This window comes from Akebia trifoliata, chromosome 6, assembly GCF_017979445.1.
Source record: "Akebia trifoliata isolate Shusen 1 chromosome 6, ASM1797944v1, whole genome shotgun sequence".
In the NCBI taxonomy this organism is placed as follows: domain Eukaryota; kingdom Viridiplantae; phylum Streptophyta; class Magnoliopsida; order Ranunculales; family Lardizabalaceae; genus Akebia; species Akebia trifoliata.
Window position 1 is genome coordinate 12,993,973 of NC_141380.1, and position 144,179 is coordinate 13,138,151.

Sequence of the window (144,179 nt, forward strand, 5' to 3'; positions counted from 1 at the left end):
ATTACCAATTTATCTCACTCTAATTTTATCCAAATAAAAGTAAAAAAATAGGATTTAAAAATAAACAAAAAAAATAACGGAGAGAATAAATTTGCAAATTTAAAATTAATGAGTGATAAAATTGAGGTTTATAATTTCCCCCAAACAATCCACTTAATTAGATTATTTTTCTTTCTATGATAAATTAATCCACTATAATTGTCACCCAAAAGCACTAAATTCTCTACAAGCCTTTGTCGATGGTCATGTAAAAATACATTTCTAAACTAACTCACTATATGTCTATGAAAATTAAATCAAGAAGAATTCATTAAGAATAAGCTCTCATAAGGGATGCACACGCAACATGAGTATATATCTATCTCAAATTAACGTATGTTATTCTATCTAAGTCATGAACACAAAACAACTCTATCGATATTATTAAAGTTCACCGATTCAATTCAATCAATAGACAGTCACTACAAAAAAGACAAGAATTAGAGGCTAAAAATAAGGGCGTTTATGTAAAAAGCCATAAAAATGAGGGATTTGCCTGCGTTTTACAGAAAAACGCCTCCAAAACCCACGATTTTTTTTTTTTTCTTTGTAAATCTGATCGATTTTTAATGGCGTCTTCTCCTAATAGCCACGAAATCAAGAGTGATGGGAGGCGATATTTCAAAAACCGCCGAAAATTTTATAGATTCAGAGATAATGGCCGATCGATTGGAGGCGTTTCCAACTGAAACGCCTCTGAAGAAGGAAGAACCTAGGGCTTGTGATTTTCTTCAATCATCGAGGTGTTTCCAACGGCCATTTAGTGAACCGCCATTAGAAACCCCAAATCGATGCTCCGCCATTACAGAGACGACGAATCGAGGCATTTTCAACATAGATTCTTCGCGGGTTCCAATTTGGCGGTAAATTTTCGTTTCCTCTTCTCCTCTCTCACTATGTCCCACTCCCACTATTTATTTCTATCCCATTCTGTAATTCTCCAATTCTCTAATGATTTATCAAGGTTGAAGAAGAAGAAGAAAAATACGAAGAAATTTCAAAACCCCAATCTGTCGATAGTTGGAACAGGTATTTTTTTTTCTCATTTTCTCTGTATCAATTGATTTTGTATGAATTTTTTTTTAATCGTTAGGTACAACATTAATTCGAATTAATTTAATTTTTTTTTTCAGAAAATTTTATTTACAGTATTTGGTTGATCCGAGAGAACCAAATCTTCAAAATTTTTGTTGTATTATTCTCTCTAAATCATGTAAGTAGTCACCCCTCTTCTCAAGCCCTTTGTTGCTGTATTTTTCAAAAAAAAATTAAATATTTATTTTAATTTGTTTATGTTTGATGGTCAACTGAATAGTCCGGATTACTGTCATAGGGTTGCCTTTACGGAAGAAGCTTTCTGTAAAATTATCTTTGTCTATCAGAAAAAAAAATGTAACTATTTGATAAAGAATGACCTACTATTATGATTGAGTTGATTCTGCAAGATTCATTCGATTTCATACCTATTGTAAATTAGATATTAAAGATATGCATGTTTACTAACCTAAACTCTTTTATTGTGCTTATATTCTGTTATTTGATTCCTAGTCAGTTCTTCAAATAGATTAATTTAATGACTAAATCCATTCCACTGTTAACTTATATATAAACAAAATTTGCAGTTCCAAGTTCAGCACCATAGATACAGCTCTACATCCCAAGACTTAGCAGTCATGAGCTTAATTATTGGCTGACTTTTTGTGAGGATGATTTCCTCACCATAGAGATCATCCTCACAAAAAATCAGGTCATTCCAAAAATTTTAGCCCATGTAGGACAAAACACTTTGTCTAGAACTTTGTCCAAGGAACCCGACCCTATATATATATGGGTAGCGTTCAATGGCAAACTTTTTGGCAAAACATTTTTCAATACATGAGTTAGAAGTTTTGGAATGGGTTGATTTTTGGTAAGGATGATCTCTACGGTAATGAGATCATCCTCACCAAAAATCAGCCCATTCCAAAACTTCTAACCCATGTTTACAAGCTGAAAAATCGTGGACCGTCCATTTTTTGTAAACTGTTTTTAATGGGGTTAGAAGTTTTGGAATGGGCTGACTTTTGGTGATGATGATCTCCTCACCGTAGAGATCATCCTCACCAAAAATCAGCCCATTCCAAAACATCTAACTCATGTTTTGAAAAAAGTTTTGCCAAAAAGTTAGCCATTGAACGCCCCTATATATATATGTTTTATTGTTTATTGAGTTTGCTGGTATATCAACTGGGGTGTTGATGTTTTATAGGTACCGAACACAGTAGAATTTGCCGACTGGATTGGTCGGATGAAGCAAAAGAAAATTCGTGTCACTGGGTAAGAAGCCATTTATGGTACCAAAAAGTCTTTTACCATCCTCAATAACAATGAAATCCTGTTAATTTTACTATATTCACAGTTTTATTTTTGCTAAGGTGCTGCTCATATTCCCCATTTGAAGAACTACAGTGGATGTTTTTTTTGACATTGTCATAATTTTTTTAAACTCATTTTTCCAGCATGTTGGTTTGCGTTGGTTGTCAGGACCACAAAAAGACCTGTTCCTCTGGAACATTGTCTATTCTATTCTGGAGAACTATACAAAGTATGCGAGAATGAAAATTTTCAGCCTCTAGGATTTAGAGCGGTTAAAGATGCTTACAAGAAGAAAAATCCAAGTACAGCTGGAAGTGGTTCTGGAACATATTCAGGATCTGCACAAGCTCGGCAAAATCCTAGTCGTGATAAACAGCAGAAACATTCTGGACCCCAAACTGTAGGCAATTTTTCAGGGACAAATGGGGCGAACCAAAACAATTGGGGATCATGGAGATCAGAAGCTTCTTTGTGGCTGTTGCTTATAAACAAGCTTTCAAAGAAGTCCCTTTTACCTGTAAGGAAAGATCTTCTTGAGATGGATGTGTGCCATCCCTGTACTTTCTATTTCTTCCATGAATGATATTTTGTTTTTCTGAAATGCATGACTCATGCTGCGTACTGGAAATTACCACATCGATATATCGGTTATTTGTACGATGTTATAACTTACATAGTTCTGCCATGGCTTGTGACCCTAGGTGATTATTTTTTGCTTCTCAAAGAATCGTTGTGACAAATCAGCAGATAATTTGACTGGGACAGACCTTACAAGTAGGTCTGAGAAAAGTGATATTCGTGTATTCTGTGACAAAGCCTTTTCTCACCTGAAGGGTTCGGACAGGAACCTTCCACAGGTTTTCTAGTGCTCAGACTAGTTCACTTTTCTAGTCTTATTAATTTAATAAACTTCAGGAGACAGATACAGTATATGAATATTTGCTACAGGTTGTCAGAGTTCAAAACCTTCTACTTAGAGGGATCGGTGTGCACCATGCGGGACTGCTTCTAATTGTTAAAGAAGTAGTTGAGATGCTCTTTTACCGTGGTGTGATTAAGGTACTTCTCTATACAAATTGCATGCCATAGCTGACTGAAATTTTTTGGTTGCATGTGGATTCTTTTCTTTTCATTCACACTCTCTAATCCAGCAAACAATATATATGGGAAGATGTCTGAAACTCCCAATAGGATGTCCAAGAGGATGTTTCTGCAAAATGAAAGAACTTAAAACAGATTTACGGTTCCAAAATATTACAAAATGAACAGATTGCTGTTCTTCCTATAAAATTGAATTTTTGCATATTTACAAACACTCAAATTTGTAGGATATGGATATCATATAAAGCTAGCCGCTTATTGAGAGGTACCTACCTTGGTTAACCATAATACCAAAAATTGGTAGGCATTCTGAATGTCGACATTTATCACAGTTTGCTGCCTTACCCTTGCCCCATACACATCCCTTTGTATTTTGGTCAATTGGTCCTATCCTTCTCGAATCTTGCCATTTCCTGAGATTTTACCTGATATGGACATTGTTTATGCTATTTGGGGTCTCTACATTGAGCATCTCTGTTTATCTTTTATGAACAATTTCAATCTTACTGGTAATGCCCTGAAGAGTTTACATTTAAAGGTCCATTGATTTTGTTTTGGCATGCAATTGAGTTGTTGTCATTGTTGGCAGGTTCTCAATTAATTATTATTTGCTTTTGTGCTTTATGTAGGTGTTATTTTCAACGTAGACATTTGCCATGGGGGTGAATGCCCCAGCCAGCACCGTAAGTCTTTTCTTGTTTGACAGCATGGATATGTTAATATTTTCCTTGTATTACACTTCTACTTGCTTTTATTGTATATATTTTCTAACCTTACAAGTTCGCAGTGGTGGATAAAAAAATCTGCCACCATTGCCCCCCCAGCCCTCCCCAATTATTTTTTTCGACTCTTAGTTGCCCCCACAACTATTTTTTTTGCACTCTTAATTGTCCCTACAAAAAAATTTGTACTCTTGGACAAGGGAAAAAATAGGAAATTGATAGACTGAACTAATTTTAAACCATGTGCAATGCTCTTCATTCTTATAATGCATTAATGTTCATCCTTACCCAAAAAAAAGTATCCATTTTTTTTAATATGTTACAACTTACTGTATTATAAGGAGAGATTGTATGACTTTAATCTCCATTCCTTTTTACCAATTTTCTTCCAGGTTGTCTTTGATTCTTTGAGGAAGTTTGATGGGAAAGAATTTAGACAATTACTCCCTGGAGAATACACTCAAATGGCTGGTCGTGCTGGCAGGCGGGGACTTGATAAGATTGGTACAGTAGTTGTCATGTGTCGTGATGAAATCTTAGGCGAGATTGATTTGAAACATGTCATGGTTGGTAGTGCAACGAAGCTTGAATCTCAATTTCGATTGACCTCTTCATCTCCTTCGTGTCGAAGAGTTGAAGGTACTTCAAAACTCAGTTATGTTTGCATAAAAGTTATGCTACCTGTAATTTTATTCTTAAAAATTGATGCATCTCCTACTGTCTAAAATTAGTTATCTAGTGTTTGTGTTGTGATTCATAATTATAAATCAAGTGGCATATTCTTGGCTTCTTCATTCTCTATATTGTACTTTGTGTACAAATGAGTTTCACTGTGGTTTCCTTGATTTTAGTAATTGTGATTGCTCCATGATTACAAATGTATGTCTCTGTAATCATCCTCTTTCAAGGGGTCCAAGGGCTCATGCATCAGCTTTATTCAATGTCAATACAAGTTAGATCATTCAGGTTCAGTTGTAATCAAGTTCTTAAATGTCAGGCTGGATTTCTTACGGTTATGGTAGAAACTGATTTCATGATGGGTTCAATTTAACCACGTGGACCTCCTTTTCTTAACGTATCATCAAAAAGCTGACTGCGGACATATATTGATTTTACATTTATGCTTTTGACGAGTAATTGAGGAAGAAGGTTTTTTTTTAATGTTTGTTGTAATCCATTTCTATAAATGACTTAGCATCAAATATCTATGTGCAATTTAACAATGATCTTGTAGTTCTTTCTTAGTAGCTTAAATGTAGTCTACGATATAGATTTTTTATTTATTGTAAGACATGCAGTGTTATATCCATTTGTTCTATCAACTGTAGTCTATAGGGTCATGATCAAGGGTCTTAGTGTTGGTTGCTATGGGTCATATATATGTTGCCTTTTCTACATTCCAATATGAAATGGTTGTGCGAGAGAGATCCTTTATAATGATTTTGGAACTAATTTAAATATCTATTCCACTTTATCTGCTCATGGAACCCCCTTGGTTTTGATGCTGGACAGAGAGCAGTTTTGGATTAGAAAGAACATTAATGCATTTGACTCATTTTCTGTAGCTTGTGCAATGTTAGCCACTGAATGCAACATGTGGAACCTATAATTAAAAATTAGTTTCATAAGTTATCTCATATTTCTCCTAATTATGAACATGTCAGGCTTAGTGACCATTCTCTCATCTTGTGTTGGAAGTTAAGATTGTTAGTAATTGAAGCTGTAATCTTTTTGTCCATAGATGGATTTTTATGTCCTTGTACTTGCAATGAATTTTTTATAGGTGAAAAAGTTATTAATAAGAATGACACACTTTTGAAGCTGGATGATCAAGTTGGTTGAAATGCTTTCTGATAGATAATCGTCATTGCAGGTGGAGGACATGTTGAAGAGAAGCTTTGTTGAATTCCATGCTCAAAAGAAACTTCCAGAACAACAACAAAAACTCATGCTAAAGCTTGCTCAACCTACAGTAACTATTGAGTGAGTTTCTCAAATTTTCCCCAATTAGATTTATAATTCTTCATTTTAGAATTAGTAATTCAATTTTATTGTATCAAACTATTGTCGGTGATTCTCTTTCCTCAAATGCCTCCTTGTTGATTGAGGTGCTTGGTTAGAGCCTAGACATTTATTAATCATCCTTGATCTTCACCTCGACATCCCCATTGTCTCATGTTCGACCTTTGTTTTGAAATTGCAGCAGCCATTGGGGTTCTCAAAGCTGGACATTTAAGGATTATAAGGCTCTGTCGCTGTGTTTACCAGGTGGTTCAAGCTTCGAGCAGTTAAGAGAGTAGCTCCGCCAACTTCTTCTTGTTGCACTTATAATTAAATCTACAAGGTGACCAGCAATTTGTTTTTTTTTTTTTTTCCTTAAAAAAAATTAAATTACCATTACCAATTTTTTTTTTTATAACTATAGGTAGTGTATTAAAGAATTTTCATTGAGTACTCTTTAATGCATGAACAATCCACTTAACTTAAAATGCAGCTAAGGTAGAAAATATGGACTAGAAGAGATGATATTCATATACAAATTATTAGGTTTTAAAATACTATTGATCAATGTTTGAGTTACTTATTTTGTTTATAATTCATAGAGTTGCCTTTTTTTTTATAGTGAAAATATTCGTGAATGCGTACTTTATTTTTTAATTTCGCAAATGCATGTTTGGTAGATTGTAGTTTATGTGGTGGAGACCTCCACACAGCACATTTACAGGTTTTGGCATTGTTTTATAAACATGTGATAAGTGAAATGTGGGGTGTTAATAGTAGCTCTTTTTTTAAAATATAATTGCAGATTTTATTTTGGAATAAATATTTTATTACAACATTAGAGGCGGTTTTGAACTGCCTCTAATGTTGTTTTTTTTAAAACTAAATTTATTATTAAGGGCGGTTTTTAAACTGCCTCTAAAGTATAAGAACCGCCCTTAAATCATTGTCTTTAGAGGAGGTTTTAAAATTGCCCTTAATTCATTATTATTAGAGGCGGTTTTCAAATAGCCTCTAAAATATAATAACCACCCTTAAATCATATTCTTTAGAGGCGGTTTTTAAACTGCCATTAAATTATTATTATTGGAGGCGGTTTTAAAATAGCCTCTAAAATATAATAACCACCCTTAAATCATATTCTTTAGAGGCGGTTTTTAAACCGCCATTAAATCATATTCTTTAAAGGCGGTTTTCAAATAGCCTCTAAAATATTAAAAAACGCCCTTAAATTAATATTTAGAGGCGGTTTTAAAACCGCCCTTAGTCGGCCACTAAAAAGAATCAGCGACGCCACTATAGTGGGCGGTTTAACAAAACCGCCCTTAAATATATTGGAGGCGGTTTATTCAAAATTGGTGGCGGTTTAAAACCGCCTCTAAAAAACTCATATTTTGTAGTGAGTTAATTAAATCGCATTAAACATAAGATAAAATAAATAATCACATGTGGAATCATAAAAGAAATAAATAAAACTAATCAAATATCATGAATGAGTTCCATTATAACCCTAGAATATAAATTAGTTCATCATTGAAAATAAAACAAAATCACAAAAGTAATCAGCCATTCTTAGCGATTACAAATATCAAGAGAAGAGAAAAAGTTCAGAAAGATAAAACTTAAAAGTCGAATCTCCAACTCTCGTCCTCCTTCTCGATCTTGTGCCTCCAAGAAAAACCCCAAAACTTCTGTCCCCAAATGAGGGTTAAACTTTCCTATTTATAGGCATGGAGTCATTAGGGTTTAATAGTCCCAAAATCCGTCTCTAATTCGGTCCCAAAAATTAATGTGTAAAGCTGGAAACGTAAACAGGCCATGGCCTCCCAATATATCATGTTGCGGCTTATATTTTAATATTTCTGTTGTGCAATTCTTGAATTCTAGCCGCGGCCTCTTTTTCTATCAAGCTACGGCTTGAAGACTTTCTCTTAGCTTGCATGCTTAGCTTCCTTCTTCCAAGAGCGAACAAATTTGGAGTCAGAATTTCTCCTAAATGTTACCAAATATCCTAATGTTCCATATTGTTCCTAAACTGCAAAATAAGCATAAAAATCAAATAAAAACATAGAATCACATGAAAAATATAAAATAAACTAAACTTAACTAAAAACAACTAAAAGACTCTAAAATTAACAAAATATTATATTTAAAAGTGGTTAATTCGTAGGTATAAAACCTACTCATCAATACAGTTCTAAAATATCCAAACAACAACTTGCCTCCTCTGCATGTACAGTCGAGTAGTGATCATTTATGTTATCTATCTTTTGATTCCATAGGTGAGAAAATTTGCAAGGATGTTCATAGAATTATGATCTAGACGACGAAGAACGATTTACAATACTATAATAATCTTTATTGCATTAAGCAGATCACTTTAAGGGTGAATCACAAGAAGCATCAGTCCAGATACTTCAGTTCCTCCAACAACTCATTTCACAGGGCTCATCACATTGAAGACATTTTAAAGGGTTCTTAATGAGTCTGGACCATGTTAAGGTAGATTGTACAAAGTTGAGAGAGTTTGTAATCAAGGGATACAAGTTTTTCAGCTCAATTTCTAAAATAATATGACACCAATCAAAAAGTATAAGTATGCTTACACATAAGATGAGAGCCACAGTTATCACAAAGAAATCATGCATAGTGAGTTTTGTTCCAACTAAGGATCTTTTACAAGGTTGGCAAATATCACTGCACCAATTTTAGACACAATAAATAAGTTAATAATGGCTGTTAGTGATGACCCAATGAACTGCTCCATATCTAATTGTTTCCATAGAGTCTGCCTCAAAAAAATCCCCCTAAATGAACTAGACTATTTTTATACACAATGAACAAATTTGGAAACAATACATATGTTAATGGTAAGTACAACAAAGAAAAAAAATTGTTTTATACTGTTAAGGAAAGCACATCTCCATGCACATGTCAACTCTAGCTATGCATTAGCACTCAATCCTACAGCCAAACCAATAGAAACCTCAATACTTTCCACGCTAGAACACCCACAAATGAGAGTGACAATTGTCATTTGCAGCTTTAGAGTCTATGAATTTTGTTGCCACACCAGGAGGCCTTTGCCAGTTTCTGTCCAACCCACTGACCTGTAAATGACATTTGAAATTTCTTTCTGATAAGCATACAGGTCCAATGAGTTCTCTATTGCAAAAAATAAATAAATTCATGTATAACCCACCAGTTTTTGCAAAAGCATCGACTTTGCATAAAGATTCTAATCTTGTAAAATTGGCACCCAGCCTCGTGATTACAACACTGTCTAAAGCAACTGTTAAGCGAGTCTTAAATTTGGAAATCAACTATTAAATTGAAGGAACAACCCAAAAGAAAGAAAAAACCCTACGAATTCCAGTACAATTATAAGTCTCTTGTGGGTAAAATCAAGTTATTGATTTGATTCCATTAGACTTCCCTGCACCTACTTGCCAATCTGTACGGCCACTTTTACCCATTAATGCCAGCATGTTTCAAACGTAGTACTAGCACGGCTTCAAATATCATATCTATTGAATGTTTCAATTAATGAAGAGCCTGATAAGATATCCGTCGATATATTCGATACAAACCGATACATTTTCGGGGACAATGTTTCGTATAGATCATGGCCGATACATTTCGATAATTAAAACCACGGGTAGTACTATGTATAACAATGTTAAAATTAAACATACCAAGTACCATAAACTATAAATGCAGCAGTAGGATAACTAAATTGAGCATACAATTAGAATCACACCACTTATGCTTTGAACATCAATTTACCTAATCCACAGTTCAAATCATTCAAAATTTCCCTCTACTCATATCACTCCATGGATCCCATTTCCTGTCTCTTCAGGTTCGGATTCGAGTCTACCTGTGACTTCAGAATGTTTGGATGTACTAATGCATAGCTAGAGTTGAAATGTGCATAATGATAGTGCAGTTCTTATCCTTCTTTACCCCTAGATTATATGTTTGCTATAAAGATAATCTCCCATTATGTGATTGGGGTCGTCACAAGTAGGGAAAATAGGCAAAATGCAAGAAATAAAGAAAGCGCTGGCAGCCAAATGCAACTAGTTAAATCAGTCTTGTTTTTCTTTGTTTGAAGGTGTTGATGCTGATAATGATAATTAATACTATGTACACCCAATAAACAACTGAAAACATAAAGTAAAGAAAGAAAAGGTGGTGGTGGTGGAAACTCATTCCCTCAACAATCTCCTTTTCTAGTAATAACCTCAAAACAGAAGGTGAATTTGGCTCTGTGTCATTTTAACCGTTTGGTATTTATTGTCACCTATTAGTCACTAATGCTTGGTTTCTCTCTCCCTCTTTTCTTCTTTCTTCAGTTTCTATACACACATAACAGTACCCTTAATTGATTCCTCTCTTCATAGACTACTATTACTACTGCTACTACTACTACTACTACTACGACTACTATTACTACAATTATGAATATTGTCTTCGTTTTTGTTCTACTTCAACAACAGATGAATTCCTATTAAAATTGGAAGGGAGAAGCTACAATTACAAGGTTTTACCACCCCTTCCCAACCCCAACTACAGAAACCGTGGGGTCTGAGAAATATCCTTCTTTTAGAGGTTAACATAGGGCCTGCTGTGATAATATTTTTAATAAATACTACATCTTTCACGTTGAAATAGATTTTCAGATTGAGTCGTGACGAATGCACATGGTTTTGGTATGCGGCTGACATGGCAAGGGCACAGAACCATAGATCTTTTTCATCGGGATACACAGGAAAAAGATGTGCAGTTCTGTGCCCATGCCACATCAGCCATGTACCAAATCGGTGTGCATTCATCATTATTCTTTCAGATTATATAATTTGACTCCAGAACTTGATACAATCAATGTATTTAATTGAAGATCAGAAAACTCGCTCAAATTTAAAAGAGCCATTCCAAAGTAACTTCCTACTATACTACACTCAACAAGTAGCAGTGTGCAGATAGCCATAGATTATTTTTTTATCGAGATAAATGGGAAAAAATCGATGGTCTTGTGCATACTACCATGTCAACAAAGTGTTGAGTGCAGTGTCATAGAAAGTCATTTTAGGATTTTTCATTTTTTTAAAATGGTAAAGATTTTAATGTTTCTAGATCTTATATACATGGTATTCCTACACTTTCACAGATCTTGTCACATAGATTTGAGGCATATTCAATCTCAAAATAAACCAATGTGTAATCCATGTGGGCCCAACAACCCTTTTTAACATTTGAAACTTTAAAAAAAAAATGGAAAATTTCCTTACTAGTTTAGTAAGATTTGAAGTCCTACTACAGGTTGTTTTGCTAAAATGGATTATCACCTTGGCAATCCAAGACCCTCTAAATTTCATGGAAAAACTCATATCCAACAAAACAATTCAACTTATTTAGTTTTTTTTTATGGACTGGATGCACGGTTTTGAAAATGGATGGCTACCAAACTTCCACTGAACTTGCAAATTTAAATTTATAATTCAACAGTTCAAAATTTTACATGACTTTTTTCAAAGTTCATTGAATTTTGTCCTCTACAATTATGTGGCATCGGATCATGTTATTGGATGCCACAAGGTGCAGTCAACGACCTTTAGTAAGAGTTGAAATCTTACTAAGTTTGTAAGGTTAGTGGGACTCTTAAAATTTCTGGGTAGAGGACGTATGGACAGGAGATTTATATATATATATATATATATATATATATTTGGCCACAAGTAAAACGGCTGAGTCAGCACTGTGAAACAAAATCCCACCAACCATGATTTACTCTATATGACCTGTCACATTTATGGGTGGAAGTTGCCGCCAAGCTCCTACATATTTCTTCTATATAAGGAAGTTTTGGATCTACCAAAACCCTAACCCTACATCTTAGTCTTAACTTTCTTCAGAACCATTAATCTCTTCACCAAGGTCCACATCTCACTCCCAAACCCTAACCGATTTGTTCTTCTGTCCTAACCACTTTGAGTGATATTTCTGTGGTGAGTCGTTGTTTTGATCTGATCTATAGTCTTTTAATGCGATTGAAAGTCTGATGGTTGTTTTGGTTAATTAAAAGCTTTTTATATTGGTTTTGGATCTATGTAAATGGTTATGCGTTTTGTTGACCTTTTATTTAATTCCTGTAACACCCGTGAATGTTGAACCTGATTTGGCTTATCAATTGTAAAAATTAGTCTATTTCTCAATGATTTTTCCAACATATATTTTAACAATGGATTTGGATTTTCTTAATAATTCCCATTTTTTCTGTTTCAATAGCTTCAGTTATCAAAATAATGATAATAAATTTGCAATCTCCATGAAAGACTGGGGCGAGGATTGAATGGTTCTTCTGCGGTGAATCATTTTTTCAATCTGATCTATAATCATTTTAATGTGATTGAAATGGTGGTTGTCGTTTTGTTCAATCGAAAGCTTCTTCTACTGTTTTTCTAATCTATATGGATGCTTATGTGTTTCATCAATTTATTGTTTAATTCTTATAATACCAAGGAATCCTGAATCCAATTTTGGTTATCAAGTTTCAAAATTAGGTTTGAAACAAAGATTTTTTTGTCGGTATTTTAAAATATATATTTACAATCAATTTGGTTTTTTTTGTTTTTCTTAATAATTTCCTATTTCCACTTTTTAATAAAATCTCTTTTTATTTAGATAAATAAAAATTAAGAAATGAAATTTGTATGTGGAGATCTGCAGTCAAGGTGTTTTTCAATAGTGCTTAATCTCTTTAATTTTTTGGATCGTGGCCTTGGAGATCAATTTCAAATTTATTTGCTTTCTTATTTACTTCTTCATTGCTGAAAGTGTCATCTTTATTAAATATTGCATTTGTAGCTCAAGTAAAGGATCGCCTAAATTTTTTGGGATTGAAGTTTTGAATATGGTAGAGTTGAATTGGATGATCTGCAATGCAACGATGAGGTCATTGGTCCGATCCCAACTTACTTGCAAACCTAAGGTCAGCAGTTACTTTTTCTTTCATTCAAATTCTTTTTATTTTGTTGTACATTTTATTACATCAAGTTATGTTTTACATGATACAGCTTTTTATTTTTCAATCAATGTAATTTATTAAGATACCTTTATCTCATTATTTGAAGATGATTTTAGTTTATTTATTTATTTATTTCTATTATGATTCTAGTAGTTGAAGTTTATTGAATTAATAGATTCAATTGATAAATAAACAATAGTTTGAAAGAAAATAAAGAATAAAACTAAAAAGTAATTAAGAGAAAAAAGATAATTGAATTGATAGATTATTATTAATTTTTAGATTTTGAGCTTTTTATATCAATAATTACATTATAAAAGCTTAGAATCCTTCTAAAATACTAAAAATTAATATTCCTAATCCATGTATAACATAATACTAACTTTCTAATCCTATTAGACCTCAAATTAGATCTTTCTAATTATAAACTAAATAATAAAAATATATTAGAAATTAACAATGAATTGTACTCTGAAAATAACTATGAAATAAAAATCTTGCTAGAACTAAAAATAAAAATCCTACTAAATTAGGACTGTAGATGTCCTATATAACCCTTACATAGCCAAAAGATAGATTAAAATTGTGTGCCTATTTTGTTAATTGCTTATTTCGGATGGCTTGTTGTGAATCCCAAAGACGACAACTACTAACAAATACAACAGCGACAACATTTTCTCTAATTAATCAAACCACCTTCACCAGCTTAATAATTTTCATTGGAATTACAAATAAAAAAAGAAACAATTAGAAAGATGTTGACCTTAGTTGTAAGAAGACTTTCAACAACTAAAACTATTATAAAAAGAAATTAAAAAGAAAAAACTATCTCTATAGAATGAGAGAGATATCTAACTATCCAAGCTTTAAAAAAAAGCTCCAATTTCTAGACACTTTATCATAGCTTTCACTATATTCAAAGAGAGAAACGAAAGTTACCAAGAAAATCCATTAAGAAAAATTAATGACAATGGGAAGGAAAACAAAAGATGACTAAAGGGCGAAAACTCACTTGTGATGAAAGAAGTTACTTTTGGCATATGGAAATATATTAAAGCATCCATTCCTTGCCTAGGTGACAAACCTAATGCAATAAACAAGTTATGTCATATTAAGAAGAGAAAATAAAATATCCATGATTGAGTAAAGTAAAGGATAATAACACTATGTATGAAGGCTTCTAGGAAATCATCTGAAAGGGATAGAGAGTGATTAAATAACATAAGATCAACATTCAATGGTAGGGATGTCCAAACATGGAGATTAATCGGGGGTAGGTAGATAAATTAGAAAAAAATATATTCCAAACCGAGCATCAAAATAAACTTCCTAGGTAGATCATATATAAGCCCATCCAAAAAATATAAAAATGACAAATTTCCCCTTGATTTGATTATGGATAACTTAGTATAATTGTGTTCTAATGTCTTCAAGACAAGGGATTAAGCATATTTTATATATTTATAAAATTGTTTAAATTGTATAAAGTATATTCCAAGCCAATCAACGGAATAAACTTCCTAGGCACATTTATAGATCAAGCCCAAATAGAAATAAAGATAAATTTAGCCTTAATTTGATTAACAGTACCTTACTATAATTGTGTTCTAAGGTCTTCAAAACAAGGGATAATCATATTTTGCTATAAATATAATTTTTTCTAAAAGAATTATAATATTTCAAATTGTAAACTTATAAATTTCATTTCCATTAGCATTAATTATGTGCTAAATAGATGCAGTTTTTGGCGCACACCCTTGACGCCCAAACATTTGACATGCGGCGCAATGACATTAGCAATAGAGAGAGCTCTCTCTCTTGCCCGCTGCCCATATATTTATGTTTTGAGATTTCAATTCTTAAAAAGGGTCATTAGGTCCACATTGATTATCATATTGACAATCCAACAACACAGCCGTATAGATTTCATGAAAATATTCATATTCAGACAAAATATATTAAAAAAATATTATTTTTCGACGTTAATCGAAGGTGTTGAAAATGGATGGCCACCGAGAATCCAAATTTAAAAATAAAATTCAACACAACACACATCTAGAGACCAGCACTAAACCTCTCTTCCTTAAATCCTCTGTTGTTAGCAAACTTCGTTGCATCGCAAGCCATGTTATAAAAGAATGCCGAGATATTCTCCACTTATTCCAAAGAACTTTGTACCACATCTCCTCTGTATCATAGACTCTAATTGCATTCCATGTAGATTTTAAAGTGAATTCCCCCTTCGCATTATCTTTCCAAATTATCCTATCATTTTCATTGGGCCACGGAGGATGGTGAGCTTCAACTAAATCTGCGATTTCTATCAGTCTTATATCATCTTTCATCAGACCTTTCCAACATTCGTTTCCCACAAAATCAATTACCATAGCATTCAGATTACTATTCATTCGAAAATCAGACCTTCTTCCAAATTGATCGACTAACGCACCCCCTTCTAACAAATGATCAATCCAAAATGATGTCTTCGAACCATCTCCCACTAAAAACCGAATATAATTTGTAGTAATCTCTTGGACTTTCAAAATATCTCTACAATGTTGTAGTTGCTGCTTTAATTAAAAATGTTTCTGAAGTGGATATGTATGTTTAATTTTATCCATATTATTCATGATATGCCTTTGGATGTGGGAATTGAAAAAAATTTATATTGTCGACTTAAATTTTTTTTTTAAATTTTTAGTACAATATTCTTGGAAGCATAGAAAAATAAACTATTATCTCCACCATGAAACAAGTCCTTCAAAGAGAGCCCTAGACACCTCAAAGCGAATTCTGTTATCTTCTCCTCAAATTGCAAACAATTAGTTTTATAATGGTATGTTGGGGGATGAGAGAACACGCCGGTCATTTGAGAATAAAAGGGAACTACATATGTGACTAGTAACATGATCCAACTCTATTGGAATGAAATTAGGATCATTAATAGCCTGGAACTCTTGAGATGACACACACTACTTTTGTGCGAAAATTAGCTAGTCTTTCCTTAATAAATTTCAAACACACATCTCTTTAATAATCCGTAGACCTGGCAACTTTGGTGAATAATGAGAATACCTCCATGACACTTCAATTTCCCTATTCATGGTCATGATTGTATAAGAAGAATCTCATAGAGGCGAACTTAAATCTAACAACTATAATGTTGTCCTCTAGCTTTTCTCCAAACCTATTTAAATATGGCATCGGAATTTTGCCCTATAAACCCAAATCTTGCCCCCAACTGAGTTGACAAATCATCAATATTTATCTTCAACATTCCCTCATCTGCAGAAGACCGAAAACCCATAATTAAAATCCTTATCAACCTAAGTTTCCTGAGACCCTAACAGTCCCATTGCCGAAGAACTTCAGCTCCCGAACCACTTAGATCATATGAGTACTCAACACCTTCATAAATAAATTTAACATCTTAATAAAGCATTCGAAGAATCTCTAGTTTTTGTTGTTTTTTTTTTTGGCATGTCGTGGGTATCCCACCCTTCGGGTGAGACTAATCATTTGAAGAATCTTTACTTCAGTGATTGTTTTCCTCTAAAATATCCCCCAATTTCTTTCACACAAAATCTGGTTTATTCAAGATGAAAATGTTAAGCATAGAATATCGAATAACACAACAGCTAGTGATTTCTTATCTGCAACAAATTGTCTCATCCATACTAGATCCAATAGTTGATTTATCTATTCCAAATTTGTGCAAAAGTTTTCACCAAGATTCAATAGCAAAAAATAATATTAGAAAAATAGATAACTTAAGAGCTTTAAAATACAAGAACCACATCGATGGAAGTTGCATCTCTCTCTTTTGTAAATCTTCAATTACTAATACTTTATTTTAGGCTATCATCTATGAAATAAACCAACAAGTGTTTGGTGCAATGGCCAAGGCATCCTTCCAAAAAGGGAGAGGTCTCGAGTTCAAGCTCCCTTTATGGCTACTCACACAAATTGAAAATTCGACTAAAACAAGGCTGACGAATTGTAGAAATTGAATTTCAACAACCTTGGGCCGTCGAAATTGTTGATGTTCCTCAAATTCAATAGCTTAGAGCCGTCGAATTTTTCCCATTCTATATAAATTAGATGGTTTCGACCCGTCAAAAAAACAATCAACAAATGAAAAATTCAACACCATGGTTCGTCAAATTTTATGAAATTCGACGATTTTAGGCTGTGAAATATGGTTTTTTTTTTTTTGCATTGTGCCTGGTATGTGTGGTTTGGGGATATTGCATGTACCCAGGGGATTTAGGCGAGATATGGTGCAATAAGAGGCCAATAGCTTCTCCCTTGGTAGTCAGGAGTACAGGAGTAGAACTCCCTGCCATAAAAAAATTTCTATGTCCCCCCGCCCCCCCTCCAAACAACACTTGTCAATTGAAGGAATAGCAATAATTGAACTCCTAATAATATTTTAGGCACTCTTTGGCTCATTATGGTTTGTTTAACAATCCTCATTCTTCCATTAATCGGCTCAGAAGATTCCAATTATTGGTTGTCGCCACATATGAGCCTAATGCATCTAGGTCGTTATTGAATTGGTAAACGATTCTGAAGCCATTTTAGGCTATCAAGGTCCCTATCCCCCCAACCCACAAGCTTAGTAACATTCCAATTATTACTCAACATTACATCCGAAATTAATGCGTAGAAGTGGCTTCCAAATTGGTAAATGATTCTACTGCCAAAATGCGTTATCAATGGCCCCTCTTTAAGCGTCATGGATCCTTCCAAAGAAATATTAATGATCCATTCCCCACAATGATACAAACATGTTTCATGGCATCAACTCCAACCTTTATCACTCCATGCTCACGAGGAATTTTGAGGGTCATTACAAGACCACAACTAAACTAATAAACAGATGGATGAATTGAATTTTCATTCAGCACACATTTTAAAAATGGAAATCATACATTAAGTAAATTAAGATTAGTAACAGAGAGCCTAGGCAAAAAAGGATTAGTAAGAGAGAATTTTAAGAATGAAATAATAAGCTGTTTATAATCAAATTTAAACAAAATAATCATCAAATGAGCTAAGTAACATTTTCTTCTAATTTTGATAAAAGTAATACTTTTCCAAAATATTATACAATAAATAGAACGCCCTTTCTTCTTCTTCTTCTTTTTTAGTTTTGGAATACATAGAGCTCCCTTAATGTTCATCATTTATAAAATTCTTAGATAGTGGAAATAAATTTTATATTTTCAAAAATCTCATAATCAGGAAAAAAATATAGAAAATATTAATGGCTGAATTCGAATCTATTGACTCTGAAAAGCTATAAATGTAAATAATTGGAAAATGTCACTATGTGAAAACTGAAAAATTCTACAGAAAAAATTGACGGGCCAAGGCCCATGAATTTTAGAAACTGAATTTTGACGGTCTAGAACCGCCCAAATTTTTTACGTTCCCAGATTTGACCTGTCGAAAACAATGAAAAATTCGACGCCAATTTAACCTTTCGGTTTGTCGAATTTTATGAAATTTGACGGCCCATGGCCATCAAACTTGGGCTTTTTTCACATTGTGTGTTGTTTTCTTTTTTCCTAGTCAAGGAGGTGAAATTTTTGTTGATCAAAATTAATGCACGTAAATGATGAGGATACCACATGACAACAAAATTCTCACAATAGGCAAACCAATATTGTAGACACCCCCTTTTGCACTTGCTTAATTGAACAACTTGTCAATCCGACTGCAATTGTTCTTTGATGATAGGCAAGTATTTTAAGAGATTTTATTTGTCTTTGGATATTTTCTAGAGCCTTGATGAGATATTCTACACTTAAAATAGGCATAAAGGCTGCACAACGTTAGGAAAACAAAATTCGGGACATAAAGATCACCATTTTATTTCTAAAAGATGCTTTACATGGAAAATTACAAATTTCAAAAAAAATTTAAAAATACACTTGACATTATAACATTTTTATAAACCACGTTACGCCTAGGAAATTCTTTTTTCCGATCGGTAAGCTGAGGCTATAAAAGGCCCCACCCTGATTTATTAAAAGCTGATAATGTCATATGTAATAAGCATTGATATCCTCCAGGAGGATATGGTATAAATCCACCACAGGAACATTTAAATAATCTAAAATACAGAATTGTGCATTCAAAGCTCCTCTTCTTGCTAACCAATCAGCTGCTTTATTTGTTTCTATCCAAATAAATTCTATAGTAGTTGAATAAAACCACCGCAATGAACTTCTAATATCTCTGGTAATGCTAATCAATTTCCAAGGCGTACTCCATTCCTCCTTAATACAATTAACAACCACTAATGAATCTGAATTCATGATTACATCCGTATGCCCCTGCATTCTAAGTTGTAAGCCTTTGAGAATTGATCTCCCCATACCAGCCGTCCTCATCTCTCCCTTATTATTTCTTGCAATAAAACTGATTCCAGCCCCTATTTCTGACATTGACCAATCAGTATTCAGTTTGATAACTCCCATTGGAGGCAGTAGCCATCGAATGACCAAGCTTTCTTTGACTTTAAGTGTTCCTTGACATAACAATAGCTTGATCAATTTCAGCATTTTAGAATTCGATGTCGTAATGCATTCAACCCTACTGCACATATCTGTGATGATTAGTTGACAAAGTTCCAGCCCATTCATCTCTTTTTCATCAAAGTATATGATACAAGGTAGAACAGAGCATAAGGCTGAGAATGGTATAAATCGGTTTACTTTCGATGGACCTAATTTCCTCTTCAATGCTTCCTATTGTTTCTCTCTCTATCGCAGCCCAATTCAGCACCTTCTTCCAGCAATTACTACTATATCTGGATCTAAAAATATAAGTGCTCATTATCCTCCCCATCCATTTAACACAATACACATCTAGAGACCAGCACTAAACCTCTCTTCCTTAAATTCTCGACTGTTAGCAGACTTCGTTGCATCACAAGCCATGCTATAAAAGAATGCTGAGGTATTCTCCACTTATTCCAAAGAACTTTGTATCACGTCACCTCTATATCATGGACTCTAATCACATTCCATGCAGACCTTTGTATCACTTCAACTAAATCTGCAATTTCTGTCAGTCTTATATCATCTCTCATTAGACCTTTCCAACATTCGTTTCCTGCAAAATCAGATACCATAGCATTTAGATTACTATTCATTCGAAAAGCAGACCATCTTCCAAATTGATCGACTAACGCTCCTCCTTCTAACTAAGGATCAATCCAAAAAGATGTTTTCGAACCATCTCCCTCTAAAAATCGAATATGATTTGTAGTAATCTCTCGAACTTTCAAAATACCTCTCCAAGCCCAAGAAGCATCATTCGAAGGATTACATCTCCAAATATTACCGTGTGAGACATATCTCCTTCTCATCCAAGCACTCTGAAGACTATTAGGCCTAGGAAATTCTTTCTGAGGTATGAAATGAAAAATGGAATCTAAGTAAACCATTCAACAAATAATTAAAGAAGCCTTGGAAACCACATTACCCCTAGGAAATTCTTTCTGACGTATGAAATGGCAATATGGAATCAAAATAAACCATTATGCAGATTTTCACCAAATTTGAAAAAATTACCAAAATGCCTTTGTAAAGCCTTCACCAATTTCACATCGAAAAATTTAAACTAGCATGTTTGATGAATTCCTTACACAAATTTATTTCCAAAACATCCCAATGTTCGATGAATTCCTTACACAAATTTATTTCCAAAACATCCCAATGTTCAATGAATTCCTTGCCCCATTGGCTGGTGCATTTAAGTGAAGGTCCACCAAAAAAATTAATTAACTAAAACTCTCATAAAAGATTCATAATATATGGGAATCCCATGTGTTGGCTAAACAATTCACAGGGTCCTCCAAATTTGATTAAATTCTAAACAAATCATAAAAATTAAGCCTAAAAATTAGGAATCCTCATGCCTTGGCTGGTCCATTCTTATGGGGAGAGGGGTATCAAGAATTAAAAAAAAATATATAATTATTATATAACGTAAATGAAATCTAAAACAATTAAGGTTTGGCCAGTCTTGAATTAAAATCCTAATCTAAAAGATAAGCCTAATCTAAAAACACTTAAAGACAATCCTATCCTAAATTGAAAGAGATAATCCAAATATAAAAATTTAGAAATAATCCTAATACAAAACAATCTCAATCAAACATAAAATCATCAAGAAAAATCAATAAAAAAGGATCAAAACACCAAAATTCATATGCAACTTTTGAGCCTGGAAAAAACAAACAAAACCTCCACTGAATATGACCAAAACCCGAAAATCGAAGTCCCCACTCAATACACATACCCATAACATTTATTTTAAGCCAAAAAAATAAAAACCCAAGAAGGCCACTAAATTACTCGAACCGTAATCAATACTCGCAAATCTTACAAGGTATTTCTCATCGTCGAGTTTGGAATCTAGCTTGGAGGTGGACATTGGCTCAAGAACAACACACAAAATTTCTATATTCTTTATATATCTCTGAGAGAACCTACAGTTGCAATCTCCTCAGTAAGCTTTTGAAAATTTTCAATTTAGACCCTAGGTCGATTTTGCAATATAAAATCATTGGTAATGGTAGAGACTGACTTCATTGGGTGGGGTTGGTGCTTAATACCTCGTAATCTTGTAAATTGATTACTGTACCCATAATCTCTATTGCAGATCGAGTGGAATCCATTTTTCAATGTCAATTTAATTTGTAGACCTAGAACTTGGTCACAACTCACATTAAACCCCAAAAAGGGATTACACTTTCAAATATATCTCACATAAATGTTTTACGTGCCATAAATGAGATATCAACAACCACATCAAATATCCACTGGGAGATAGCTGAGATGATAAGAAGGGACTGGGTGTGCACCCCAAGTCCTGAATTTGAATCTCTATATGCCCTTCCACAAGGCTGTCTTTAAATTCCAGCATAGTACAGGGTGGAGATACGTCCAGCCAGCCAAAGCTAAAAAACAACCACATCAAACTCATTAGAAACAAATAAGTTTGGCTCATGAATAACCATAGTATTAACTAGTGTGTTACCCTCCCTAAACATTTATTGAGCCGCCCATTAGATTTGGTGTCATATGCATCAAGTTGAGTAAAAAGGATTTTCTACCTCCCACAGTAAATAACCAACCTCCAGAGCTTGGAATATTAAAAACAGTAAGACATAATCAACGATTTCTTTCCTTGTGGCCTATCCATTTAGATACCTTTCACCAGATACAGAACTAAATTTAGCCATGTTCGTAGCCTTATAGATATAAATGTTGCAAGTCTTGATCAATCAAACATGCATTCTCAATCCGAACAATGCACCCAATCCCTGCTGCAGCATGGTTTCCCAAATTTGAGTTGTCAATGTTTATTTTAATCTATCAATTTTCAGGTTTAACCAAACATCTAAACATACGAATCATCTTCTTTTTTTTTCTAAGCAAGCAAGGATTTTATGAAAGGAAAAGAAAAAGAGAGAAAATTACAATTTTCTGGTGTTTGGAAGATTCATAAAATCTCTAAAAATTACCCTTTTAGCAATAAGAGGAAGCTCAATTACAAAAGAAAAATTAGAAGAAGATTTATTGGAGGAAGAGAAAGAACGTAGCACACCTGTTGTGTTGTCTTCTTGAAAAAAATGTCGAATGCCACAGTCAATGTAGAAAAGGATAACCAAGCATTTAGCTACCACCGGCTCTAACAACGAGAAAGAAAAATGTTTACAATGCTCGACAAATTCTACCTTTCCATATTTTCGACCTTTTACAATGAATATTAAAGGTAGCTTCCTTTTAGTCATTATTTTTGAAAATTTTCAAGGGGACCTTCTTTGAGGATTTCAAGTAACATTAGTAATCCTTGGTTCTTGATGTTGTAGCATCTGTACTTTTCCTCGAGATATGAGTGAAAAGTATCTATGGTTTCGTGCACACCACCACGTCAACACAATGTCAAACGTAATGTTGTAGGAAGTCTGTATAGAACTGCTCATATCTATAGATATCTTACTAGAATAAGAAAGTTGTATCTCATGATCTATAAGAATATCATAGATGGGAGTAGTTAGTAAATATTAATTAAATAGATACTAAGAATCTTTCTTAATTTATTTTATATTTTTGTTTGATTTAGTTTTCTATATAAATGCTATTAGGGTTCATGTAACCAACCAATTTCGATAGAAATTATTTCTTCAACAACTTTTTACAAGAGAATAATGCGAACAATTCACTGACTAAGCTGCTCTTCCTTTTTTTTTTTCGCTCTCACTGCAGATTCAAGAAACCTATTATGGAACCCAAGAACACATTAAAGGACAAAGGCAAGAAGATATGGATCCCCAACCAAAAGTCCTTAACAATTTCTGAAAATGTCGTTCCGGCTGCTCGAAAAGATGCTCAACCTGGAAAGTTAAAAGATGTTATGGTGGAGAAATCATCTTCAGATTTTGGCAAAGATTTGCCAGCTACATGTTGCTGAAGGGTCACATGTTATGACTGAGGTGGAGCATCACGTGGTCCCTTCGATACAGCTGGTTGTTCACATCAATTTCAAGCCGAATCTCGAGGGGCAGAATAAGAAGATAATCTATACAACTGGCCCTTCAAAGATTGTTTCAGCTAATGAACCAATGCCTGTAGATTCAAGAAACCTAGTTCATCAAGTACTCAAGATGCTCAAATTATTGAAGTTTATAATTCCGAAGAGGAAGAAGAACATCTTGCTAGTAAATCTAACTCAGAACAAAAAATGAAGGTTGAAGAAACGAAGAAAGTTCATAACAAACGTACCTGGGAGCATTTGGGTCCTCCACTTAAAACCAGGTCTCAACGCCCATTGGATGAAGATTTTCATCCATAATCATCATGAATTCAGCTCTAATCAGGAATATTAAAGGTATGATGAAAACTTCCCCTTCCTATGATCCTGTTTGCATAGTTTACCTAGAATTTATTTCTAGACGAGCAAAATCAGTAGAATAGGACAAGTTTAAATAGAATTTGAGGCCTAATCAATATTTACAAAACATTCCTACAGTATACCACATTATGGAAAGATTATAAAAAGAAAATAATTTACAAAAAAGAACATCAATTTTAAAAGGAAGGTTTCCTTTTGAAATCATTATATTGTAATTGCAAAAGGAACTTTCCTTCAATGTGGTGGGGGAGATTTATTATAACAAGAAACCATGTCTCCTAAGGAACCTTTGCTTGAAGTTGTCCTGATGTAATCTCTCAATAAGGCAAGAGAGAACATTTGAGGATATTGGAGAATGTGCTCCGTGAGATCATGAACTTCCATGTTGGCCATAGATGAGTGAGCCCCTTGCCACCCCAAGCATCAAATGGAAGATGATTAAGCCCAAATCAATACTGTTGTGCGGAAGTGTAATAAGAGTAAAAACAAAGAAGGAAAGAACAAACACAAGAACACAAGATTTACGTGGTTGGGCAAATTGCCTAGGTCCACGGAGGAGAGGGAGAAAAATCCACTATGAATGATAAAGATTATAGACTCTGTCTGAGCCCATACTTCTTTGGGGAGAAACCCCTTTTAATACTGCCTTACCTCTTGCTGTCCAAACCCAATAAGAATACTAGATATCTCACAAAAAAGATTTTGGCTCGCCTTTGGGAGGTCCAATGCAGTTCAAAGTTTTTACTATGTGGCTGGGCATTCCGGGCTTTCCAGAGATTGTTGACCAAGCTCAATGCTTGAAGTAACTTCAAAACTGAGAGCTGGTAAAGCATCCATTAAATACTAGAACAAGTATTCCTTTGGAAGAATTAATCAGAGGACTGAGATGGATTGTTGGAAGCTCCAAGACATCCAAGCTCAAATTCAAGCTTGGCCCCTTGATCCCGACTTAGTTATTGTAGAAAGGAAAGCCATCTTAGACTCTAACAAAGAGATGGATCTGGAAGACAAATTTGTCAAGAAAAAATCTAGATTTGAAAGGTTAAAAGAAGGGGATATGAACACTCATTTTTTCTGTGCCATAATTGCCTCCAACGTGGCAAGGAATGGAATAGTGGAGCTGATTGACTTGGTGGGAAATCTTTTAAAGGATGAAATTTCTATGGGTATTTGAGTTCATTCTAGGCATCCTTGCCCAAATCTTCCTATAAGGAGAAGATTATCCTCAGAGCAAAGTGAGATGGTTGGCCAACCTATTACCAAAGAAGAGATCAAAGTAGTTATTTTTACAACTCCCAAGAATAAATTCCCTGGCCTAGACAGATTCGGAGTGGAGTCTTTATTGCTAGCTTTTTGGGAATCATAAAGGAAGACATCCAAAAAACAGTCCTAGACAATTTCTCTCATGAGAAGATTTTAAAAGAAGTAAACACTGTAATTTTCTTGGTCCCCAAAGTTCCTAATGCCTATATATTAGAGCATTTCAGACCCATATCCCATTGCAACTTTCTTTATAAAGTCATACCAAAAATGCTAGCTAAGATAATTATATTTCTCGATGCCTTCCTTCCATCATTAGTCTAGCCTAGCTATAGAGAGGAAAGAGTAATGCTAAGAGAAAGCACTTTGACAGTGTTCGATGGGATTTTCTTGAATCTCTTCTTATTCATGTAGGTTGCCTCAGAATTTGGGTTTCATGAGCCATGGAGTGTGTTTCCATGCTGAAGTTTTCAATTCTCCTAAGTGGGTCATGCCATGGATTTTTCTCTAGTGAATGCCAAGTCAATCCGTTATCCCCCTTAATCTTGTCCTCACTGTGGAACGTCTCTTTTACCTTGACAATGATACATTTAAAATCATTATGAGGGCTACTACATACAATAAATACACAAGGACTGATTTTTGGTGCAAGTTTTTGTGGAGAGAAGTCTCAAAGGTAAGAAAATCATAGGCATCCAAAGATTTGAAACATATAATAAGAAGGATTCTTACCATATAGAAGAAAGTATGGAGATGAGTGTTAGAGAATTGTGGTTGGAAACTGATTAATGATGTTGACTAGAGGCAAAGGTTTGTACCCATAGGCAAGTTGGGCAATGCCTACAAAATAAAAGAGTGAGACATTCTGATTATGTGACAATGTTTAAACTCAGCAACCCATTTTGAGTTTGGGTGTGGAGACAATAGATTCGTCTTAGGATACCACAATTTGGCAATTGTGTTAAAGACTTCTTTTTTCGAGAACTCTTGAGCACATCACATTGGAAGGAATTTTTTTATCAGATTGATTTTCGACAAGATTTTGAATTTGTAGGAATATTTATTAAAAAAAAAAGTTTTGATTTGAGTTTCATTGAGTAAAACCATGTATATCTAGTCATGAATGAAAATGATATAGTTTTAATAACCAGATGGAAATAAGATGGATGAAGGATCCAGATGTTCAGATGGGCTACTTTTGTCCAATGTAACAAATAGAATAGGCATATTTATAAAGACAATCATAAATTTGAATGGTCCTATTTTTATTTATTGATTCAAAGACATTAGTAGAGGTATTTCTGAAACCTTGATGTCATAGGATTGAAAGAAAAAGCGTGGAGAGAAGGAACTGATTGATCTAAGAGACTGATTTTTTTTACTATCCATTCCCAACTCTTTCTCCATTACCTATTCCAGTATGACAAAACAAGAAACAGAAAACAAACAAACAATATTGTCTTGGGTTACTCTATGCAAATAATAGCATTCTTGGAAATATGAGAATAAGGTGATACACCTGCTAGCCCAAGCCTTTGAATCATATAATTTTGAATTTGGAGGGAAACCAATAGACAAACTGACTATTTAACTCATTTGGGCTCATTGGATAGGAATTTATTTGTTATTGAGGAATCTAGCACTACGTGAAAACTGGAAAATTCGACAGAAAAAATTGATGGGCCAAGGCTTATGAATTTTAGAAACTGAATTTTGACGGTCTAGAACCGTCGAAATTCTTGATGTTCCCAGATTTGACGGCTTAGAGCTGTCGAATTTCTCTCATCCTTCATTAATTTGAAAATTTTGGCCCGTCGAAAAAAAAAATTGACAGTGAAAAGTTCGATGCCAATTTGACCTCTTGGTCTGTCAAATTTGGGCTTTTTTCACATTGGTGATAGTAGTATTCCTGAAGAGCTTGTGAGAATAATCATTCATGATGTAATCTGTTACTCCACTCGTGAGTAGTTTTTTTTAATAAAAGAGTGTGTGTGTGTGTGAGGGGGCGAGGCTTTAGATGCTAGCTTGACCGATCTAAAGAAGATAAGTATAGAAGAACCTTTACGAACATCATAAGCCTAACGTCAAGGATTTGGTTGGCTGAATAAATTTTGTTCCTCCATTCTTCTATCCAAACCCAAAGCTTTTGTTGTTAAAAGTGTGTTTCCTCTATTCATATCTCAGTAATTCAAAATCAATAAGCTTTATACTCTATTCTTCTCTTGTAGTAGACTGTTTTCTCCTCCTTGATTTTTTTCTTTTTTAAATCTTTTAAATTGTCCATTGCTTCTTTTTTACTTGTTTTATATTTACTATTTCTAATTTTGATATCATATTTCCAACATGAGATACATCGTAGCATCACTAGTACTCTTGTTGGTTGTTATGGGGTAAAGATCTAGATTTATATGATCAGAAAAGTTCTAGTTGTCAATTGATAATTCTAAATAAAGTTAAATAAATCAATTAATATTTTCAGAATTAGATAGGATGTATTATCTTTTCATTTTCATATTTTTGATTTTATATAAACGGGTTAAATACCATCACTTAGCTTAAGTGGTAGGATGCATTAACTTGGTCTCAAGTTCAAGTCTTGTTAAAGCATTTTACAGGCCTAATACAAATCACCTTGCTTGCTTAGCAAAAATATATATATATATATATATATAAACCGGTTAAATGCTCTCTAAACAGAGTCAATGCTCAGGTTGTATCAACTACATTGTATTATTTTACCTTATTTTATGAAGTAAATATATACATCTTTGCTTTTATAAGTTTGTGATTACAATTACGATTACGTACATATTATATGCAAAATTTCTATGCTTCTGAAAATGTATAATGCAATGGCCAACTCAAAAACTATGTTAATATATAAGTTATTGAAACTAATATAATTTATTTATTTATTTATTGATAAGCTGGAGTTAAAGGGACCCCACCCTAGAAACACTACTAACGAGTGTAAATACAAGTTAAATCTTCCTCTACAATTCTCACTAGATCTTGAGGAACATTGCACAAATCTTCAAAAAAAAAAAAAAAAACTATCCAAATAGGACCCCAATTTCGTTAAATAATCCGCTACCTGATTTGTTTCTCTCAAAAAGAATTCAAAGGAATAATCAACAAAGAATTGGACCTATTCAGAAATTTCTTGCAATGTTTTACAATACTTCCATGAAGGATCGATTTCATGCTTGATGCATTTTGATCAGGGTCAAGAAAGTCATTTCTAAAGCCTTAATTACATATACTTTATCAGTAAATTATACACTAAACCCTTTAATTGCATATAGTTCATTATTAGTCCATAATAATTCGTGTTTTCCATTTAATTATGTAATTCGTAACTAATTACTACTATTTACGTGTAACAGGAATTATTCGTGAAGTGTCAAAACGAATCAAGAAAATCCAAAGTTACCACTATAATCCAAAATCCAAAAGAAGATCGTGGATCAAAAGTCAAATCAATTGACCAAAATTTCACAACGGCGCCATGGTTAACTGCGGCGGTGCTATCAATTAAGAAGGTCAAACCTTTAGATTTGTATTGAAGTTTGACGACTGAAAAACATTCGTATTGAAATAGGACTTTGGTATTTTTGTAATCACGGAGTGTCTCCGAAACCCTAATTACTCAAGAAACCCTAATCTGATCTCTCTATAAATAGAAGACCAGACCAAAGGGCATCTTATCTTTGGAAGGATACCTCATCTCCCTGAAGATCAACTTCTATTCTTTTAGTTTAGGTTTTTATTTTATTTTCTTTTTGAGTTTTATGAAAGTTGTAAGGAGACTATGTTGGTTTCAAGTCAAGTAATAAAGATAACTTATTTCTCTCATCTCTTTTCTTTTTCCTAATTTTCTTTACTTTATTTTTGCTTTATTGTTCTTGCGATGATTGTTAGCTAAATCTCTGTTAGATCGATTGAGGAAGCCGGAGCAAGATTTGTCAGTGTTTTGATTGTTCTCGAAATTATTTCATAGTTTTATTGTGATAATGTTAGGTTTGTATTATTAGATTAACTTTTGAATGTTTCTCAAAGTTATGATGTTTTTCTCTTTGATAAGTTCAAGAAGAATCATACTTTACAGAGAACAGTTAATGTTTATCTAATAATCTCGACCTGAGTTATTGAAATAACGTAGGTTTTTATTATTAGGTTGAATATTAAATGTTTCACATAGTTTTAATGATTTCTTTCTTTGATAAGTTCAAAAAGAATCATGCCTCACAGAGAACAGTTAATGTTTATCTAATAATTTTTACCTAAATTATTGCATACTTTTGATTTCATTTATATTTTAACTGCTTGATTTTCCGATCCACAAACATTAGTTTTGTTTAGTGGATCGAGATAAAAAGAGAATCAGAATTCATTGATAAAACTTGTGAAGGTGGATCCAATTAATCTATACTTCTTTATCGTATTTATTTTTCTTAGTTTTTATTTCAGTAGTTTATTTTAGATAAATCCCTTTCAAAAATTATTTTTAATCGTTGGGAACAACGGTGTAATCCATTATTATTTATATATTGAAATCTGATTCGATTTTCTATAGATCAAAATTTTTATTTTAGAAAAATCCAAAAAAAATACTGTTGGATTCTTGAAGTCAACACGAACAAAACCTTAAAATTTGAGTCAGTTTCATCAAAATTGTTCCATGCCGCCTAGGTCAACTGTGGCGTCGTGGTCAAACCTCGAGATTTTCACTTCAAATTTTTGTAAAATTTTTCTTCAGACTTCTGGATTTCAATGAACATATAATTTTTCTGGAATTCTAACTTTAATTTGTCTTATGTTTTCAGCCAAAAGATTCGACAAGGAACAACGTGGTTGAAAATTTTTATTCCACCACCCGGATTTGATTCTTTGACAAAGAGTAAGAATTTATTTATTTTTTATTTTAAAGTAGAGCTACAGTAGGAATTTATTTTTTTAGAAGATTTTAATTTATTTTAATTTTAATTATTCCGAGAAGGCTCGGATTGTAATAGAATTAAGGAGGACGTAACTGTCACGGCTCCTTGGGTTCGTACACCGAGTTTGGTGTCAGTAGCCCGAGTCGACTCAACTCGATCAACGTCCGTCTAGAACGGGAGGTAAAACTCTAAACCCCCACGCATTCCTTGCAAGTGGGTTTCTGTATTGAATTTGAGTGAGTTAACTGCACACTTCTGATTGCACAATAGTAAAAAGGACACCCTTACGAGGATGACACAAACAAGATAAGAATCGAATTTCATCACCACATTCTTGCCCTATTAGGAAATTAATTTACACAAGCCTAACTTTAATTAAAATCTGATTAGACTTGACCATAGGTCCCATCGAGCTCAATAGGCAAAGCTAGCGAGAGTTGCACCAATTGCACTTCTTGATCGAAGTCAGTGCCTAAGTACAATCCTGCCCCACTGTACCCTACTATACGAGGGGGATAGACTACGTCTATTCTAGACGAAGAAGTGATTTAAAAGTGCCTTTGCTCAGCATTGTGCACCACCTTTCATCTAGGGATTAAACTAGCTGATTTCAATTTCAGAGTATTGGGTTGGAGGCACAAGTTATTCCTTCGAAACAGTTAGGAGTTGTCTAGTTTAATAGGAACTCATAACGCACGTGTGAATTTCTCCCTATTTTCTGTGCAAGTCCATAATGCATATAAAGTAGATACATAACCTTAAGCAAACTTTGCATCATCATGGAGTTTAGGAAAGAATCGTGGATCCCATGCATTCAATGTAATAATTGTGGTCATTATATCAAGTATTGTTCGAATCTACCCATGATCCGTAATTCTCAAAATTCTTATTGGATGCCGACACCTACTTCGTTCAATCAACTATATCACGTAGACAATTGGTTTCCATCAGATTCCATACCTTGTTAGAACGAGTTCACTCAGGATAGTTACCAAGGTAACCATGAGAATTTTTATATGCACGACACCTCACATATAAATCCAACCATAATTCCCCAACAATCCTATGATTCTCAACGATTCTTCGATTATAGAGTTACAGAGCCTGAGTCAACACCCATTCTCTCATATTTGTCTCCTCCTCCAACTTCTTCATTAGAGTCCATGATGACTGAGTTCCTAATTCGACAATGACAGTCCTTACAACAGTTCTAAGACATTAATCAAGCCTTCGTTAATCACCAACAATGACATCTCAACCAAATACAACAACTCCAAGGCATTAATCAAGCCTTAGTCGAAATTGAGACTCAGTTGAGTCATCCTGAACTATCGTTAGAAGAAGGACAAATTGATCAATTTCAAACTGAGGATATCTCAATCTCAAATCCGCTATTTTTTCAAAATTACCTTAGTAACTAGTTCCAATCTTTTGAGGATTTTGATGATTGTCCATTAATAATTGATAACCCCATCTCAATTGAAGTTCGAACTCAAACCAATGAGGTTATAGTTCCAACTAAAATAATGATGGAAATCCAACTAGGTCAGCTTAGTGTGCCTTTAGAAAAAATAAAAAATTATCAGATTTCAAATGAGATAGTCCCTGAAAGTCAAGTTGTGTTTCAAATTCCCAATAAGCAAGTTGATTGTACAAATTTAGCTAAGGAAAGTGATCCACCATCAGATGAGCCTGTTGTTGACTTAGAGCCAAGGATGAACTCTAATTTGTCAGTCACACCAATTCCAACCACCATCAGTCCAACTTCGTATCCCATCCAACTTACCATTTCGCAAGATTGTAAAGACCCTTCCTGTCTTACAACTTCCATTCTCTTTGGGAATATGTTAGATGAAAACTGTTTAGAAAAGGTGATGACACTCAAAACTGAGGACAAACGAGGGATGTTGATCATTTTACAAAATCGGTCCCGTGTCCTAACGATGATCAAAATCTATTTGCTTATTATTTGGGGTGGTAAGTCAATCGTGCCTATCATTTGGGGTGAAAAATCGATAGTTGTGATTGTCAAATTAGATGTTAGAAAATTTTTTAGAAATCAGACTTTTTGATAGGTCCAGCTGAAGACATTAAACTTAGCGCTGCTTGGGAGACAACCCATGTGTTTTTATTTTTGAATAGTGTAGTTAGGATTTCCTTCTTTAGATTAAAATATTTTTAATTTCTTAGTTAGGTTGTTTTTCTATTTTATGCAAAAAAATTACTTTGAAAATTATCATTGTTATAACTTTTATTCTTTCCAGATCAGTTATAATAAAAGTTTGCACATTAATGCCCAATCCGTTGGAGGTATGATCTAACATTTTTCTCTTTCCTAACTGCTTGCATATTGAGGACAATATGTCATTTAGGTTTGGGGGTATTAGGTTAGCTCACAATTGTATTGTATTTTATTGTTAGTTTAGTTTCATATTTTCAGAAAAAAAAAATTGAAAAAAAAAATATATTTAGCATTTTTGAAATATTTTCTTCAAACTTTTTATATGTACTGTTTACATATGAATTTCAAATTTCAGGCTCATGTCCTCATTTTTTATCATAAGTTTTTGTTGGTATTCCTCATAAAGAAAATCAAAAGAATATTTTGAAAAATTCACGACACTTCTGATTAAGTAAAAATAAGATTTTATGGAACAAGTGTTGACCCTCTTATCTGTCTAGAGTGTTAGGGGAAATCTGGTTGACTGGCTAGAAGAAAAATAGAACTGGAGATAATATGATTTGGACAGCAACCATAGGATTTGACTAGGTACCATGAAAAGGACTACCTACTTTTTGTATAAAGAACACCAGAAAAATGATGAAGTGTGAAGAAGTTGAAAAATAAATTAGAAAAGTGGTGAAGTTGAGAAAAGAAAAAATAGAAATATATGAAAAAAATCAAATCAAACGAAAAATGCTTGAGCTGAAAAAGTACAAAAAGAAAAGAGTTCAATGTGGCCAAATAAAGTAGTTTGAGTAAGGTGAAAGCCATCAATGGTAAAAATGTGAGTAAATTGGAATATCACAGATAAAATCCCTTAGAGGTTTTAAAGTGAACATCCATACCTCTCACAATCCCAAACAGGATGCTTAGTTTCGAGTTAGAACCGAGGAAGAACCGACCATTCTTAGCAGTTAGGAGGTGAAATCTTGTTCCTACAAAAGACGTTATTTTTTAAAGAAAAATCAGAAAAATTGCACGAGCACTTAAGTTATCTTTCAAATTTTCTAAACTAAGGAGTGAAAACTAGAACTTTGCTTAAACGTATGGACCTTTGATTGATTTGTGAAATATCGTTATGTTTGCCATACATCCATTGAGTTTGATTTTGATATTTTTATAAAGTGTTAAAATTTTGTGGATATATTCACTATAAACCTTCACGAGTCAAACTCATCCACTAGGGGTAACTTAGGGGTTTAAGGGTTTGCTGCATTCGCTAAATGCAGTTGTGAAACCTACGAAAATGATTTGTAACTTAATTTTTATTTTATTTTTTACTTGGGACTAGCAAAATCTAAGTTTGAAGGTGTGATCAGGGTCTAGAAAGTCATTTCTAGAGCCCTAATTACATATACTTTATCAGTAAATTATACACTAAACCTTCTAATTGCATATAGTTCATTGTTTATCCATAATAATTCGTGTTTTTCATTTAATTATGTAATTCATAACTAATTACTGTTATTTACGTGTAATAGAAATTATTCGTGAAGTGTCAAAACGAATCAGGAAAATCCGAAGTTACCACTGTAATCCAGAATCCAAAAGAAGATCGTGGATCAAAAGTCAAATCAATTGACCAAAACTTCCTGGCGGTGCCATGGTCAACTACTGCGGCGCGGTCAATTAAGAAAATCAAACCTCTAGATTTGTACTGAAGCTTGGCAGTTAAAAGACATTCGTATTGAAATAAGACTTTGGTATTTTTGTAATCATGGAGTGTCTTCGAAATCTTAATTACCCAAGAAATCCTAATCTGATCTCTCTATAAATAGAAGACCAGACCAAAGGGCATCTCATCTTTGGAAGGATACCTCATCTCCCTAGAGATTAACTTCTATTCTTTTAGTTTAGGTTTTTATTTTATTTTCTTTATGAGTTTTATGAAAGTTGTAAGAAGGCTCTGTCGGTTTTGAGTCAAGCAATAAAGATTACTTCTTTCTCTCATTTCTCTTCTCTTTCCTTATTTTCTATACTTTATTTTTACTTTATTGTTCTTGCGATGATTGTTGGCTAAATTTTCGTTAGATCGTTTGAAGAAGCCGGAGCAAGATTTGTCAGTGTTTTGATTATTCTCGAAATTGCTTCATAGTTTTATTGTGATAATGTTAGGTTTGTATTATTAGATTACTCAAAGTTCTGATATTTCTTTCTTTGATAACTTCAAGAAGAACCATGTTTTACAGAGAACCGTCAATGTTTATCTAACAATCTTTACCTAAATTATTGCATACTTTTGATCTCATTTATATTTTAACTGCTTGATTTTTCAATACACAAACATTAGCTTTGTTTAGTGGATCGAGATAAAAAGAGAATTAGAATTCACTGATAAAACTTGTGAAGGTGGATCCAATTGATCTATACTTCTTTATCGTATTTATTTTTCTTTTTTCTTATTTTTTATTTCAATGGTTTATTTTAGATAAATCCCTTTCAAAAATTATTTTTAATCATTTTCTGAAAACTTGAATTGGCATAGAAGAAATATATTTTGGATTAACGTTGTCTCTGTGGTTCGACCCTTGCTTGGCAAGGTTTTCTTTTGTTCTTTATTTTATTATCATTTACAGTTCGAACACATTTGACTGAATATAAAGAATCTGATATAATTATGTATGCATGCATAATTTTGTGTTAGTTTGGGATTTTTAATCAAAATTGCATAGATACTAACTAATTGATTTATTTCACTCATGAATTTACAGTGCCAATTATCATTCATGGGGATGATCACTCACTCAACCATGTCTGATTGGTTAATCAAAAAGATATAATGTCAGGAAAATAAATCCTAGACTCTTTTCTTAAAATGGTTGATGACCATTTCTATTAATCCTTGTTGCAACTTTGAGATCTTAGTTATAAGTTATTTTCTTAATGCATGTAGAAATGCTTTTGATGCAAGTGGAACTTAATGGATTTTGAATTTCAATGAGTATGTTAATGGTTTTGGTTTGGGTTGTGTTAATGGACTATGGTTGTTCAATGACTCAAGTCTCCATTTGCTACTACCACTCTATGGATTTTTCGTCTTTGTTTGTCAAGCTAAAGTGTATCAAGTTGTCATAATCATATTTGGTTGAAGAGAAGCTATTACGGGTTTAGCATCTCAAGCCCAATATTATTGTAGTAGATGGGTCAATGATTATATATTAAGTTAAACAACCATCCGAGTTCATCTAATAGAACTATCGAATGGGTAATTTAGGAGAGATTCTTTTGCTCATAAAAAAGTCAATCCAAGATTTCAAAGAATTCTGGATGATCAAGCGCTTAAAGCCTAACAAGGGAAGTTTTGTAAAATTGTGTATGCCCCTCAATACACACCCGAGTGATTGGTGGATCAAGGATTCTCTGAAATCCCATATTGATTTTTTTGTGAGCAATTTATGTTTTTTTCTGTTTCGTTTCTTGTTTCTTTTTAATTTAGACACACCTCTCCTTGTTTTTATCTATAGAAAAACTTGGGGGGACTTTGTTTTCCGCTCTGATTTTCATTGCATTGATGTGATAGCGATAGATGTGTTTCCTTAAAATATGCGTAAAAAGCATCTACAGTTATGTGCGCACCTCTACATCAGAAATGTGAGAATCACAGTAATCCCAATGTCATCTCTACATAAGATAAAGTCATGCTGGAGTGACTTCATATCGCACTTTCTTGACATGGAGGTGTGCACAGAACCATATACTCTTTTCACTTGTATCTAGATAATAACATCTATCATTCCAACACACTTCCATGTCAGGAAAGTGTGATATGATGAGGTCAATCTTGGGGTCACTTCAGCATTATTCTTTTAGATATCCCTATGTTATCCAACCGATAACATTGACTGTGGTCTGGATTAAGTGACTAATAGAAAATGATCTAAATATCCTTTTCTTCAATCCTCTAATTAAAAACCCTTGATATTTCTCTCCCTACCCATTGTATTCAAACTCCTCAAAAACTCTATGTTTGAATATAGTAGTTATGTTGTCCAAAAAAAATTTAAAACGTAAGATATCACACTTATTTATATATAATTATTTTGACAATAACAGTTATTTTTTACCCGTGAATTAGTTAACTACATTACCCTTCTCTTTCCTTCTTATTTTATACTTTTTTTCAAGGAAAAGGCTAGCCTCAACCCATGGGTTGAAGCTCTCCACCAAGTCGACCGTTGGGATGTCAGGGATTCCTTGGGAAAGTGCGTGTTAATCCATAGAAGATAATAACTTATCTCTAGGAAATCTTTATTTTCCTAAAATCCTATATATTATGTTGATGGAGAGCCTCAACCGTGGATGGGTTGAAAAGTCCTTTTTGTTAGTTTTTGTCTTTTGAAAGTGTCCCTTCTCTTTGCTTAATTCTCTTCTGGTAGCTTCTTGCTATGGAAAAAACCATTGTTCCTCTGCTACCCATCCCTTCCGTGTTGATTGTTTAGAGTTCTATTTTTGGCTAGGCAAGTATGGGAATTTCTTTTTTTCTTATCGTGGGTATCCCCACCCTTCTCGGGTGAGACTAATCCCACGGTCACACAAGCCACTCTCATCAAAAGTCCTACGTGCAACTGGTTGAGTTGAGGGTCAATCGGATCCCGAAGGGTTGCCCCAAGAAATTCATAGCTTCGTGGGGTTTCGCACACTTGACCTACCCTTCCTGAGGAGCTTATCAAGGCTTGGCTTGCCTCTAGGCCAACCCCTTGGGGTTAAGTAAGGGAAGTTAGTGAACATTTAACCTTAGAAAGCTATTTATATCAAATGAATCCATATATACATCTCAAGAAATCTATCATGGTACTATTCATATAATTAGGTTATTCAAAAGCATTGAGATTAATATTTTTTTCATGTGTGTATTTGATAGATCGACATTTTTTAAAAATATTACAGCAACTCCAACGCACTCGGGCTCGAGCTAGGCATCCCCTCCCAACTGTTGTTTTACAAAGCTAGAGCTGAAGGAGGAACACCAACGCACTTTATATCCTGAGAACCAATTTGAAATGTTTTGGAGAGAGGGAAAGAGAAAGAGGAAGTGGCAAAAGAAGAGAGTGGAATGCTCTCTCTCTACTGTTGACGGTAAAAAAGGATGGCAGTAGGGAGCCATTTTACACTAGATGAATTTTATGTAGAATTAAAAATATATTTATTAAAATATTTGTGGAGACGATTGGAGTGCAAACTCCATGAATAGGAAAAATTGCTCTCCATAAGAAACTACCTGCCAATTATGGCTAAGCCAGCATGGCTCTTTTCATTAGAGTTGCTCTTAGACTTGCCTTCTCTCTCTATTCTTTGCATCATCAACTAGGGTTTTGTTTGATTGATGGAACATCAAGATGCCTTCAAGACTTGGTAGGATTCCTATCCATCAAAGTTTCCTAACAAACTCAATGAGGATTTCCTTTTAATTTTCAAGTAATTAGGGTTTCCTTATTATTGACAATCTTTAATATAGAATCCAATTTAAATAAAATTTCAAAATGTATTGGCCGTTAAGGTCACTCCCAAAACATGGTTTAACATTCTCACTTGACCCATCGAGCCGATTGTGATATAGAGTATTCTATTTAAAACATTATGCTTTTCTAAATAACTCATTAAAATTATTTTACACTCATGTACATGATTTTTCAAGCATTGTCCATAAATCCATTTAGTTAAAAAAAATAACATTGTATTTCATTCAGATTATTAATGTAACTAACACGTCATATGTCATTTATGTTATACTCTTTTCCTTGCACCACACCATTAATAACCCATCTTTGTATAGGCTTAATGTTGCTCCTGTACTTTGTCTTGTCAAGACATTTCTTATTATAATTAATTTATTAAAAATTTCATATCTTAAATGATATATAATTAAAAAGTACTTCTAAATAAATAATTAATATGCAAATATTTATATGTTAGTATATAGACCTAAGTTCAGGTTGGGTTGAGTTGCCGATTTCAAGACCCTGAGCTCAACTCAAATTAAGGTCGGGTTGAATTATTCTAATCCAAGCACAACTCATTTCTAAGCAGATCAATAAAGACTCGCCCATCAATTGAGTTTAGTAAAGGTTGTGCTCAAGCAAGCCGCCAAAGTTGCAGTCCTAACCACATCAAATCCCCCATCGTCACTTTCCAAAGTTTGGGCAGTTCCTTGAGGCATTCATCAGGCAAATAATCAAAGGTTCAGCAAGTCCCCCTTTTTTTTTTTACTGCGGGCGGGATTAGTATACAAATGTTTTTAGAAAAATTAGGGCTTGGTCAAGATGACCAAACTGAAAAAAGGATACAAACAACCACTATGACTAGCCGAAAACAACTCCACAAATAGAAAGAAATACCACAAACCTAATCCTATCTGCCCATTAAATCTTTAAAAAAGATCCCCCTAAACTCTTTGAAGATTTTACATCAGAAATAGATAAGTCCCAAAATGGAAATAATGATCTTACAAGCACTTAGCCTTGCATAGGCCATTATGATCTAGATGCAGTGGCTTCATCCATGTGCAATGGTGTTCTAATACCACACCAAATAATGATTAAGCATTCTGAGGAACAAAATTGAATACTAGGTAAGGAAGCTTCACTACCCATGTTTAAATAATTGAAACAAGTCCTTAATCAACTTCACGGTCCCACCTATAGTCCATTTACACAAGATCAACTCACAATCCTCTAGACTGTTGAACTTGAAGAGAGAAAACCCATCTTCCATAGACATGATCTCGACGTTATCTTTGATTTTCCAAACAAACTGCACAACTATTGTCCATATTATGGAGTTCAATACCAACTTGCAATTCTCTGGACAGTTGAAGAGAGAAAACCCATCTTCCATAGACACGATGTCAACGTGTTTTGAATATTTAAGACACCCAGAAACAGAATCAACATATTTCTCCAACAATGGTTCTAAAATAAGTAGACTAGGAACCAGCAAGAACGAGTATCTGTTGATTCCCATTCTAAAGAAAAGGATAGATGAATATGCATACTAGAAGGTTGCATGTGGAAAAGCAAACTTATAAAAAAGGCTTATTTATAATTTAAAACATTTGTAGACACCCCAATTTGAACGTGCCCTCACTCGAAAGGGCCCAAAAATAGTAATTTTCCAATAAATTTGGCCAACGGGCCTCGAAGGCCCAAATCATTAAAATATGACATAGTTGTTGAAATCGAGATCCCTAAGACCCCCTAAGGGTCTAATGGGCCTACCAAAAGGCTCGGCATGCTCCCATCTACCCCGCTCCACTCAAAACATTGATTTTTCGACAAAATTGGCAAACGGACTTCAAAAGCCCAAATCACTAAAAAGTGTCGTTTTAATTGAATCGAGGCCCCTAAAACCACCCAATGGTCTAAGGGACCCACAAAAGGGATCGGACCAATCCTACACTTGTCCAACCCTCACCGCTCCACGCTTGCATCCAAAAAATATCAAAGCTCGATAAAATTTCTCAACGGGCCCAAAAAGTTCGATTTGCCAACACGTGGCATTTTTGATCAAATTAATAATTTCAAAAAACGTAAAAAAATTAAAAAATTAAAAAATGTGTGACTTGGGATACCTACCCTTCATCTACCCTTTACCGCTCCGCCTCAAAATCCACAAATATTTTAAGCCCATTCAAAGCCCATAAACCCTTAATTATCCAAAAACCAATTTCCCACCTTACCCTTAACCTAATATCAATCCCATATCACCTAAACCCTAAAATAAATCTATCCTCAAAAATCCAACCCAAAACACAATCAAAGCTAAAATAACCCACAACCCTCCTAAAACCCATGCCCAATACACTAAAAGCCCACAAACCACTATCCATACCCCATTCATTATCCAACCCACAATCCACTAACCACTACCCACATCAACCAATCACCCTCTCAATATCAAAAGATGACACATGTCATAATCCCCTTTCACCTCCCTCATCAAATCACCTACCCCATCATCATTTTCTAAACAATTCATCTAACCCACATCACTTCCCTCCAAAATCACCTCAACCCATACCCTACCCTAACCAAACCTATCCCCATTCTCTAACATCATCAACCACCCACATCATAACCTATATCTCTATCCATCACTTTCCTTAAAACACTCCAACAAAATCACCTCAACCCATACCTCCCTCATCATCAACCAACTAACCTATATCATTTTCTCTAATCAAACAACCACCATCAACCAATCAACCAATCTCATCACTTCACTCTCTCATCACATTTGTCACATGTCATCATCCTCTTAATCCTCCAAAAAGTCAATCCACCAACCTCTTACATAACCCATTCCCTTAAATCTAAATACCTCACCTCCTCAACCAACCTAACACTCCTTCTCTAAACAACTCCTTTACACCCCTATCTCATCCCACCAAATACTCTACCCAAATGGATTTGGATAAGATCCAAACCATTTGGGTTAAAACACAACCCATTTTTCTCATTACACAAGTACCCTCACTTACACTCAAAATTTCATACCCTTCACTTCAAAAACTTATGCCATTCTCTATTCTCCCAACTCTTCACCCCATTATACCCCTAAGTACCCTCCAAGCATCTATAAATACCCCTCCCCTCCTTCTAAAAATGGTTATCGAATCTTACTAAGAAAAATCTTACCAATTCTCTCTTACTAATCCTCCCCAAGTCTGACACAAAAAAATCAGATACTACACTCATCTCTCTTATCATCTCTTCTCTACTCCTTCAATCATACGAGAGTTGTATCTTCTTAAATCACTAAGGACTCAAGAAGACTCAAAGAAGAAGAAGAAAAGAAGATTGAAGATACAAGGTGGGTGCAACAAAAATAACCCACTTCTCTTCTACACCCTCTCCTCTTCACTTTGTTCAAATGGACTTAGGATGAATGGACCTCAAGGCTTAGAACTATTAAGGATCATCTCCATCAATGAGATGATCCTATGATTTAGTCGAAAGCAAACCCCTATTTAGGGTACAATGTATTTTATGCCCATCCGTGTTTTAAATACGGAATAATAAAATAAAATTTGCTTATTTTGTTCCTGACATCAGTCTTGACAACTTTTGTTCATGGGTTTATTTTTCTTTTGATGTTTAAGGCTTGAAAATGCTTAAATGAATTATTTTTTAATTAAACTTAAGGCCTACTCCTCGCCGTTTTTCTTTGTTTGATCAAAACAGAACTTGCATACATTCTATCGATCAAAGTTGACCCTACCTAACATGGTATACTATCAACCTCGCCTACAATCAAATTCGTTACCGTCTATTGCCAATCATCAAAAATGGGTCCTCGACCCGCACCACTTCGACTGGGTCCACGACCCAGATCCATCTCAACTGGGTCCCCGACCCAGATCCACTTAAATTGGGTTCACGACCCAGATCCATCTCAATTGGGTCCATGACCCAGACCTAGACCCATTTTCAACTGGGTTTACGACCCAGATCCCATTTCAATTGGGTTCACGACTCAAATCCATTTTAAATGGGTCCACGACCTATATCCATCTACAATTGGGTCTATGACCCAGATCCATTCAAACTGGATCAACGACCCAGATCCATTTCAACTGGGTCCCCAACCTAGATCCACCACAACTAGGTCCACGACCTAGGTCCATTCAAACTGGATTTATGACCCAGATCCATTTCAACTGGGTCCACGACCTAGATCACTACAACTGGGTCTACGACCTAGACCCATTTTTCAACTGGATCCACGACCCAAATCCATTTCAAACTGGGTCCAAGACCCAAATCCATATCCATTTTAACAGGGTCCACGACCCAGATCCATACCCATTCCAATTGGGTCAACGACCCAGATCCAAACCCATTTCAACTAGGTTTATGACCTAGATCCAATTCAACTGGGTTCACGACTCTGATCCAAATCCATTTCAACTGGGTTTATGACCTAGATCCAAATCTATTACAACTAGGACCATGACCCAGATTCATTACAACTAGGACCACAACCCAGATCCGTTTCAACTGGGTCCATGACCTAGATCCATTTTCAACTGGGTCCACGACCTAGATCCAGTTCAATTGGGTTCACGACCCAGATCCAAATCCATTTCAACTAGGTTTAAGACCCAGATCCATTTCAACTAGGTCTATGACCTAGATCCATTCAAACAGGGTCCATGACCCAGATCCATTCAAACAAGGTCCACGACCTAGATCCAGTTCAACTAGGCTCGCAACCCAGATCCAAACCCATTTCAGCTGGGTTTAAGACCCAGATCTACTACAAACCAGATCCATATCAAATTTCAAACCAAGTTCGTGATCTAACAAAGATAACAACCGATCAATCGACTCAAATGCATTCAACTTTCTCAACAAGAAAAAAGAAAAAAGATTTTTAAAAGTGCCAATTGCAGTCCTTGATCAAAGTCGGTGCCTAGAAAGATCTTACCCTATTGATACGAGGGAGATAGACTATGTCTATTCAAGAATGAGGTGATTTAAGAGTGTCATTGTGCGTCGCCTCTTCCTTGGAGATCTGCCTGGCCGACGTTGATTTCAAATAACTGAATTGGAGGCTACTAAAAACATAGGTTATTCCAACTCGATTTATCTTAGAAACTGCTCTTTCAAAATATTTTCCCGACTTCGTGTTGATGCCAGCTCCGTGCTGATGAAATTACCTTTTCAAAATATTTTCTCGAATCCGTGTCGATACCAGCTCCATGCTGATGAAATTACTTTTTCAAAATACTTTCCCGACCCTATGTCGATGCCAGCTTCGTGCTGATGCCAACTCTGTGTTGATGTCGACTCCGTGTCGATGCTAGCTCCGTGTTGATGAAACTACCCTTTTCAAAATGTTTTCCTGACTCCGTATCGATGCCAGCTCCGTGATGATGAAATTATCTTTTCAAAATATTTTCCCGACTCCGTGTCGATGCCAGCTCTATGCTGATGAAATTACTTTTTTCAAAATGTTTTCCCGACTCCGTGTCAATGCCAGCTCCGTGCTGATGAAATTACCTTTTCAAAATATTTTTCCGACTCCGTGTCGATGCCACCTCTGTGCTGATGAAATTACTTTTTCAACAATGTTTTACCGACTTCGTGTCGATGCCAGCTCCTTGCTGAGATAACTTTATTTTCAAAAATGTGTTACTGACTCCGTGTCGATGCCAACTCTGTGCTGATGCCAACTCTTTGTTGATGCTGACTCTGTGTCGATGCCAACTCCGTGCTGAGATAATTCCATTTTCAAAGCATTTTACCAACTCCGTGCTGATGCCAACTCCGTGTTGATGCCGACTCCGTATCGATGCTAGCTCCGCGCTGAGTTAATTTCATTTTCAAAAATATTTTACAGACTTCGTGTCGATGCCAGTTCTGTGCTAATGTAATTCTTTTGTAAAACATTTTACAAACTCCATGTTGATGCCGGCTCCGCGCCGAGAAATTGCTTTTTCGTTAAAAATCATAATAAACAACTTTACTCGACCTAATAAAACATCATGCATTTTTTGTGAACAAGATAATAATGTTTGGTCTTCTATACCCACAAGTGGCCAAGCGAAAGAAATACAAGCAGCCAGAGGTACCTCCATATTTTCTGAGATCATCTACAGTCACCATGAGTTCTTTCGAACCAGCACAACCTCTAATAACCAAAACGTCAGGTATCGATCCACAAATAGCAGCACTATTGATGATAATCGAGAGGCAAGAAAAGATAGTAAGTACCGTGTTAGCCAATGCCAGCATCATACAAGCCCAAACAATACAACAGCCTGCATCAGGGTCAAATCAGGATTTACCCGAGCAACCTCTACAGGGACCACAAACCACAATGCTACCTGTAGTGCCTGAATACCAGGGGCCCCCGCTCTATATTCCACAGAATCGACCACCACCTGTGGTCATTCCTGATGACGAATGTGAGTATAGGGCCACGGAGGCCAAAAACACAATAGATGAAAAACTGGCTCAGCAAATCGAGTCTCTACAAGAAGAAATGAGGAGGATGAATGGCCTCAACACTATGAGTGGGACTCGATTCAAGGATCTCTGCTTCTACCCCAATGCTCAATTACCGACCAAGTTCAAGTGTCCGGAGTTTGAAAAATATAACGAAGTAGGGTGTCCTCTGTCGCATCTAAAGTTATACTGTGGATCCATGTACCAATATGGCGAAAACGACAGGCTGTTGGTACAGTTATTTCAAAGGAGTTTAACGGGGTCGGCACTCAAATGATTTTTTGGATTGGATCACTCACTCATTAAAAATTGGCAGGACTTAGCTGAGATGTTCTGACAAAATTATCGATTCAATACAGATGTTGGTTTAAACTGGAACGAAATGGTCAAAATGACAAGAAAGCAACGGGAAACGGTGAAAGAGTATGCACAGAAATGGCGAGAGTCAGCCTCATAAATAAGGCCTGCAATGACCGAGCAAGAGATGAATACCACGTTTATCTCGACACTAGGGCACACTTTCTATACTCATCTGGTGGGGCACACCACAAGCACATTCTCGAATTTAGTACAAGTAGCAGACCGGGTCGAGGACGGGATCTGAACTAGTCTAATATTTGATTTCACAAGTTTAGGGACAATAGCAGGAATCCCTTCTTAGAGAAAGCCAGTGCCTACGGGAAAGAAGAGGGAAGAACCACAAGTTAACAACGTACAGCCAAACCGACCCCTCTTTATCCCTTCACCAACACCAAGACCACAAGCGCCATCAACTTCATGGGCACCAACACCACCAGCTTAGAATCCTGCACCTCAAAACCAATTTAGGGCAAACCCTCCACCAGTCGCACAACAGGCATGACCCAACAGAGAAGTAGAGTGTTTACGAGGTTACCCATGACACTATCGAAATTACTGCCAATCTTGTTCAGGGGTGAATATCTTGCAAAACGTCCACCAAATCCTGAGGCTGCTAAAGGGCCAGGGTACAACCCCAATTTGTTCTGCGAATTTCACATGGGTGCAGCAGGGCACTATACAAACTAATGCTGGCAGCTCAAACATCAAGTACATAATTTGATCGATAAAAAGACTCTCATCCTAGATAGACCTACTAACCCGTTCCAACAACAGAATATTAATCAAAACCCCCCTACCTACTCATAATGGAGAGGGGAGTGGGCATAGGATAAATGTCGTTTGCAGAGAACTCAACTTCAATCCCTCGGATTTGATAGCGCCTATCGGGGCAAAAATCAGGATACACTTCACAAAGGAATCAAGGACGTCAACGGTTAACACAGTCAACCATTATACAACAAATTCATCGCAGAATTCACGGCAACCTCTCAGAATGGCCGACCTCACCATTGTAGACACCCCATTTTTGCACTCGCCTGATTAATCAACTCGTCAACCCGATCGCAACGGTTCCCAATGATGGATGTTTATTCCAATGCTTTATTTTATTATCAGATATGTTTCAGAAATCCGGATGAGGTATCTCAAACTGACAAAACTTTAGAAACCACGCTACGCTAGGAAAATACTACCCCAGAAACATAGAAATCATCATCTTACAAATCAAAAAGAAGCTTCACGATAAAAATCACTAAAAATGACCAAATTACTAAAATACTCCTAACATCAAAACAATCCTAGAGCCTACATTATGCTTAGAAAAACCCATTCAAACACATAAAACAACAAATCGAAATCAAATAAATCATTTAATCAATTTTCACAGAATTTGACAAAATTACGAAAATACCCCTCATAAAATTCACGACCATTTCACACAAAAAATTTCATAAATGACAAAAACCAACCTTCCCATTGAATTCCTTATGAAAAACTGATTCCAAAACATCCTGGAACATTGAAAAACGACTTAAAACGTAAAAAATCCTCTCCGAGGGCAAAACGATAGTTTTACAACTTTAATAATTAAAAATTTTAAAATTAATAAATAAATCATTAAATAATGTAAAGTGAAACATTAAAGTCAATCAAGTAAGACTAAAGTCAAGTAAGGCTAAAGTCAAGATATTAAAAGCCAACCAAGAAAGACTAAAGTCAAAGTATTAAAGTCAATCTAATAAGACTAAAGTCAAAACCCTAAATCAAAACACTAATCTAAACTAATCAAGTCAATCTCATAAGACTAAAGTCAAAATCCTAAATCAAAATCCTAATCTAAACTAATCAAGTCAATCTCATAAGACTAAAGTCAAAACCCTAAATTAAAACCCTAAAGACTAAGTTAATCTCATGAGACCAAATTCTAAACCCTAATTGAAATCCTAAAAGAAACCCTAATCAAATCCTAATTCTCTTAAAAAAAATTTATAAATAGAAGCCTCCACAACCTCTCCAAAATCCTAATTTTGGAGCCCCAACTCCTTACCTAACACCCCTACTTCGATTTCAACCTGAAAAACACCTAGGAACCTCTCAAAAACACCCCAAAAATCCACAACAAATTCGAAGCATCCAGATCCAAGAAGGAGATACCTTACCTCAGAAATCAGAAATCAGATCCAGAGACAAAACGAAGTAAGGAGTACGGTACAAGGAGCAGTTTCACCAGATCTGAGGGAATAGCACCTTTGCAGATCGAAGGTAAGATTTTCATTATTTTTTTTATCTAGGTTTTGTCATTAGCAATGTAATTTTATTTGGGATAAGTAGAGATCGGCATTGGCCGGGCGGAGTTGGTACCTAACACCTTCCAACCCTGTAATATGATCCCCAGATTCAATTTTTCTGTAGTAGATTAGTTTTTTATCCATTTTAGAGTCAGTTTGGTTCCTAGACCATAATAACTAGATGGCGACTCCCAAACCTCAAGGGTCAAAAGCGGATCCGCGCACCCCGCGGATGGAGGGCGCTTTCAGTTGTGACTCCACTGGGGATCTTCGAGGATCAAACTTGAAAAACCCCAAGTATGGGAGCATCGCTAAAATAACCTAGATTTTTTTTATTATTTGTTCTTTGCTTGTTTGTTTATTCATTATTTGCATCTTTGTTTTTCAAGTTTTTTTTTTTTTTTGTTCGATTATTGAGCATGCCATTTTTGACCTTAGATATTTGGTTTCGGCATATTATTCTTGTGAGTTAATCAAAGGCCATCTAAGGTGATCTTAAATAATGCGATATTTCAATATGGATGATTTTATTGAGGACGGGATGTTGAAAGTTGGACAATAATTTTTTTTCAAATGCATGGGTAGGTTTGTTTTTTTTTTTTTTATTTAAAAAAAAGAGCTTTAGTGTGCATTTAACCCGTTGTTCGATTTTTTTTTTTTTTTTTAAAAAATTTCGTTTGCAAGCCGTGCTGTCCATTCACAGCAAGAAGAAAAGAAAGAAAGTATATATAAAAAAAAGGTTTTTTTATTTCATTTAGAGTTTCTGTTGAGACTTAGGAACAAATTGTCGTTTTAACTATTGGTTGGTGTGTCCCAAGTAAAAAAAAATGATTTTTTTTAATTGCTAAAACCTTTTTTTTAAATCAATTTTTATTAGTTTACTTCGTCTCTCCCAAACATTTCTGTTGTCTCTAACAGAAATTTGAGAAGTTCAGCCGATTGATTTACACTTATAAATCTGATTGGTTTTTTATTACCTTGAGTGGAGGATTAAAAGATCAACTAAAAAACAATCTTTGGGTTTGGTTCGGGCTCTTAGCGAAAACTGATTGTGGGTTTTGAATATAAACTTTGCTGTGTTTCGATCGAAGAAAGAAGATTTTGTAATCGATGATAGAGATTGAAAACCGTGGGTTCCATTGAGCTTTTTGCGACAGTTTTGGGCTAAAATAGAATGGAAATAGCAGATGAAGATTAAGAGATCAATGAAAAGAAATCGTTTCGGTTTGTTTCGAGTTCTTAATGAAAATCTATTTGTGGGTTTTGAACATGAACCTTGCGGTGTTTTGATCAAAGATGGAGGATCTTGTAATCAATGGTAGAGATCGAACGAAAACCATGGATTCCATTGCATTTTCTACATCAGTTTTGAGTTTTACTAAACCATTAATGGCAGTTTTATTTTCTTTAATCTGGGTTTGAAATCATAGGAAATCGGTGATAAACGAAGAACTTTAACCCGTTGTTCGATTTTTTTTTTTTTAAAAAAAAAAAATTCGTTTGCAAGCCGTGCTGTCCATTCACAGCAAGAAGAAAAGAAAGAAAGTATATATAAAAAAAAGGTTTTTTTATTTCATTTAGAGTTTCTGTTGAGACTTAGGAACAAATTGTCGTTTTAACTATTGGTTGGTGTGTCCCAAGTAAAAAAAAATGATTTTTTTTAATTGCTAAAACCTTTTTGTTAAATCAATTTTTATTAGTTTACTTCGTCTCTCCCAAACATTTCTGTTGTCTCTAACAGAAATTTGAGAAGTTCAGCCGATTGATTTACACTTATAAATCTGATTGTTTTTTTATTACCTTGAGTGGAGGATTAAAAGATCAACTAAAAAACAATCTTTGGGTTTGGTTCGGGCTCTTAGCGAAAACTGATTGTGGGTTTTGAATATAAACTTTGCTGTGTTTCGATCGAAGAAAGAAGATTTTGTAATCGATGATAGAGATTGAAAACCGTGGGTTCCATTGAGCTTTTTGCGACAGTTTTGGGCTAAAACAGAATGGAAATAGCAGATGAAGATTAAGAGATCAATGAAAAGAAATCGTTTCGGTTTGTTTCGAGTTCTTAATGAAAATCTATTTGTGGGTTTTGAACATGAACCTTGCGGTGTTTTGATCAAAGATGGAGGATCTTGTAATCAATGGTAGAGATCGAACGAAAACCATAGATTCCATTGCATTTTCTACATCAGTTTTGAGTTTTACTTAACCATTAATGGCAGTTTTATTTTCTTTAATCTGGGTTTGAAATCATAGGAAATCGACCAAATTGACCTCAAATCAATTGGATTGAGAAGCTAGATCATTCTTTGTTTTTTTTTTTTAAAAATTGACGAACATGGCTGAAAGCTGATGGAGAAGATGGTGTGAGGATTAAGTAAAATTTTCATTTTTTACTAAGGACACACCCCCTTTTATTGAAAATAATGATTAGTTGTTATGGCTAACAACAACCTACCAAATTGCCTCTTGTTTTATTTTTATTTTTTATTTAGTTTTTTTTTCTCTACTGGTTTTGCTTGTTGTCTTTTTAATAGTTTTAAAAAAATGTGTTTTTTAAGTTTGTTTATAAAAATAAAAAAAAATCGATTTGTTTTTTAAAATGCCTTATTTTTTTTTATTATTTTCCTCTCTCTCAATTTGTTTAAAAATCATCATAACTTCTCATCCCCACGATTGTTATTTCGTTCTTAATACAATATCCTCAGAAATATTAATTTGGTTAGGGTCACCTCAAAATGACCCTTGATTAGACTATAAAAATTACAAAAATTGTGGCTATTGCAATGATCAGATCTAGTTGATTATCATATGCCATATTCATTGATTAATTTGCCATGATTGATGTATGAAGGTGATGTGCATGTTTAAATCTTAAATAGGACCATATGAATATGTTTCTGATCGACGTATGCCTGTACCTATTTGGTTTAATACATTTTCTCATACGATTTGATTGGACCCATGGGTCCATATGATTGAAAAAGGCCTCGGGTACACCCTACCCTATTTTGCACACACCACATGCACGTTTATTGTTTTGCACACTTACACGTCCTATATAGCCAACGTGGCACTAGTGCGTGGCCCAGTCTCTTCGGAGATGCGACATCATTCATGAAAACCACAACTCCAGTCACGTACCTTAGGATATATCAAACTAGGGCATCAATACTCTCTGATTAAGTGATTTTGAGAGGTATATTGATGCACCTAGGCTGGAGTGACCTGAGCCTTTGACCTATTGTGAGCCACAAAGTCACATGTCCCGATTGCCAACGTAGTACTAGTACGTGGTCGGTCCCCTCATGGGATGCCAAACCATTTATGAAAGTTACAACTCTTGACTCGTACCCGTAAGTATAAAAGATAATCTAAGTATATCAATTGCACTTCTTTGTCAAAACCGGTGCCTAAACGAGATCTTGCCGCGCTGTACCCTACTGTACAAGGGGGATAGACTACGTCTATTCTAAACAAGAGGTATTTAAGTGGGCCCTTGCTCAACATTGTGCTCCACCTCTCAACTAGAGATCAAACTGGTTATTTTTGGCTTCAGAGAAGTGAGTTGAAGTTTTAGACTATCACCTATACGGTACATCAAACCAAGTCACTACGTATCGAGAGGTATATAGGTGTACTTGGGCAAGGGTGGCCAGATAAAAATGCATTGCACGTAGTAAGCTTAGAGTCTAGAAACCTTCCCCGTAGGTCACGACTCGAACTTATCGTGGGTGTTCCCGGGTTGTTCATTGAATGAAATTTTATGAGACTTTGTGATTGATGTGGATGATGTGGATGATGAGATCAAAATGTATTGCTCCCCTCAAAGATTAAAGTTTTTTCTTTTAACTGATTAAAATGGGTGCACCGACCCAATAAAGAACCCATTCTTTTATAATAATGACCCAGTCCATCCCGATCCAACAATCATGATGGACCGGGCCATCCAAATCCAAATGGAATTCAAATTTTCAAAGAAAAAATAGTTTATAGAAAGAAAATATTTTCCATATAAGAACAAGGTTTTCTAAAAGGAAAATATTTTCTAAAAGAAAATAAGGAGAAAATTGATATTTTACATGGACCTTGGAAGAGTATTAAAATACCTTTTCTGTCAAACCAAGATGCTAGTCGCAGGCGATAATCCAATCGATCAGTTAGTCAAAACAACCGTCATAGGGATGCACCCTGTAGAGAAGATCAATTTTGAGAGATTCATGTTGAGGAGTGCTTTCTACTTCCACGAGTTTGAGATAGACTGGAACCTCTTACGCGCTATGGCTAAGTGATGGAACCCCCACCTTCATATATTCCATATGGGGTATATGCATTTGTGACCTACTCACGAGGATTATTGTGGAATCATGGGGATATCCACTTCAGGACCTCTAGTCAGGCCCTTATTGAAGACCGGATATTCTGGTGACCTCGCCACATGACTGAACATTTCCAAAGAAGAAGCCAAGGCCTTAATCCATAATGGGAGATTGAACTTAGTACCTTTACTGGGCCCGTATCGCTCCCGCAGTCACCCTATCAATGTAAAACCTAAAGCTTGGCGAGCTACAGGAGATTATCGATTGTGCCTAGGAATCCTAACCCAATACATGCTGACCTCTAATAGTGATGGCCAAACTATCCATGAGTCCTTCATAGATATAGCCTCTCAGCTCTCAAGGAAAGTCAACCCGGTACCTCTCATCCTAGCTGAAACTTTCTCAGGCTTAGATGCTATAAAAAATGGTGAGCGGGAAAGTTTCAAAGGAAGCCCCTACTTACTCTATATGTGGCTTTGTGACCGTTATAAAATCATAGATGTTCCTTCAAAACTCGAATATGGGCCAGAACACTTTTCCAAGAGAAACCTGTTTTGCACACTTACACGTCTTATATAGCCAACGTGGCACTATTGCGTGGTTCGGTCTCTTTGGAGATGCGACGTTAGTAATGAAAATCACAACTCCAGTCATGTACCTTAGGGTATATCAAACTAGGGCATCAATACTATTTGATCAAGTGATTTTGAGAGGTATATTGATGCACCCAGGCTGGAGCGACCGGAGCCTTTGACCTATTGTGAGCCACACAATCACATGTCCCGATTGCTAACGTAGTACTAGTACGTGGTCGGTCCCCTCGTGGGATGTCAAACCATTTATGAAAGCTACAACTCTTGACTCGTACCCGTAGGTATAAAAGATAATCTAAGTATATCAATTGCACTTCTTGGTCAAAATCGGTGCCTAAGCGAGATCTTGTCCCGCTGTACCCTAGTGTACGAGAGGGATAGACTACGTCTATTCTAGACGAGAGGTATTTAAGTGGGCCCTTGCTCAGCATTGTGCGCCACCTCTCAACTGGAGATCAAACTGGCTATTTTTGACTTTAGAGAAGTGAGTTGAAGTTTTAGACTATCACCTATACGGTATATCAAACCAAGTCACCACGTATCGAGAGGTATATAAGTGTGCTTGGGCAAGGGTGGTCAGATAAAAATGCATTGCACGTAGTAAGCTTAGAGTCTAGAAACCTTCCCCGTAGGTCACGACTCGAACTTATCGTGGGTGTTTCCGGGTTGTTCATTGAATGAAATTTTATGAGACTTTGTGATTGATGTGGATGATGTGGATGCTGAGATCAAAATGTATGGCTACCCTCAAGGATTAAAGTTTTTTCTTTTAATTGATTAAAATGGGTGCACCGACCCAATAAAGAACCCATTCTTTTATAATAATGACCCAGTCCATCCCGATCCAACAATTATGATGGACCGGGCCATTCAAATCCAAACGGAATTCAAATTTTCAAAGAAAAAATAGTTTATAGAAAGAAAATATTTTCCAAAAATGTTTTCCATAAGAATAAGGTTTTCTGAAAGGAAAATATTTTCTAAAAGAAAATAAGGAGAAAATTGATATTTTACATGGACCTTGGAAGAGTACTAAAATACCATTTTGTGTCAAACCAGGATGCTAGTCGCGGGCGATAACCCAATCGATCAGTTAGTCAAAACAACCGTCATAGGGATGCACCCTATAGAGAAGATCAATTTTTGGAGATTCATGTTGAGGAGTGCTCTCTACTTCCACGAGTTTGAGATAGACTGGAATCTCTTACGCGCTATGGCTAAGCGATGGAACCCCCACCTTAATATATTCCATATGGGGTATATGCATTTGTGCCCCACTCACGAGGATTATTGTGGCATCATGGGGATATCCACTTCAGGACCTCTAGTCAGACCCTCATTGAAGACCGGATATTCTGGTGACCTTGCCACAGGATTGAATATTTCCAAGGAAGAAGCCAAGGCCTTAGTCCATAACATGAGATTGGACTTAGTACCTTTAATGGGCTCGTATCGCTCCCACAATCACCCTATCAATGTAAAACCTGAAGCCTGGCGAGCTACTAGAGATTATCGATTATGCCTAGGAATCCTAACCCAATACATGCTGACCTCTAATAGTGATGGTCAAACTATCCCTGAGTCCTTCATAGATATAGCCTCTCAGCTCTCAAGGAAAGCCAACCCGGTACCTCTCATCCTAGCTGAAACTTTCTCAGGCTTAGATGCTACAAAAAATGGTGAGCGGGAAAGCTTCAAAGGAAGCCCTTACTTACTCTATATGTGACTTTGTGATTGTCTCAAAATTGTAGATGTTCTTTCAAAACTCGAATATGGGCTAGAACACTTTTCCAAGAAAGACCTGTTAGTGTATCACAACTCAATCAAAGCTTGGAGCAAATGGTTAGACTCTCACCTTGCCTGTCATATCAGTTTTAGGTGCCTTTTGTGGATGACTGATCCCCCTGTTCTAGGAACCAAAGGATCCTACTATGTCCGCATGATCGGTTTAGAAGAAACATCTTTTTACCATCCTAATCTGATCCTAGAATAGTACGAAGTACCTATAGAGTTATCTTTACCTCAGCACAAAGATTTCTTTCCCCCAGAGCCTTTGATTGAAAAGTTAGTATACCTCATTGAAAAAGCTTGGAACAGGCGCACCTTAGGGTATCTAGACGGACCAGCAGAATTCAAAGAGCCAGTTGTTAGAGCCAAGAGGGTCAAGCCCGACAGCAATCCTGACGACCATCAAGACAAAGCCAAGCGTCCATGTAAAAATAATTCAAGTCAAATTTGTTGAAAGATGTTTTTAATAAGAACATTTATTTGTCAATCATTTTCAATAAAGCTATTTTTCTTTCAAATAAATATTGATTTCTTCTTTGAATGTTCATTATGTAAATGGATTAATTAATGGATTGGTGCACAAACCTCAATGAAATGATTCATTAAAATGTTATCAAGAGGGTAATACTGAAATTGACTAAATTTACCTTTGATGGGGTCATAAAGGATTATCATTGTGCCCAAACTCAAGCGTCCACCTCCTAGTTGGAGTCGTAAGTCCAGTCGGTTAGAACGAGTTACAGTACCAAGTCAACAAGCAGAGATGGCTTCAGAATCTGAATTTATAGAGATCCGTCAACAGTATAAAAAGCAAAGTGGAAGTGTTAGAACAGACCTCGGAATCAACGGGCAATCCCCTAAATGATCCAAAAGGAAAGAAGGTAGAAGAGAGACGTCCACGTGAAGTCTTTGAACTCGACGGAGATGAAGAATATGTTGATGAAAATCCGATGTTAACTAACAGAATGTCTCAATTAGAGTCGGATATGAAAAGTATAAAAAACATCGATGAAATTGCAGCAGGTATTGAAGTTCTGAACCGCATCCTTAGAATCCATTTGCCCGAGAAGTTTGTGATGCCAGAAATGGACAAGTTTAGTGGTATAGGGTGTGCAAAAACACATCTTAAGGTGTATGTTACTAACATACGCACTATGGGGCTCAGCGACGAACATATGACGTTGTTTCAGAGAACTTTATCAGGGTCAGCACTACGTTGGCTAATGTCTCAAGATCCAGTTACTGTGGGTACATGGGAGAACATGTCAAAGGCTTTTTGGCATCAGTATAAGTACAGTATCGAGATTGAGACCTCAAGAAGGGATTTTGAAGTAACTAAACAGAAGAATGGGGAAACATTCATTGATTTCATTGGTCGCTGGAGGGCCAAGGCTGCCCAAATGTGGGATAGACCGTCAAAAAAAGAACAAGTAGCGATTATCCTAAAGAATCTCTCGCAAGGATATGCTCAACATTTAGTGGCCCAATATCTCCCTACTTTCGAGTCATTGTTACAAGTCGGAAGCCAACTCGAGGATGCATTTGCCTCTGGGATTCTCTCTAACCCCTCAGATAACAAGCCTAAGAAACCCTATGTTTCTAAACCTAGTACCAACCATGTCTACATAGTCAACACATCATCTACCCCAGCTCAACCCCCAGTCCGAACTAATAACCAGACTCACCCAAGTCAACCTCGAACTCCACGTCAATTTACCAATCTAGGGATGAGTCTCACTGTAGTTTTTCACAAATTGGTAAAAAAATGGCTTCTTACCCCTATCCAACCCCGACTTTTACCTAATCCCTTGTCAGCTGGACACAATTCTGACTTGTTCTGCGAGTTCCACCAAAACCCTGACCATCACACGGATCGATGTATTACCTTACGTCATGCCATTTAAAACCTGGTTGACAACAAAAAGGTCACAATCCCTAGCCCACCGAATGTCACCACTAATCCACTACCTACCTATCAACCTCCACCAACCCTGAACATGGTTTCTCACACACCATTATCATTTGATCCTGTCTCTCTTATCCATCCCATCCAAGTCAAACTGCCTAGTTACCCCCTTGCCGGGATATCCTTCACTGATAAGGTTTTCACCACAAATGACGAACCATTTGATTTAACGTTAGATGATACGTATTGTTTATCCCCACCTCGATATAGTAGTCCCGCATTTACCAGTTATTTGTTGGCTCAGATGAACTTGAAAAGCCCTGTATCTTTGACAGATGAAGATCCATACTTGTTGACTGAAGAAGATGAGCCCTACTCTCTCTCTCCTGTGATGAAGTTAGACATATGACTCGAGGGGGAAGAGTTTTTAAGTCATAAGAACTTTTGATAATCTGGCAGCCCTGGTAAGAAAAGAAAGAGAAGATCCTATCAAAGAAAATATTGAAGAAGATAACTCCGTGATCAAGCAGTTGAAGAAATCAAGGGCCAACATCTCAGTTTGGGATTTACTTTTGGCTTCCACTGCCCATAAGGAGGCTGTTCTCAAAGCATTAAGTACAGCCCAAGTCTCCTTTGATACTTCTCCAGATCAGCTGGCCAACATAGTAGGGGCGACTTATGTGGAGAATATCTTATCCTTCTCAGACTCCGATCTCCCAAAGGAAGGAGCAAGCCACACTAAGCCATTGCACATCACAGTTGAATGTAACGGGATGAGGGTACCTCTGGTTTTGATCGATAATGAGAGTGCATTAAATGTTTGCCCTTTGAAGATCGCCACCTGCCTTGGTTTCAAAGCTGAAGATCTCAAGCCCACTAATCAAGGGGTTAGGGCCTATAATAACACCAGAAGGGATGTACTGGGGATTTTGCATCTTCGATTGTCCACGGGCATAGCTGAATTTCTTGTAGAATTTCAGGTCATAGACATCCAGTCTTCTTTTAATCTATTATTAGGAAGACCGTGGCTACACCAAATCAAAGCCATACCTTCTACGCTGCACTAGAAGGTCAAGTTTATTAAGGATGGACTAGTGATTACTCTCCATGGAGATGCTGAAATTGTAAGGATTATAAACAGTACTGAAGCTAAGGATGAGCCGTTGCTTGAGATTCAGCCAGAACAACAGGGAGTAGAGCTCAGTGGGTTCGAGTTTGAAAAGATATACTCAGTCCAATGGGATCAAGCCATGAAAGAATATTTTCCAATGAAAAATACTTCTAACTGCAACATGGCCAATATATTAAAGAAAATGAGACTTTTCCCTAGTATGGGCTTAGGTCGCAAGCAGCAAGGTATTAAAGAGGCACCAATAATTAAAGAGGTTATCGGCACATTCGGGCTAGGAATATAAGCCTACTAATGAAGATTGGGCCCAATACTGGAAGACAAAGCGGGACAAGGCAATTGCGAAAAGACAAAGACGCACCACGGATCTCATCAAAATGAAGCCCTATCGTAAGACCCTTAATGGTTATTTCGTGAAGGAAGGAGAAGATTTTCGTTACTGTGGGTTCCCAGAGCCATTCATTGACCACATCACAGGTACTCGTCTGCCGGGATTTGAGATCTTTTTTGGTATGGATTGGCCTGAAAAGGAAGCAAGCACAGAAGCTGAAGAGAAGAAAATTGAAGACTGACAGCTCAATCTAGACTCCCTCAACATCGACCAGTTATTCATTGAAGATCATAGTGTCCTGGTGTTGTCAACTAAGAAGGGGATCCCAAATCCTCAGTCTGCAATCAAACCTGCTGTAGGGTGTCTCTCTAGCTATCATGTAATTAGTCTTGTGTTGCATGTCAAGACTGGGTCTGTCAGTCCCCTTATTCCTGTTCAGTCTGACATGCCAGATGAGTCATTTGTTTCTGTTGAGTCAAGTAAGTCCACTATTTTTGCTAAGTTAAGTGAGTCTGTCAAGTCGGCAATGAGTCCTGTTACCCCATCTCCTTTTAATGAAAGGAAAGAAATTTTTGATTACCCCGAGCGCAATAATAATTTCGGTTCATGTCTTTTTTTTCTCTCTACTTTCTCTTCTCGTTCTTCACGGCTCATTTTTTTTTGTATTGATATGATTAGGGAAATATTTTCTATATGTTTTTTATTTCATTTTTATATTTATGGTTGCATATCAATAGGGTTAGGATGATTTATTAGGCTTTTTATTTATTCTTGCATATCAAATAGGATGTGATAGCTTTTTTTATGTGTTTTTATATTTTTATATAGGTAGGGCTAAAAGAGTATTTTTTTATTTTCTGTAATTTTTTTTATGTCTTTCATATTGATAAGGTTAGGATAATTCTTTTTATGTATTCTTCTCTATGTTTTATACATTTTTTTATTTTTGCATATTGATGGGTTAGGGAAATATTTTTATGCCTCCATCTTGTTTATTTTTATTTATTTTTTTATTTTATTTTATGTTTTTCATGTTAGTAGAATTAGGGGATTTTTTCTTTAAATATCATGATCACTATGTTTGAATTAGATTCATATGATTTGTGATGATATTCAAGCTCATCTATTTTTCTCAAATTTTGAGATTGTGTATGCGTTGATAATTATGGATCTCCAATTTGGCAAGTATGATAACTCAGATTCTCTATTTTTGAAAAATTTTCAATTTGGTGATTTTTGGCAAATTCATAATCTTCTAATTTGGGACTTCATTGTTTATATAATTCTCCTTTTTGGAGATTATTTGTGGATCATTGGAAAACTCATATTTCGAAACTTTCTAATATGGGATTGCATAGTTTTCTATTTTGGGAGAATATATTCATAGATTTCTAATTCAAAAATTTCACATTTTAGCAATTTCCCAATTTAGAAAATTCTGCATTTTTATATTTAGGAGGTTCATGTTCATGGAAATTTGGGAGTTTCAAATTTAAAAACTTACATTTTTGGAATGTTCTATTTTAGAAAATGTATCCTTTTAAATTTTTAATTTGGGAATTCAGCATATATCTCTTGAATTCTAATTTAGAAAATTTCACGTTCCTAATTTGAAAATATTATAAGTCCAATTTGGTAGGTTTCTATTTGTAATCTTCCCATTTAGAATATTCTCATGAGTTTCTATTTTTGGCAATATGAAAAATGTGAGCATGTGGATTCCTTAATTGATTACAAATCATGGAGCTAATTAGGGCTTTTTCAAATCCATCCATATTTTATGGAATTCAAAGAATGATCATGTAAAAATTGGGACAATTTTAGCCATAGGATTTGTTTGGCAAATACAACATAAATTGATGATGATGATTGGACTGTGATCTTGACCGTAGTCTTTGTATGTTGACCATAAGATGATTTTGGATTGTAGTAGAGACCGATCATCTTGATCGGGCGGGTTCGGTGCCTAATACCTTTCGAAACCCGTAATCAGATCCCTTACCCATCTCTTTGATCCGTGGATCAACCCATATCCATTTGGAGTTATTTATGGTTCCTAGACCTAAACTAGGTGGCGACTCCCTTCCTTCAAAATCTCCCATTTAATAAATCGGACCCCTATCCACTATTTAGTGAAGATGGGTCGAGGCGATTTCAGAGGGTAACCCCTTGGGGTTGTCATGTGAGGATTCAACCATTTTAGCTGTTAAATTTGCTAGCTTTGGAGAACCACAGGGCTCGTGTGGATCTATGGTGAAAGGCAGTTGTGAGTCTGCCGATAGTTTATCGATCATCCAACAAGCGAGTTGTTCGATCGATGTCTCAGAGAAAACTCTTGGATCAACCAATTGCAGCAATATAACTAGGAAGCTAGCAGTGGTGGTTGCCTGTTAGGAAGGTTTTTCCCCCTTTTTTAAAATAAAAAATAAAACAATGTAGGCATATATTTTGGTAGAGTTCCCATTTCAAAATTCGTATCTTAATTAAGAAAATAATATCCATGAATTTAATTATCTGTGAACTATCGCAGAGATTTGAGCTTAATAGAAGTTTTCTTTTTCATTTAATAATAATTCTCTCCATAAGTACATATGTATGCTATTATTTTTATTAGAGGATTCCCCATGGTTATCTTCAAAGAATTCAATTCAGGACAAAATCAGATTTAGGTTTCAATATTAACTTTTGTATTGGGCTATGATCCTAATTTCAAGCCCATGGTCCATTAGAGAAGCCCTATGCAATTGATTGGTAAGAATCCCCGATTCGACAGCCTATAATCGTCGAAAATATGTTATTCGACGACTTAAATTTATTGAATTTATAAAATTCTATGATTTTTAGCCGTCAAATATTTTTTCGACAAGGCCCAATTCGACGGGTTTGGACCGTCAAATTTTGGGTATTTTCACATAGTGCTAGTTCGGTTATTTTCCAAGAAATATGTTTTCATTTCAAAACCATGTTTATGAAGTTATGTTCTCTTGAAATACAAAGGTTCAGTTCAAATTCTAAATGATGCTTAGAAAATCAGGAACTTTATTAAGTTGGAACCAAAGAGAACATGAACAAAATCAATCAAATACATAATCAAAATAGAGGACAAGAAAGAATACCAAATTACATGTTAAAATAAAGCTTAAACCCTAAAAGGTTACGTAATGGATTACAAGAAGTTGGTTAAAATAGAGGTTATAAAAAACAAAATAAAGGATTTTTTAAGGTTGATGTGCAACCAAGAGTTACTAGTGTGCAATTAATCGGTCCCAAAGTTAATTCCAATCTATTTGTTTTTGGATGTTCTACATCTGTTAAGGGACTACTTAAGACCATTGTGCATGAAACATTTATCACTTTTTTTTAATCAAGTTTTACTTGGGCTACGATCATGATGTGTGTGGCTTTCTTATTACCCTAATTTAATGTTGTCAGTGTATGTTATTCATATGTGTGATTCTTCATATGACTTGCAAATGTCATAGGTATGGTGGGGGGGGGGGTGCCAGTTTGTGCTTGAATCATTATAAACTTCATATAAATGTGGCAGGCCACCAGCTCAATTTGGTAATTTGTATGGGAATTCCATCGAATTAGTGTCATACCACTATGATTTGATGTACTATGTGGCTCAAAGCTAACATATGTGTTTGTTGACTCTAATTCTGAAATATAGCATTGTTGTTGTGACTTCAAGCATTAAGAAAAGTCTTGGTTTTGGTCACCTAATATCTCGTCTCTACCTGGAGTGTCATCTTTCGACCCTCCTCGTATGATTTCGACTAAGACCTTTGGAACATCGAACCTTAAAAACATGCTTAAACAGGCTCTTGATGCTCCATCTCTATCTCCATTAACATCATAGGATGAGCTTTCTCATTCTCAAGATGATCGGGTATCCACACCTGATTTTGGCAAGGAGTCACAATGTGAAGAAAGTCCAAATTTGACGGTCATGGGCCATCAAATTTCATAACATTCGACGGACCAAGAGGTCGAATTGTTGTCGAATTTTTCATTGTCAATTTTTTTTTTTCGACAAACCACATCTGTCAAAATAATGAAGGATGAGAGAAATTCGACAGCTCTAAGCCATCAAATCTGGGAACATCAAGAATTTCAAAATTCAGATTCTAAAATTTGTGGGCCTTGGCCCGTCAACTTTTTCTGTAGAATTTTCCAATTTTCATGTAGTGAGTTCTACATTGAGGCTCGCTTGATGTCCCTTGAGCAACAACAACAGGGTATTGGTGAACAATAATGTCATATCCTTGTGTCGCAGGAGCAGTTGGAACGTCAATTTCAACAATCCACTATACATTTGGAATCACGCATTAACAAGATACAACGCTATCTTCGTCTCTTAGTTCCTGCATGTGGTCCTACCCAAGACCAAACTTCTGAAGATAGTTCCACGACCTCGGGTGCCTCTGGACATTCTTAGGATTAGCTTGTATATCTTTAGGTTGTAGGTTGTTTGCTTATTTTTATCGATTGTTAGTCTGTCTAGTTGAGTCTTGTACTTCCACATTTTTTGGGATCGTGGACCCAACAAAAATGTTCACACTTATTTGTAAAATTGACTCACATTTTGTACACAGATAGCTATGTTGGAATATAGCTAAAAAAATTCCGTCCCATGTGCTTTTGATCTTTTATTGGCATACCTTTATGCCTATTTGCACACGTTTGCATATATATTTAGATTGGATCAATTGTGATTGTGCTAGCTTAAGATCTTTAGTGTGAAAAGGGTTTAATAAACCTAACATTAAGAGCTCAAATATAATGGATTTTTTTTTTTTTTTTAGAAATATCAAGGGTAAGGTTTTTTTCAAGAAGTTGATGCTAATGGATTAAAGATAACCTAGGTTATAGAACCCATTGAAACCCTTTCATGCTGACTATTAACTCTTACTTGCCTAAAAATGTGAGAATAAGTTGAGGATTCATTTTGGGAGAAAAATCTTGGATGAAAAATGATAAGGTCCCAATTATTCGATTTTGGGACCATAATTACACTAAGATTATCACCGTATAAATGCTAGTTCCTTTAAATAATTATAAAATTAAATTATTTATCCAAATTAATAGAGCTAATAAGATATTATTGCTAATTGTAGATAAATAAAGCACACGCGGAAGTTATCAAATCGCGAAACAAAGATGGTTACAATATGTGAGAAAAAAGGAAGCATCCAACAAAATCTCGAGGAATTTGATCGCCACGTCACCGCACGGCGGTTAGGGCTTGGTGCTCCACGGTGATTTCGAAGAATTTTTTCTCGAGATTTGTACAAGATGTTCTAGACACTTCGGTGGTTGTAACAAAATGGTTCTTTCGAAGCAAATCATCTAGAAAATCAATCCAATGACGCCGATTACGAATGCTATAAATTGGAGGGTTGATTTCAAAGAAAGGGGCATTCTCTTCTTCTGTAATTTTTCATTTTTCTTTCTTTAATTCTCTGTAGTTTTCTTCTTTGAGAGAGCTTTTGATTGTAGTGAGAACAACAAGAGTGATTTCATACTTTATTTCTTATTGTAACTCTTTCGGAGATCCATTCAAGAAGGAATCAAATTGCATATTTATTTTTCATCATCTTCTTCATCTATCATTTTCTATATTTTCTTATTTTTGCAACTACGAACCCTGCAATGAGTGGCTAGACTCTCCTTAGAGAAGTCAAGAATGCCAGAGCAGATTCATCCCTCTAATGTAGTTTTAATTTCTTACTTTACTTACATGTTAATTATTCTGAAAACTCTCTTCTGATTAAGGTAATGTAGCTTATATTTCTAATTCAACTTTGATAGCCATTAGTTAGATAAGTTCAAGAACGGCTATGCTCTGTGAAGAATCAGAATATAAGTTAGACAATTTCAATTAGATTAGGATTTTCATGAATAACTTTTAGTTACTTTCGTTGATTTAATTGCTCCACCTTCCGATCCATGAGCAATGACTTGCTCCATGGATTGAGTTATTCTTGGAACTAATCTACATTATGGATGATTTGCAAATGTTTGATTGACTTTTCTAAGCCTTCTCTCTCAGATTTTCAATCTCAATTTTCTGTTTTAATTTCAATTTCAAGTTGATTTCCATTTTAGTTTCTGCTCCAACTCTGTTTTGTTTTTAAAACAATCTGTCTTAAAACTCTATTATGGTTTTAATCCAAATGAATCTTTGAATCTTCATTGTCCTTGTGAAATGAATTCGACTTACCCAAGACCATATTTCATATCTCTATCTCTGCATTTACACATCAAGTTTTACAAACGACCAAAATGGAGCCGCTGCCGGGGACAACGAGTTGATTCATTTTCCAATTCGGAAAGAAATCCAAAACAGTTTTCGAAACAGAATCGAACTTGTTTTGTTTGAAACAGAAGCTAAACGAATAGAAAAAAAATTTCATTACAATCCTCAGGATATCAGAAACCAATTCTAATTTGAAAAATCAATTTTCATCAAAATTTCACCACTCAGCGGTAGCCCCCTAGTGCTCCGCGGTGACGTGGTAATATTTTTTGCTAATTTTTGTTGAATAAGTTTCTGACATCATGGACATTGTAATGGACACACTGGTTTTTTCTTTAGCATTCTGATTTGAATGATTTTGTTATTTTCAGGTGAAGGACTTGACGGAAGTTGACGAAAGGCGACACGTGAAATTTTTATCCACTGAACTGGTTTTCTCACCAAGAAGATTAGCAACTTCGAATTTTCTCTGCATTTTATTTTTCTTAGAAAACAACTTGTATTTGGAACTTGCATTTGTATTAAATTTTTAATTTCATTCGAGAGGGCTCGGATTGTAATAGATTTAGGGATGGACGATAGTGGGATGAAACTATCTCAGCCCCTCGGGTTCGTACACCAAATTTGGTGTTGGTGGCCCGAGTCGACTCAGCTCGATCATCCCCCGTCTAGAATGGGAGGTAAAATTTCGAAACACTCACGCATCTTTCGCTAGTGAGTTTCTGTATTGCTTTTGAGTGACTAATCTATATACCTTGGATCGCACATAGTAATAAGGGCACCCTTACGAGGATGGCACCATAAGATAAGAATCAGATTTCATTACCGATATCTTGCCCTTCTAGGAAATCAAATTCACAGCCATTAATTAATTAAAATTGGTTAGACTGGACTCTAGATTCCATCGAGCTCATTAAGCAAAGCTAATCATAAGTTGCACCAATTGCACTTCTTGATCGTGAACAGTGCCTAAGAGCAATCCTGGCCCGTAGTACTACGTGTATTCGAGGGATAGACACACGTCTATTCTAGACGAGAGGTGACTTAAGAGTGCCCTTGCTAAGCATTGTGTGCCACCTCTCCCCTAGGGATTAAACTAGTTGTTCCGATTTCAGAGATTTGGGTTAGAGGCTTTGATTAATCTTTTGAACCAGTTAGGAGCTGTCTTATCATAGGCACCCAGTTCTCACATGTGAATTTCTCCCTCTTATTGTGCGCAATTTGATAATGTATGTTAAGTAAGAGATCGCATAAAAATCCAAGTGTATTTGATCCAGAGATCACAAGGTCTCATCCGCTACCTAAGGTTAGATGAGAAATCAACACCGTTCTCACTCCACCAGTCCCAGAAATGGATCCACATCCACTTCCACCTCATCACATCCATGAGGATCAACGAACACTCAATGAGTTGTTCGTACCTATTACTACCAACCCTCCGTCATGTATAGATTTACCTGCCACTAATGTGGCACAATTTGAAATACGGGCAGCCACCATCAATATACTGTCCAAATTCCATGGTTTTTAGAGTGAACAACCATACAATCACCTTAATAAATTCTTGACCTTATGCCAGACCTTTAAAAATGGTCACCTCGACAATGAAAATGTCAAGCTTAGGTTATTCCGTCTCTCTCTCGAAGACCATGCTGCGGCTTGGTTAAACTCCTTGGCCTTCAACTCTATCACTACATGGGATGAGTTGTCGAGAAAATTCATGGTCAAATTCTTTCCAATGGCAAAGATGGAACAATTCAAAAATGCCATTCGGAACTTCAAGGGAATACCATATGAAGAATTCTCCCAGACTTAGGAAATGTTCAATGACCTTCTTGTCAAGTGTCCGCACCATGGGATAGACAAAGTCCAATTAGTTAATTTCTTTTATCGAGGTCTCCTAACAGCCAAACGTATTCTTCTCGAGTCTATGCATCAGGGTTAATTCATGAATCAAATTCCTAATCAAGCATGTGAATTCTTAGTCGAATTGGCTGAGAATGCTAAAAATTGAAGCACAAACATAGGGGATTTCGATAGAGGAGATTTTGAAGTCAAGAAGCTAAGCATGTATGAGGTTAAGTCCGATCCCGATCTCAAGAATGTTATGACTAGCATTGTAAATAGCTTACAGAGTCTCAATAAAAAGTTCGACGCTTTCAGTATCAAATCCAATTTCCAAGAAGCCACTCCAATTCTGCAAGTCGCCACAGAGACATTTTCATCATGTCAACTGTATGAGAATTTTAGTCATTCTACAGAGAATTGTCCCACCTTGACTAATTCACAGTCAGAGCAAGCCAATGTTGTTGGAAATTATAGCACATATAGAAAATCCACTCCTAACTTCTATAATCAGACATACCATCCCGATAATAGGTTTCATCCCAATTTTTCATATCGACAAAGTGAACCTATCCAATCAGGAAGTCCTCCAGGGTTTCAGAAAAATTTCAATCGTCAAACTCATGCCAGTGCGAACCTATCTTTGGTTCCACAACCATCCTACTCTTCACCTCAAAATTCTGATCAACAGGCGATCATTGTCGACCCCATGACCAACTACTCTCCTCCTGTTGCTCAAAAAAACTCAGCATTGGAATCAATGATGGCTGTGATCTTAAAGCAACAACAACAACTTATACAGCAACAAACTAGACTACCTAGAGCCAGTCTCAGACCAACCAAGTCACTACCCAGGTAATTAAAAATTTAGAGGTTTAGATGGGTCAGTTAGCTTCATCCATAGGAGAGAAAAACAAAAGCCAGTTTCCCAATCAAACTGTGCCTAATCCAGGAGGAACAATTCCAAGAGGACAGTATGAAATTAATAGTCAAGCAGGTCCCTCTAATTCTGTTCAAGCCGTCCACACCTTACGATCTGGTAAATTGGTGGGCAATAAAGTTGAAATACCTGAGGAGGTTCTAACCAAAGAAACAACCTCTAATGCACCTTCTATAGAAAAAGATGACCAGTCTAAGGAAATACCTCCTCCTCTCGAAAGTCAAGTAATCATTCCCAAAGCTCCATTCCCTCATAGACTCATAGATAACAAAAAGGGAAAACAATTGGAAGGAATTTTAGAAGTGTTCAAAAATATTCAAATAAATATTCCCTTCCTTGACACAATTCGTCAGATTCCCTCGTATGCCAAATTTCTCAAGGACCTTACTATAGTGAAGTAAAAAACTCCTGTGCCAAGAGAGGCTGTAATGACGACCCAGTCTTCTTGTCTGATTCAACAGGCAATTGTTCTAAAATTCAAGGACCCAGGCTGTCCTACAATTTCTGTGCACATTGGAGATATGATGATTGAGAAATGTCTATTAGATCTTAGGGTTAGTGTGAATCTTCTTCTTTTATCAGTCTATCAGCAATTAGGTTTAGGTGAACTTAAACCTACGGATATCATTCTAAGTCTAGCAGATAGATCGATAAAGATTCCCAAGGGAATAGTGGAGGATCTGATCATCAAGGTAAATGATTTCTACTTTCCTGCCAACTTCGTAGTTCTTGACACTAAACTTGTCATTAACCCAAATTCTCATGTTCCAGTCATCTTAAGAAGACATTTCTTAACCACTTCCGATGCAGTCATCAAGTGTCACAATGGTATCATGACCCTAGCATTTGGGGACATGAAGGTCAAAATGAATGTCTTCCAAAATAAGTTTTAATCTACTAACATGGATGATTTAGAAGAAGTCAACATGATCGATACCCTGGTTAGTAGCATTTTTGAAGAAGTGGAGAACAAGGATCTGCTAGAAGAGTATTTTGGCCAATTCGACCTTGAGTTCGATACTGAGAAATCTATTAAGGAGGTGAATTCTCTTCTTGAATTCGTCCCTATGATGGATTGGCAGCCAAAAATCCAAAGTATTTCCACTCTCTCGTCATCCCCAATAGTTGAGGAAATTCCAAAGCTTGAATTAAAGCAATTGCCTGATACGCTGAAATACGCATTTTTGGGTAATACTGAGACCTTTTTCGTCATTATCTCCCCTACTCTGAAAAAATCACAAGAAAATCGATTACTTGACGTTCTGTGCGAAAATCGAGAAGTTATTGATTGGACCATAGCTGATATTAAAGGCATCAGTCCTTCTGTGGTCATGCATCAGATTTATCTTGAGGAAAATTTTAAACCATCGAGAGAATCACAAAGGCGACTCAATCCGGTATTGTAAGAAGTAGTCCGAGGAAAGGTCATCAAACTTTTAGATGCGGGTATTATATACCCTATCTCTAATAGTAAATGGGTTAGTCCAGTTCAGGTTGTACCCAAGAAATCAGGTGTCACAGTTGTGACCAATCAGGATAATGAACTTATACCTACTCATGTCCAAACTGGATGGAGAGTTTGTATAGACTACCGAAAACTGAATACGATGACACGTAAGGATCACTTCCCTCTCCCATTCATCGATCAGATGCTCGAACGTTTAACCGGTCATGCTTATTATTATTTTCTTGACAGATATTCGGGATACAATCAGATCCCAATTGCTTTTGAAAATCAAGAAAACACAACGTTTACCTATCCATTTGGGACCTTCGCCTATCGACGCATGCTCTTTGGGCTATGTAATACTCCTGCCACCTTTCAAAGGTGCATGTTGAGTATTGTTTCTAATATGGTCGAAGACTTTCTTGAAGTCTTCATGGATGATAATAAAAGAATTAAATAAGTTGGAAAAACCTTGGACTAATCAAAATTAAATTAAAATTTAAAATTAAAACAACCTTAAAATTCTAAGTCAAATAAAAAAAATTCAAATTGAAAATATTCATTAAACTAAAATTAAAATTTAATTGATCAATTAAAATTTAAAATCAACTTAAAATTCAAAATTAAATAAAAAAATCAAATCTAAAATCAAATTAAAGACTAATTAACCACTCTGAATTAAAATTTCATCAAAATCCAATTAAAGTCAAGCAACAAATTAAAAAATCAAAATCAAAGCTCAAATTAAACTCAATCGACCAATCAAGATAAAAAATCAAGATTAAAGATAAAATTAAATCAACCATTCAAGGATAAAAATAAAATTAAATCAATCATTCATGATTAAATGAAATAAAATTAATCAACCATTTAAAATTAAATCACATTAAAAATTGAAGGAAAAAAAGAAAAAAGAAAAATAACTAACCAATCACAAACACATCAATGAGGGACTATTAAGGTGAGTAGCATGGGATCACTCCCCATTCTCTGAAAGAAAAATGTGAGAAATAAAAAAGAAAGAAAGAAATCAATGTGGCATGTTTAAAAAAGGAAAATCTAGAAAAGAAAGGAAATCTTCTTTTATTTGGGTTGGTTTCCTCTCCACACAGCCTTCTCCACATAGCTCTCTTCACATGTCTCTCCTCTCATAAAAATTCGAAGCAACAAAGAGAAAGAATAAGAAACGTACTGCAATGGAAAGAAATATAGAAGAACGAAAATTGTAATCAAAACTCTTTAAATAGAGCCAATCAATCCTCTTTTGGACACGGTCTCTACTCCCTCTCTTTACCTCTCACTATGTGAAAAAGGCTCATATTTGACGGTCTTAGCCCGTCAAATATTCTCTTGTAGAATTTTTTTTTGACGGCCCTGGACTATCAAATTATTGGAGAATGGACTTAAAAAAATAAAAAAAAAATCCATAGAGTATGACCGTCAAATTTAGAGGTTTAACAAACAATAACACGGTCCTCTAATTCACCAATCACAATGAACGAAATAATATTAAAAAAAAAATCAGAAAAATCATAAAACAAGCTCCAAACTAAATTAAATAACCCAAAATTAATATACATGTAAACCTCTCTATTAAGATCAAAAATTCTGTCGAAGCTACAAATAACTGACAATAAAGCAGTATATGATACATATATATACAGCTATTTATGTCACACTCCTGATTTAATTTAGAACAAAAAACACAAACAATTGAAGAAGCAATAATAGATTCTAAGAGATACCTAAGAGAAAGCCTAAGAAGTAACTTTATAGACAAACTATAAGAGAACCAACTCTCCTCAATACTATATGTCCAAATCCATGGACATTAGGAATTCCATTAGTGACAGATGACCCCACCTGCCACACTTGATTCACCGTCGCCCCCGCCATGTTCTTCGGCAACACCACCGTAGCATACAGCCTCATCACACCATCTACGTACTCCGCTTCCATTTCGGGCACATCGAAAAAGCAGATTGAACATGTTCTTACCTCATTTCTGCAACTTTGGCAGCTTGAACTCCAGCAAGTGCATCTTCAATCACAATACACTGGAAAATTTGTATGCAAAAGTATTTGATATTGGTAAGAGTGCATACAAAGCAACAAAATAATAAATAAAGAAGATGAAGAAGAAGGTTAGGATGCTCAATTAAAGACTTATGATCGTCACTATCACCATCACAGCCTCTTTTAGGTGGGTAAGTTGAACCCACAATCTCCTTCAAACCAAGAAAACTACCTTCTTTGTAACCAATGAAAATGGATAAGTATTCCGTGTAGAATTTATTGATCAGTATACCTCACTAGGGGGCACATTCAAGATCTTTGTTGCATCTAAAAAAATATCCGGAGCAAGTTTCAAATTCTCAAATGCATCTGCTGATACAATTGCATCAAACCTGGTATGAAAATGGGGCATACAATACTGTCAGATTCAGGAAAGGTAGAAACAATAGAGGAAATTACCTTAAAAAAATCTCACGAAAAGAACTAAAGAAAATTATCTTAAAGATTCCACTAAGAAAAAGTTGTGGTTGTAGTTCTCAATCTAAATTTCTTGGATTAAAACTACCGGAAGCATTTGATAGTCTTACCATCAAGCAAATAAACCAACTCTTGTCATTAAATAACCATGTACCACTGGAAAATGGAACTGAATTCCTGAATATGACATTTTCTAAATATACTATCTTAATTGAGCTCAAGTTGTAGATCAAGTAACTGCTCGCATTGAAGAATAGGTCTAGGAGCCTTGGTGTATGATGTTTGCATATTACATGGTAGTTAAAGGGAATAGAGACAGAGCCACATAAAATTAAAACTCTTTAAAGATACTTAGGCGTCCAACGGCTTCAGAATAAGAAGGATCAAGACAGAGTATAGGGTATGCAACTTTAGTAATGAATGGTACACATAAAAAGAGAGGAACCATTACCAAAAAGTAATGGATTTAGATTGCTATTGACCACCACATTCTAATCAAATTAAAAGGAAAACAAAATACAATGGCAGTAAGACCAACTACGCTTTATAAACCTGAATGTTCAATATAAACAAAGTTCTCAAACTGTTGATTTGCCCACCAAAGAATATGTAAGATGGGTATGTTATAGATTAATAGGTCATCTTAACTCTAGATTCTTTATTTGTATCCTTAAGCCGCCCCAATAATCATCTTTTTTTTTTTAATATAAAGTATTGCATACAAACAATGAACGATAAATGCAGCACAGAAGTACTTTGGCTTACATCGATAATGGTAAACCATCAGCGGCCAAATTCGCATCAACCTTGATTCGATCAGCACTGGAGGCAACCGCAACTTTAAGCCCATTGCTTTTACACTGAGACAAAGCAGAACTATGTATCACTTGTTGAAGTGATCCAACAATGGATTTATGGAAAAGTCATGAACTTTGTGCCTGTTTTACCTGCATGATCAGTTCAAGGGCCCCCGGGAATCCAATTCCAGAGTTTCGCTTCGCATACTGCAAGAAATTAACAAAATTTTCTACTACGAACAGTTTGAATTTTAAGTTAAACGGGTTTATCACGATGATTCAATGAAACAAGAATATGATGGTGCAGAAAATGAGAAATTATAATAAATAATATGAACAACCATCCTATGACCAAAGGTAATGTTAGGTAAATCAAATACAAGAAATAAGAAACCTGCACAAATTGGGCCATCTTTGATCTTCAATCCGTCTTGTTCATCATTGTCACAAGGTCCATGGGATTCCTTAACTAAAATTTGGGCCTCATGTGGAGATTCCGATCATGACTGGACCTGGAACATATTAGAAAATCAAACCTAAAACCTTTTGGATTGTGACGGAAGCAACAAATATGGAGGCAAAAAACCAACCTGAGTATTTTGCAATTTTAACCTCTCGATTTCTTCATGGGCACATTTCAAGCTGCAGATGCAAATCAAGTTCTCAGGCATATATACAACATGTCTTGCTTTAGAAAGTATTAATCGTTTAAAACTACCTCCACCGCAACTCAGCCACTTTCTGCTTTAGCTCCTTTTCCCTCACGTAATTCGTCAATCTTCAGAACATAAACAGAAAGTTAGCAGAGGTTTCATTTCACCTTCTACAAAAAAACACTCAAGTAGAACTTTTATTGTCATCAACAACAATAAAACCAAGAACAGTAGTAAAATTTGGTTATAGAAAAGGAGAAGATAGAAAGTGCAGCCCAATGAAACCCTACCAAAGACTTCTCAATTGCAGCGGCCGATACACGTCCTCCATCAGCGGCACGACTAGCTAAAGGAATGTAAATAAAATATTGTAAGTTAATATATGATAAAAGAAACACAGATTTGAAGGATAAAGATTGCAAGCACCTGGAATATCAGCAAGGCAGGCTTGCTTCGTCAAGTTTACAAGATTGTCCTGATTCATGTTAAGAGAAATAGAAAAATGCTAAACAAAATTAGACAGATTAACACCCCCCTTTTAAGTTCTTCCTAGGACTTCAAAAATGATTGCCCTTTTCTTATTTCTTGCCCTGGGATATTAACTAGCTTGCCTGAATCTAAAGTCGTGGATGAGTGAAATCCATTCTGATCAGTTTACTTTTTTAAGCATATAAATAAGATTTTTTTTTTGGTCGGGGGGGGGGGGGGGGGGGCCTTGAACAGGTCAAAGTGTTGCTAGACCACAACCAGGAAGATATCTAGATCAAGTGTTGAAATATAGGCAGAAAATACTCGTTTGCAGGTGCTGGTATCTCTATTGGTAACTAACTACAGTCAAAACCAAGCAATCCCATCACTAATAGACAACCTCTAACCAGTGGCTGCCAATAAGAAGCCTCTTAGATGTTCACAAGAATGATATTCAAGGAATTGTCCCTCACCCACACACCAGTAATGGAGAAAAAAATGTGGTGGTTTGCACATCGTACTTCAAAGATCAATTATGACAACAATGAGTGTCGATCATATAAGAGATTTTTCTCTTACCCATCTTTTCAGTCACCCGTTCTTTTGTCTTTATGTGTGTAATACTGTGTGCTATCTCTAAACAGTGGTGGAACTTTTGTTTTCCACCTTGGTATTGTTGTTGTCTTCGAGAATGAATCCTCCATTGTAGGTAGACAACTGAAATGTGATGAGCAATGATCATTAACCAAAAACACCAAATCTGGAATAAAGTCTCTCATCTCTCTCCAAAACAGAATGTAACTCAAACCCTACAACCACCACTCTAGAATGGTATAGTTTATATAGAAAACATTCGTTGGTTAGTGGAGCAAATTGTTCCCTATAATTTAAGAATTGCAGCTTTAGCTTTTAAAAGTAACATATTTTGATTTGTTTATTTGAAGGACTATCTCTGACTGTACAGAACCTTTGAGCATGCTAAGGTGTATGTTTATATTATAGGACGTATGGCACACCTTTTTGGTCCACTCACTCACTCATTCATGAACTTTTACCCATATTTTGATGGACCTACAAGTAGCTTGATTGATACCAAAAGTTTTTTTGATTGGTGATTCTTAAACATCTCAATAACAGCACATGTGACTATAGTAGTTAGGACTGATTTTCCTAAAAGTCTTTCGGATAAGGCTTTCAATAGCATTGGTGATTCTTAATCAACAATCTAAAAATCTGAAAGAATCTAGATCTGGCTAGAATCAATTTGTGTTTCTTTCTCAAATATAATGACTACAAATCATCCATCAAACTAATTATTTGTGCAAAGGTCCAAGTGTTGGCCAAAAGTTAATCCATCAAACTAATTAAATACCTTTCCTGTAAATTTTGCACACTTCACCTTCAGTAAGAATGCCATCACCTACATCCAACATAGTAATATAATTTGTTTTTTTGTTTTCTTATAGTAAACATAAAAGCACAAACTGATCAGTAGCATATTGCTCCTAATTTCATTAGTGACCAGCGAGCACGATGTTGGAACCGCATTAGACTAACAAAATAAACCTTAACACAACGGTGAGAAACCAAAGTAAAGAAAAGTAGAAAAATCTATAGTGTATTTCAAAGTTGAGAACTCTACAAAAGAGAATGAAAACATAACTACTAAGGACAATAGTAAAGTAATGATGTATTTTTCAATGCAAATTTTATTAAATAAAGTTTGTTTACTTTCATAAAATTTATCAATTCTAAATTCTAAATTAACAAAAAACATTAAAATCCGAAAAAAACTAAAATCCAAAATCTGTACCGTTTCAGATCGTGCAACAAAGATCTTCCCCAAGCTGTTCTCTTTCTCGCATGCTTCCTGCAACATTAAAAATTAAAGAAAATTCAGAGATTGAAGAGCTCTAAAGCCACTAAATAAAGAAAATTTTCCCTTCGTTTTATAATCAGATTAAACAAACCATAACTTCTCAAAATCTCACCGTAGAATATCTACTTGAATCCAAGGAGAAAGAAAAAAAATGGTGAAAAAATTCAGATCTAATCAAATCAAAACACTCAGATCTATGAAATCATTTGGATCCTTAACCAAATTTTTATTTGTTTTTAGGTTTTGTTTCGTGTAAAATTAACACATTTGGGAAACAAAAAATCAAAATTAATATATTTTGTGGAATCTAAAACCCTAGATCTCATCATCATCAATCTGAACAACACTATGGATCCATCAACCTGAGAGAGAGAGAGAGAGAGAGTCACCTTAAAAAACAACAGTGAACAGATCACTTCGAGATCGAGAGATCACTCCATCGTTTCCAATGTTCAGAGATCGAGCGATCAAATAGAGAGCGATTGAGCGATGACATCGATCCAGAGATGAGATCGAGGGAGACAGGGAGAGAAATCAATGGAGAAAGCAATGGAGAGGTCGATCGATTGAGTGAGAGAGAGAGAGAGAGATAAACAGTGAGAGAGAGAGGCAGAGAGTGAGAGGTCGATCGATCGACTGTAAGTGAGCAATGGAGAGGCCAATCGATTGAGTGAGAGAGAGAGAGAAAGAGATAAACAGTGAGAGAGAGAGGCAGAGAGTGAGATGTCGATCGATCGACTGTGAGTGAGCAATGGAGAGGTCGATCGATTGAGTGAGAGAGTGAGAGAGAGAGAGAGAGAGAGAGAGAGAGAGAGAGATAAACAGTGAGAGAGAGAGAGGCAGAGAGTGAGGTCGATCGTTCGACTGTGAGAGACGAAGAGAAACACTAAGAGAGGCGAGAGAGAGAAACAGTGTGAGAGAGAGAGAGGCAGAGAGTGAGTGTGATGGACCCAAAAACGTGGTCTACGGACCGCGGAGTTTTGGGTTTAAAATTCGACGGGCCAAGCCCAACAAATTTTTTTAGAAAAATTTGAGATTTTCACGTAGTGTCTCCATGTTTTCTCTACTTTCTCTACCTCTCCACGTTCCCTTCTCTAATTTTCCTGAGGCAACAAAAACAAAGAAGAAAATGAAGAAAAGAAGAAAGTAAGAAGAAGAAGGAATTAAAAACAAAACACAGCCCTCTTCACTTCTCCTCCTCCACAACAGCTACGTACAACGCTATTCTTCATCTTTCTTGTTTAACTCTCAGCCACGTCCTCCACTGCACATCCACCTTCTTCTTTAACTCTCAGCCACGTCTTCCACTATACGCCTACCTTCTTTTTCAACTATCCACAGCAACAACTATTACCATGCTCTTTCTCTTCTCTTAAACACCCCCTCATAGCCACTGTCATGATCTTTCTTTTCTCTTAAACCCCCCAGCACACCCCACCTTTAACTCTTATTCTTCTTTTAAACACAGACAACCTTTTCTTCTTTCTTCTTGATTGACAACACAACAGTAATGTTTGCAAATTTTTCTTCTTCTCTCTATCGCCTAAGCACAACAACAACATCTATAGCAGCCACCATCTCATCGTCTTCCAACCTTCTCTGATGTCTCAAGCTAGTTCAAGTTTTATTTGAAGGAATCATAGCAGGCATCATTTTACCGTAAAGGTAATTTATATTTGTTGTGTTTTCATTTTTTTTTTAATTCTTTTTTTATTCATTCTTTTCTTTTCTTTTCTCTCCCACTTCATCATGTGTACTTAACATTTTGATTCGAGAATTTTTCCATTTATCTATGAAATTCTGACTTGCCACATGTATGAATTTTGCATATATATGAATGTCTGATTTGCATATATGTGTGAATTATGATTCAATAATTTTTAATTCATTGATTTACCATGTATTCCTAACGTTTTGATTCAAAATCTTTATATATGAGAATTTTTTATTAGCTAATTTGCCACGTGTTCATAACATTTTGATTCAAGAGTTTTATGTGGATGGATTTTTTATTCGCTGATTTGCTATGTGTTCACGAGGTACCAAACTTAGAAATTTGACATGCATAAATCTCCAACTCATTAATTTGGTAATTCCTATATATTTGTGTTTTCCTGAGTTGATAATGTTACATGATATTGATTTTAGCCAATTGTAAGATCTGTGTATGCTAATATTTTCTTGAATTGGTAATTTTGTATGATATTGATGTTCACAAATTTTGAGATATGTATATCCATATTTTATTGATTTTGTAGTTTTGTGCGATATTGAAATTTACGGATTTGTTAGATCACCATAGGTTTATACTTTGCCTAATTTGAAAATATTCATAATTTGTATTTTGAAAAATTCATTTTTGGGAACTTTCTAATTAGAACATTTTATAATCTCTCGTTTTGGAAAAATTCATATTTGTATATATTCTATTTAAAATTTTACATTTTTGTAATTTTTCAATTTAGGAGTTTTGCGTTTTCCTATCGAGATATTCCATATTGATTTATGATTTGCTAATTTGAAAATTTCATGTTTATGGAAATTCATGACTTTATAATTCGTAAATTTCAATTTTTTTTGATAATTTTCTATTTTAGAAAATTTATTTTTATAAATTTTTTATTTGGGAACTCATTATATATTTGTAAATTTTTAATTTAGGAAATTTCAAATTTCAAATTTAAAAACTTCATAAGTTGCCAATTTAACAGTTTCACATTTATGATTTTCTAATTTTGATAGTTTTTGCAAATTCCTAATTTTGTTGATTTGGAAAATATTTACATATGTGGATTTCTAATTGAAGAATATTTTCATGTGAAATTCAGAACATGGGATGAAATTAAGACTTTTTTCAAAATTTTCCATTTTTTATGTGAAATTCGAGGAATCATGTAATATTTAAGAGAATATTAACCGTAAGATTCATTTAGCAAATCTGATATAAATTAATGATGATTGGACTCTAGTTTGACTTTAGCCTTTCTTTATTGATCATAGGATTTTTCTAAATTATGGTAGAGATCGATCACCTCGATTGGGTGGATTCGGTGCTTAACACCTTCTGAAATCCGTAATCTAACCTCTTAGCTATTTCTCTTATCCGTGGACCAACCCAATGCATTTTTATAGTTATCTATGGATCCTAGACCTAAACTAGGTGGTGACTCCCAATTCCTTAAAACTCCCTTATTTACCAGTCGGACCCATTTTCAGTATTTAGTGAAAAAGGGTCAAGACGATTGGAGTGACGACTCCACTGGGGATTTTAAGGTCAAACTTAATCCGATCCTAAATTATCCTTAAGTTGATTTTCACTCGAGTCAATTCAGTTGACTTAGAGATTTTTTTATTAGGCTAGATTTTATTATTTCTTTCATTGGTATGTGATTGATTATTTATTTTCTCTTGATTCGTTTTATAATTGGATTATGTGACTCGTATGATTGAATATTCTCGAAATACGCTCGGGCATACCCTATCTCATTTGCACACACCATTAGCATGATAATTTATGATGCATTGCATGCTTGCATGTCCCTTATAGCCAATGGGGTACTAGTGTGTGGCCCGATCTCCTCGTAGGGTGCGACGTCATTCATGAAAACCCAAACTCCAATCATGTACCTTTATGGTATATAAAACTTGGGCATCATACCGTTTGATCAGTGACCCTAAAAGGCATATCAATGCACCCATATTGGAGTGATCTGAGCCTTTGTCCTATCATAAGTCGTAAAGTCACATGTCCTGATTGCTGACGTAGTATTAGTACATGGTCGGTCTCTTTGTGGGACACTAAACCATTTACGAAAGCAATAACCCTAGCCTCGTATCTATACAGTATATCAAACTAAGTCACCACGTATCGTTTAGTTGGGTATTCCCGATCGGTTGTAAATCTTGCTAAATAAATGCAGAGATTAAGATGTGAATTAAGACTTCGGGCAAGTCGAATTCGTTCCACAGGGACAATGAAGATTCAAAGATTCATTCGGTTAGAATAAAAAATAGAGTTAGAAACAGATTAGTTTTAAAAACAAAACAGAGTTGTAGTAGAAACTAAAATGGAAATCAAATTGTAAATTGAAATCTAAATAGAAAATAAAGATTGAAATTCTAAGAGAGAGGGATTAGAGAGTTCAATGTAGCCTTTGCAAACCATCCACAATATAGATTAATTCTGAATCTAACTCAATCCATGTAGCAAGTCATTGCTCATGGATCGAAAAGTGGAGCCGTTTAATCAACGAAAGTAACTAAAAGTTATTCATGTAAATCCTAATCTGATTGAGATTGCTTAATCTATATTCTGATTCTTCACAGAGCATAGCCGTTCTTGAACTTATCTAAGTAATGGCTATCAAAGTTGAATCAGAAATATAAACTAAGGGATCTAATCAAAGAAGAATTTACAGAATGTTTAACAAGATAAGCAAGAATAATGAATTTAAAACTACATTAAATGGATGGACTTGCTCTGGCATAATTGAACTCTCTAAGGAGATTCTAGCCACTCAATGCAAGGTTCATAGTTGCAGCAAGAAGAAAATAAAGAAGACAATAGATGAGAAGAAAATGTAAAATAGAAATGCAACTTGATTCCTTTCTTGATAATCTTTCAAAAGAGTTACAATAGAGCCAATGGTTTACTCTTGATGTTCTCACTACACTCAAAAGCTCACCCAAAGGAAAAATTATAGAGAATTAAAAGAAAGAAAAACCAAAAATTATGGAAGAAGAGAAGGAGAGAAGAGCCCCTTTATCTGAAATCCACCTTCCAATTTATAATATTCGTATTCGAGAAATCGGAGTGATTTGACGGATAATTCGATTCGAATGACCCAATCAGTTACAACCACCGAAGCTTCTGTAAAAATCTTGAGGACAAATTCCTCGAAATGACCGCGGCGCGGTCTTGGCTAGTCACGACGCGGTGACGTGGCGCCCAAAATCCTCGAGATTTTGCCAGATGCTTCCTTTTTGCTCGCATGTTGTAACAGTAATTGTTATTTCTTTTGTTGGTTTCCGAATGTACCCTTTTCAACTGAAATTAGTAACAAACTATTGTTAGTCACATTAATTTGGGATTTAATAAAATTTATTATTATTTTAAGGGAACTAGTATTTATACGATGGTAATCTCGGTGAAATTACGGTCCCAAAGTGAAATTATTGGGACCTTATCACACCCCCAAACCTCAATTTTGCTAATCCCGAGCAAAACTTAAATGTAAACAACTCCTCTTTCGTGAGGTTCCCGACTGCATTTAGCTTATACAGTAAGCCCTTGAACCCCTAGGTTACCCCTAGTGGACGAGTTTGACTCGTGAGGGTTTGTAGTGAATATACCCACAAAATTCTAACATTTTGAAAGATAACAACTTCAAAATTATTGCATATAATGCCATTACACCAATTTTCAAAAATCCAGTCAAAGGTCTATTTGAGCAAAAATTCTTTTTATTCCTCATTTTTAGAAATATCTTGAGTGTGTGCACAAATTTTTCTGATTGTAACATAAATCTTTCGGAACAAGGTTTCCCTTCTTAACTGCTAATATGGTTGGGTCTGCCTAACTTCTAACTTGAAACTGAGCCTCTTGTCTGGGATTGTGAGAAGTATGGATGTTCACTTTAATACCTCTAAGGGATTTTATCTGTGATATTCCAGTGTACTCACGTTTTTACCATTGACGGCTTTCACCCTAATGAACTATTTGGTCTCATTGGACTCTTTTCACAATTTACACTTTTTCAGTTCTAACCTTCACATCTTTCTGCTTTTCTTTTCAACCTTTTTCATGCTTTATCATTTTTCTGATATTCTTTTTTTTCAAAAAGCAGGTAGCCCTTTTCAAGGTACCCTGTCTAATCCTATGGTTACTGTTTCAAAAATATCAATTACAATTCTATTTTTCTTCTATTCAGCCAACCAAAGGACAAGGAGGTCAAAATTCAGTATTTTCAAGCTTTCCCTCTCATTCTAGACAGCGAAGAAGACAACTCTTAATCCAAAATAACTTTTTCACTACAATCAGAAGTGACGTGAATTTTATTTTTTAAAATATCTTGTTTTTAAGAAATAAAAATTTATAAACAAATTGGACATGAGCCTGATTTTAAAAATTCGTATGATGACAGTACATATAAAATTTTTGATGAAGGTATTTTTGAAAATGTATAAAAAATAATGTACAAAATTTTAAAAATTGAAATGGGCTATCCCATACCCCCAAACCTAAATTTAGCATTGTCCTCAATGATTAAAGAGTAAAGGTTTAGAGTACACCTGAAAACGGAATTCATTACGTTGCAAAAGTTGTAGGTACAACCAAAAGAAGTGTTCCACACAGGGTGTAAAAGTGAAAAGCACACTACATAGGGTGTATACCTGAAAGAAAGTGCGTGAATGCAGAAAGAATTGAAAAATAAATCCTACATGGTCACGCAGAATATGTACAGAAATCAAGGGTTACCTCCCGAAGTAACGTGATAAGGTCCCAATAATTTCACTTTGGGACCGTAATTTCATCGAGATTACCATCGTATAAATACTAGTTCCCTTAAAATAATAATAAATTTTATTAAATCCCAAATTAATGTCGCTAACAATAGTTTGTTACTAATTTCAGGTGAAAATGGCACATTCGGAAACCAACAAAAGAAATAACAATTACTGTTATAACATGCGAGCAAAAAGGAAGCATTCGGCAAAATCTCGAGGATTTTGGGCGTCACGTCACCGCGCCGCGGCTAGCCAAGACCGCGACTCGGTCATTTCGAGGAATTTTTCCTCGACATTTTTACAGAAGCTCCTAGAAGCTTCGGTGATTGTAACTGATTGGGTCATTTGAATCGAATTATCCACCAAATTATCCCGATTACCCGAATACGAACATTATAAATTGGGAGGTGGATTTTAGAGAAGAGGGGCTCTTCTCTTCTTCCATAATTTTTGGTTTTTCTTTTTTTAATTCTCTGTAATTTTTCTTTTGTGAGAGTTCTTGAGTGAAGTGAGAACATCAAGAGTGATCCATTAATATTTTCTGTAGTTCTTTTGGGAGTTATTAAATAAGGATTAAAGTGCATCTTCTTCTTCACCTATCTTATCATTTAATTTGTTATTTTTCTGCAATTACAATGCTTGCAATGATTGGCTAAATTCTCATTAGAGAAGTTAAGGAAGCCATAGCAAATTAATCCCTCTAGTGTAGGTTTAAATTCTTGTTTTGCTTACATGTTTTAATTCTGAAAACTCTCTTCTGATTAAGGTAATCCAACTTATAATTCTGATCCAACTTAGATAGCCATTACTTAGATAAGTTCAAGATTGGCAATGCTATTAGAAAAATCAGAAGATAAGTTGGGCAATCTCAATCATGCTAGTGTTTTCATGAATATCTTTTGATTACTTTCAAGGATTTAATTGTTCCACCGTCTGATCCATAAGCAATGACTTGCTCCATGGATTGAGTTAATTTCAGAATTTATCTACATTATAGATTACTTGCAAAGGTTTACTTGACTTCTCTAATCTCTCTCTCTTAGATTTTCAATCTTTCTTTTCAGTTTCAATTTCTTTTACAAATTAGATGTTATTTGCTTCTTTGTTTCTACTAATCAATTCTGTTTTTAAATCAATCTGTTTCAAAACTTTGTTTTGGTTTCTAACCGAATGAATCTTTGAATCTTTGTTGTCCCTGTGGAACGAATTGGACTTGCTCAAAGTCTTAGTTCACATCTTAATCTTTGCATTTATTTAGCAAGATTTACAACCGATCAAAATGGCACCGCTGCCGGGGACAGAGAGTTGAGTCATTTTTCAATTCGGAAGTATCCGAAACAGTTTCCGAAATAGATCCGAACGTGTTTTGCTTGAAATAGAAGCCAAACTAATATAAAAAAATTTGAAAAAATTTTCATTACAATCCTCAGGATATCAGAAACCATTTCCAATTTGAAAAATCGATTTTCATCAAAATTTCACCGCGCTGCGGTTGCCCTTAGGTGCTCGGCGGTGACGTGGTAATATTTTCTGCTGATTTTTTTTTAAAAAGCTTCTGACATCATGGACATTGTAATGGTCATATTGGTTTTTTCTGTAACATACTGATTTGAATAATTTTTGTTATTTTCAGGTGACAGACTCGACGGAAGTTGACGAAAGACGACACGTGGAATTTTTATCCACTGAATTGGTTCTTTTACCAAGAAGATCAGAAAATTCAAATTTCCTCTGCATTTTATGTTATTTTTTTTCTTAGAAAACAAATTGTATTAGGAACTTGAACTTGTATTAATTTTTAATTGTATCCGAGAGGGCACGGATTGTAATAAAATTAGGGACAGACGATAGTGGGACGAAACTATCTCAGCCCCTCGGGTTCGTACACCAAATTTGGTGTTGGTGGCCCGAGTCGACTGAACTCGATCATCCCCCGTCTAGAACAGGAGGTAAATTTTGAAGCACACACGCATCACTCGCTAGTGAGTTTCTGTATTGCTTTTGAGTGACTAATTTGTACACATTGGATTGCACCTAGTAATAAGGGCGCCCTTATGAGGATGGCACCATAAGATAAGAATCGGAGTTCATTACCGATATCTTTCCCTTCTAGAAAAATCAAATTCACAACCAAATAATTAATTAAAATTGATTAGACTGGACTCTAGGTTCCATCGAGCTCATTAAGCAAAGCTAATCAAAAGTTGCACCAATTGCACTTCTTGATCGTGAACAATGCCTAAGCGCAATCTTGCCTGTAGTTCTACGTGAATTTAGGGGATAGACACACGTCTATTCAAGAAGAGAGGTGATCTAAGAGTGCCCTTACTCAGCATTGTGCGCCACCTATCCTTTGGAGATTAAACTGGCTGTTCCGATTTCAGAGATTTAGAGGCTTTGATTAATCCTTTGAACCAGTTAGGAGCTGTCTAGTAATAGGCACCCAGTTCTTACGTGTGAATTTCTCCCTCCTATTGTGTGCAATTTGGTAGTGTATGTTAGGTAGGAGATCGCAGAAAAATCCAATTATTTTTAATTTGGAGATCACAAGGTCTCACCCTCTACCTAAGGTTAGACGAGAAAGCAATACCGTTCTCATTCCACCAGTCCCAGAAATGGATCCACATCCACTTCCACCTCATCACATCCATGAGGATCAACGAACTCTCAATGAGTTGTTTGCACCTATTACTGCCAACCCTCCATCATGTATAATTTTACCTGTTGCTAACGTGGCACAATTTGAAATTCGGGCAGCCACCATCAATATGCTGCCCAAATTTCACGGTTTTGAAAGCGAACAACCGTACAATCACCTCAATAAATTCTTGACCTTATGCTAGACATTCAAAAATGGTTACCTCGACGATGAGAATGTCAAGCTTAGGTTATTTCCACTTTCTCTTGAAGACAATGCTGCGGCTTAGTTAAATTCCTTATCCTCCAACTCTATCACTACGTGGGATGAGTTGTTGAGAAAATTCATGGCCAAATTCTTCCCTACGGCGAAGACGGAACAATTCAAAAATACCATTCGGAACTTCAAGGGAAGACCAGATGAAAAATTCTCCCAGACTTGGGAAAGGTTCAATGACCTTCTATTTAAGTATCCGCACCATGGGATAGACAAAACTCAATTGGTTAAATTCTTTTATCGAGGTCTCCCAACAGCCCAGCGTATTCTTCTTGAGTCTATGCATCAGGGTAAATTCATGAATCAAACTCCTAATCAAGCATATGAATTCTTAGTCGAATTGGCTGAGAATGCTCGAAATTGGAGCACAAAAATAGGGGAGTTCGATAGAGGAGATTTAGGAGTCAAGAAGCCGGGCATGTATGAGGTTAAGTCTGATCCTGAACTTAAGAATGTCATGAATAGCCTTGTGAGTAGCTTACAAAGTCCCAACAAAAAGTTTGACGCTTTCAGTGTCAAATCCAATTTCCACGAAGCCACTTCAATTCTACAAGTCGCCACAGAGACATTTTCATCATGTCAGCTATGTGAAAATTTCAATCATTCTACGGAGAATTGTCCCACCTTAGCTCCTTCGCAGTTACAGCAAATTAATATTGTTGGAAATTACAGCACATATAGGAAAACCACTCCTAACTCCTATAGTCAGACGTACCATCCTGATAATAGGTTTCACCCCAATTTCTCCTATCGACAAAGTGAACCTATCAAATCAGGAAGTCCTCCAGGGTTTCAGAAAAATTTCAATCGTCAAACTCATGCCAGTGCGAACCTATCTTTGGTTCCGCAACCATCCTATTTTTCACCTCAAAATTCTGATCCACGGGCGATCATTGTCGACCCTATGACCAATTACTCTCCTCCTATTGCTCAAACAAACTCAACATTGGAATTAATGATGGATGAGATATTAAAGCAACAACAGCAACTCATACATCAACAAATCCAAACTACCTAGAGCCAGTCTCAGACCAACCAGGTCACTGCAGAAGCAATTAAAAATTTAGAGGTTCAGATGGGTCAGTTAGCTTCATCCATGGGAGAGAAAAACAAAGGTCAGTTTCCTAGTCAAACTGTGCCTAATCCAGCAGGAACTGTTCCAAGAGGACAGTATGAAATCAATAGTCAGGCGGGTCCTTCTAACTCTGTTTAAGCTGTCCACACCTTACGATCTGGTAAACTGGTGGACAATAAAGTTGAAATGCCTGAGGAAGTTCTATCCAAAGAAACAACCTCTAAAGCACCTTCCACAGAAAAGGAAGACCAGTCCAAGGAAACACCTCCTCCTTTTGAGAGTCGAGTGATCATTCCCAGAGCCCGTTCCCTCATAGACTCATAGACAACAAAAAGGGAAAACAATTGGAAGGAATTCTAGAAGTGTTTAAAAACGTTCAAATCAATATTCCTTTCCTTGACGCAATTCGTCAAATTCCCTCATATGCCAAGTTTCTCAAAGATCTCACCACAGTGAAGCGAAAAAATCCTGTGTCAAGAGAAGCTATGATGACAGCCCAGTCTTCCTGTCTGATTCAACAGACAATTGTTCCTAAATTCAAGGACCCAGGCTGTCCTACAATTTTTGTGCACATTGGAAATACGATGATTGAGAAATGTTTATTAGATCTTGGGGCTAGTGTGAATCTTCTTCCTTTCTCAGTCTACCAGCAATTAGGTTTAGGCGAACTTAAAGGTACGGATATCACTCTAAGTCTAGTAGATAGATCGGTGAAGATTTCCAAGGGAATAGTGGAGGATGTGATCATTAAAGTGAAGGATTTCTACTTTCCTGCCGACTTCGTAGTTCTTGACACTGAACCTATGATTAACCCAAATTCTCATGTTCCAGTCATCTTAGGAAGACCCTTTTTAGCCACTTTCGATGCAGTCATTAAATGTCGCAATGGTATCATGACCCTATCATTTGGGGACATGAAGGTCAAAATGAATGTCTTCCAAAATAAGTTTCAATCTACTGACATGGATGATTTGGAAGAAGTCAACAAGATCGACACCCTGGTCAGTAGTACTTTTGAGGAAGTGGAGAATAAGGATCCGTTAGAAGAGTATTTTGGCCAATTCGGCCTAGAATTAGATATCGAGAAATCCATCAGGGAGGTAAACTCTCTTCTTGAATCCGTCCCTATGATGGATTGGCAGCCAAAAGTACAGAGTCTGTCCTCTCTTTCGTCATCCCCAATAGTGGAAGAAATTCCAAAGCTTGAGTTAAAGCAATTGCCTGATACGCTGAAATATGCATTTTTGGGCAATGCTGAGACCTTCCCTGTCATTATCTCCCCTACTCTGGAAAAATCACAAGAAAATTGGTTAATTGACATTCTACGCGAAAATCGAGAAGCTATTAGGTGGACCATAGCTGCTATTAAAGGCATCAGTCCTTCTGTGGTCATGCATCAAATTCATCTTGAGAAAAATTTGAAACCATCGAGAGAACCACAAAGGCAACTCAATCCGGTGTTATAAGAGGTCGTCCGAAAAGAAGTCATCAAACTTTTAGATGCGGGTATTATATACCCCATCTCGGATAGTAAATGGGTTAGTCCAGTTCAGGTTGTCTCTAAAAAGTCGAGTGTCACAGTTGTGACCAATCAGGATAATGAACTCATACCTACTCGTGTCCAAACCGGATGGAGAGTTTGTATAGACTACCGGAAACTAAACACGATGACACGTAAGGATCACTTCCCTCTTTCATTTATCGATCAGATGCTTGAACGTTTAGCCGGTCATGCCTATTATTGTTTTCTTGATGGATATTCGGGATACAACCAAATCCCAATAGCCGCAGAAGACCAAGAAAAAACAACGTTTACCTGTCTATTTGGGACCTTCGCCTATCGACGCATGCCCTTTGGGCTATGTAATGCTCCAGCCACCTTTCAAAGGTGTATGTTGAGTATATTTTCTGATATGGTCGAAGAATTTCTTGAAGTCTTCATGGATGATTTTTCTGTATTCAGGTCGAATTTTGACAACTGCTTGAAACATTTGACGTTAGTCTTGAAAAGATGTCGAGAGAAGCACCTCGTGCTAAATTGGGAAAAGTGTCACTTCATGGTCACCTCTGGGATAATTCTAGGACATATCATTTCTCATAAAGGAATTGAGATAGATAAAGCCAAGGTCGATCTTATAGCAAATTTGCCTCCACTTAGAACTGTGAAAGAAGTTCGTTCGTTCCTAGGGCATGCAGGGTTTTACAGAAGGTTTATCAAAGATTTTGGAAAATTTTCAAAACTCCTGTGTGATCTGTTAGCCAAAGACATTTCCTTCGAGTTTTTCAACACTTGTTTATCTGCCTTTGAAAAGTTGAAAACTGAGTTGACCTCAACACATATTATCCAACCACCCAATTGGGATCTCCCATTTGAGGTGATGTGTGATGCATCCGATTACGCTATAGGTGCTGTATTGGGGCAACGAGTTGAAAAACTCTCCCATGTCATTCAGTATGCCAGCAAGACGCTAAATGATGCCCAGCTGAATTATTCCACCACTGAGAAGGAACTACTAGCAGTAGTTCTTGTCGTAGATAAATTCCGTTCCTACCTTATCGGGTCCAAAGTAGTCATTTTCACTGACCACGCAGCGCTGAAATACCTTCTTGCCAAGAAGGATGCGAAGGCGAGGTTGATACGATGGATCCTTCTTCTTCAAGAGTTTGATCTCAAAATTCGAGACAAAAAGGGATGCGAGAATGTGGTTGTAGACCACCTATCTAGGCTAGTAGTTGAAACTCTTTCTGACTCTCTCCCAATTTCTAAAAATTTTCTTGATTAGCAAATCATTGCAATTTCTAATTCTGACACACCTTGGTATGCTGACATTGTCAACTACCTGGTGACAAGTCAAACTCCCACCTCTTGGAGTAAGTAAAATCGTATGCGCTTCCTTGCCCAAGTCAAATGGTTCTTTTGGGATAATTCGTATTTATTCAAATACTGTCCAGACCAGATAATTCGTCGGTGTGTTGATGAGAGAGAACATAGTGGGATTCTCGAGTTCTGCCACAATCATGCTTGTGGTAGGCATTTTGGAGGAAAGAAAACAGCAACTAAAATCTTACAGTGTGATTTTTATTGGCCCACAATATTTCATGACGCTCATCTCTTTGCTAAATCTTGTGATAGATGTCAACGTCTAAGAAAAATCAATCGAAGAAATGAGATGCCCCAACAACCAATTTTGATCATCGAAATCTTCGATGTTTGGGGCATTGACTTCATGGGTCCCTTCCCCATTTCACACGGATTCCAATACATTTTAGTCGCAGTCGACTACGTGTCAAAATGGGTTGAAGTCACAGCTTGTCGAACGAATGATCATAAGGTTGTTCAATTTCTCAAAAATACTGTGTTTGCCCGATTCGGTACCCCTCGTGCTATCATTAGTGATGGAGGGAAACATTTCTGTAATCGAGTTTTTGAAAGTTTGATGCACAAATATTCAATCACTCATAAGGTAGCTACTCCATATCACCCACAAACTAGTGGGCAGGTCGAAATTTCTAATCGTGAGATCAAAACCATTCTTGAAAAAATCGTCAATCCGACTCGTAAAGATTGGTTCTTACAATTATCTGATGCCTTGTGGGCCTACAGAACATCGTTCAAAACTCTTACAGGAATGTCCCTTTATCGTTTAATCTTTGGTAGAGCCTGTCATTTGCCAGTCGAACTCAAGCATAGAGCTTTTTGGGCGATCAAACATTTGAATTTTGATCTAGCAAAGGCCGACGAACTTAGAAAGCTCCAACTCATGGAGTTGGAAGAATTAAGGAATGATGCTTACGATAGTGCAAAGCTATATAAAGATCGCACAAAAATCTGGCATGATAAGCACAGCCAGAGAAAATCCTTTCATGTAGGGCAGAGAGTGCTCCTTTATAACTCTCGCTTTCATTTATTTCCAGGGAAGTTAAAGTCCCATTGGACTGGACAATTTTTCATCCACAATATTCACCCTCATGGAAACATCGAGGTACTCAATCCAGCCAATGGAAATATTTTTCAAGTCAATGGCCAAAGATTGAAGCCATTTTAGAATCTCCCTCATTCATCAAAAAAAGACTCATTTTTGAGTAATCCTGTGTATCAGGATTAGCTCTAATTCCATGTCTGGCTGAAGACATTAAACTTTGCGCTACTTCGGGAGGTAACCTAGATTTCTGTACATATTTTGTGTGACCATGTAGGATTTATTTTTCTGCAATCACTCACTTTCTTTCAGGTGTACACCGTCTGTAGTGTGCTTTTCACTTTTACACCCTATGTGGAACACTTTTTTTGGTTGTACCTACAACTTTTGCAACATAATGACATCCACTTTCAGGTGTACTCTAAACCTCTACTCTTTAATCATTGAGGACAATGCTAAATTTAGGTTTGGGGGTGTGGGATAGCACATTTCAATTTTTAAAATTTTTGTACATTGTTTTCGATACATTTTCAAAAATACCTTCATCAAAATGTTTATATGTACTGTCATCATACGAATTTTTAAACCAGGCTCATGTCCAATTTGTTTATAAATTCTTATTCCTCAAAAACAAGATATTTTGAAAAACAAAATTCATGTCACTTCTGATTGTAGTGAAAGAGTTATTTTGGATTAAGAGTTGTCTTCTTCGCTGTCTAAAATGAGAGGGAAAACTTGAAAAATATTGAACTTTGACCTCCTTGTCCTTTGGTTGGCTGAATAGAAGAAAAATAGAACTGTAGTTGATATTTTTGAGACAGCAACCATAGGATTAGACTGGGTACCTTGAAAAGGGCTACTTGCTTTTAAAAAAAATATATATATATATATCGAAAAAAATGATAAAGCATGAAAAATGTTGAAAAGAAAAGCAGAAAGATGTGAAGGTTAGAACTGAAAAAGTGCAAATTGTGAAAAGAGTCCAATGAGATCAAAATAGTTCAGTAGGGTGAAAGCTGTCAATGGTAAAAACGTGAGTACACTGGAATATCATAAATAAAGTCCCTTAGAGGTATTAAAGTGAACATCCATACTTCTCACAATCCTAAAAAGGAGGCTCAGTTTCGAGTTAGAAGTTAGGCAGACTCAACCATCTTAACAGTTAAGAAGGGAAATCCTATTCCGAAAAATCTTTGTTACAATCAGAAAAATTTGTGCACACACTCAAGATATTTATGAAAATGAGGAATAAAAAGAATTTTTGCTCAAATAGACCTTTGACTGGATTTTTGAAAATTGGTGTGATACCATTATATGCAATAATTTTGAAGTTATTATATTTTAAAATGATAGAATTTTGTAGGTATATTCACTGCAAATCCTCACGAGTCAAACTCGTCCACTAGGGGTAACCTAGGGGTTAAAGGGCTTACTGTATAAGCTAAATGCAGTCAGGAACCTCACGAAAGAGGAGTTGTTTACATTTAAATTTTGCTCAGGACTAGTAAAATTGAGGTTTGGGGATGTGATAAGGTCTCAATAATTTCACTTTGGGACCGTAATTTCACCGAGATTACCATCGTATAAATACTAGTTCCCTTAAAATAATAATAAATTTTATTAAATCCCAAATTAATGTCGCTAACAATAGTTTGTTACTAATTTCAGGTGAAAAGGACACATTCGAAAACCAACAAAAGAAATAACAATTACTGTTACAACATGCGAGCAAAAAGGAAGCATCCGGTAAAATCTCGAGGATTTTGGGCCCCACGTCACCGCGCCGCGGCTAGCCAAGACCGCGACTCGGTCATTTCGAGGAATTTTTCCTCGACATTTTTACAGAAGCTCCTAGAAGCTTCGGTGATTGTAACTGATTGGGTCATTTGAATCGAATTATCCACCAAATTATCCCGATTACCCGAATACGAACATTATAAATTGGGAGGTGGATTTTAGAGAAGAGGGGCTCTTCTCTTCTTCCATAATTTTTGGTTTTTCTTCTTTTAATTCTCTGTAATTTTTCTTTTGTGAGAGTTCTTAAGTGAAGTGAGAACATCAAGAGTGATCCATTAATATTTTCTATAGTTCTTTTGGGAGTTATTAAATAAGGATTAAAGTGCATCTTCTTCTTCACCTATCTTATCATTTAATTTGTTATTTTTCTGCAATTACAATGCTTGCAATGATTGGCTAAATTCTCATTAGAGAAGTTAAGGAAGCCATAGCAAATTAATCCCTCTAGTGTAGATTTAAATTCTTGTTTTGCTTACATGTTTTAATTCTGAAAACTCTCTTCTGATTAAGGTAATCCAACTTATAAGTATGATCCAACTTAGATAGCCATTACTTAGATAAGTTCAAGAATTGCAATGCTATGTGAAAAATCAGAAGATAAGTTGGGCAATCTCAATCATGCTAGTGTTTTCATGAATATCTTTTGATTACTTTCAAGGATTTAATTGTTCCACCGTCCGACCCATGAGCAATGACTTGCTCCATGGATTGAGTTAATTTCAGAATTTATCTACATTATAGATTACTTGCAAAGGTTTACTTGACTTCTCTAATCTCTCTCTCTTAGATTTTCAATCTTTCTTTTCAGTTTCAATTTCTTTTACAAATTAGTTGTTATTTGCTTCTTTGTTTCTACTAATCAATTTTGTTTTTAAATCAATTTGTTTCAAAACTTTGTTTTGGTTTCTAACCGAATGAATCTTTGAATCTTCGTTGTCCCTATGGAACGAATTCGACTTGCCCAAAGTCTTAGTTCACATTTTAATCTCTGCATTTATTTAGCAAGATTTACAACCGATCATAGCGCTAAGTTTAATGTCTTCAGCCAGACATGGAACTAGAGCTAATCCTAGTACACAGGATTACTCAGAAATGAGTCTTTTTCTGATGAATGAGGGAGATTCTGAAATGGCTTCAGTCTTTGGCCATTGACTTGGAAGATATTTCCATTGGCTGGATTGAGTACCTCGATATTTCCATGAGGGTGAATATTTTGGATAAAAAATGGTCCAGTCCAACGGGACTTTAACTTCCCTGGGAATAAATGAAGACGAGAGTTATAAAGGAGCACTCTCTGCCCTACGTGAAAGGATTTTCTCTGGATGTGCTTATCATGCCAGATTTTTGTTCGATCTTTATATAGCTTTGCACTATCGTAAGCATCATTCCTTAATTCTTCCAACTCAGTGAGTTGGAGTTTTCTAAGCTCTCCAGCCTTCGCTAGATCAAAATTTAAGTGTTTTATTGCCCAATAAGCTCGATGCTCAAGTTCGACTGCAAATGACAGGCTCTATCAAAGATTAAACGATAAGGGGACATTCCTATTGGAGTTTTGAACGCTGTTCTGTAGGCCCACAAGGCATCAGATAATTGAAAGGACCAATCTTTACGAGTTGGGTTGACGGTTTTTTCATGAATGGTTTTGATCTCAAGATTAGAAATTTCGACCTGCCCACTGGTTTGTGGGTGATACGGAGTACCTACCTTATGAGTGATTGAATATTTGCACATCAAACTTTCGAAAACTCGATTACAGAAATGTTTCCCTCCATCACTAATGATAGCACGAGGGGTACCGAATCGAGCAAACACTGTGTTTTTGAGGAAATGAACAACAACCTTATGATCATTCGTTCGACAAGCTGTGGCTTCAACCCATTTTGACATGTAGTAGACTACGACTAAAATGTATTGGAATCCGTGTGAAATGGGGAAGGGACCCATGAAGTCAATACCCCAAACATCGAAGATTTCGATGATCAAAATTGGTTCTTGGGGCATCTCATTTCTTCGACTAATGTTTCCTAGACGTTGACATCTATCACAAGATTTAGCAAAGATATAAACATCACGAAAGATTGTGGGCCAATAAAAATCACACTACAAGATTTTAACTGCTGTTTTCTTTCCTCCAAAATGCCCACCACAAGCGTGATTGTGGTAGAACTCGAGAATCCCACTATATTCTTTCTCAGCAACACACCGATGAATTATCTGGTCTGGGCAGTATTTAAATAAATTCGAATCATCCCAGAAGAACCATTTGGCTTGAGCTAGGAAGCGCAGGCGATTTTATTTACTCCAAGAAGTTGGAGTTTGACTTGTCACCAGGTAGTTGACGATGTCAACGTACCAAGGTGTGTCAGAATTAGAAACAGTCATGATTTGCTCGTCAGGAAAATTTTCAGAAATAGGAAGAGAGTCGGAGGGAGTTTCAACTACTGGCCTAGATAGGTGGTATGCAACCACATTCTCACATCCCTTTTTGTCTCGAATTTCGAGATCAAACTCTTGAAGAAGAAGGATCTATCGTATCAACCTTGCCTTCGCATTCTTCTTGGCAAGAAGGTATTTCAGCGCTGCATGGTCAGTGAAAATGACTACTTTGGACCCGATAAGGTAGGAACGGAATTTATCTACGACAAAAACTACTACTAGTAGTTCCTTCTTAGTGGTGGAATAATTCAGCTGGGCATCATTTAGCGTCTTGCTGGCATACTGAATGACATGGGGGAGTTTTTCAACTCGTTGCCCCAATACAGCACCTATAGCGTAATCGGATGCATTACACATCACCTCAAATGGGAGATCCCAATTGGGTGGTTGGATAATAGGTGTTGAGGTCAACTCAGTTTTCAGCTTCTCAAAGGCGGATAAACAAGCGGTAGAAAACTCGAAAGAAATGTCTTTGGCTAACAAATCACACAGGGGTTTTGAAATTTTTTCGAAGTCTTTGATGAACCTTCTGTAAAACCCTGCATGTCTTAGAAACGAACAAACTTCTTTCACAGTTTTAGGGGGAGGAAAATTTGCTATAAGATTGACCTTGGCCTTGTGAACCTCAATTCCTTTATGGGAAATAATATGCCCTAGAACTATCCCAGAGGTGACCATGAAATGACACTTCTCCCAATTTAGCACGAGGTGCTTCTCTCGACATCTTTTCAAAACTAGCTTTAAATGATTCAAACAGTCATCAAAACTCGACCCGAATACAAAAAAATCATCCATGAAGACTTCAAGAAAGTCTTCGACCATATCAGAAAATATACTCAACATGCACCTTTGAAAGGTGGCGGGAGCATTACATAGCCCGAAGGGCTTGCGTCGATAGGCGAAGTTCCCAAATGGACAGGTAAACGTTGTCTTTTCTTGGTCTTCAGGAGCAATTGGGATTTGGTTGTATCCCGAATATCCATCAAGAAAACAATAATAGGCATGGCCGACTAAATGTTCAAGCATCTGATCGATGAATGGAAGAGGGAAGTGATCCTTACGTGTCATCGTCTTTAGTTTCCGGAAGTCTATACAAACTCTCCATCCGATTTGGACTCGAGTAGGTATGAGTTCATTATCCTGATTGATCACAACTGTGACACTCGACTTTTTAGGGACAACCTGAACTGGACTAACCCATTTACTATCCGAGATGGGGTATATAATACCCGCATCTAAAAGTTTGATGACTTCCTTTCGGACGACCTCTTGTAACACCGGATTGAGCCGCCTCTGTGGTTCTCTCGAAGGTTTGAAATTTTCCTCAAGATGAATTTGATGCATGACCACAGAAGGACTGATGCTTTAAATATCAGCTACGGTCCACCCAATAGCTTCTCGAATTTTGCGCAGTACATCAAGTAACCGATTTTCTTGTGATTTTTCTAGAGTAGGGGAGATAATGATAGGGAAGGTTTTAGCATTACCCAAAAATACGTATTTCAGCGTATCAGGCAATTACTTTAACTCAAGCTTTGGAATTTCCTCAGCTATTGGGGATGACGAGAGAGAGGACAGACTTTGGAGTTTTGGCTACCAATCCATCACAGGGACGGATTCAAGAAGAGAGTTTACCTCCCTGATGGATTTCTCAGTATCGAACTCAAGGCCAAATTGGCCAAAATACTCTTCGAACGGATCCTTATTTTTCGCTTCTTCAAACGTGCTACTGACCAGGGTGTCGATCATGTTGACTTCTTCCAAATCATCTATGTCAGTAGATTGAAACTTATTTTGGAAGATATTCATTTTGACTTTCATGTCCCCAAATGATAGGGTCATGATACCATTGCGACACTTGATGACTACATCAGAAGTGGCTAAGAAAGGTCTTCCTAAGATGACTGGAACATGAGAATTTGGGTTAATGACAGGTTCATTGTCAAGAACTACGAAGTCAACAGGAAAGTAGAAATCCTTCACTTTGATAATCACATCCTCCACTATTCCTTTGGAAATCTTCACCGATCTATTTGCTAGACTCAGAGTGATATCTGTAGGTTTAAATTCACCTAAACCTAATTGCTGGTCGACTGAGAAAGGAAGAAGATTCATACTAGCCCCGAGATCTAATAGACATTTCTCAATCATTGTATCTCCAATGTGCACAGAAATTGTAGGACAGCCTGGGTCCTTGAATTTTGGAACAATTGTCTACTGAATCAGACAAGAAGACTGGACTGTCATCACAGCCTCTCTTGGCATAGGAGTTTTTCGCTTCACTGTGGTGAGATCTTTGAGAAACTTGGCATATGAGGGAATTTGACGAATTGTGTCAATGAAGGGAATATTTATTTGAACATTTTTGAACACTTCTAAAATTCTTTCCAATTATTTTCCCTTTTTGTTGTCTAGAAGTCTATGAGGGAATGGAGCTTTGGGAATGATCACTCGACTTTCGAGAGGAGGAGGTGTTTCCTTAGACTGGTCTTCTTTTTCTGTGGAAGGTGTACTAGAAGTTGTTTCTTTGGATAGAACCTCCACAGGCATTTCAACTTTATTGTCCACCAATTTACCAGATCGTAAGGTGTGGACGGCTTGGACAGAATTAGAGGGACCTGCCTGACTATTGATTTCATACTGTCCTCTTGGAACAGTTCCTGTTGGGTTAGGCACAGTTTGACTAGGAAACTGGCCTTTATTTTTCTCTCCCATGGACGAAGCTAACTGACCCATCTGAACCTCTAAATTTTTAATTGCTTGTGCAGTGACCTGGTTGGTCTGAGACTGGCTCTAGGTAGTTTGGATTTGTTGATGTATGAGTTGCTGTTGTTGCTTTAATATCTCAGCCATCATTGATTCCAATGCTGAGTTTGTTTGAGCAACAAGAGGAGAGTAATTGGTCATAGGGTCGACAATGATCGCCCGTGGATCAGAATTTTGAGGTGAAGAATAGGATGGTTGCGAAACCAAAAATAGGTTCGCACTGGCATGAGTTTGACGATTGAAATTTTTTTGAAACCCTAGAGGACCTCCTGATTGGATAGGTTCACTTTGTCGATAGGAAAAATTGGGGTGAAACCTATTATCGGGATGGTACGTCTGACTATAGGAGTTAGGAGTGGATTTCCTATATGTGCTGTAATTTCCAACAGCATTGGCTTGCTCTGACTGCGAAGGATTCAAGGTGGGAAAATTCTCCGTAGAATGATTGAAATTCTAACACAGCTGACATGATGAAAATGTCTCTATGGCAACTTGTAGAATTGGAGTGGCTTCATGGAAATTGGATTTGACACTGAAAGCGTCGAACTTTTTGTTGAGACTTTGTAAGCTGCTCACAAGGCTATTCATGACATTCTTAAGTTCAGGATCAGACTTAACCTCATACATGCCCGGCTTCTTGGCTCCTAAATCTCCTCTATCGAACTCTCCTATGTTTGTGCTCCAATTTCGAGCATTCTCAGCAAATTCGACTAAGAATTCATATGCTTGATTAGGAGTTTGATTCATGAATTTACCTTGATGCATACACTCAAGAAGAATACGCTGGACTGTTGGGAGACCTCGATAAAAGAAATTAACCAATTGAGCTTTGTCTATCCCATGGTGTGGACACTTAACAAGAAGGTCATTGAACCTTTCCCAAGTCTGGGAGAATTCTTCATCCGGTCTTCCCTTGAAGTTCCGAATGGCATTTTTGAATTGTTCCGTCTTTGCCATTGGGAAGAATTTGACCATGAATTTTCTCGACAACTTATCCCATGTAGTGATAGAGTTGGAGGACAAGGAATTTAACCAAACCGCAGCATGGTCTTCAAGAGAGAGTGGAAATAACCTAAGCTTGACATTCTCATCGTCGAGGTGACCATTTTTGAATGTCTGGCATAACGTTAAGAATTTATTGAGGTGATTGTACGATTGTTCGCTTTCGAAATCGTGGAATTTGGGCAGTATATTGATGGTGGCTGCCCGTATTTCAAATTGTGCTACGTTAGTAGCAGGTAAAATTATACATGATGGAGGGTTGGCAGTAATAGGTGCGAACAACTCATTGAGCGTTCGTTGATCCTCATGGATGTGATGAGGTGGAAGTGGATGTGGATCCATTTCTGGGACTGGTGGAGTGAGAACAGTGTTGCTTTCTTGTCTAATCTTAGACAGTGGATGAGACCTTGTGATCTCCGGATAAAAAATAATTGGATTTTTTGGCGATCTCCTACCTAACATACACTATCAAATTGCACACAATAGGAGGGAGAAATTCACACGTGAGAACTGGGTGCCTATTACTAGACAGCTCCTAACTGGTTCAAAGGATTAATCGAAGCTTCCAACCCAAATCTCTGAAATCGGAACAGCCAGTTTAATCTCCAGAGGAGAGGTGGCGTACAATGCTGAGCAAGGGCACTCTTAGATCACCTCTCGTCTTGAATAAACGTGTGTCTATCTCCTGAATTCACGTAGAACTACAGGGCAAGATTGCGCTTAGGCTCTGTTCACGATCAAGAAGTGCAATTGGTGCAACTTTTGATTAGCTTTGCTTAATGAGCTCGATGGAACCTAGAGTCCAGTCTAATTAATTTTAATTACTTAATTGGTTGTGAATTTGATTTTCCTAGAAGGGCAAGATATCGGTAATGAACTCTGATTCTTATCTTATGGTGCCATCCTCGTAAGGGTGCCCTTGTTACTATGTGCAATCAAATGTGTACAGATTAGTCACTCAAAAGCAATACAGAAACTCACTAGCGAGTGATGCGTGAGTATTTCAAAATTTACCTCCCGTTCTAGACGGGGGATGATCGAATTGAGTCGACTCGGGCCACCAACACCAAATTTGGTGTACGAACCCGAGGGGCTGAGATAGTTTCGTCCCACTATCGTCCGTCCCTAATTCTATTACAATCCGAGCCCTCTCGGATGAAATTAAAAATTAACACAAGTTCAAATTCCTAATACAAGTTGTTTTCTAAGAGAGAAAAAAATAAAAATGAACAGAGAATTGAAAATTGCTGATCTTCTTGGTGATAGAACTAATTCAGTGGATAAAAATTCCACGTGTCGCCTTCCGTCAATTTTCGTCAACTTTCGTCGAGTCCGTCACCTGAAAATAATTATTCAAATCAGAATGCTACAGAAAAAATCAGTATGACCATTACAATGTTCATGATGTCAGAAACTTTGTCAACAAAAATTAGCAAGAATTATTGCCACGTCACCGCGGAGCACCTAGGGGCAACCGCGGCGCGATAAAATTTTGATGAAAATCAATTTTTCAAATTGAAAATCGTTTCTGATATCATGAGGATTGTAATGGAAATTTTTTCAAATTTTTTTCTGTTCGTTTGGCTTCTGTTTCAAGCAAAACACGTTCGGTTCTGTTTCGAAAACTGTTTCGGATACTTTCCGAATTGGAAAATGAATCAATTCGCTGTCCCTGGTAGTGGCGCCATTTTGATCGGTTGTAAATGTTGCTAAATAAATGCAGAGATTAAGATGTGAACTAAGACTTTGGGCAAGTCGAATTCGTTCCACAGGGACAATGAAGATTCAAAGATTCATTCGGTTAGAATAAAAAATAGAGTTAGAAACAGATTAGTTTTAAAAACAAAATAGACTTGTAGTAGAAACTAAAATGGAAATCAAATTGTAAATTGAAATCTAAACAGAAAATAAAGATTGAAATTCTAAGAGAGAGGGATTAGAGAGTTCAATGTAGCCTTTGCAAACCATCCACAATACAGATTAATTCTGAATCTAACTCAATCCATGTAGCAAGTCATTGCTCATGGATCAGAAAGTGGAGCCGTTTAATCAATGAAAATAACTAAAAGTTATTCATGTAAATCCTAATCTGATTGAGATTGCTTAATCTATATTCCGATTCTTCACAGAGCATAGTCGTTCTTGAACTTATCTAAGTAATGGCTATCAAAGTTGAATCAGAAATATAAACTAAAGGATCTAATCAAAGAAGAATTTACAGAATGTTTAACAAGATAAGCAAGAATAATGAATTTAAAACTACATTAAATGGATGGACTTGCTTTGACATTATTGAATTCTCTAAGGAGATTCTAGCTACTCATTGCAAGGTTCATAGTTGCAGCAAGAAGAAAGTAAAAAAGACAATAGATGAGAAGAAAATTTAAAATAGAAATGCAACTTGATTCCTTTCTTGATGATCTCTCAAAAGAGTTACAATAGAGCCAATGGTTTACTCTTGATGTTCTCACTACACTCAAAAGCTCACCCAAAGGAAAAATTACAGAGAATTAAAAGAAAGAAAAACCAAAAATTATGGAAGAAGAGAAGGAGAGAAAAGCCCCTTTCTCTGAAATCCACCTTCCAATTTATAATGTTCGTATTCGGATAATCGGGGTGATTTGACGGATAATTCAATTCGAATGACCCAATCAGTTACAACCACCGAAGCTTCTGTAAAAATCTCGAGGATAAATTCCTCGAAATGATCGCGACGCGATCTTGGCTAGCCGCGGCGCGGTGACGTGGCGCCCAAAATCCTTGAGATTTCGTCGGATGCTTCCTTTTTGCTCGCATGTTGTAACAGTAATTATTATTTCTTTCGTTGGTTTTCGAATGTACCCTTTTCAACTGAAATTAGTAACAAACTATTGTTAGCCACATTAATTTCTGATTTAATAAAATTTATTATTATTTTAAGGGAACTAGTATTTATACGATGGTAATCTCGGTGAAATTACGGTCCCAAAGTGAAATTATTGGGACCTTATCAGTGTATTTGGGGTAAGGGTGGTCAGAGAAATTGCATTGCATGTAGTAAACCTAGAGTCTAGTAGCCTTCCTATAAGTTACGACATGAATCGATTATGGGTGTTCCTGGGTTGTGTAGTCACCCCATTTTTGCACTCGCTTGTTTAATCAACTCGTCAACTAGAATGTGACGGTTCTCAATGATAGATGAATATTCAAAAAAATTATTTGTTACTAGATGTGTTTTTAAAGTTCAGATGAGATATTTCGACCAAACAAACTTTAGAAACCACACTACGCTAGGAAAATATAACCCAAAAACATATAAATCATCATTTTGTGACTAAAAGGAAACTTTACGAGAAAAATCATTAAATACCCCTGACATTAGAATACTCCTAGAGGTTATATTACACTTTGGAAAACTCTTTCGAACACATAAAACAATAAACTAAAATCAAATAAATTGTTATGCTAATTTTTATAAAATTTGACAAAATTATCAAAATGCCCCTCATAGGGTCCATGACCATTTCACACCAAAAACTTATAAAAGAAACAAACTAATGCAGTCATTGAATTCCTTATGAAAAATTGATTCTAAAACATCGAAAAAGAACATCCCAATGCAAAAGTCTTCTTTGAAGACAAAACGATAAATTTTCAACCTTAAAATTTGAAATTGAAAATTAATAATTAAAATGTTAATTAATGTAAAATGAAATCTTAATAAATCAAACTAAAATTTTTGAACAAATAAATTCGATTGATTCAACCCATAAGCCAAATTTCAAGTAGTTGCCAATTTATTCAAGTCTGGTCTACTTGATATTTAATAAAGAACCTTCCATTAGGGGTCCCAAAGAATTCAGAATAATTTAATAAATAACCCTCTATTTGACAGGTTCTTCAAAATTTAAAAAAACTCATTCTATATAAATTAAAAAAATTTAAATTCAAATAAAGCTTATCTAAAATATTATTCAAATCACTTAACAGATTAGTTAGAGATGGACCTTATCTCTAAGGAACCTAATCAAACCCTAACCTTATCACAAAACTCTTTAAAAAGGAATCTCCGCCACCTAATTTCATAGGTCTTGAGAAATCCTAGAAAACAAAGGTCAAAAACCCTCCAAATACTTTTCAATTCCATACCTAATCTCCAAGCCTTAGTTTTCAACCTAAAAAATATCTAAAAATCCTAAAACACCCCCAAAGAGTCATAAACTATTCAAATCTAGAAGAAAAAAATCTCACCTCGAAGATCGGAAGTAGATATAGTAACAAAAATAAAGCAAGAATATTCACAAGAAGAATGTTCACCAGTAGTTTCTGAGGGAATCAATTGTGGTGATCATTTAGGTAAAATAAAGGGTAACTTCAAATTTTTTTAGGTCGTTTTTGCTATGTAAATATTTGGGAAGAGTAGAGACCAGTTTTCACCGAGTAGGATTAGTGTCTAACACCTTCCAATCCCGTAACTTAATACCTATACCTATAATCTTTTTGTAATTTTGTATTCCTTGTTTGATTAAAGTCAGTTTTTTATTCCTATACCATAAAACTAGGTAGTGACTCCCAAAATTGTAAAATTGGATACGCACCTATGAATCTAGGGCACTTTCATTGGCGACTCCACTTGGGATATTCTATTTTGAGGATCTAACTTGAAAATCCTAAATATTAGTGCCTTGCAAGATCGACCTAGTTTTATTTGTTTTCTTTTTGTTTTTATTTTTATTTTTATTTTTATTTATTCTTTTAGCATGGTTGTGGATTGTTTAATTGGTTTTAGAGTTTTTGAGCAGTTTTTTTTCCCAAATCCCAACAATAGATTTAGGGTTTTGAAGATGAGATTTTTGAAACACTTGTGTATTTAGCTATTGTCGATGAAAGCTACTAAATAACACTGAAGATGAGGACACTCTTTAAGATTAGTGACAAGACCAGAGGTCTTATATCAATTCCTGAATTATGAGCCAATTGAATCAAGATACCAAATGTTCTTCATTGGGAAACCTACCCTATGAATCGTAAATGTGGTCAGCTTGACAAGGATAAGAATTTGATTTGTGGAGAAAAGGCTTTTTTCACACCTAGATCTGACATCACGAAGAGAAACCAGCCAAGGAAAATCGATTCCACTATTGTAGATAATACAACAATGGTAGGTCAACCAATTTTTGGTGTCCTTGAGGAGTCATTCGATGCTGGATATGTGCTCACAGTTACGGTTGGCAACACTAACAAAATTATGAGGGGTGTTGTTTTTAAAGGAGGGTTATCTGTTCCTAGTACTGGCTTAATTGATGTGGCACTGAATGTTAAAATGTTTAAGAGAAATGAGAGCTTCATTAACATACCAAGTCAGGTCCATGGATCTGATCACCAATTAGAACGAAAGAATGCATGATGGAATTGAGGTTACTCTTGCTCAAAAGGTATCTTGAGTATTATCCCCTCAGGTTCAGTCCGATCATCCTTTGACCTCGAAAGGAGTGCCCATTAACCTCGATCGAGTTCCCCAAACTTCCGCTCAAACCTTCACTTGTCGATCCATTCCCTCTTTCACCCGACCATTATAGTAACCCAATTATTTATTTGGTTATTAAATCTCAAAAGAAAGTGCAACATTAAGATTTTCTTTCTCTTTTTTATATTTCTATGATAAAAAACCATTATTTAAGTTATGGAAATAGTACTTTTTTTCGATTATAATTATTTTTAATCAATTATTAATTAGAACTAATCATCAAATCTGTAGTAGTTTCTTGGCCAAACATAGACCTACACATTACTTTGTGTTTCTTCATGAGATGTATGCATTATGGAGGAGGAACACTTCTATTTGGGCTTGATGCAACCTAATCCCAAGCAGGAAAGCTAGGTGTGTTGGATCTCATAGTTGAAGACCACAAATGTTGTCTCGTGATTTCTTACTGCCAACCTCATATTTATCAATGTACATCACATTTAACAAACCTTCTCAATGACCCCTACTATTTAATGCTTGGCATGAGGACATGCATGTTTCATCTATAATGATTAGGGCTAGTCTTGTGATTTAAGTACTTTAATTGGTGGTCCTATCAATTGAATATTGCTTGCTAAAAAAAGTCTTTTTGTTTTGTTTAGTTTAAAAATAATAAAAAATAATATAATTAAATAAATTTTTTTTCTTGTGCCTATCTCAATGGTTGGTTGTTTATGTGCTATCTTGATTGCCTATCTGATCTACCATGATCTTAATTGATATACATCTTTGATGTGCATTCATTGATTTTGATTTTGATGTTGTGGATATTTATATGTTTTATGAACAATATTTGTGTGATATCCATACTTTGGTGATGTAATGTGGCCCATGGGTCCAATTATTTGAAAAATGCCCCGGGTGCACCTTACCTTATTTGCACACACCACTAGCACGTCTAATTTATGATGCATCGCATGCTTGCATGTCCCTTATAGCCAATGTGGTACTAGTGCGTAGCCCGATCTCCTCGTGAGATGCGATGTTATTAATGAAAACTGCAACTCCAGTCACGTACTTCTACAATATATAAAATTGGGGTATCAGTATCGTTTGATCAATGACTTTGAAAGGTATATCGATGCACCCACATTGGGGCGACCTGAGCTTTTGTCCTATTATAAGCTACAAAGTCACATGTCCCAATTTTCAAAGTAGTACTAGTACGTGGTCAGTCTCCTTGTGAGACACTAAACCATTTATGAAATCTACAACTCTAGTCTCTTACATATATGGTATATCAAACCAAGTCACCACATACCATTTGATTAAGTACGCTTGAGAAGTATATAAGTGCACTTGGGCAAGGGTGGCCAGATTTGCCACGTGGTCATCACGTTTTGATTCAAGAATTTTATGTAGATGAATTTTTGATTCGCTGATTTGTTATGTGTTCACGAGGTTCCCAACTTAAAATGTTGACATGTATGAATCTCCAACTCATGGATTTGCTAATATGTTATTAAATTACCAATTTTGAAATTCCTATATGTTCGTATTTTCTTGAGTTGATAATATTACATGATATTGATTCTGGCCAATTGTGAGATCCGTGCATGATAATATTTTCTTAATTTGATAATTTTGAATGATATTGATGTTCACCAATTTTGAAATTCATGTATATCCATATTTTATTGATTTGGTGGTTTTATGTGATATTAAAATTCGTCGATTTGTTGGATCATCGTGTGCATATAATTTGTCTAATTTGGAAAAACCCATATTCATAATTTCTATTTTAGGAAATTCATTTTTGGGAACTTTGTAATTTGGGAATTTTATAATCTCCCATTTTGGGAAAATTCATATTCGTAAATTTCAAATTTAGAAATTTCAGATTTATATAATTTTTTAATTTTGGAGTTTTGCATTTTTCCTATTTAAAAATTTCATGCTGATTTATGATTTACTAATTTGGAAATTTCATGTTTGTCAAAATTCATGACTTTCTAATTCGAAAATTTCATGTTTTTTTTGGTAATTTTCTTTTGGAAAATGTATTTTTATAAATTCCTAATGTGGGTACTCGACATATATTTGTAAGTTTCTAATTTAAAAACCTCATAAGTTAATTTAGCAATTTCACATTCATGATTTTTTAATTTGGAAAACTTTTGCGAATTCCTAATTTTGTTGATTTGAAAAATATATGCATTTGCGGATTTATAATTGAAGAATATTGCCATGTGAGAACATGGGATGAAATTAAAACTTTTTTCAAAATTTTCCATTTTTTGTGCGAGCTCGAGGAATCATGTAATATTTGAGATAATATTAGCCAAAAAATTCGTCTAACAAATCCGATATAAATTGATGGTGACTAGACTCTAGTTTGACTTTAACTTTGTATATTGACCATAGAATTGTTTTGGATCGTGGTAGAGACCGATCATCTCAATCGGGTAGGTTCAGTTGTAATACCTTCCGAAACCTGTAATCTGACCCCTTAACTATCTTTTTTATCTATGGACCAACCCAATCCATTTTTGGAATTATCTATGATTTCTAAACCTAAATTAGGTGGTGACTCCCAATTCCCTAAAATTCTCCCATTTACCAATCGGACCCCTCTTCATTATTTAGTGAATAAGAGTCGAGTCGATTTTACTTACGATTCTTATTGGAAATCATAAATTTCAAAAATGCATTTAGGGTGTTTATCTAATTTTAAATTTTGCTTCAAAAATTAGTATTTTCTTATTTGATTTCAAGTTTATGAGAAGTATAGGTATTTGATGTGTTTTGACTATATTTTATAAAAAAGTATACGTGGGTGGGGATAATGTATCGACGAACCAACGAAAGACATGAAAAACTAGAAGAAAATCTAGTTTTTGTGTAGGCTGTTTAGTGCTATCAACAGCATTGGTAGTGCCACCGCCAGCTACCATCAGACCTAGTTTTCGTAGTTTGGTTCCGTGCATCTACTTAGACCTTGTGTTGACCCAAGTTTTGAAAATTTTCAATTTAAATTACAAGAATGAATTTTTAAGTTTGACAAAAATGATTTAATTTCAATGAAATTATATTGAGTTGATAAATATCGAAAAAGAAGTTGTGTTTGAAAAGTCAAAAAATACAAATACTGGAAAAAAGGGAATATGAGATGAAACGGTAAAATGTCATAATCACACTCAAGGGGTAATGTCTACATTTTACATTATTGTGTTGTGTGTGGGTTGATGAAGGGATATCAAGGGTTAATTTACTTTCTATTCTCACGAGGTGACTTTAATGTTTATTTATTTTCTACTAATATGAGGCACTCTTTACATTTTTGCACTATTATTTAATTTAGGCCAGGTGGCCACAATTGCATGATATGAAATTGGATATCCATTCTCAACTGTGTAATATTAATTTCTTATTTGCTTAAAGAAAAATGATATATATATATATATATATATATATATATATAGGGAGCGGTTCAGAGGCCCTAATGTATGCCAAGGATTGATCCAAGTTTTTAACACTGTTAGATACTGTGTGATCCAACGGTTGGGATTTCATTTTACAGCCGTCATTAACTTTTTACCATATAAAATTTTAAATTAAAAGTAGGTCCCTCAAATTTATTAACAACCCCTCTCTAAAGTTGATCCATTTCTCTCTCTCATTTTTACTCTCTCTCTTACGCCCAAAATTAGACTGTCTTCTCCATCTCTCCATAGGACTCTCTCGATTTCTTGTCTTCCTCTCACATAGAGATCCTTGCACAAAGTCGTTTTCTGCATCTCTCTTGAAACCCTCTCCATAGAATAATTGTATTGAAATGGAAGGTGTTGGTGGCATCATCGGATTCATGATTGAATCCACTTCTCCAATACTTGAGAATTGTTGTTGAATCTTCTCTGATGGACTGCTACAATGGGGACAACTACACGTCTCTCTGTAGTATAAATTCAAATAAAATAAAAAACCTTTTCCCCCTTTCTCTTGTGCCCACACCCGTGATCTAATTTGTTGGATTTCTTAGAAAGAATTCAACCACTCAAATACTTGAGAAATGAGAAAATACCTTCTTAAGTAAAATCCTAAAAACAGTTCTAAAACTTTTACCAGTTGGGTTCTCAAAAATAATGGACCCTTTTCCTTTAATTAGAATGAAGAATTTTTTTTATTAAAGTTGCCCACCAAATCTTTAACCTGTGAAAGTAAAATCCTTGAATTGTTTATTGTAGTTCTCTTGGAGTTACTTGAACTCCAACTGAAAGTTTTAAATTTTACAAACTAAATTTCTGAGTGTAGCAATCCTTTGAGTTTAAGCATCTTAGTTCATTAGCCCCATCAACCAGATTTTTGTGTTGTGATCCTGAGGTTGCAAGTTTAATCCCATCTTTCCCACCATACGAAAAAAGTAGAAAAAAGAAATTAGCATCAAATTGGGAAACAAATGAATTGTGGACCAACTACAAGACCAAATCTTGGTTCATTTCTATGTTTATTTCAACATGAAAGTTTTATTTTTTTATTTCTAAGCAATGCAAAAGTATACTCATGTGTAATAAGTTGTTGCTTTGTTTCATTATATGTGTGAGGCAATTTCATGGGGAGTTGCTTTCTTATTTGCCTCTGAAATTTTATTTGGTATTATCAAGAACATTATTTTGTGAAACCACCATTCAAATGGGGTTGAAACTTGATTTGGACTTTGGAGTAGACTGTAATGGCATGGTTCAAGGATGTAACCATTATTAACACTGCAACAAAACAATTTTGAAGTTCGATAGAGAGGGTTTTGAAATAGATGGAGATGATGAATTTGTGCAAGGATCTTCGTGTGAGATAGAAGACAATAGATCAAGAGAGAGTTTTCAAGAGAGGGTTCCGAAAGAGATGGAATAAATGGGTCTGTGCAGGCTCTTCACGTGAGATAGAAGATGAAAGAGAGTTCTATAAAGATGGCTTTCGTAAAGATGAAAAAGACGAGTATGGTTTTGGGTGTAGAAGAGAGTAATAATGAGAGAGAAAGAGAGATAAATTAAAGTGAATAGGAGGTTGTTATAAATTAAAAGGACCTATTTTTAATTTAAAATTTTTTAAGTCAAAAGTTGGTGTCAACTGTAAAATGAAATCCCAATTGTTAGATCTCACGGTATCTAACGGTATTAAAAACTTGGCTCGATCCTTAGCAAACTTTAGGGCCGTTGAAAGCGCCCTCGATCCGCGGGGTGTGCGGATCCATTTTTTATTTTTGAGATTTGGGAGTCACCACCTAGTTATTACGGTCTAAGAATCGAGCATTGACTCAAGATGGATAAAGAAAATTAATCTACAAAAAGAAACTAAGTCCAAGGATCACGTTACGGGATTAGAAGGTGTTAGACACCACCCCCGCCTGACAAACGCCAGTCTCTAGTATTTCCCAAGAAGATTACATTGTTAAAAAAAAACCTAAAATAAATAAATAAAAGGAAAATATACCTATACGATCTCAATAAGTCGTTTCCTCAGAACTGGTAAAGTGGTTCTTCGTAAGATATTTCTCGTTTTGTTTCTGTCACTGGATCCGCTTCAGATCTCCAAGATGAAGTACCTCTTTCTTAGATCTGAGTATTTCCTAAATTTTTTCTGATGGATTTCTACATGTTTTGTAAAGGGTTTCTGGGAGATTGTGAACAAAAACTAAGGTTTGGATGATAGGTAAGGGGTTATGACTTCAAAATCAAGGTTTTGGGAAGGTTAGGGTGGCTTTTTGACCTATTTTTTCTAGGATTTTCTTTGACCTGCGAAATTAGGTTGTGGATGCTCCTATTTATAAAGTTTTTTGGAAGAATTAGGTTTAACTAAGTCTCTTTTTGGATAAGATAAATTAGGATTTTGACCTTAGTCTTATGAGATTGACTTGGTCTTTTTAGATTAGGATTTTAATTAGGATTTTGACTTAAGTCTTATGAGATTGACTTGGTCTTTTTAGATTAGGGTCTTAACTAGGATTTTGACTTAAGTCTTATGAGATTGACTTAATTTCTTTAGATTATGTTTTAATTAAGGTTTTGACTTAAGTCTTATGAGATTGACTTAGTTTATATTTTTAAATTAATTTTATTAAGGTTATACTTTACGTTAATTAATATTTTATTTATTAATTTCAAAATTAAAATTTTTAAAAATTGGAATATTATCGTTTTGCCCCCGAAGAAAACTTTTGTTTTTCAAGTCGATTTTCAATGTTTCGGGATGGTTTGGAGTCAATTTTTTGTAAGGAATTCAATGGGATTATTGATTTGTATCATTTACAAATTTTTTGGCATGAAGTGATTTTCAACCCTTATGAAGGGTATTTTCATAATTTTTTTGAATTTGGTAAAAATTGATGAAATGGTTTATTTGATTTCATTTTGTTGTTTTATGTGTTCGAATGAGTTTTTCTAAGCGTAAGGGGGCTTTAAGGATGTTTTGCTGTTAGGGGTATTTTAATAATTTGGTCATTTTTAGTGATTTTTATCGTAAAACTTCTTTTTGTCTGTAAGATGATGATTTTTATGTTTTTGGGATTTTATTTTCCTAGGGTAGCAGGATTTTTACAGTTATGTTAGTTTGAGATACCTCATCTGAATTTCTGAAACATATCTAGTAACAAATAAAGCATTGGAATAATCATCTATCATTAGGAATCGTCGTGATCAGGTTGATGAATTGATTAATCAGGTGAATGCAAAAATAGGGTGTCTATAGCCGTTGAACCGCTCCCATATATATATAGCTCTTTTGTGAACTGTTAAAGAGCCTGTGAATGCCTAAAGGGATAGTTTGTCATATCAACCATAGTAATATACTATCCTGGGATGTATTGTAAGGACAACCAAGCTCATACGTGGTATGAGATGAGTATGAGAGTGGAGTCACAACTGAAATCCAGGTTTATTCCTTTATATATTTTTCAGTGAGCTTGTAATGTAAAGGTGATCATACACAAATGGGGATGTATAATGGGAATCACATACATACCTGATAGGTATAGACGAAGATGGCTAATCAATGATCACTAACAGTCTAAAGTAGTCGAACATTTTGACACGTTGAAAAGAGACCCATTGCTTACATCACATCAAATGGCTAATCTGAGCCAAATAAATGGTTACCTAAACGTGGTAAGTTATAGTAACCGACCACAAAATTAGAAACTAACAATGCAATTCCACACTGGTGAATAATTGGAAAACTATGTCCAGTTGTAGAATCTCAACTCTCTAATTCCACTACTCCACCATTGTGTATTACGTATCTGTTGCATTATTTTAAATTATGAATTGAAAAGAATATTTACTATTTCAATCTTATTAATTAGAATTGTATGAAAAGAAAATGTTATAGTATAAGTACTACTGATTATTGCAGTATGAATTTTAACTGTTTAGCTACTCATCCCTAGCTATATGTACCAATTAATTCTAGTTTATCTTGTAAAACTCTACGTGTATTGAAATGATTGAGAATGTTTACTCATTCATGCTAGAAGAGATTATTAGTAGGAATTATTTATTTACTTACTAGGTAATCATTGTTACTCACCCTTTCTTTCCCGTTCTTTTAGTTTCAGAGCCTGTAGCTGCCAAGGCGAGCATAGAACTGACGAGTGAGGATCTTCTGGTAGGTTAAATAGACGACCAAAGTTAGTTACATGGTGAGCATTGAAGCTATTCCTACTAGCCGCGTCAATCCGTCTAGGTTGTAATATAAATTTTGGGTTGAATGTTAGGACATGTTAGTGAAGGACATTTTGCATATCCTGTATAGTATTACTTATTCCGCATTCTGATCTACCTTACATTGTTAGATGTGTATAGTCTTTCGTTGTTGTTCTATTTTTATTTATATATATATTCAGGATATTATGTAATTGGTTTAGTAGGTATTTTGAGTGTCTTGGAATGCTAACAAAAATAGAGGAAATCATGTCAAAGTTTCGAAGCGCTACCTAGTACCTCGAGATTTAATATGGGATTTTTTGTTAGTGTTTCAGGGGTGTCATAAGTGGTATCAAAGCTTAGTATCAGGTCTGTATGGGACATAGATAGCTTTGTTAGATAGATGTAGTTGATATCATAAGGTGATACCAAAAAATTTGATATCCGAGCTCACTAGTAGTTCTATACTTGGATTACGAGCTCTTCTGTGTCTAGAAGTCCGGATTCTAGGTTCATTCTATTAGTAATGAAAATGAAATCCATTACTAAATTTTAGCTTAAGATAGTAATTAATATTTTTATTAGAACGATTATTGGTCTTACTCTGATAAGTGCCTTGCTGCTGATAAAAAAGACGAGATGACTAGACGAAGTAGTGGTTGAGGAAGAGGTAGAAACACAACAAATATAAGACAAGCTTCGTTGTTATATGTATATAGTCTACCTTACATTGTAAATTCCACACTCTGATCTACCTTACATTATTAGATGTATATAGTCTTCCGTTGTTGTTCTATTTTTGTTTATATACATTTAAGATATTATGTAATTCATTTAGCGGGTATTTTGAATGCCTTGGAATGCTAAAATAAACAGAGAAAATCATGCTAAAGTCTCAAGGCGCCACCTAATACTTTGAGATCACAACAAGAGATCATGGAAACAACGTATCTTATCAATCAAAGATATTGTTCAACAACAAAAAACTTCAAAATGTAGTCCGACAACAAATCAAATCAGACACAATATGACAAGATCCTAGATTCCATGGTAGATTTTGTTTATATGCTAAGGTGGTTTCTTTCTGATCGAAACCCTAGGACAAAAAAACCCAAATTCCTTTTTTAGAATGATAAAGAAGAGAATAGTGAGTATCAAGAAAATCTAAATAGTAAAAGAGAGATAGAGAGAGAGAGAGACTAAATAATCTAATGGTGACCCTTTATCTGCTATTGTTGTTAAATGAGAACACGAACCTCAAAAAATTAGGTGAGCTTTTTGTTGCCTCATTTTTTCCCTCGTTCGTTTTTTTATTTTATTTATTGAGTTTAAGTAAATAAATGTTATTAATAGTAGAACATTCATAGATTTTTTTAAAACCAACGTTACTAACCATTTTTCAACATCATGCATAAAATATTACATAAAACCATTGTATAAAATAAAGGTTTCCTTTTCTTAAAAATTATAGAAAATTGATCCCATCTTTCTATTATTCTCTATAAAAATCGATTGGAGATATCTTTTGGTGGTTTTTCTTATTGTCAACATTTTGTCTGGTTAGGCATACAAATTTTATCGATTTTTTTTATTACAAATCAGCAAAGAGTTTGCATATCCATCACCTAGCAATGTTGGTTAGTGAAAGATAAATCATTAGATCTTGGAAGGTGATCGCGATTTCTTAATAACATCTTCCTCATGAGTGCAGAGGTGAATCTCAATTAAAGGAAAATGAGCAAAGCTCATGTCTCGATCTTAATAATCGATAAGATTTCTACTATCTTTTGGATATGAATTGAAGTCAATTCAGGATTCAATTAAATGGCTCTAATTAGTCATATCTTCATTACAATCAGGATCTTATTCGAAAGATGTGAAAAATAAATTTTCAACTCTTAACTTACTTCGAGAACTTGGAAAATTCTAACACTAAGTAGCAAAACAGACATAAATAAGTTAAAATATAATTGAAATCAAAAGTACCAAAAATAACAGATATACAAATTATAATGCTTTACATTGGTCTACCTGCTAGAAAGGTGAATTTATTATTTCGAGAAATGACAATGAACTATCAAATTCAAATAACTAGATTTACCATAAACGAAAAATAATAAAAAGCAGCGGCACATTGCATTTCAAGAAAGTGAAAAAAAAGTTGAACCATAAACTCACCGGAAATCTGATTTCGTCTAAAAATTAATTGAGATAAGAGTTGAGGTACAACCAATAAAATCTTGAAAAACCTGCCTTTTGGTGCTTAAGCTCAACTGAGTTGATCCCCTCTCGATATTAAAAACTAAGAAAATGAAATCAAGGGTTTAGGGTTCGACTATTACACCATAATAAAAAATAGTACTTTCTTTGACTAAAATCTTAGCTATAAAAATGAGAAATTAGGATTTTGGTTTCAAATTGAACCCAAAATTGAATTAAAATTATAGAAATTGGGAATTTGGTTTGCAATCGAACCAAAATTTGAATCAACACTACAAAAATTAGGATTATACAGAGAGAGAGAGATCGAGAGCTCAACCTCACAGATCGAAATAAATAATAAATAAAAAAAATCAGTAAGTGGGATCGAGAGTTCAAACCCTATAACAAAAAAAATCTAGGGTTTAGGATCGATTGGAAAGAAAAATCATCAAAATATGTAGGAAAACGATAGAAAGAAAGAGATCGTAGAGAGAAATCTTAATTTGAAGATCCCTTTCAAAGTAGATCTTAAGTTCGAGTATGAGATGAGAGAGAAACAGAGATGCTTCATTTTCGAGCTTGTGATAAGAAATAGAAAGATCGGCGTCGAGTTTGAAATGAGAGATTAGCATCGAATTTATGGATGAGAGACAAAAAGATCAACGTTGGTGTCGAGTTTGGGGATGGGAGACAGAGAGATTAGCGTCGACTTTGAGGGAGAAAGACAAACTGCTTTCTTTTAAAATGAGAACAGAGAAAGTGAGTGAGTGAGTTGCGTTGTAAATGAGTCTATTGCGATGGTCAAGATCTAACCGTCACTAAAAGTAGTCGCCATAACCAATTTTTCCTATAGTGTTAAGAGGATTTAAGGGACAATTACCTTCTTAAGATTTCTAAGAACTTGAGGTTATAAGTGTAAATGTTCCCTGAGTTCTAGAGAATATTTTAGATGGGTAAAAGGGTCTAAAACCTTTGAGTCTTGTCAAATTATCTTGAACTCTTCATGAATGGAAAGGAATTATCCAAAAGAGAAGGGTCTCAAGGGTCAATTACTTTTCTTTAAGTTCCAACAAACTAAGGTAATGGAGATAAATATTGGACTTTGAGATGATAGGAGGAAATAACCTTTAAGGATGCCTACAAATACAAGAAGGCCTTGGTAAAAACATGTATGGAAATGATCGTCGGATGGGTAAAGTGGGTTACTTCACCTTCCTTCTCTAAAGACAAGAAGGTAACAAAATGATTTGTGAGGGGTTATGGTGCAAAAACACCCTAAGAAAATTTGGTCCATCTTGTGGTCTAGGACCTATGAAAATTTGCATTGGTCGTTGGTTAGGGGACAAACCAAGTAAAACTTTGTCTAGTCCATGCCCTGGAATGATCAAGCTTATTCAAGCCTGATCCATGCATTAGGCATGGGCCTAGCCTAGTTTTGGACTTTGGGCCAAACTTGCACCTTGGATTTTTGGAGGGTTTGGGGACCAGGGTTTATCCTATGGGATTCTGGGAGCTCTCGGACTTAGTTCAAACAAATTGGGGTGTTTAGAGGAATTTCTCGACAAAAAATGAACTAATAAAGCAAATGGAGGAAGTGCAAGGTAGTTTTCTTAATGGTGCTGAAATTCAAGATGATACAGCGAGCCAGAATATGAAAGAAGCCTATATTGGATGGCCTAGGTGTAACGACCATGTAGTCTGACACCTAGAGTTTAGGTGTAGCTCGCCTTGGAGTCACCCGGGAGCAACCATGTAATATTATATAAGGCCCACTATGAAGTCGTGTCAGCCTCGTGCTAAGGCATATCAGTTAGCTTAGTGGCATTTCTATAATAAAGGGAGTATGACCGGCCTCCACTTTTGATATTTTCTTCTGGAAACCTAGGAAAGGAATATTAGCATCTTTATAGGAAGTGTGTCTAGTGCTTCCCAATCCTTGGCCTACACCCACGTTGATTGAATCCCTCGAGCCAAGCTACGTTGAAGTCCCGCGTGTCAGAGGATCATCTATCGCTTCTAACACACCTTATTACTTTTATAACGTGTTACACCGTGTAATTCAATATTATATCAACAAAGTTACCTCCAGGCTTTGCCTTATGTTGCCTCGTTTACTTGTTTGCTAGCTACATTTGTGGTATACGATCATTTTTACAAGCATTCTTGTGGATTAGCATCCCTTGCGTCGCACGACCTCACTTCGAAAGAATACGGCCGTGATACCAGAGCTGTCAAATCTCATAAAATTTGATGGACCAAGACGTTGAACTTATCATTGTCATTTTTCTCAGGCCGAAATCATCAAATAATTAAGGATGGGAGAAATTTGAAGGCTCTAAGCCATCGAATCTGGCTTACATAAAAATTTTCCACGGTCCTTGATCATTGAAATTTGAATTCTAAAATTTGTGGGCCTCGGCCCGTCAAATTTTCCTATTGAAATTTTCACTTTTCATGTAGTGAGTCAAGCGGTAGGTTTTCTTCAAAGTTAGAATTGCAAATGTGTAATTTAAAAGCCTATTAGAAAAAAGATTATTCTAGAAATTAACATTGATGTTTCCTTTTCTTTGAAAGGTGGAGGCTGGATTTTATTGCAAGAGATTCAAATGGAAATATGGTTTTTGTAGGATGGGGGAATGTAGAAAATGGAGCCATCATTGATATTGAATTGAAAAAAATTTGGCAACCTTCGAGCTTGCCAAGAAAAAAGAATTATCCTCAGGTGAGTATCTCTTCAAATTCTTTATATGCAATCAGGAGCTTTGGGAATGATATTCATACCTCTTGAGATGCTCAAACAATCAAGAAGATTCAGATTTTAGCTTCAAGTTTTCTCTCTTGCTCATTAGAATTCTGTTGGCGTGAAGCCAATATGGCTGTAGGTTTTCATGGGAAGTTGGTCCTTTGGGGATAGGTTTTATGCAATTGAGGATGCATCTAGCACACCTGAAGTGTTGTTGGGAATTACTATGGACTATCTTCCTTCTAACTATGTAAGATTGTTTGCTATCTTGCAAGGAAGGGGGTCTTTAACCTCAGCTTATCAATAAAATAAAATGAATGAAAAAAAAATTACTACTTTATATAAGAACCTCATAAGAAAAAATGCTGAACAATGAATATAGACACAAAATAATGTGGATTGAGGTAGTGAGAACATGTATGATTACACTTGAAATAACAAAAGACGTGACTTTAAACAACAATATATGGAAGAACAAGATTCATTTAACGAACCCCGAAATTTTAAGACAAGACTTTGTGACGATGATGAACTAATCAAATCAATGTTACATAATTACTCCATTAAATTATATTCAAAAAATCATCTCTTCGATAGAAATTCTAAATTGCCTGAACACTTGTCCAGATTCATAAAAGGTAAAAGTAACAACTACTTCTGTGTATCTTGCAGGTGACGTCAAACTATGGTAGCGGATAAAGTACACCGAGATAGAAAGTGGCCAATGTTCCATTGATACATGGGAAGGCCTCAAAAGGGAGCTGAAAAATCAGTTCCTACTCGAGAATGTGGAGTTCATTGCCCGTAGAAAGTTGAGGCAACTCCAACAGATAGGTATAATGCATGACTATGTCAAGTAGTTTTCTGCCTTGATGATTGATATCCGTGACATGTTAGAGAAAGACAAGTTGTTCTCATTTATAGAAGGGCTTAAGCCTTGGGTTCAGATAGAACTACAGAGGTAACATGTGCAAGATCTCATGACTACTATTGACATAGCTGAGCGGTTGATGGATTATTCTCCTATGGATGGGAGCAGAAAGAAGGTATACCTTTAGTCGAAAGGATACTCTCCGCAGCGTAAACGCACTAATGGGTCTTCCAAAGGTAAAAATGGAGTACTCAGACAATCCAAGTACGAGATTCCAACGGGAGTCCTCCCCTTTGAAGAACACAGGTACCTAATCTGCCAATCACCACAACAAGATTCTTTGTTACTTGTGTGGTGGTCCTCATATGATGTTCAAGTGCCTGCAAAAAAACAAGTTGAACGCATTGTTAGCTTCCCAAAGTTACCTTAGTCATGAGAAAACAAGTGAGCGAGATGATAATGACTCTTCTCACATGGGAGCAATGCATCTATTGAATGCAATCAAGCTGACCTCTAAGACTCCGAAGGTCCATCAACGTAAGGGTCTCATGTATGTTGACATAAAGATTGGTGGTAAGACCACCCAGGCAATGGTTGATACGGGAACTATGCATAGCTTTATTGCCACTATAGAGGCGAAGCGCCTTAATATCCGGCTAGAGAAAGATTCAAGTCCTATGAAAGTTGTTAATTCCAAGGCCACTCCTATACAAGGGTCGGCCAAGTCCATGGCCTTCAAGTAGGCACATGGAAAGGTGAGCTAGATTTACTCGCAGTTTCACTCGAGAGTTTAGAGTCATCATTGGGATGAAATTTTTACGACAGAACAGGGTCGTACCAATGCTATTCGCTAACACTTTGGACATGCTAGGTGAATGTCCAAACTTCATTCCCATCTCTACAGGTAAATAAGAGGGAAAGATTATTTCAGCCCTTCAGTTGAAAAAAGGTGAGCAAACGTATCTTGCTACCTTACAAGTTGAACCTGATGATCAGGACTATAGTTCAACTCCCCCATTGGTAAAATAAGTCTTAACAGAATTTGATGATGTGATGCCGAAAGAGCTTCCAAAGGCCCTACCACCATGTAGGCCGATTGACCATCAGATCAAATAAGTACCTGGTGCCAAGCCTCCTACAAATAAGCCATACAGGATGAATCCTCCGGAATTAACTGAGCTATGCAAACAACGTGATGGACTTCTGGAGTCTGAATTTATCAGACCTTTGAAGGCACCTTATGGGGAGCTTATTTTGTCATAGAAGAAACATGATGGATCATTGCGACTTTGTGTAGACTACCAAGCGCTGAACAAGGTTACTGTCAAGAATAAGTATTCGATCCCACTAATTATCGATTTGTTTGATCAACTTGGGGTAGTCAAGTATTTTTCAAAGTTGGATCTGAGATCAGGTTACTATCAAGTATGGGTTGCAGAAGGAGATGAGTCGAAAGCTACCTATTCTACTAGGTATGATGCCTATGAGTTCTTAGTCATGCTCTTCGACTTTACCAAAGCATCTACCACATTCTACACCTTGATCAACGACCTCTTCAAACAGTACCTCGACAAGTTTGTTGTGGTATACCTTGATGATATTGTTGTGTACAGTTCTACCCTTGAAGAGCACGTTCAACATTACACAAGGTATTACAAGTGCTTTGCGACAATCAGTTGTATGTCCAGCTAGATAAGTATTTATTTGCTCAAGAACAGATCATGTTTCTTGGCCACATAGTGGGTAATGGACAGATTTGGATGTACATGGAGAAAGTGCGAGCTATTGATGAATGAAAAACCCTCTCTACCATCATAGAACTTAGGTCATTCCTTGGTCTTGTGAACTACTACCGACGTTTCGTCCAAAAAGGGTATTCCAAAAGGGCCACACCTCTCATAGACTTGTTGAAGAAATATCACACTTAGTCCTGGTCGGACAAGTGTCATGAAGAGTTTGAAGACCTCATGCTTGCTATTATGCAAGATCCTGTCTTAGCTCTACCCGACATCACAAAGTCGTTTGAAATTTAGACATATGCGTTTGACTTTGCTTTGGAGGAGAGTTGTTATAGGATGGGCATCCGCATGCTTATGAAAGTCGGAAGCGCAATGATGCTGAGAGACGTTACACCGCGTAAGAAAAAGAGTTGTTAGTCGTCATCCACTGTTTGAGAGTTTTGAAACATTATTTGTTGGGATCACAAGTTCAGGTAAGGACTGATAATGTGGCTGTGAGCCATTTCTTGACTCAGAAGAAGTTGACCCCAAAATAGGCTCGTTGGCAAGAGTTCCTCGTAGAGTTTGACTTGGCCTTGGATTACAAGCTAGGAAAGAGTAATAACGTGACCGATGCCCTGAGTGTCAAAGCAGAGCTAGCAGTACTTCAGCAAAAAGTTTCTCAAGTTACTAGTACTTTACAACAGAGAATTCATGATGGTTTGAACAGTGATCTCCAAGCAATGGCCATACTAGATGCAGAAGGGGAAAGTACGCCATTTCTGACTTCAGGATGGGTTGTTATATACCACTAAGAGCTGCATGTATGTTCCACGTGTGGACAGGTTAAGACGAGAACTAATGAGAGAGTGTCATGACATTCCATGGGCTGGCCATCTAGGATGGCACTGCACATTAGGTCTCTTGGAGAGAGGATACTACTGGTCGAGCATTCGAGATGATGTGTTAGATTATGTAAGGACTTGCCTCATTTTCCAGCAAAACAAGATCGAGCGGGACAAACCTATCGGGCTGTTGGAACCTCTTCTAGTCCCCAAAAGAACTTGGAAAAGTGTTTCTATTAACTTTGTCTCAGGTTTGTCGAAAGTTGCAGAGTATGGTTCCATCTTAGTGATTGTGGATCGTTTCTCCAAATATGCTATATTTATTCCAGTATCGACATATTGCTCAGTAAAGGAAACAATACACTTATTCTTCAATCATGTCATCAGGTATTGGGGTGTGCCTAAGAACATTATCAGCGATAGAGATTCAAGATTTACAGGGAAGGTCTGGACCGAATTGTTCAAATTACTTGGGTCTTAGCTTGACTTTTCGACCAGCGGACATCCTCAAACAAATGGGCAGACTAAAAGATTTAATGCCATGATGGAAGAGTATCTTAGGCATTTTGTCACTGCCAACCAAAAAGATTGGGCGAATCTTCTTGATGTCGCACAGTTCTATTTCAACCTTTAGAAGAGTTCTTCCTCCAACAAGAGTCCTTTCGAACTTATCACTAACCAACAACCTTTAACTCCTTATACTATTGTTTCAGGCTATTATGGACAATATTCAAGGGTGTACAAGTTTGCAAAGCTTTGGCAAGACAACAATGAAATTGTCAAATCTTACCTTGACAAAGCGTCAAAGTGGATGAAGAAATGGGCTGATGGACATCGTTGACCAGATCATTTCAAAGTTGGTAACTTAATTCTACTCAAGACATATCAGTTGAGAAGGTTCAAACGAGTATAACGAGCACACAGGGGACTACTATAGCGTTATAAAGGTCCAATGCTCATTCTCGCTCGAGTTGGTAGGTCTCTTATAAGCTGAAGTTACCGCACTGGTTACACAACATCCACCTTATCTTCCATGCCAGCTGTCTCAAGCCATTCCATGTAGATCAATCAGATCCAACGCGCAGCATTCGAACACGTACACCTTCTTATTCAACAATCCAGCCAGAATGTGTTGTTGACAAAGTTCTCGCAGAGCGTCAAGTTAGCAACAGTTCAAGCAAGCAACAACACACAGAATACTTCGTCACATGAAAAAATATGCCAGAATGTGAGGCTACCTGGGAAAATACAGAGAACCTACAACCTTTTAAACAGAAGATTGAAGAGTTTGTCAGGGACAATGCGACGAAGACCTTTGCAAAATAGGTGGGGGAGACTATAACGGCCACGTACTCTGACACCTAGAGTTTAGGTGTAGTTCGCCCCGGAGTTACCCAAGAGCACCCATGTAATTTTATGTAAGGCTCACTATGAAGTCATGTCAGTCCCATGCCAGGGCATATCTGTTAGCTTAGTGACATTTCTGTAATAAATGGAGTATGACAGGCCTCCACTTTTGATGTTTCCTTTTTGAAACCTAGGAAAGGAATATTAGCATCCTTGTAGGAAGGGTGTCTAGTGCTTCCCAATCCCCGGCCTACACCCACGTTGACTGAAGTCCTCAAGCCAAGCTACGTGGAAGTCCCATGTGTCATAAGATCATCTATTGCTTGTAACACACTTTATTGTTTTTATAACGTGTTACACCGTATAATTCAATATTATATCAATAAAGTTGCCTCCAGGCTTTGCCTTGTGCTGCCTCGTTTACTGGTTTGTTAGTAATTTCAAGCGACAGACTTTCTTCAAAAGTAATTTCAAGTCCTATTAGAAAAAAGATTATTCTAGAAATTAACATTGATGTTTCCTTTTCTTTGAAAGGTGGAGGGTTGGATTTTATTGCAAGAGATTCAAATGGAAATATGGTTTTCGTAGGATGGGGGAATGTAGAAAATGGAGCCATCATTGATATTGAATTGAAAGAAATTTGGCAACTTCGAGCTTGCCAAGAAGAAAGAATTATCCTCAGGTGAGTATCTCTTCAAATTCTTTATATGCAATCAGGAGCATTGGGAATGATATTCATACCTCTTGAGATGCTTAAACAATCAAGAAGATTCAGATTTTAGCTTCAAGCTTTCTCTCTTGCTCATTAGATTTCTGTTGGCGTGAAGCCAATATAGCTACAGGTTTTCACGGGAAGTTGGTCCTTTGGGGATAGGTTTTATGTAATTGAGGATGCATCTAGCACACCTGAAGTGTTGTTGGGAATTATTGTGGACTATCTTCCTTCTAACTATGTAAGATAGTTTGCTATCTTGCAATGGAGGGGGCCTTTAACCTCGGCTTATCAATAAAATAAAATGAATGAAAAAAAAAAAAATTACTACTTTATATAAGAACCTCATAAGAGAAAATGCTCAAAGATTAATATAGACACACAATAATGTGGATTGAGGTAGTGAGAACATGGATGATTACACTTGAAATAACAAAAGACGTGACTTTAAACAGCAATATATGGAAGAGCAAGATTCATTTAACGGACCCCGAAAATTTAAGACAAGACTTTGTGACGATGATGAACTAATCAAATCAATGTTACTCAATTACTCCATTAAATTATATTCAAAAAATCATCTCTTCAATAGAAATTCTAAATTACCTGAACACTTGAGCCTTGACTGGTTTTTATGACTCACTACCATAACATGAAATCTGCAAGACTAGCCTAGCCTGATTTCCAAATTCTTAAACTAGACATTCTTAGAAACTATTGAAGGTAAAAGCCATAAAAATAAATTGGGAGTGCCAAATTAACAAAAATAAAAACTAGCATGATTTACTTGGGATTTAAACAAATTCAATAGAAATTTGGAGGGGGCAGAAAATGACCTGATTGACCTCCATGGACGCATAGGAAAAAAAATGTTCTACCAAAAATGCGAACCTTCTCAGGTGTCCTGCCAAAAATTTGTAATTTGTTTAAAAAATAAAAACCTAAACTTCTATTGCGATTGCCACAGTGATCATGGAAATCCTAAAACTTTCCTTGAACTGGACTTTAAACATAGCATATCCTTTTATCAAACAACAATATAAGAATTATGATAAGGGTCTTATATACACACTCTCAAAGAAGAAGAAGAAGATACACATGATGATGATGATGTACAGAAAAAATAATTGGTTCAAATTGAGAGAGCAAAACAAATATTCCGGCTTTGGCTTCATGTATATAGAGAATCAGACACATGAAACTCTAACACTACAAGAGCTTAATTACCTAGTATGCTTCTGATGGAAAGCCTGGCGTAAGGAATGAAGCCTGGTCCGAGATCGATCCATGAAGGTATAAAGATGGTTTGGAAGGATCTTGGATCAAACCTCATTCCAAACATCTGCTCTCCTTCTTCACTCTCTCTCTCTCCCTCTCATGATTCAACAATCAAACTCACAAGGATACAAACTCTCTAATCTCTCTCTCTTCAAATAATGTTAAATGGGACATTAGACTGATGGGAGAAACAATAATAATACAGAAAAGCACATGATCTACAGGTCATTTGGTTCTTAAAATAATGTAAAGCTAGCTGGTGAGTATTGGGTAGGATGTTGTTGTTGTCTTCTTCTAAGGCTTTTTGGTGGGAGAAGATAGTGCTGAGGCTTTTACAGGTTTTCTCTTAGTAAAAAAATAACAATGAAAATAACAAGGAGTCAAATGAGCATGGAAGGAAATATGGGCATCATTTTATTCAATTTAATATTCTAAAGTTGGAGTCACAAAGAACATAAAATAAGAAGCTGACAAGAAGGTTTTCTCTTTAATTTCAAGGTGCACAAGGGTTTACCTGGCAAATCACAGAATGTTATCAGCACTTCTTCCCCTCCACTAATTAGTCGTGTAAGCATTAAATTGGTTTATCATTCTTAAACTCACATAACTTTAGAACGATTTATGCAATCAATAATATGGAATTTAAATTGATATACATTCAAGAATGATTATGGGATCTTTTTTTGGATTGATCAATATTAATGAACTAATTATCCAAAGGATTTCAAGTCTTAAGGATACCAACCTAGAATTGCCGTCATTGCCATTGAGCCAATCTCCTGCGAATAGTGAATCCCCTCTCTTGAAGTTTTTTGGTCTCTGGACTCACCTTCTCCTCTTTGATCTTCTTCCTATAGAACTTAACCTTCTTGATGGAATTTCGATCTTCAGGAGCTCAATATCTTTCTACGGCTTGGACATGTATACCATATGAGTGTTGTTGAAGTTCTCGATTTTCTTGATTAAAAATCACACACACATAAACAGGAGCTGATCCATGCTTAAATAGATAGGAGTAGAAGGCCTACACCATATCTAAATTAGAAACCAATCCATCAAAGGAATCTAATCCTTTCCAAATAGAAGTTTTCCAATAAATAGAAACTCATCCCAATTATTCCATGCTTAACATAGAGAAACATTTTCCTTAGTAAGATTTTAAGCCTTACTAAGGATTGTTTTGCTCAAATGGATTATCACATTAGCCAGCCAACACCATGGCCTGTTAAGTTCCTTCGAAAAACTTAGATCCAATTTCTTTTTTTGCACAAACAGTTATTTTTTAGCTTGATCCAAGGTTTTGAAAATGGATGGCTACCAAACTTCCACGTAACTCCAAACATAAAATTGAAATTCAATGATGAAAAATAACTTCTTTTTTTTTATTATTTTTTTCCATGTTCATAGAATTTTGTCCTCTGCAACCCTGAAGCATTGGATCATATTTTTCGATGCCACAAGGTGAGTCCAAGGACCCTTAGTGAGGGTGAAATCCTTACTAACTTAGTAAGACTAGTTGGACTCAATGACTTAATTGTTGTGGTTTGTGGAGACTTAAAAAGAAGGTATTGTAAATCAAGCTACATGTTCCCAAGGGTACTTTTGTAATTTTACTAATATTATATAAAATCTAAGTTAGGTTTCCTGGGGTATTTATATTTATCATTTTTGGTGAAAGTATGTAATCTGTAACTGTGAGTTTTTTCTTCATAGTGGAATTAGTGTGATCCGTGGATGGACCTCAATCTTGATGGAACCACGTAAAATCTTTGAATTACTTTGTGTGATTGCATCTTATTTTGTACTTGTTTCGATTCATTTTCTTGGTTCAATTGCCTATGTTTTCTTTACATTAACACTTTAAGGAGAAAACCAAAAATATGAAACAGACAAGAATCCTTGTAATTTGATGCTCTTTTTTATATGCTCTTTGACCTAGCAGTTCATAGAACAATAAATCTTTGTCTTGGCCTTGTGTATCCCGAAACAAAGGATCTACAATTATGTGAAGTGAGCGTGAAAAAAAGTGCATCGAATTACCATGACTCAACATAAAAAATGTGTGTCATAGGTTTAATGGGACACACGAAGGACAATAAGTCCAACAAGTCATCCATGAGTACAGAGTGAGAGCAAGAGGGAGTGAGAGAGATCCGTACAGTAAACATTGTAAGATCGAGAAAGCATAAGCCTTATTGAGGACTCCCAATTACACTAATCATGGTAAAAAGTCAAAACCCATTTGAGGTTTGAATTTCAATAATATGATCCAGCTATTAATAATCAATTCTTTTTCTTAGTTATTAATTACCTTGATTTCGACTACTATTTTTTTTCCATTAAGTATGTTGTGTTAAAGTGAGTAATGTAATGGTTAATTTTGTATTACAAGAGAGAGAGTAAAATCATGTGATCTTATTAAAATATAAGATTTAAGAAATTAAATCTTTTTAAGTAACATAAGATCCTATATTTTAATATTATTTACATTTATCAATGGAAATTGAATTAAAAAGAATAGCAAATCTTCTTGTTCATCATCAAAGCTTGACTAAAATAAAATTTTGAAAAAAAAAAAGATGAAATGCATTAAATCCACATAAGACGAATAAATAAAAATATTAAAAAATAAAATAACTAACAATTTTTTTTCCAAATCTTTATATAAAAGCTTATTCATTGTTTTCAACTTTACACCTTATGTTAAAGTCTTAAAAAAAGTTTGTAACTTGATATATGATAACTTAAAAAATAAAAAATTCGTTGTGTAGAATTTTTATTTAATTAAGTTTTAAGAAGGCTGTGTATTTATTTAAAAATTTCCAAAGAATAAAAAATAAGTTAGTATATTTTAGATGTTATTTTCTAATATAATTGTTAGAATTTTAGTTTTAGTAGGTTTCTACATTTAAGAATAACAAAACAGATAATAATTATTGTACAATTTTTATCAAGTTAAGATTTAAAAAACGTTTTTGTATTTATTTAAAGATCCCTACAAAGTAAAAATAATTTAGTAAATGTTTAGATATTTTATCTATTAATATAGTTTTTAGAGTTTTAGTTTTAGTTTTAGTATTTGTAGGTTTCTACATTTATTAGATAATAATAAAATTCAATAAATATCTAAAATAATTGATTTTCAGATTTTCTAGGATTTCTGTTATTTTTCTTTTTGGCAAGAGAATCTACTAATGAAATCTTCATTCTTCAATGAATCAGGTTGAAATCTTGAAAATTTTCAATAATTTCTAGAATCCAACCTTAGAGAGGACGGTTTTCACAGTTCAACCAACGATTTTAAAAAACCGACAGTTCCTTATTGAATAATGGTTCATAGATAACCGAACTGATGTCTATTGAAATTTTCAATCGGACCTTTGGTCTAGTCGGATTTTAAAACACTGAGTTGAGGGGATGTTATAGGATTGTTGTTCTGTAATTAAAAGGAAAATGCTAACGTGGCTGCACAAAACGCTACATTTCAAACTATGCTAACGTGGAGGTGGTGCACACAGAACCATAGACGCTATTCTTTGAGATACAAGTGAAAAAAGATATGGTTCTGAGCACACCTCCACGCCAACATAGTGTGAAATACATGAACCTTAGCATTTTTCTTCTTGAAAATAAACTGAAAAGAAATTTGGAATTTGTTGATCTTCTTGGTGAGGGAACCAATTCAGTGGATAAGAGATAGACTTTGGGTAAGTCAAATTCGTTCCACAGAGACAATGAAGATTCAAATATTCATTCGAATTAAAAACAAAACAGAGTTTGAAAACAGATTGGTTTTAAAAACAAAACAAATTTGTTAAACACAGAGAATGAAAATCAGTAATAGAAAAGAGGGATTAAAACTAGAAGAAAAAGCTTAGAGAATTCAAGTCTACCATCACAAGTCATCCAATAATGCTGAATCGTTCTAAATATGACTCAATCCACGTAGCAAGTCATTGCTCGTGGATCGGAAGATGATTCGAGCTAACTATAAATTGTAACCCAAGAGTATCCATGAAGATCTCTGATTTAAACAAAGTTATTCGACTTATGCTTCCATTCATCACAGAGCATGAGTGTTCTTGAACTTATCTAAGTAATACTCATCAAAGCTTGAATTAGAACCATGAGTTAGATGATCTTATCATAAAGAGATTCACAGATTTAACATTTAACACAGAAATATAGAATTGAAACAATATTAATAGAATGAACTTGCTCCGGCATTCCTGATCTCTCTAAAGAGGATCTAGCCGATCATTGTAAGGATCATATTGCAGCAATAAGAAAATAAAAGAAAATAGTAGATGAAGAAGAGAATGTAAACAGAGATGCAACTTGATTCCTTCTTTGATGGCTTCTCCAAAGAATTACAATAAGAATTAATGGGGGAAAAACTAACACAATCAACTCTTGATCCTCTCACTACTACAAGACACTCTCTCTAAAAGAAAAACTAAGAAAAATACAGAGAAAGTAGGGAGAAGAAGAGGATCAAGAGGGACCCAAGAGGGGACCCCTTCTTTGAAATCAACCGTCTAATTTATAACATTCGTAATCGGGTTATTAGGTCGACTTTTCGGATGATTTGATTCGAAAGACCCATTCAGTTACAACCACCGAAGCATTTGGAAACTTTTGTACAAATCTCAAGGCAAGATGGTTCTAGATCACCGCGGAGCACTAGGAGGCCACCGCAGAGCGGTGATGTGGCGGCCGAATTCATCGAGATTTTGTTGGATGCTTCCTTTTTGCTCGCATATTGTAACCGTCTTTGTTTCGTGATTTGATAACTTCCACGTGTGCTTTATTTATCTACAATTAGCAATAATATCTCATTAGCTTTATTAATTTTGACAAATAATTTAATTTTACAATTATTTAAATGAACTAACATTTATACGATGGTAATCTTAGTGTAATTACGATCCTAAAATCGAATAATTGGGACCTTATCACACCCCCAAACCTCAATTTTGCTAGTTCCGAGTAAAACTTAAATCTAAATAACTCCTCTTTCGTGAGGTTCCCGACTACATTTAGCTTATGCAGTAAGCCCTTAAACCACTAGGTTACCCCTAGTGGACGAGTTTGACTCGTGAGGGTTTGCAGTAAATATACCCACAAAATTCTAACATTTTACAAAAATATTAAAATCAAAATCAAAGTATGTAATGTGAACATAACGACATTTCATAAATCAGTCAAAGGTCATTTACGTTTGAACAAAGTTCTAAGTTTTTATTCCTCATTTTCAGAAAATTTGAAAGATAACTTGGGTGCTTGTGCAATTTTCTGATTTTTTTTTCTTTTTAAAAGCAACATCTTTTTAGGAACAAGATTTCACCTCCTAACTGCTAAAAATGGTCAGTTCTACCTAAGTTCTAACTCGAAACTAAGCATCCTGTCTGGGATTGTGAGAGATGTGGATATTCACTTTAATACCTCTAAGGGACTTTATTTGTGATATTCTAGTTTACTCACGTTTTTACCATTGATGGCTTTCAACCTACTGCACTATTTGGTCTCATTGGACTTTTTTTCATTTTTGCAGTTCTAGTCATCTTTGACATTTTTCTCGCATTTTCTACTTCTTTTTTCAATTTTATCACACTTCACCATTTTCTGGTGTTCTTTTTATAAAAAATAGGTAACCCTTTTCAAAGTACCCAGTCTAATCCTATGGTTGCTGTCGAAGTGATACTAACTTCAGTTCTATTTTTCTTCTAACAGGCCAACCAAGGGACAAAGAAGTCATAGTTCACTAGACTAGGTTTCCCCAGGGACAGTTAGGATTCAAATGTTCAATTGGTTATAAAAACGAAACAGAGTTTTCAAACAGATTCTTTAAAAACAAAGCAGATTTATTGCACAAATAAAATGGAAATCAACTTGTAAATTGGAATCAAAAATAGAAAATAGAGATTTAAAATATAAAAAAGAAGCTTAGAGAATTCAAGTTTACCATTACAAGTCACCCAAAAATGCTAATTAATTCTAAATATGACTCAATCCACGTAGCAAGTCATTGCTCGTAGATCGGAAAATGATTCGATGTAACCATTGATTGGAACCCAAAAGTCTTCATGAAGATCTCTGGTTTATGCAAGATTATCCGACTTATGCTTCCATTCATCACAGAGCATGAATGTTCTTAAGCTTATCTAAGTAACACTCATCAAAGCTTGAAATGGAAGTATAAATTGGATGATCTTATCGTGAAGAGATTCATAGAATTAGCATGTAAAACAGAAGTAACGAATTAAAAATAGCATTAATAGAGTGAACTTGCTCCGGTATTCTTGACTTCTCTAATGAGAACTTAGCCGATCATCGTAAGGATTATAATTGCAGAAAAATAACAAAAGAAATGAGAAGATGGATGAAGAAGATGATGCTGCACTTTAATCCTTCTTTAATAGCTCTCAAAAGAATTACAAAAAGTACTAATGGATCACTCTTGATGTTTTCACTACACTCAAAAGCTCTCTTAAAAGAGAATTACAGAGAATTAAAAAGAAAAAAACTCCAAAATTACATAAGAAGAGAGCCATTTTCTCTGAAATCAACCCTCCAATTTATAATATTCGTATTCGGATAATCGGGTTGATTTGACGGATGATTTGATTCGAAGGACCCATTCAGTTACAACTACCAAAGTAATTGGAAGCTTCTGTACAAATCTCGAGGACAAACTCCTCGAGATGACCGCGGCGCGGTTATGCCTAGCCGCAACGCGGTGACACGACATCCAAATAGCTCAGCTTTGGTTGGTTGCTTCCTATTTGCTCGTACATTGTAACAGTAGTTGTTACATCTTTTCTTGGTTTCCGAATGTACCCTTTTCACCTGAAATTAGTAACAAATTATTATTAGTTACATTAATTTGAGATTTTAATATAATTCATTATTATTTTAAAGGAACTAGCATTTAAACATTAATAATTTTAGTGAAATTTCGGTCCCAAAGTGAAATTATTGGGATCTTATCACACCCCCAAACCTTAATTTTGCTAGTCTCGATCAAAACTTAAATCTAAATAAACTCCTATTTCGTGAGGTTCCCGACTGCATTTAGCTTATACAGTAAGTCCTTGAACCCCTAGGTTACCCCTAGTGGACGAGTTTGACTCGTGAGGATTTGCAGTGAATATACCCATAAAATTCTAACATTTTAAAAGATAACAACTTCAAAATTATTGCATATAATGCCATCACACCAATTTTCAAAGGTCTATTTGAGTAGAAATTCTTTTTATTCCTCATTTTAAAAATATCTTGAGTGTGTGCACAATTTTTTCTAATTGTAACAAAGATTTTTCGGAACAAGATTTCCCTTCTTAACTGCGAAGATGGTTGGGTCTACCTGAATTCTAACTCTAAACTGAGCCTCCTGTCTAGGATTGTGAAAAGTATGGATATTCACTTTAATACCTCTAAGGGACTTTATCTGTGATATTTCAGTATACTCACGTTTTTACCATTGACGACTTTCACCCTACTGAACTATTTGGTCCAATTAGACTCTTTTTATAATTTGCATTTTTTTTAGCTCTAACCTTCTTGTTTTGATTTGATCTTATTCACATCTATCTGATTTTCTTTTCAACTTTTTCATGCTTCATCATTTTTCTGATATTCTTTTTTAAAAAGCAGGTAGCCCTTTTCAAGGTACCCAGTCTAATCCTATGGTTGCTGTCTCAAAGATATCGACTACAGTTCTATTTTTCTTCTATTCAGCTAACCAAAGGACAAGGAGGTCAAAGTTCAATATTTTCTAGCTTTCTCTCTTATTCTAGACAGCGAAGAAGACAACTCTTAATCCAAAATAACTTTTTCACTACAATCAAAAGTGACATGAATTTTGTTTTTCAAAATATCTTATTTTTGAGGAATAAGAATTTATAAACAAATTGGACATGAGCCTGGTTTTAAAAATTCGTATGATGATAATATATAAAAATTTTGATGAAGGTATTTTAAAAATGTACTGAAAAAATTGTACAAAAATTGAAATGTGCTATTCCACACTCCTAAAACTAAATTTAGCATTGTCCTCAATGATTAAAGAGTATGAGTTTAGAGTACACCTGAAAACGGTATTCATTACGTTGCAAATGTTGTGGGTACAACCAAAATAAGTATTCCACACAGGATGTAAAAGCTAAAAGCACACCACAAAGAGTTTAAGTACAACAAACCAAACCTACTGAAATAAACAAAACACACCATCACACACAATCCTCCAACCAAACAGTCTACTCGGAATCAGAACTAGGTGCAGCTCTTGCTCGAGCACGTGCACGCTTCTCCTCGTTATAAGCCAATAATTGACGTTGCTGCTCAATGATGATTTGCTGATCATCCTTAATGGTCTTCTGGCCTTCTTGGATTTCTTTGTAGCGTGAGTTGACCTTTTTCAAGCCATTGAAAATTTTAGAGAAAGTCGTACGGTGGCTTTTTTGAGGCACTTAAGCGAGCAAGCATCATCATCAAAGTCTGGACTTGGAGTACGAGTATCCTCCTTTGCCTCCTCATCAAATTCTTCTCCTACTCTTCCATACCCACGTGGACTTTCATATTCTTGCTCCTACATAAATTATGGCTTCCACAACCCGTGAACACAGGTTTTTAAAGCTCTGCCGCCCAAAAATTCTTTGATACGAATAAGGCGCCCTTGTGGTGCTAACTCAGCAAGAGAAACTCCTAAACGGTGTTGGAGGAGGCGGCATACTAGGTAAGGAAGGATTAAGGATCGGTGTTTGTTAGACAAGGCATCAATGAGAGATTCTAAAAGTAGACGGTTCATACAAAACGTGGGATCCCTTGTTTGGATGGTATGAAGGAAATACACGTATTTTTTGTATAACAAAGTAGTCTTTTGAGTGCCAAGGACATTGTTGGCAAGCCATCGCCAAACGACTTATTGGTTTTCAAAAAGACTACTTGACTTAAGTGCACCATCTTCGATCCGAATACTAGTGGCCGGAAGGCCTAAACGTATAAAATAATAATCGAAAGTGTATAGTGGCATACACGTACCCGACTCAACTAGAGGAATTCCAAGAACGGCTTCAATGTCGGATCCGTCAATGGTAAATTCGATACCATTAAACTTGACTTTGATGGACGAAATTGAGGGAGAGGCGAAGATGAAGGAACGATAGAAGATCCGAATGGCCTCTTCATTAAATTGTTCATCGCCATTATAAAGGAGAGGGCCCCATCCACGTTGAACAATCTCATCACTGAACCAAGTTCTGGGGACACCTTCGTAAGCATGAGCTATAGCTACTCCGGGATAAATGGAGTGGGTTCTTCGAGCCATCAAAAAAAAATTGGTATCAAAACAATGAGGGAGCCAAGGGGGAAGTGACTTGGCGGAGGGTCACGATGCAACTTCAGCGGCACAGTCGAATTTTGATGGTGAGTGTTTTGGTGATTTTTGCAATTTTTTTTTTATTTTTAGGTTGGATTAGGTGGAAGAAAAATGGGAGAAAGAAGAAAAATGAAAATGGAGACTAGAGTGATGGAGAAGAAGAGAAAGAGATGGAGAAAGAAAAAATGTTGTAGGGTTTTAAAAAGTATCCAAAATTTTCCTTCATGAAAAATCCTTAGAAAATAAATTTTCCAAGAAAATTTTTAGAAAGAAAATATTTTTTTTCTTGGAAACTGTCTTGCAAGTTATAATGACCAAAATTTCCTAAGAAAATAAATTTTCTTCTTGGAAAATAAATTTTCCAAGAAAATTTTGGAAAGAAAATAATTTTTCTAGGAAAATTTCTTGCAATCAAGTTTAAACTTTTTATACCTTGTAAACCCTTTAAAAGTAAAAAATATGGAGGAGAAGAGGGTCAGTGAATGCGTAGAGAATTTAAAGAATATTTACAGAAATCAAGGGTTGCCTCCCGACGTAGCGCTAAGTTTAATGTCTTCAGCCAGACATGGAACTGGAGCTAATCTTGGTACACAGGATTATTCAAAAATGAATCTTTTTCTGATAAATGAAGGAGATGCTGAAATGGCTTCAGTCTTTGGCCATTGACTTGGAAAATATTTCCATTGGCTGGATTGAGTAACTCGATGTTTTCATGAGGGTGAATATTGTGGATCAAAAATGGTCCAGTCCAACGGGACTTTAACTTCCCTGGGAATAAATGAAGGTGAGAGTTATAAAGGAGCACTCTCTGCCCTACGTGGAAAGATTTTCTCTGGACGTGCTTATCATGCCAGACTTTCGTTCGATCTTTGTATAGTTTTGTATTATCGTAAGCATCGTTCCTTAATTCTTCCAACTCAGTAAGTTGAAGCTTTCTAAGCTCTCCGACCTTTGCTAGATCAAAATTCAAATGTTTTATCGCCCAATAAGCTCGATACTCGAGTTCGACTGGCAGATGACAGGCTCTACCGAAAATTAACCGATAAAGGGACATTCCTATAAGAGTTTTGAACGTTGTTCTGTAGGCCCACAAGGCATCAGATAATCATAATAACCAATCTTTTCGAGTAGGATTGACAGTTTTTTCAAGAATGGTTTTGATTTCAAGATTAGAAATTTTGACCTGGCCACTAGTTTGTAGGTGATACGGAGTAACTACCTTATGAGTGATGGAATATTTGCACATCAAACTTTCGAAAACTCGATTACAAAAATGTTTCCCTCCATCGCTAATGATGGCACGAGGAGTTCCAAATCAGGCAAACACGGTAGTTTTGAGAAATTGAACAACATCCTTATGATCATTTGTTCGACAAGCTGTGGCTTCAACCCATTTTGACACGTAGTCGACTGCAACTAAAATGTATTGGATTCCGCGTGAAATGGGGAAGGGACCCATGAAGTCAATGCCCCAAACATCGAAGATTTCGATGATCAATTAGTTGTTGGGGCATCTCATTTCTTTGACAGATTTTTCCTAGACGTTGACACCGATCACATGATTTAACGAAGAGATAAGCGTCACGAAAGATTGTAGGCCAATAAAACCACATTGTAAGATTATAGTTGTTGTTTTCTTTCCTTCAAAATGCCCACCACAAGCGTGATTGTGGTAGAACTCGAGAATACCATTATGTTCTCTCTCATCAACACACCGATGAATTATCTGGTCTAGGCAGTATTTAATTAAATACGGATCATCCCAGAAGAACTGTTTGGCTTGGGCAAGGAAGCGTAGGCGATTTTTTTTACTCCAAGAGGTGGGAGTTTGACCTGTCACCAGGTAGTTGACAATGTCAGCATACCAAGGTGTGTCAGAATTATAAATTGCCATGATTTATTCGTCAGGAAAATTTTCAAAAATTGGAAGAGAGTCAAAAAGAGTTTCATCTACTAGCCTAGATAGGTGATCTGCAACCACATTCTCACATCCCTTTTTGTCTCAAATTTCGAGATCAAACTCTTGAAGAAGAAGGATCCACCGTATCAACCTCGCTTTCGCATCCTTCTTGGCAAGAAGGTATTTCGACATTGCGTGGTTAGTGAAAATAACTACTTTGGACCCTATAAGATAGGAACGAAATTTATCTAAGGCAAAAATTACTGCTAGTAGTTCCTTCTCAGTAGTGGAATAGTTGAGCTGGACATCATTTAGAGTCTTGCTGGCATACTAGATGACATGGGGGAGTTTTTCAACTCGTTGCCCCAATACAGCACCTATAGCGTAATCAGATGCATCACACATCACCTCGAATGGGAGATCCCAATTGGATAGTTGGATAATAGGTGTTGAGGTCAACTCAGTTTTCAATTTCTCAAAGGCTGATAAGTAGGCAGTAGAAAACTTGAAAGTAGTGTCTTTGGCTAACAGATCACACAGGGGTTTTGAAATTTTTCCAAAGTTTTTGATGAACCTTCTGTAAAACCCTGCATGCCCTAGGAACGATCGAACTTCTTTCACAGTTCTAGGTGAAGGCAAATTTGCTATAAGATCGACCTTGGCTTTGTCTACCTCAATTCCTTTATGGGAAATAATATTTCCTAGAACTATCCCAGAAGTAACCATGAAATGACACTTCTCCTAATTTAGCACGAGGTGCTTCTATCGACATCTTTTCAAAACTAACTTCAAGTGATCTAAGCAGTCGTCAAAACTCGACCCAAATACAGAAAAATCATCCATGAAGACTTTAAAAAAGTCTTCGACCATATCAGAAAATATACTCAACATGCACCTTTGAAAGGTGGCAGGAGATTACATAGCCCAAAAGGCATGCGTCGATAGCAAAGGTCCCAAATGGACAGGTAAACATTGTCTTTTCTTGGTCTTCAGGAGCAATTGGGATCTGGTTGTATCCCGAATATCCATCAAGAAAATAATAATAAACATGACCTGCTAAACGTTCAAGCATCTGATCGATGAATAGGAGAAGGAAGTAATACTTACATGTCATCGTATTCAGTTTTCGATAGTCTATACAAACTCTCCATTCGGTTTGGACTCGAGTAGGTATAAGTTCATTATCCTGATTGGTCACAACTGTGACACCTGATTTCTTAAGGACAACCTGAACTGGACTAACCCATTTACTATCCGAAATGGGGTATATAATATTTGCATCTAAAAGTTTGATGACCTCTCCTCAGACTACCTCTTATAATACTGGATTGAGTCGCCTCTGTGGTTCTTTCGATGGTTTGAAATTTTCCTCAAGATGGATCTGATGCATGATCACAGAAGGACTGGTGCTTTTAATATCAGCTATGGTCCACCCAATAGCTTCTCGATTTTCGTGCAAAATGTCAAGTAATCAATTTTCTTATGATTTTTCTAGAGTAGGAGAGATAATGACAGGGAAGGTCTCAGCGTTACCCAAAAATGCGTATTTCAGCATATTAGGTAATTGCTTTAACTCAAGCTTTGAAATTTCCTCCATTATTGGGGATGATGAGAGAGTGGAAAGACTTTGGATTTTTGGCTGCCAATCCATCACAGGGACGGATTCAAGAAGAGAGTTCACCTCCCTAATGGATTTCTCGATATCGAACTCAAGGTCGAATTGGCCAAAATACTCTTCTAGCGGATCCTTGTTCTCCGCTTCTCCAAAAGTGCTACTGACCAGGATGTCGATCATATTGACTTCTTCCAAATCATCCATGTTAGTAGATTGAAACTTATTTTGGAAGACATTCATTTTGACCTTCATGTCCCCAAATGCTAGGTCATGATACCATTACGACACTTGATAACTACATCGGAAGTGGCTAAGAAAGGTCTTCCTAAGATGACTGGAACATGAGAATTTGAGTTAATGACAGGTTCTATGTCAAGAACTACGAAGTCGACAGGAAAGTAGAAATCCTTCACTTTAATGATCACATCCTCCACTATTCCCTTGGGAATCTTCATCGATCTATCTGCTAGACTTAGAGTGATATCCGTAGGTTTAAATTCACCTAAACCTAGTTGCTGGTAGACTGAGAAAGGAAGAAGATTCACACTGGCCCCAAGATCCAATAAACATTTCTCAATCATTGTATCTCCGATGTGCATAGAAATTGTAGGACAGCCTGGGTCCTTGAATTTTGGAACAATTGTCTGCTGAATCAAACAAGAAGACTGGGCTATCATCACAGTCTCTCTTCGCACAGGAGTTTTTCGCTTCATTGTGGTAAGATCCATGAGAAATTTGGCATACGAGGGAATTTGACGGATTACGTCAAGGAAAGGAATATTTCTTTGAACATTTTTGAATACTTTTAAAATTCTTTCCAATTGTTTTCCCTTTTTGTTGTCTATGAGTCTATGAGGAAACGGGGCTTTGGGAATGATCACTCGACTTTCGAGAGGAGGAGGTGTTTCCTTAGACTGGTTTTCTTTTTCTGTGAAAGGTGCACTAGAGGTTGTTTCTTTGGTTAGAACATCCTCAGGCATTTCAACTTTATTGTCCACCAATTTACCAGATCGTAAGGTGTGGACGGCTTAAACAAAATTAGAGGGACCTGCTTGACTATTGATTTCATACTGTCCTCTTGGAACAGTTCCTGCTGGATTAGGCACAACTTGACTAGGAAATTGGCTTTTGTTTTTCTCTCCTATAGATGAAGCTAACTGACCCATCTTAACCTCTAAATTTTTAATTGCTTGTGTAGTGACCTGGTTGGTCTGAGACTGGCTCTGGGTAGTCTGGATTTGTTGCTGTATGATTTGCTGTTGTTGCTTTAATATCTCAGCCATCATTGATTCTAATGCTGGGTTTGTTTGAGTAGCATGAGGAGAGTAATTGGTCATAGGGTCAACAACGATCGCCCATTGATTAGAATTTTGAGGTGAAGAATAGGATGGTTGCGGAACCAAAGATAGGTTCGCACTGACATGAGTTTGAAGTTTGAAATTTTTCTGAAACCCTAGAGGACCTCCTGATTGGATAGGTTTACTTTGTCGATATGAAAAATTGGGGAGAAACCTATTATCAGGATGGTACGCCTGACTATAGGAGTTAGGAGTGAGTTTCCTATACGTGTTGTAATTCCAACAGCATTGGCTTGCTCTAACTGCGTGGGAATCAAGGTGGGACAATTCTCTGTAGAATGACTGAAATTCTCATACAGTTGACATGATGAAAATGTCTCTGTGGTGACTTGTAGAATTGGAGTGGCTTCTTGGAAGTTGGATTTGATATTGAAAGCGTCGAACTTCTTATTGAGACTTTGGAAGCTACTCACAAGACTATTCATGACATTCTTGAGTTCAGGATCAAACTTAACCTCATATATGCCCGGCTTCTTGGCTCCTAAATCTCATCTATCGAAATCCCCTATGTTTGTGCTCCAATTTCGAGCATTCTCAGCCAATTCGACTAAGAATTCATATACTTGATTAGGAGTCTAATTCATGAATTTACCCTGATGCATAGACTCGAGAAGAATACGCTGGGCTGTTAGGAGACCACGATAAAAGAAATTAACTAATTGGGCTTTGTCTATCCCATGATGCGGACATTTGACAAGAAGGTCATTGAACATTTCCCAAGTTTAGGAGAATTCTTCATCTGGTCTTCCCTTGAAGTTTCAAATGGCATTTTTGAATTGTTTCATCTTTGCCATTGGGAAGAATTTGGCCATAAATTTTCTCGATAACTCATCCCATATGGTGATAGAGTTGGAGGCCAAAGAGTTTAACCAAGCCACAGCATGGTCTTCGAGAGAGAGTGGAAATAACCTAAGCTTGACATTCTCATCGTCGAGGTGACAATTTTTGAATGTCTGGCATAAGGTCAAGAATTTATTGAGGTGATTGTACGGTTGTTCACCCTCAAAATCGTAGAATTTGGGCAGTATATTGATGGTGGCTGCCCGTATTTCAAATTGTGCCACATTTGCGGCAGGTAAAACTATACACGATGGAGGGTTGGCAGTAATAGGTGCGAACAACTCATTGAGAGTTCGTTGATCCTCATGGTTGTGATGAGGTGGAGGTGGAGGTGGATGTGGATCCATTTCTGGGACTAGTGGAGTGAGAACGGTGTTGCTTTCTCGTCTAACCTTAGGTAGTGGGTGAGACCTTGTGATCTACGGATAAAAAACAATTGGATTTTTCTACGATCTCCTACCTAACATACACTACCAAATTGCACACAATAAAAGGGAGAAATTCACACGTGAGAACTAGGTGCCTATGACTAAACAGCTCCTAACTGGTTCAAAAGATTAATCAAAGCCTCCAACCCAAATCTCTGAAATCAGAACAGCCAGTTTAATCCCCAGGGGAAATGTGGCACACGATGCTTACGCAAGGACACTCTTAAGTCACCTCTCATCTAGAATAGACATGTGTCTATCCCCCGAATACACGTAGTACTACGGGGGTAGGATTGCTCTTAGGCACTGTTCACGATCAAAAAGTGCAGTTGGTGCAACTTTTGATTAGTTTTGCTTAATAAGCTCGATGGAACCTAGAGTCCAGTCTAATCAAATTTTAATTAATTAATTGGCTATGAATTTGATTTTCCTAGAAGGGCAAGATATCGGTAATGAAATACGATTCTTATCTTATGGTGCCATCCTCGTAAGGGTGCCCTTATTACTATGTGCGAATCCAAGGTGTACAGATTAGTCACTCAAAAGCAATACAGAAACTCACTAGCGAGAGATGCGTGAGTGTTTCGAAAATTTACCTCCCGTTCTAGACGGGGATGATCGAGTTGAGTCGACTCGGGCCACCAACACCAAATTTGGTGTATGAACCCAAGGGTGTAGACACCCCATTTTTGCACTCGCCTGATTAATCAACTCGTCAACCCGATCGCAACGGTTCCCAATGATGGATGTTTATTCCAATGCTTTATTTTGTTACCAGATGTGTTTCAGAAATTCAGATGAGGTATCTCGAACTAACAAAACTGTAGAAACCACGCTACGCTAGGAAAATATAACCCCAAGAACTTAGAAATCATCATCTTGCAGACAAAAAGAAGCTTTATGATAAAAATCACTAAAAAATGATCAAATTACCAAAATACCCCTAACATTAAAAAATCCCTAGAGCCCACGCTACGCTTAGAAAAACCCATTCAAACACATAAAATAACAAATCGAAACCAAATAAATCACTTCTCCAATTTTCACAAAATTTGACAAAATTACAAAAATGCCCCTCATAAAATTCATGAACATTTAGCACAAAAAATTTCATAAATGACACAAACCAATATTCTCATTGAATTCCTTACGAAAAACTGATTCTAAAACATCCTGGAACATTGAAAAATGACTTAAAACATAAAAAATCCTCTCCGAGGGTAAAATAGTAATTTTATAATTTTAATAATTAAAATTTTCAAAATTAATAAATAAACCATTAAAAATGTAAAGTGAAACATTAATAAAATTAATTTTAAAATTTGAACTAAAAAATCGATCAATCAAGCTTTCAGGCAAAATTGTTGATGGTTACTAGGATATTTATTCAAGGACCCCTCCATCTGGGGGCCCAAAGAATTAAAGATATAATAAAAGGGGGTTCTCCAAAAATTAAAGTCAATCAAGTAAGAGTAAAGTCAATCTTAAAGTCAATCAAGTAAGGCTAAAGTCAAGATATTAAAAGCCAACCAAGAAAGACTAAAGTCAAAGTATTAAACTCAATCTCATAAGACTAAAGTCAAAACCCTAAATCAAAACCCTAATTTAAACTAATCAAGTCAATCTCATAAAACTAAAGTCAAAACCCTAAATCAAAACCCTAATCTAAATTAATCAAGTCAATCTCATAAGACTAAAGTCAAAACCCTAAATTAAAACCCTAAATACTAAGTCAATCTCATAAGACCAAAGTCAAAACCCTAATTAAAACCCTAAAAGAAACCATAATCAAACCCTAATTCTTCTAAAAAACTTTATAAATAGGAGTCTCCACACCCTATTTTCGCATCCAAGGAAAAATCCTAAGAGAAATAGGTCAAAAAGCCTCCCTAGCCTCCCATAAACCCCAATTTTGAAGTCCCAACTCCTTACCTAACACTCATACTTCGATTTTAGCTTGAAAAACACTTAGAAGCCCTTCAAAAACACCCCAAAATCCATAACAAATTCGAAGAATCCAGATCCAAGAAAGAGATACCTTGTCTCAGAGATCAGAAATCGGATCCGGAGACAGAACGAAGTAAGGAGTACCGTACAAGGAGCGGCTTTTTCAGATATGAAGGAATATAACCGTTGCGTTCGGAGGTAAAATTCTTTTATTTTATTTAGGTTTTGTTAGCAATGTAATTTTATTTGGAAATTAGTAGAGACCGGTGTTTGCCGGGCAGGGTTGGTGCCTAACACCTTCCATCCCCATAACATGATCCCCGGACCCGTATTTTTCTTTCGTAGATTAGTTTATTTTTCTTTTAGAGTCAAAGTTCGGTTTCTAGACCGTAATAACTAGGTGACGACTCCCAAACCTCAAAGGTCAAAAGCGGATCGAGGGCGCTTTCAGTGGCGACTCCACTGGTGACCATTGAGGATCAGACTTGAAAAACCCCAAGTGTGGGATGCATTGTCAATAGGACCTTTTTTATTTTATTTTATTTTTATTTTTAGTTATTCATTTTTTTATTTTTTTTTTGTTTTTTTTATCATTCTCTTTGGCTTAATTATGGATTATTTGTTTAGATTCCGAATACTTTATTTTGTGACATTTTCATGGTTCAATCTTATGATCATTCGGACTAACCCTAAATAATGCAGGATGTCTAGAGGATAATAGTGTGAAAAAATGATTCTAGAACCATTTTCATTATTTGATTTATTTAATATTTTTCGGTTGTATTATTTTTCTTGGCATTATTTGGATTGATTTTGGGTATGTCATTTTGGAATATTACTTTTTAGGATTCAATCTAGGGTCATTTTGGGATGACCTTAAATAATGAAAGATTCAAATTGACATAAATTGAGGATAGAATGATGGTGGTTGGGATGAGAGTTATGATTTTTTTTTTTAAAGAAGAAAAAAAAATAATTTTGGATGATTTTTTTTGCACGTTACTAGGCATAGGCGGCGAGTTGTGAAAATAAATTATTTGTAAGTGATGTGGTAGGAAATAAAAAAAATTATTTTTTTTAATGTTGTTCGTGATGAGGAGAGAATTCCAAGAAAAAAAATCAGAAAAAAAAATAAAAATAAAAAATAAAAAATTTACGTGGTGTGCCATTAGCAGAAAACACGTTTTGCTATTTGTATCTTCTTCTCCATCTATTCAAAAATGAAAAAACAGCAAGAGAGAGACGTCTCGCTCTCTCTCTCTCTCTCTCTCTCTCTCTCTCTCTCTCTCTCTCTCTTTATCAATGGAGCTCATCAGCCGTTCTAATCAAAAGGAGAATCTCCCACCGTTCTTTTCCAAGCAAACAAACCCACTTCTTACAATTTCTTCATCTTCCACCATTAACAAGAAGAGAACCAGAATTCCTCTTTAGGACATTACTCATCTCTTCTACACATCTAACTAATACAACCCAATTCCAGATATTAATTCTCTTTTTGTCCTCAATTCGATCTGCCCAACAAATCCTAGGAAAAGAAAAGCACTCGAAGTTCTTGATTGAGTGCAGATGACTCGTTGGACGTTTCTAAGAAAGGATTTCAGATAGCGTTTTTCTCCATTGATTTCTTGATTGATCAAAAGATCAATTTTCATAGATGAAGCTAAGGGAAATTGCAGAAAATAAATGTATCAAATGTGGGAAAATTTTGGGATTTCTTGTTCTGATTTGAAGGGATTGATTCCTAATAAATTAAACCATGATTGTTTGAAAAAAAAAAAAAAAAAAAAAAAAGGGAGAAAACTCTTGATCCTAAAACTCGATCACCGAATCACATTGTTCCTCACCAAGAACTGATTTTACGATTTTTGGAGTTTCGATTTTGAAAGTTGGTATCTAGTACATTGAATCATTTATAGAACCTCATATCCGGGTTTCATAGTCTCAACTACCATAATCGATTGGACTATGAGGTTTCCCCAATTTGCGGTCCACATTCGTGAGACTTCCATGTTAACGACTCCGTTCTTTGCATCTAACGATTGCCTATTTTTTCGTTAAAGAGCTTTGGTGTTCTGGTGTTGGGCTTGTCACAATTTGCCGTGGTTACATCTCGAGGTCTGTTGCGGGATCTTTAAATGACGAAGTTGACTGGCGGCCATTGAATTAGGCATTGGGTTGTAAGTAATGATGTTAGTGGCTTTCAATGTTCAAATCTACAGTTTAGTTTTTATTTTATTTTTTTTTCACAATGAAAATAAATAAAAATAAAAATGATTTACTGGCAGCCCTTGCTTTATTTCAAGGAAAGAATGGTTATTTGGGAGTTATTACTATCACACCAATTGTTACTAACGCAACATCAGCAAGGTGCAGGTATTTTAATGATTTATATTGATGGGGCATTAGTAAAAATTGGAGGGGCAATAGCAGCTATTTTCTGTGTTAATTTTTTTTTTTAGTAAGATGCACTGTATTAAAGGTTTAGGGGATCCATTGTATCATGCAAAGTGTGTCTGATCACAAATGAAAATATTTAAATAAAAAAAAAAATGTTTCTTTTCCTCACTAGTTAGTAAGATCTCAAATCTTGCTAAAGCTCGATTTCGCCACGTGGCATCCAAGAGTGATCCAATGCCACGTGCTTGTGGCGGATGAAATTTAAAAAAAATTTAAAAGAAATTCCAAGAAAATTCTTAAAAATTAATTTTTATTTAAAATTTGATTTCATAGCCACTCATTTTCAAAATGTTGGATCAAAGTTATAAAAATGTGAATTCCGCTTTTGGATCTGAGTTTTTCCATTAAATCTAGAGAGCTATGGTATTGGATTACCGATGAAATGACCACGTGGGCCTAGTGACTCTTAGTAAATTTTGAAATCTCTTTATGTTGGTCAAATTAAATTGTTTTTTTTTCAATTTACAAAAAAAAAAAAAAAAAAAAAAAAGAATTTCATCATTCCTCATCTCAACAACTCAATACTTTATCCTCAATCCCATATCCTTCGAGAATCTCAATTTGGTTAGGGCCACCCAAAATAACTCTCGATTGGACCTTAAAAATTATAAAAATTATGGCTATTGCACTGTTTGAGTTTGATCAATTAGTTTATGCCATGCTCGTTAATTGATTTGCTATTGATCTTGATTAGATATATAGTTGATGTGTTTATTTGTGATTTTAATAACATTATTGGATTGGTATTTCTTTTGGCTAATATTTATGTGAAATCCAATATATGATGATATGATCAGGCCCATGGGCCCATTTGTTTGAAAAAGGCCCCGAGCACACCCACCCTGTTTTGCACACACCACGAACACGTTTACTATTTTGCACGCTTACACGTCCCATATAGGCAAAGTGGTACTAGTGCGTGGCCCGATCTCTTCAAAGATGCGACGTCATTCATGAAAACTACAACTACAGTCACGTACCTTAGGGTATATCAAACTGGGGCATCAATACCGTCTGATCAGGTGATTCTGAGAGGTATATTGATGTACCCAGGCTGGAACGACCTGAGCCTTTGACTATTGTGAGCCACACAGTCACATGTCCCGATTGCCAACGTATTACTAGTACATGGTCGGTCCCCTCGTGGGATGCCAAACAATTTATGAAAGCTACAACTCTTGACTCGTACCTATAGGTATATAAAAGATAATCCAAGTATATCAATTGTACTTTTTGATCAAAATCGGTGCCTAAGCGAGATCCTGCCCCGTTGTACCCTACTGTACGAGGGGGATAGACTACATCTATTCTAGACTAGAGGTATTTAAGTGGGTCCTTACTCAGCATTGTGCACCACCTCTCAACTGGGGATCAAACTGGCTGTTTTTTATTTCAGAGAAGTGAGTTGAGGTTTTAGATTATCACCTATACGGTATATCAAACCAAGTCACCACGTATCAAGAGGTATATAGGTGTGCTTGGGCAAGGGTGGCCAGATAAAAATGCATTGCACATAGTAAGCTTAGAGTCTAGAAACCTTCCCTATAAGTCACGACTCGAACTTATCGTGGGTGTTCCCGGGTTGTTCATTGAATGGAACCTTATGATTGATGAATGTATGTGAATGATGAGATCAGAATGCATGTGAATGATGAGATGAATGTACATGAATAATGAGATCAGGAATGTGCGGGTTTGTCCTTAAGGATAAATTTTTTGTTGTTTAACCTGATTTGAAATTACAGTATCACTGGGTACACCAACCCAATAAAAAAATCCATTTTAAACTTGACCCAGTCCATTTTGATCCAACGATCATTATGGGCCAAGCCATTTAAATCAAAATGAAATTCAAACTTTTTTCTAATTTAGATTTTTAACCTATTTTAAAAGAAGAAAAATATTTTCCAAAAGAGAAATGCTTTCCAAAAGTATAAGATTTTCCAAAAGAAAATGCTTTCCCAAAAAAGTTTACTAAAAGAAAATGTTTTCCAAAAAAAAAAAAAAAAAAAAATATATTTTTCAAAGAAAAAAATGATTTACAAAAGATCTATTTTTGCATGAAAAATTATTGAAATATGTTTGTGAAAATTATTATTCAATAAAAATATTATTTTTCAATAATTTTCAAGAGTGCAATAAAATTATTTTCCTTTTATGAATAAATTGTTTAATAAATTGGTATACATAATTCAATAAAATCTCAAGGTTCATTTAAAATATTATCAGGGGGGTAACATTGGAATTGATAATCCACATTTGATGGGGTTACTAGGTTATCATTGTATCTAAGCTCAATCGTCCATCGTCTAGCTAGGGTTGTAAATCCGGTTAGTTAGAGTAAACGTCAATATCAAGTCAATAGTCAGAAAAGACCTCAGAATTTCTCAACATCGCCCAATTATTCCCTAAAGATCATAGTGCTTCAATCATACCGGTTGTAAGCAATATTTCAGTCCTCAATCCTAATCAAACTCGTGTGGGTATTTGTCTTGAGTTTTCATGAGTCATTTGGGTTAGCTCGAGTCCTTTTTTCCAGCAAGGTCATGTCTTCCTTAGATTGAGTCTACTTTTTTCCTATTAAGTCAAGTTAGTTCATCGAGTCTATAGAGGTGTCTGTCGCCCCATCTGAAATTGATCGGATAAAGAAAATTTTTGAATACCTCGAGCGTATTAACAAATTAACTAATAATCTAGCTTCAAGGATATATTTTTTACCTGAACAAGAAGATAAAAGTCGGGCTCAAGAAAACAATGGTCATTGACCTTGGAAAATAAATTAATTCCTAAAGAGATTCAAATAGAAACCATCCTATCCCTAGAGGAACACAAGGGGATAATGAATTTTCTTAGAAATTTCAAAAGACTTGATCGCGTGGGCCTATGAGGATATGTTAGGTGCAAGCTTGGGTGTTGTCTGACACGGATTAGA

The 144,179-nt window shown here is 35.7% G+C and overlaps 2 protein-coding genes, 1 long non-coding RNA gene and 2 pseudogenes across 11 annotated transcripts; 2 read left to right on the plus strand and 3 right to left on the minus strand.

Annotated features, from left to right (window-relative positions):
- Positions 1 to 723: 723 nt before the first annotated feature.
- Positions 724 to 7,018, plus strand: LOC147400264 (DExH-box ATP-dependent RNA helicase DExH11-like). Of its 2 annotated transcripts, none has more exons than XM_086445880.1 (10): positions 724 to 1,068; positions 1,173 to 1,252; positions 2,288 to 2,355; positions 2,563 to 2,911; positions 3,096 to 3,251; positions 3,343 to 3,453; positions 4,125 to 4,178; positions 4,610 to 4,856; positions 6,091 to 6,200; positions 6,421 to 7,018. In XM_086445880.1, exons 1-7 carry the CDS (start codon positions 831 to 833, stop codon positions 4,140 to 4,142), a joined length of 1,020 nt encoding a protein of 339 aa, XP_086302006.1. In that variant the 5' UTR covers positions 724 to 830; the 3' UTR covers positions 4,143 to 4,178; positions 4,610 to 4,856; positions 6,091 to 6,200; positions 6,421 to 7,018. The 2 variants fall into 2 exon arrangements, with proteins under 2 accessions (XP_086302006.1, XP_086302007.1); XM_086445881.1 differs by having other exon boundaries at positions 6,424 to 7,018.
- A 4,976-nt stretch (positions 7,019 to 11,994) lies between these two features.
- On the plus strand, positions 11,995 to 82,504 carry LOC147400265 (uncharacterized). Of its 3 annotated transcripts, none has more exons than XR_015179284.1 (4): positions 11,995 to 12,229; positions 13,089 to 13,212; positions 23,538 to 24,159; positions 82,191 to 82,504. It is a non-coding gene; the product is annotated as an uncharacterized LOC147400265 (long non-coding RNA). The 3 variants fall into 3 exon arrangements; XR_015179283.1 differs by lacking the exon at positions 82,191 to 82,504 and adding an exon at positions 34,089 to 34,501; XR_015179282.1 differs by lacking the exon at positions 82,191 to 82,504 and adding an exon at positions 28,830 to 29,296 and having other exon boundaries at positions 11,996 to 12,229.
- Positions 69,732 to 74,882, minus strand: LOC147400266 (protein SUPPRESSOR OF QUENCHING 1, chloroplastic-like). 6 transcript variants are annotated; one of them, XM_086445884.1, is made up of 12 exons: positions 74,440 to 74,881; positions 73,985 to 74,041; positions 72,751 to 72,888; positions 72,130 to 72,178; positions 71,994 to 72,049; positions 71,769 to 71,828; positions 71,641 to 71,692; positions 71,445 to 71,562; positions 71,201 to 71,257; positions 71,019 to 71,113; positions 70,069 to 70,168; positions 69,732 to 69,817 (listed from the first exon to the last, which is right to left on the minus strand). In XM_086445884.1, the coding sequence occupies exons 8-12, from the start codon at positions 71,460 to 71,462 to the stop codon at positions 69,755 to 69,757; spliced, it is 333 nt and encodes a 110-aa protein (XP_086302010.1). In that variant the 5' UTR covers positions 71,463 to 71,562; positions 71,641 to 71,692; positions 71,769 to 71,828; positions 71,994 to 72,049; positions 72,130 to 72,178; positions 72,751 to 72,888; positions 73,985 to 74,041; positions 74,440 to 74,881; the 3' UTR covers positions 69,732 to 69,754. The 6 variants fall into 6 exon arrangements, with proteins under 6 accessions (XP_086302010.1, XP_086302011.1, XP_086302009.1 ...); XM_086445885.1 differs by lacking the exon at positions 72,130 to 72,178; XM_086445883.1 differs by having other exon boundaries at positions 72,130 to 72,888.
- Positions 82,505 to 91,724: 9,220 nt separating the features above from the next.
- LOC147400267 (uncharacterized) lies at positions 91,725 to 96,212 on the minus strand (annotated as a pseudogene).
- A 35,067-nt stretch (positions 96,213 to 131,279) lies between these two features.
- LOC147400268 (uncharacterized) lies at positions 131,280 to 135,197 on the minus strand (annotated as a pseudogene).
- Between the last annotated feature and the right edge of the window lie 8,982 nt (positions 135,198 to 144,179).

Bases quoted from the DNA above. Each gene is read 5' to 3' on its own strand.
- LOC147400264 (XM_086445880.1), top strand. From the start codon at position 831: ATGCTCCGCCATTACAGAGACGACGAATCGAGGCATTTTCAACATAGA. The intron at 2,912-3,095 runs GTAAGGAAAGAT...TTGTGACCCTAG, and splicing joins CAAAGAAGTCCCTTTTACCT to GTGATTATTTTTTGCTTCTC. The intron at 3,252-3,342 runs GTTTTCTAGTGC...TATTTGCTACAG, and splicing joins CGGACAGGAACCTTCCACAG to GTTGTCAGAGTTCAAAACCT.
- LOC147400266 (XM_086445887.1), bottom strand. The intron at 71,114-71,200 runs GTAAAACAGGCA...GCTTTGTCTCAG, and splicing joins CCCTTGAACTGATCATGCAG to TGTAAAAGCAATGGGCTTAA. The intron at 69,818-70,068 runs GTATACTGATCA...CAAATTTTCCAG, and splicing joins TGAATGTGCCCCCTAGTGAG to TGTATTGTGATTGAAGATGC.